The sequence below is a fragment of the Euleptes europaea genome, chromosome 19 (genome assembly GCF_029931775.1).
Source record: "Euleptes europaea isolate rEulEur1 chromosome 19, rEulEur1.hap1, whole genome shotgun sequence".
Lineage (NCBI taxonomy): Eukaryota > Metazoa > Chordata > Lepidosauria > Squamata > Sphaerodactylidae > Euleptes > Euleptes europaea.
This window is the reverse complement of record NC_079330.1, coordinates 937,753-1,080,593: the sequence shown is the minus strand read 5'-3', so window position 1 is coordinate 1,080,593 and position 142,841 is coordinate 937,753. Positions and strand designations below refer to the sequence as shown.

Here is a 142,841-nt window from a genome sequence, read left to right as displayed (position 1 = left end):
TCCCCCTCCATTTCATTCACGCACACACACCTAGGCTAGCATCACAGTCACTTCTTTAAAGACAATCTCTCCACTTCTCAGCTCAACCATTCCTTTCCCCTGCTGAGACGGCATATCTATTTCTGAAGCCAGAGACTGAGGGCAGATTCAGGGGGTGGGAAATGGGGAGGACAGGAGGGGGGGTCTCTACTCCATAGTAAGGATTTGGACTGAATTGCTCTTCCTGAACTCAAACACATAGATATACCCCAAACACATCCATGCTTTTCTTGGGAGACTTTGGGGAGGAAAATAAGCAATCCTTTACTTAAATATTTACCAGTATTTACTTAAATATTTATTTAAGTAAATAAATGTGCCCGCCAGGACTATTCCTGTTCAGGTAGTGATACAGAGAACAAGGTGAAGGAGTCAGAGTTGGGGGTTCACATTTTCAGAGATGCTCAGCTGGGCATTTTTATGTGAGGTGCCAAATTCTGCCCACGTACCTTGGACATTTCAGAAGGTTTAATATTGGATAGGAGTTGAGATTTTGCCATTGGTGGCTAAATGGGGATCACATTTACTTATATTCGTTTTGTATGCAAAAGACATTCAAACACGGCACACAGAAATCTGAACGGCCAACAGAAGTGATAGGACACATTCTGGATAAGGTTCTCACACTCCTCACCTCTCTGCCCTTGCCAAATGGGTCTTGCCCAGGAGGGCCCTTCTTTAGAGAAGGAACAAGATTATCTGCTGCTCCAATGTTCATTATTTGTTTTATCCTGTTCTGACTGCAGCGGCTTCTACCTTTGCAATTCCAGTCACTGCGCTGTTCAGAGTACACCTAGCCGTAGGCAGCTCGCTGTTTGCATTGTCTCGATTCTGTAAGGATGCAACGTAAACTGGGATGTCTTGTGCCGAACAAGTGCATTGTTATTATTCGGTCGCACACCTTGAGTGTCAGCAAGAAAGGCAGGCTATAAATAACGTAAATAATAAATGTAATAAACTATAAGCCCCAGCACTCCTGAGCAGCAGCACCCTGGAAAGGCTCCATTAGCGAGCTTTACTTATTTATTTAGGTCGCTTACAGTCTGCCTTTCTTACCCAGACTCAAGGTGGATTAGGCAGCGTCAGCCAACACAAGCATCTTGTTGGTCTCTAAGGGGAGGGGTCGTGGCTTAGTGGTAGAGCATCTGCTTGGCTTGCAGAAGGTCCCAGGTTCAATCCCCGGCCTCTCCAGTTAAAGGGACCGGGCAGGTAGGTAATGTGAAAGACCTCTGCCTGAGACCCTGGAGAGCCGCTGCCCATCTGAGTAGAAAATACTGACTTTGATGGACCCAGGGTCTGAGTCAGTAGAAGGCAGCTTCATGTTGGACGGGACGTCCAACAAACAACTGATGAGACCCTTTGAACTGATGATGCCGAGGAGTGAACGGGGCCCCCTTCGCATCCAAACAGTGCGCTCTGGGCCACCGTAAAATAAGGACACGAAACTGCCCTCTCCTGAACCAGACCCACACACACACAGACACCAGTCTCTGAAGGTCAGTCCCGTGGCTCTAACTGGCAGCAACTCTCCAAGGTGTCAGACAGAGGCAAAGGTCTTTCCCATCCCCAGATGTTCCATCTTCACCCAGGAACAGAAAAACTAAGACACTGTCCTTCAGTGTTACTACTCTGAAGATGCCTGCCACAGTTGCTGGCGAAACGTCAGGAAAGAAAATTCCAAGACCACGGTTACACAGCCCGGATAACCTACAAGAACCAATAAGACGTGTTCCTTCCGTGCTAAAATCCAGGCCTTCCTCCGCAGGACCACCAAAGCTCTGGGGAGTTGCCCTTCCCCCCCCCCCCAGTTTTCCCTCCAGAGTTTCCTTTGCTAATTTATGTAAATCAGATCCAGCTTGTTCCAAGTCAGAGACAATAAAAGGAGACGCATTAAAAAGGAAAAGGGGTGGAGGAAGGGGGCTGAACAAAAGAGTGAGGGGCTGGGGTGGTAAATACTAATTGTTCTATCAGGAGAATGCTTTTTTATTTTCTTGCAAAGGGGAAGGTTATGTTTAATTAAGTCTGCTTGTTCTTTGCCGATGGGTCCGGATTTTAAATCAGTTCCCAGCCCCCATTTCCAGGCAGAGGAAGACTTCAGTATTCATATGAGGTCTTGGGTGCGAATACTGGAGGAGGAATTTGGTGCCGGATTCTGAGGGGGGCGCAAAGGGGTCCTGCCATTCAAAACGTTCCATTCCCAGCCCCTCAGGTGCCCCCTCCCAAAGGCGGCTGTCAATATCTATTATTACCGATTTATTCTGCACTGATGTGACGCGCCAGGTGCTGTACCAATATGGAGTTGCATGGCATTGTGGGTGTTGTAGTCTTAAAACTGAACCGCATGAGGCATTCTCGCAAGGAGAACTATACCAAAGCATTTCCTATATGCGTGAATGTGATGGTGTGAGCTAAAGGTGTGCGTGAAAGATCAGAAAATATTTCCAGGGATGCTTCTCACACACCCCTCCATTGTCACTGAAATGTGGCCAGCAGTGAAATTCAAAGCAAATGCCAAGGCTTTCCCCAGGCAGAAACCGCTGAGGATTACTGAGGGAATTTAGAAGACCTGCAACTTTTCTTTTGTAAAACTAGCATGAAGAACAGACATATAATAACGCTGGCAAAACTCCCTCAGGAAAAGGAATTCATTTTGTACCAATATGCCAGATGTTATATAGAACTTGGCGATGCTACCCAAGCGGCCTTCAGTTAGCCGGGGGGGGGGGGTAAGCCCCCTCCTACGGTTCACCTTGAGTTATCCTGGCCCCGATTCAGAGTTCTCAGAGCACGCACAGCCCAGCAGCACTCCCGGTAAAGTGGCCGGGAGCGTCATGGATTCTGATGGCTCCATCCCCATCTCACTCACCTGCTACTGTGGCAGGAGTGGCTTGGAGCCGGACCACCGACCAGACAAGAGGAGGGATGACTCTTCCCCCGCTCCATCTCTCCCCCTCCCTCTGGGTGAGGTGCCCTGTTTTAGTCCCCAGAACACATGAAACTGCCTTATACTGAATCAGACACTTGGTCCATCGAAGTCACTATTGTCTACTCTGACCGGTAGTGGCTCTCCAGGGTCTCAGGCAGAGGTCTTTCCCATCATCTCCTTGCCTACTCCCTTTAACCGGAAATGCTGGGACCTTCTGCATGCCAAGCAGATGCTCTACCACTGAGCCACAGGCCCTCCCCAAAGACCTGGGTATTAGGAGCTACATTTCCCAGGGTGCACATGGGGGGGGGGGGGAAAGGGAAGTGAAGGTGAGGCAGGAGCATCTGCTCCCATCTCTGCATCAAGAGCAAGCCAGTGAGCGAGTGTGGTGTAGGGGTGAAGAGTTTCAGACTAGTATCTGGGAGACCCATGTTCGAATTCCCGCTCATGCACTGGAAGCTTGCATGGTGATCTTGGGCCAGTCAAAGTCTCTCAGCCTAGCCCACCTCACAGGATTGTTGTGAGAATAAAATGGAGGGGAGGAGAACAATGTAAGCAGCTTTGGGTAGCTATTGGGAACAAATAATTAAGTTAATAAAAAATAAAGTAAATCAGAAGAGCAGGGAAAGGAATCCTTCCCTGCCTTGTGGGCTTCATCGTATTGAACACATGAACACATGAAGCTGCCTTGTACTGAATCAGACCCTCGGTCCATCAAAGTCAGCATTGTCTATTCTGACCGGCAGCGGCTCTCCAGGGTCTCAGGCGGGGGTCTTTCACATCACCTACTTGCCTGGTTCTTTTAACTGGAGATGCCAGGGACTGAACCTGGGACCTTCTGCATGCCAAGCAGATGCTCTACCACTGAGCCATGGCCCTTCCCCATTGTTTTAGTTGTGAGATACTAGGAGTGGGTCTGCGGAGAGGCAGCCTGAGCATTTTCCAAACAAATTCAAACAAAACCTCTGCTGCCCCTTTTCGGGAATGCAGGCAGCTACTCTGAGCCAAACGCCCTTCCAGTCGCCTGGCACTCGGGGTGTGTTGGCTGAAGGACATGCTCCCCCTCACAGTCTAGAGTCCCTTTCATCTTGGCAGAGCAGGAGTTGTGAAAACTTTGTCGCCTTCCCTTAAAAACCCTCAGCTGATCCGCCAGAGAAGGAGACCTGTGCCAGCGCCTCACGCTGTACTCTCAGAGAGAATTTCCCCGGCCGGCTCTCTGCTCCCAATCTCTGTAGGCTGCAGCTCACATCTGGCAGGAAGCATAGAATCATAGACTCATAGAGTCGGAAGGGACCACCAGGGTCATCTAGTCCAACCCCCTGCACAATGCAGGCAATTCATAACTACCTCCCCACCTCCAGTGACCCCCTACTCCATGCCCAGAAGATGGCCAAGGTGCCCTCCCTCTCATGATCTGCCTAAGGTCATAGAGTCAGCACTGCTGACAGATGGCCATCCAGACTCTGCTTCAAAACCTCCAGGGAAGGAGAGCTCACCACCTCCCAAGGAAGCCTGTTCCACTGAGGAACCCCTCTAACTGCTAGAAAATTCTTCCTAATGTCAAGACGGAAACTCTTTTGATTTAATTTCAACCCGTTGGTTCTGGTCCGATTCTTTGGGGGCAACAGAACCCAGGAGTTGGGTATGGCAAAGCGAGCCGCGGATCTGGCCCATCTTCATCCCTGATTGTGAGTCAACCTCCCAGCTCCCCGGGGACCCGGTTTCTGCTCCCAGCAGGCCGAAGCACCCAGCAGGGCTTAATCAGAGAGAGCTCTGCACAGAATTGATTAAAAGCCTTCCCAGCCAAATTGAAAAATAGAAAAATGATGATCCAGTCAACATCGCGTTTGTCTAACTTTCCCTGGCAATTTGTGAGTACAACGGTGGGGAGGGGAGCTGGAGGGTGTGGTGAAAAATTAATTTGCCTCTCCCCAATGAGACACACACACACACACAGAGAGAGAGAAAACCTGCTCTCCTACTTGTTGGGAAATGTAAAAACCCTGAGCACACAGCCCTCCCTCTCCAGCACAAGGCCCTTGGCTCAGGCAGCGCAGGTTTGAAGGAAAGGGTGGGTTGGGGGGAGATGAATTTGGGGGCCAACCCAGTCCACAGCAACAGCTTTTACTGCCCTGGCACCTCCCCTTGAAAGGCGTGGGATAATCCAACCAGCCTCTGAACATGTGCAGAGTGTGGCGGCAGGCCCCAGACCCTCTCTGGCCTTCTTTATTTGCCAGGTCTAGAAAGCAAGCAAAACTTGGAAGAGGAGGGTGCGATCCGGCATATGGCACCTGCCGTCCAGCCACACTGCCCTCCCGGGCAGATGGCACCCTCTGGCGCTTGCAAGACATACCCTCCATCAGCTCAAGGAGATTTTCTTGGGTGCCCCCTCTCCCTCCCCAGCGGTGGCGAGCTTCACCCCCTCCCCACCAGGCAACACTGCTAACTCGCCTTGTGCCAGCATCTTTTAGGCTGGCCTACCCCACAGGGATGTTGTGAGGCTAAACCGGGAAAGGGATGCCCCCCCCCAAGTTCCCTGAAGGAAGGGCGGGATCCAAATTAATAGATTTGGCTGCACAACAGGGCTTGGAGGAGGGACTAGAGTACAGAGTGAGAAAACTCATGATCATCCATAAATGGCGTTGTTTGCACAAGACACTCCCTGCTGAGCAAATCCCACCCAAAAGTCCCCAGGGCAGCATAGGTCATTCTCTCCTCCTTCCTTTTATCGTCACAACAAGCCAGCGAGGCAGGCCAGGCCGAGAGAGGGCAACCCAGCCCAAGGTCACCCAGCAAGGTTTATGGCAGAATGGGAATGTGTACTCCTAGATCCTAGGAGGCGAGTGATTTTTGGCAGAGAAACAGCCAGTTAGGAATTGGCTTAAGTAGAACGCCCACAGAGTGATCAGATGTGGAGCCTCCCTAAAGATGCACGAAAGCGATCAAAACCTCAGGAGATGCTCCATTTGCGTCCTAAGCGAGCCTCGTCAGAGAAACAGGCTGCATCCCTTGAACCCGAGTCCCTCCCCACCCGCCCCACTTTCTACAAGCAGCCTCGTGTGTGTGTGTGTGTGTGTGTGTGTGTGTGTGTGTGTGTGTGTGTGTGTGTGTAGGGGGGGGTTCCCTTTCCTCACACCTACCGACAATTCTGCTGCCAGGCATACAGAGAGAGGAAAAGATCATATTTGTCCAACCAGACCTGAAATCAGTATTTTAAAGCGCTCGGAACGATCGATTGCCTCAAAAAGGGCCACGGATATACGATTTCTGTCGGCAGGAAGCCAAGCCGACGTAGATTCACTTTATGGGCCTGAGCCCAATACAGGCAAGTTTATGTCCCGGAGGATCCCATGAGGCAAGAGAGAAACGTGTTTGGAAAGGGTTTGGGGGGGCTAAGATGACCTTCGCTCGGCCAGAACACAAATCAAGACACACACACACATACACACCGCCCAGATAGCTCCCCAGAGCCTAAAGCAGAGCAAGTGGGGATTTCTCGGTGGGTGTTTACTTCCAGTACAGATTCATGCTGCATCTTAAGAAAACACCAGTAGTCCTGCAGAATCAGATCAAGGGGCGGCCGAGTGCAGAACCCATTTTCGAGGCAGTGCCCACCTGGCACAAGGGCACAGGACACATGAAACAGCCTCCCGCCATTTTAGGCATGACCTCTGCCTTGTTTGCTCTGACCGGCGGCGGCTCTGCTGGCAGCTGGCAGATACCAAGGACAGAACCTGGGACTTCCTGCTACTGATCCCCAGCCCTTCTGGGATAGACTGCCTCATGAACACATGAAGCTGCCTTATACTGAATCAGACCCTCGGTCCATCAGAGTCAGTATTGTCTACTCAGACCAGCAGCGGCTCTCCAGGGTTTCAGGCAGAGGTCTTTCACATCACCTCCTTGCCTAGTCCCTTTAACTGGAGATGCTGGAGATTGAACCTGGGACCTTCTGCATGCCAAGCAGATGCTCTACCACTGAGCCACTGCCCCTCTGAACATGGAGGTCCAGCTTAACAGGGTTAGTAGCCATCATTTGCCTCTTTCCTTCCTTGCCAAAAGCCCTGGACCCCGGTGGGGGCGCTGCCCCACATCAGGGGATGCTGACACTGGCCCTCAGCAGGGTGGGTTATACTTGCCAGGATCCTAAGCAGCCCCTTTGCTGCTAAACATCCAACAAAAGAAGTCATTTTTAGCCTTGTGCTGAGCAGGAGCCAAGTGAGCCTCTTTGGGCAGGGAATTCCCGGGCCTGGGGAGGCTCCATTCCAGCTCCCCCTGGAATCCATCTACCTGGAATCTAGAAAACGGGAGAAGCCACAGGCTGAACCGGGGGGGGGGGGGCGTTTAAAGGCCAAAAGTAAGATGTGCCCTAGAATGCAGCATCTTCATTTTCACAAGGCCTCTCGGGAATAAGATGACAGGACCTCAATCCAGACCTAGGATGGACCCACCCCTTTTACCCAGGGCTGGGCTTCAGAGGCTAAGTCGCAGCTCCACAAGCAAACAGGTACTTCCAACAGGCCTGGACCATCTGCTGGCCAGTGTAGCCCACACCACTGCCCCTTGGCGCCTGCAAGCCCAGAAGCTCTCAAGTCCAAGATCTGGCACTCCCTGAGATGCCACCTGGAGACAAGTTTCTGCCAGTGTGGGGCCAGCAGGATGTGCCCCCCCCCCCCCCAACATGAGCATATCCAAGAGAAGGAGCCCAGCTCAGCCATCCCTTGAGGTGCTCCTTTTCTGCATTCAGGGGATTGTTTTGGGCCAGAGGAGCATGCCCTTGCCTTGGTGGCCATCCAGCTCAGATGGCAGCAAAAGTTGCAGGCCCACTGATTTGTCACAGAATCACCCCCCCATGTTTTTTAATTCAGAGTTTGGGGGGGATTATTTGACACCATTTTCTTTTTCCCCCTGCCAAATTTCCCCCATACAAGGTATGCATTTTTGAATGTCGTCTTGGTTGGTTGTATAAATGCTGCGCGAGTGACATGAAAAGGGCTTTCCGTGGCATTCGCACGCTTGTCAAAACGCCTCCGAAAAGGAAAAAAGCGAGGGGGGGGAGGCCAGGCGTGAAAGCGACGGGCAGGACAGGCGAGCGGGGAGGGGGGCGCGTGGAGGCAGGGAGCCCGGCCCCTCCGCCCCTGCCCCGGGCCTCCTTCGCAAGCCCGGCTTTGACCCCCGGGGGTGCGTGACCAGCAGGGAGGCGCCTCTCCCTTCCCACCGCCTCCACCCTGCGGGCAGCGGTGCCCTGGGCACCCCCGGAGCACTAGAGGTGGGCCCCTTCGACTGGGTTGTTGGATAGGGTGGGGGGCGCTGGGGTTGCGTTTGTGGGACCGAGGGGGCGGTGGCCCGAAAAGTTTAGGGACCACTGCTTTAAGCAATGACAGCAGCCATCCCCTTTGATACTGTGCGACGGCAGCCAACTCAGTAGAACAGTTCAAGAACAGGGCAATGCCTGGAGCGTCCTGGGTTTGGGTCCCCATGATGCCGGGGGGCGGGAACTGTGGCCCGGTCACTTTCTCTCAGCCCTGCCTACCCCACGTGGTTGTCGGAGGGCAAAAGGGAGGAGGGGGAACCATGAATGCCACTCGGCTCCTTGGCAGAAAGAGGGGATAAAATGAGGAGACTGGAGAATGTCCCACCATCTCTTGGTGCGTTTCTCTCCCCCCCCCCCCCCCCCGGGTCCTTTTTTCTTTTCTTGCAGAAATATCCTTCCTGCACTTCTCTCTCCTGACTTTTCATCAAGCTGTCAGCAAGTGACAAAATGCGGCTGCGGAGGGAACGAAAAAGGAGCGTGCCAGCCCAGCTCCCTACGCCCAGATTCTTCTTCTTCCCAGTTTGGAAGATTATTCATCACAAGCTGGCACCACCTGGCCAGTGCCAGGAGCTTGTGCCACTTCAGTAGTATGCCTCTGTGGATCACACCAGCTAGATCCCTTGACGGGTGAGAAGAGAGGGGGAAGGAGGGCATCTCAAAAAGAGCGGGCAGAACAACGCCCGTGTTCCCGGGAGCAACACCAGCCGTCGCAAAGGTGGGTAAACTCAGTTGGCAGCACAATATCTCTTCTCATTGGTAGGCAGGAGTGTCCCCTCCCAAGTGGAGAATTTCAAGGTCCTCCCCCCCCCCCCAAAGCAAGAGACAATCCTGTTAGAGGAGGAATCCTCCCCAGGCCCGGCGTTACACACAGTCCTCTTTCCAGCCTGCTGGGATCCACACCGCCCGGCCAGCAGATTTCGCCTAAAGTGGAACTTGGCAGTAAAGCTTGACGTGAAGGCTCAGAAGGAGCAGCCAAGAAATGCCAAGGAAGAAAACAGAGGTTTGGAGCCTGAGCCTGGCTACATCCTCCGGCAGGTTTAGCAGTCAGGCTCAGCAGTTGGCTGCCACTTGGCAAGATCCCGTTGCAGGTGCCCGTATCGCCAAGGTCAGCTGCCTTTCCAAAACTGGTTGGTGCCCCCTCCGGGCACATTCACCTTGCCACACAAAGCAGGGCCTTTCCACCCCTCTTTGAGGACAGACTCCCAGGACTCCACCTGGCAAGGCACTCGGGCAAGCCAGGCGAAGGGCAGCCGTATCTTCTCCGGCACCGGGAGAATTCTTCTTAATGAATTATTTATCTGACCGCCTTCCCCTCCAGCAGGGCCCTTATCGTGCTTGCGTCTGAGGACGCTCCTGCAGCAGCGCTGATATCTCTCTCTCCCAGCCCACTTTAGCAGAACAGGTATCTGGCTGCTGCGTGCCCGGGATCTCTGCCCGCATGCTAAGCGATGAGGATGGTGCCGCCATCAATCAGGGGTCCGGGGAAGGAACAGCGGGGCCCTGCTGCTCGGGAAGAAATCGTGGCGATCGGATCGGATCTTCCTACCCCACAGAAAAAAAGCCGCAGGCCCGAGTGGGAAGCTTTCGCGCCCAGCCCTCCGCCGCTGGCTGACAAGGTGGGGGAAGAACAAATGAGACCGCTTAAAGAGTCATTAAGCCCTAATGGCCTCCGCCAGCCAGGCAATGAGCAGCACAGGGAGATGATGGCAGAAGGTTATCGGGGACTCCTCGGCAACCTGATTAGCAAGCCATTAACCCCATTCCCAAAAAGAACTTCACTTCCCAAACACTTGCTTCCGAACCGTCCTCAGGGTGGAACCGATGGCTCGGTCCCCAGAATGCTATTTAAGCTCAGGGCCCAGCCAGGGTCATGGGCACCTGCGCTGCCACCAGGGCCTACCTGCCGGGCAGACCTCTCATGTCTGGGAGGAAAGGAGAAGGGGGCTCTCAGGAGCTCCTCCTCCCGCCCCGTCCCTGCTGCCTCTAGAGGCAGTCGCCACCCAGCCTGGGGTTCCAAAGGAGTGGAAGCAAACTGCATTCTGCTCTCTCCAACTGAGCCCCAGTTGGGGTGGGGGGTGGGCAGGGAGCAAAGAGCTGCAGCGGAGGGGGCAGAGTTGCCACCTCTGGGTTGGACAGTTCCTGGAGACTTGGGGGCAGAGCCTGGGGAGGGCAGAGTAGGCCAAAGGGAAGAGATTCATCAGGAACGTAATGCCCTACAGTCATAGAATCATAGAGTTGGAAGGGACCACCAGGGTCATCTAGTCCAACCCCTGCATGATGCAGGAAATTCACAACTACCTCTCCCCCATACCCCGTGACCCCTACTCCATGCCCAGAAGATGGCCAAGGTGCCCTCCCTCTCGTGATCCGTCCACCCTCCAAAGCTGCCATTTCCTCCAGGGGAACGGATTCCTGCAGTATGGCAACCCCTGGTAATTCTGGGAGATCTCCAGGCCCCACTAGGGAGGGGCCCATAGACCCCTGGCAGCCTAGATACCCTAAAACCCTGTAGCTAGTTCTGGGACCCGGACCACGTGCAGAGTTCCCTCAGGGCTGCCTCCAACCGTTTCCCAGCTGTCATTTGCTCACACAGAGCTGGAATTATGTACCAGCTAAGTAAACTACAGCAGAGGGCCGCAGATGACCAGGCAATGCTCGGGGCCTCCTAAACTTGGCACCGATTTGGGACTGTCTGTGTCTTGACATGGCCCTAGCCCCACTATGGGGCCGTAGAGGGCCAGAATGCCAGGTTCTCCCAGGGTTTCAGCAGGGCTGAAGCAGGATTGTCTCGTGGAGGATGGTGTTTCTGCTCTCGGCTTCCGACTGCCAGCCAAGGCCCAGCTGTTTGCCCTGACAAAAGAGACTGGCTCCCGAGGGCAAGTCAGGAAATCACATCCCGACCGAAACCCCGGCAGAGTTCCAATCGCCCTCGGCCAAACGGCACGTCCAGTCGGGAGGTGCGGCCCGCAGCCCTTCAATCCCCTGCCGCAGGCAGTCTTGTCAGCCCCGGCGAGAGACTAATAGAACCATCCAGCAGATCAAAAGGGCGGCTTCCGGCTCTCAGAAGCTGCGGGAAGGGGAGTTTTGCCCTCGGCTGCTGTGGGAGCAGGAACAGGCTCAGCCCCAGCGGTCTCTGGCCCTCCTGAACCTGACCCCTCTTGACCTTCTAATTTCAAAAGCATGTAAAAAGACGTGCGGAGGTTCACTGTCCACCTCTTCAGAAACTCTTTAGCAGAAAGATCTCCGCCCCTGCCCAGGTTGGGCTCTTCAGGCAGAGAATGCCCCAGCTCAGAACTGGGAATCTGTTAGGTCGTTTTTAATTCCACCAAGATTTGCTTCCAGTTGCCCCCTTCAAGCCAAATCTCCTTGGAAATGGATCAGGTGGTCACAGAGACAACCCCCCCTGCCCAAGATGCGACTTTTATAATGACTATTCACCGTCTCAATGCTAAAGGAGAAATTCCACCACCCCCACACTCGCCTGCTTCCATTAGCCAACCGCCGTTTGCATAGCTAACACACGGCTATCGTTTTGCATGGTTCCTTGAGGGGATTCTTCGGTGTGGGGGCAGAGCAAATACGAAAGGTCGCGTTAAAGGGGCTCTTAAGTAATGTGAAGCAGGTCTGCGCCGGCTTCGTAGTCACTTTCTAAACGACGGTTCCCCGTGAAAAACTCAAAAAAATATGCGGGGCAATTCAGCCTGGAGCGCGCTGCTAATTACCAAGCATAAATGGCCACAGAGTTCTGTGCCCAGTCTCTGTTTGCAACCAAGCGAGGTGAAAGGAGCGACCAGAGCAGACGCCAGGAGCGGCAGCATCTCCGTCCCCATCCTGCATTGCAGCCCCAGGCCATTCACAAGCCTATTCCAAATGCTGCCAGATTGCTGGTCGGAGCTGAATATCCCCATTTCCTTTAAGCTTCTTGCTGTGAGAATCAGACCCAGGAGTCTTTTCTTTTTTTGCACCGGTTCCTGTTTCCTTGTGCCATAAAAACATACATGTTTCCCAACATTCATTGTGCATAAATTGCTTTAAAGGGGCATGACTGTATTGATAGCATAGAAGAAGCCAGGAACGATCAGCGTCAGCCGTGAAACCGACCACAGCAGCACCCAAGAATCAACCGGAAACCACAAGCCAGCCCCGGCTCCTCCCTTCCCCAGTTCCAGTGGATGCGCTCAATATGGCTGCGGCAACCAGGAACGTGCCTCCCCCTGCCCCCCGCCCAGCCTCGTTGGCAATGAAGAGCTCGCCTTGTTGACCTGAATCTCCCTTTTGTTGCCCACAAAGCGTCTCCCTCTTCTCCGAGACAAGAGGTGAGGGAGGCGAACCTCCTCCCGGGAAGAGCTTTCTGTCTGACAAGATGCCCCGAATGCCTGAGGGGCCTGTGGGGAGGGAGAGAAAGAGAGCCGATTGCCAGGCACAAAGGCAGCTGGGAGACCTCCTCTCGCGCAGAGAAAGCCGCCATCTGCCAAAGAGATTGTTATCCAATTTCCCCAACAAACCCGGTGATTTCGACTCTCTGCAGCTGGCAGAGAGGCATCGGATTGGAAAACCGAGCCCCAGTGAACCCTCACTCCAAGCAGGAAGGCCCTGGCTGTATAAGGGACCACCCGCATTTGGGGAGTCCATCTCAGGGGCCCCCCAAAAGATGCCCCTCCCAGGCCATTAGGATAGTGCTGTTTCCCCCCCCCCCATAACATTCTCTAGCGCCGTAAAACCCTGGCAAAGACAGGGAGGGAAGGCTGACCGTGCCGAACACTATTGGCTGTCGCAAGTCCCAAACACACACACCGAACAGTTTCAAACGTCATAGGGGCAAGTCCAAAGGTATACACCAAAAGCCAGGTTCAAAGGTTCAAGCCCAGGTCCAGATCAAACAAACAGTTCACAGCAAGGTCAGGAGTGGACAGATGCATTGCTTCCAAACAGCTACACCCTTTCCAGCTGCTTGTAAATAGTACGCCACTCACGCAGCCTGCAACGCCATGCACCCGCCAGCCACCTCAGACCTGCTCCTGCAAACACTCATCCCCGCTGTCAGTGCTGGGTTGGTACCGAGCTGCTAGGCGGGCACTGCGCCTCTTGTCCTGTAAGGCCCTCCGGGTTTGCCTCCTCTGCCATTCCTGGGGTTCTGGTGACAAGGGGGGTGAGCGGACAGGCAGCCGGCTCAGAGCTGGAGGGCTGAGGGGCTGCTGTGCTGGTTCCTGGCTGCAGGTCTGGGCCTCTGGCCCCGCGGGGGCTGCTCCTTTCTGTACAATCTCAGCCACAGGCTGGGGATCGAAGCCAGGGCTGCCGGCTGACTCTTCATCAGAGGAGTCATCAGTGTCCCCTGGACCCGACTGGACCATGACATTGGCAGTCCTCCGCAACTCCAAGAGTAGCAGTAGCCGATTCTTTGCCTAATGCATAAGTAACTTGTGGCACTCACTGCTACAGGGTGCAGAGATGGTCACAGAAGCAGCTGACTTTAGACAAATTCATCAAGGGTAAGTCCCTTGGTGGGGATGGCTAACGGAACCTCCGTGTACAGAGGCAGTGTACCTCTCACTGCCCATTGCTTTAGCAACAGCAGGTGCAGGCTGTGCCCTGGTGGCAAGCCTTCCTGGGCCTGTATTTAGTGTATTTTTATCCCGCCCATCCTACATCAACCCCCTTCCTCCATTTTATCCTCACAACAGCCCTGTGAGGTAGGTTGACGGTGAAAAGGAACGATGGCTCAAAGTCACCCAGTGAGTCATGGCAGATGAAGATTTGAATCTAGGTCTCCCTAGTCAGCATGTCACCCACTGGCTGTCTTCTGGTTGGCGGCTGAGGGAAACAGGATCCTGGACTCAACAGATCACTAATGTGATCCAGCAGGCCTCCTTTGATGTCCTGGCATACACTCCTAGGCAAGGGCAGCCAATTCCAGAGGCATCCTAAGCAGGTGAGACAGCATGTTGGTGGAAGCCAAAGGAACCCTAGGTGTCCAAACAAACTACCATGACGGTGGTCCAGATCCCGGAGACCCAACGCAGCTAGGTCATTCAAGTCATGTGTAAACACACCCCAGCCAAGTTTTGCTGGCCTTATTAACAGGCTTGTCTCGAAATTCTCAAGATGTTTTGCCAAAGCCAAATGTAATGGCAAACTATGCTGCGAGTGAAATTCTTTGGAAATTCCACATTGCAATTTCTATAACAGTCTGGAGATTGATGAGATCCAAATGCCAAGGGCAGGCTAAAGGGGAGAATCATCATTTGAGGTGCCTTTGGCAGGAGAACCCCTTCCTTCCCTGAGGGTCTCTGGATGCTGCCGATGCCTGAAAGATGCAGAGAAAACAAAGGTGGTGGGAAGCTAGGGCCCCAGCAAAGAGACAGAATGTCACATGCTGGCTGGTTCAATGCAACATTTAACTTTTGTTGCCCCCAAAATGGTCTGTCCCCAAAGTCAATGTGGGACGTACGGCTGCCTCCGTGGATCTTGGAGCCTTCAGAAGAGAGAAACCCCTGGGGGGTCTCCGAGCTTGCCCCATTACCACTGGGTGTGCTGCATCCTGGGACAGCACAGGAGAGTCCAGCGATGGATGAGATCACGTTGTGAATGCTGTTGATTATTCTGCATCTCTTTTATGCTATTTATATGCAACTGAGGCAGGCACAATAGTGCAAACATTCAGTGCTAGGAAACAGAAAACAATACAAAAATACAGACTCCCGGGTTTATTTCTCACAAAATCAAAACAGGGATATTGGAACCCAGTTAGCCAGCTTGCAAAATTCAGTTTCACCCTGAGGCAGAAGCTCTCCTGGAATCTCCAGTATGCACCACGTGAAGTTGACATAAGGAGAGGCCAGAGAGGTCCATGGGGAAGGGGGGGTGCCCTCTGGCTGCCACAGCTCACACTAATATGTGGTCCACTGTGGGACATCTGTGTCTGTGCCTGACTGGGATGGCCACCGCTGACTCAAAAAGAGCATCAGTGGAAAACACCTGTCCTTGAATTCTATTCACAAAGAATTCTACGCTATACTCCGGAAGTTTAGCCCTTAGGCATCTGCCCACAGCATAGGGCGCAAATGATAAGCAAATAGCAAAACTTGTTCCAAGATTGTTCTCTGCAGGGATGATTTCATTTTTCATGGACGAGTTGCAGCTGAGTTTTGCCTGAAGCAACATCTCGACATGAACCTGAAGGATCCTTCTTGGGCAAAGCGTCTAGGGTAGGGAGACAGTGAGTGAGCAATTGAGATATATTATCCAAGGAACAAGCCGATCCAGGCCCGAGGATTTTATTTCTCATTTCCTCGGAGGAGCAAAAGCAGCCATCGCCATGCCTTTGGAAAGCTTCGTCAAGACCTCCCATAAAACCTGGACACCAAAGGCAGAGGGATAACAGGTAAATGAAATGCTCCAAATTAAAATGGCAAGAGGCGGCCTAGAACAGGAGCCTGTTTTGATGCAGCACAGTGCCCTTTCCAGGCAGACATCAGCGAGCCCTCGCAGGTCGCAGGCCGCTCTACTTGATCATCACAGAATGCTAATTGGATGGGTCTGGCTAGCGGTGAGAGCAGGAGCTCGAGGGTCCGGCCAGAGCCAGCTTCATACCCCCGTGTGCCCAGGGGGGACAACTTTGGGCCGAGCTCTCTCTCAACCAAACCAGTCTCGTAAAATGCAAGACAGAGCAGTGAATTCTGCCCCGGAGAAGAATGTGGTACAGATGAAGGCCGCCTCACTTTTGGTTCCACTTGCTGGGGGTCAAGAGCAGAGGAGAGTGCCTTTGGCTGGCCACTGCAGGCCTGTTACAACGAACTCACGAACATCCTGCCTGTACACGCATGCGCCTGTTTGTAAGGAAAGAGCCAACGTGTGTTTGCCTTGCAAGTGAAGCTGTGAGGCCGGCGCCTGGTTTTATCTGCAGTTCCAAGCACATGCTGGGGCTCTACATGTGTTGAATGTAACACGAGGATTACTCTATGCATGTATAAGTCAAGCAGACGCTCTATGTAGATTGTACATAGAGCTAGCGTGGTGTAGTGGTTAAGAGTGGTGGTTTGGAGTAGTGGACTCTAATCTGGAGAACCGGATTTGATTTCACCACTCCTCCACGTGAGCAGGGGAGGCTAATCTGGTGAACTGGATTTGTTTCCCTGCTCCTCCACATGAAGCCAGCTGTGTGACCTTGGGCTAGTCCCACTCTCTCAGCCCCACCTACCTCAGGGTGTTGTGGGGAGGGGGGGAAGGGGAAGTGATTGTAAGACGGTTTGATTCTTCCTTAAGTGGTGGAGAAAATTGGCATATAAAAACCAACTCTTCTTCTGCGTGCCTTCCCTGTAACTTGTGAACGAGGCTACTGAGAATGGGATTCCGGACAAGAAGGGCCTTTGGTCAGATCCACAAAGGTATCATTGTTGTGTCCTTAACTGGAGCAGGACTGGTTCTGGGGCCAAGCGATTGTTTGGGGGCCGCACAATAAGGACACCCTCAGCGCATCACAGGGGGTCAGCTCATTCCCCACAATCAGCAGCAAGCGACAGCCCCCACCCCCAGGGCTCAGCAGCCGGTGGCGCAGGCCCACAAAGGGCTGGTGGTGACAACCAACCTGGAACCAGCCCTGGATGTCTGCTTTATCAGAGAAGTGGAGGACTGCAGGGATCGAGGGGCAGCATCATGAGAGGGAGGGCACCTTGGCCATCTTCCGGGCATGGAGTAGAGGTCACTGGGGGTGGGGGGGGGAGGTAGTTTGGAATTTCTTGCATTGTGCAGAGGGTTGGACTAGATGACCCTGGTGGTCCCTTCCAACTCCATGATTCTATCACTCCAGATTGGTTCCACGCAGCCCTTCAACTGAACATAGCAAGAAATCTGCTCACCTTTGTTTTACATCAAGAAGCAGCAGCAGCAACTCCTGCACAGGCTGTCCTGCCCTCCCTCCATGAAGAGAAGGGGACGGACAGAACAACATGCTGTGGAGTACGTGCCCTGGAGCCACCCCTGCATTCTGCAGTAATTCCATCTCCCTGAGGCACGGACAATTGAAGTTTCTCCTCCCCAACCTGACCCTGACGCCCGTTTCAGATGGAAATACAGCCAGGGCCCCCTTCCTCATTGTTTACGGACCCTTCCCTTCCCTACCCCCATTTTCTTGTTATGACATCATTACGAGCTTGATAAGGATGTAAACACCTGTTTATTATAAATCCAATTACACCCTTCCTGGATGTATAAATCACACATTTAATTCCACTTCAGAAACATTTCTGTCCTAAGCGGAGAAAATAACCGCTATTTATTTCTATCATGAATTCTCTCCATGGCATAAATATTTATTAAGCTACGCATGATCAAGCCCATTCATTTTTTTATTTTTAAAAAATGCAGGCCCCAGCCTAGGGACTCGGAGCCTAAACTCTCTTTGAAGTTTAGTTCTGCTTCTCCACAAGAGGATCTTCAAGGAAAATTAAATGACAGAATCAGTCATATCTGGCTTACCAGATCCAGCTACTGAAAACATTTTACCTAGGGGAAGTCTGCAAATATCCTACAGCCACAAAGGCCGGTTTCCCCTGGCTCTCCTGCTCACCTGTTCCAGTTTTACCAGAAGGCACTGAAGTCATGGTGGAGATCTACTTCCTCCAGTACCAGAGGTTCTCTTTCTTTGGCATCAAGTCACATCGAACATGAACACATGAAGCTGCCTTATACTGAATCAGACCCTCGGTCCATCAAAGTCAGTCTTGTCTACTCAGACCGGCAGCGGCTCTCCAGGGTCTCAGGCAGAGGCCTTTCACATCACCTACTTTCCTAGTCCCTTTCACTGGAGATGCCGGGGATTGAACCTGGGACCTTCTGCATGCCAAGCAGAGGCTCTACCACTGGCCACGGCCTCTCCCCTAAACTTTTAGCAATCCCTAGTGGGGTTTTCAAGGCAAGAGACGTTCAGAGGTGGTTTGCCATTGCCTGCCTCCACGTCACAACCCTGGTATTCTTTGGAGTTGTCCATCCAAATATTTGCCAGGGTCGACCCGGCTTAGCATCTGAGATCTCATGAGATCAGGACAGCCGGGGGCTATCCAGGTCAGGGCACCAGAAGCTGTCTTACGCCTCTTTAAATCAGCTACTAGGGAGGGCGAGCAGGAGGATGCTGCTTCAGAATTCCTGCTTGTGGTCTTCCTACAGGTCAGCCAGTGTGTGAACAGAATGCTGGACTAGATGGGCCTTTGGTCTGATTCAGAAGAGCTTATGTTCTTATGAAGGCCCACCTGCCTGCCCTCAGGGGCTGACAGTGGGCACCTGCGATGCATGCTGAAGGTACTGGGTTCAATCCCCAGCCTCACCTCAGAAAGCCAGCACCAACTGATGAAGAGGAGGGGCAAGGACTGCGGCTCAGTGGCAGAGCACCTGTGTGGCATGCCAAAGGTCCCAGGTGCAATCCCTGGAATCTCCAGTTAAAAGGGCCAGGCAACAGGTGATGTGAAAGACTTCTCTCTGAGACCCTGGACAGCTGCTGCCAGCCTGAGCAGACAACACTGACCTCAATGGCCCACTGGCCTGACTCAGTATAAGGCAGCTGTATGGTGCTGAGCTTGATGGCTGAATGGGCTGAATCACGGCCCTGCTCCTTCAGGGATTCACAGCCTGGGGGGAAGGACTCTGGGGCCCCATGGAGGAGGACAATTCAGCAGCTGCCGCCTCTTCTGTCGTGGCTGGGGAAAGAGCCCAGACTGGCAAGGCCGTGGGTCGGCGGCAACTCCACTGGAACAAAGGGGCCTGCCTGAAGCATACGCCTGCCTTTTGCAACCTCCAACCTCGAGTTTTGCAGGCTGGTTTTAAATGGGTTGCAAAGGAGGAGCTCTCTTGCAAAAAAAGGGGGGGGTTCTTTGACTGGACTTTAGGAAGCTAACTGCCTGGCCAGTATGGTGGTTAACTGACCAGAAGGAAAAGTTGAAACAGCAAATTTTCAGAGGCAAAAGGCAAAACGCTCACAGCCAGCAGTCTCCTTTTTGGAATGGACAACTCGCCAGGTTATTATTTGCCAAGTTTTCTCTCTGCCCTCCCCACCCCAAAAATTCGTCTTTGTGTTTTGCGCTCCTCGTTCAGAATTAGGGTTGCCAACCTCCAGGTACTAGCTGGAGATCTCCTGCTATTACAACTGATCTCCAGCCGATAGAGATCAGTTCCCCTGGAGAAAACGGCTGCTTTGGCAATTGGACTCTATGGCGTTGAAGTCCCTCCCCTTCCCAAACCCCGCCCTCCTCAGGCTCCACCCCAAAAACCTCCTGCCGGTGGGGAAGAGGGACCTGGCAAGCCTACTCAGAATGGAGGGGGACGGGCTGTCGACAGGCCCAAAGCCCTTGCTGGTGGAAACCAGACCCCTCCGGGCTCCCGGGGCCAGAGCTGTGCCGGGTTGTGCGGCGAGCAGCTTTCTCTCTCGACACAAACATCTGCCGTTCTGACAAAGAAAATGAGGGAAATTATGGGAAAGGCCATTGATTTTGGCAGGCGAGCCTGGCTCTCGGCGGCTCTCTCTCCCCCGCAACCGCGCACGTTGTCTTGGCAGGACCCCCCCCCCCCGCTCCCTCCACTGAGTTTGTCTTGAGCACTATAACCACTTCTTGCCAGCAGCATCAATAGCAGGTCACCAACAAACAGCCCCAGTTCTTCAGGCTGCGGTTTCCTCTTTGCATCATTCCCCCCCCCCCACATTGCGTGGGCCCTGGAGTTTCAGGCTGAAAAAGACATGCACATCCCTGCCCTCCTCCCCATTATATGCATAGGGTTGCCAGGTCCCTCTTCGTAATCAGCGGGAGGTTTTTGGGGCAGAGCCTGAGGAGGGCAGGGTTTGGGGAGAGGAGGGACTTCAATGCCATAGACTCCAATTGCCAAAGCCATTTTCTCAAGGTGAACTGATCTCTATCAGCTGGAGATCAGATGTAATAGCGGGAGATCTCCAGCTACTACCTGGAGGTTGGCAACCCTATTATATGCAGGCTTGTTAGTACATGGTCTCAATTTTAGTAGACATTCCTCCCAGAACCCTGAACATCTTTACAGGTGGGTAGAGCTACCAGATAGATGACAAATTTGCCAGCATCAACCAAAAGTTCATTTGCAGTTGTTGTGGGGTTTTTTTTTGGGGGGGGGGTTGTCTGCAGAGACAGACACTTCTGGGCCCACAAAGAAAATAATGCCAAGAAGGAGACACCAAGGCAACTCGTGTGCTACAAATTGCTGCAGAAAAGCAACCTGGATGCAGAAAGATGCTGTTGGATGTAAATATACACTCTCCTCTGTGACCAGATTTATTATCACAAAGTAGAGACGACGCCAGGTTTAAGAAGCAAAGGGAGAAAAAAGCTTTTTTTATTTTGCCAGGCAAAAGAGGAAGACATTTCAGCCCTTTTCGGGTTCAAAAGTGAAAGTCTCCTAACAGACTCCGCCTCGTCCTCATATTTATACTTTTCCAGAGTTCTTTGTTTTAAGAGGATTTGAATATCTCCTCCTCTCAAATCCACCCTAACTCTGATCTCATCTTTATGGTCACATGTATATGATCTCATCTGTTATTTGGTGATATCCTGTACCAGATACGAAAAATCACCTGCTTTGTTCAGTTTAAGTTAGACAGGACTATTTTCTACTGACTTATATAAATAACCACAGCTTACAAATATAATAGAAAAATAACATTTTTCTAATATGCTAGAATTAAATTAATTAAAATCTTACACATCCCACAATGCATCCAGATTCTCTCTGTGCCGGGGAAAAGTTTATAAACCTCAAAAGGTGGGCATGTAACATTACTTTTAGAAAACTTAAAATGTCACAAAGAGAAAAAAACCCAAACTACCAAATTTCTGACTGATCCAAGAAGACACCACTAGCACATTCCCTGACCTTCCAGCTCCCAGCAGCGCAAGGGCACAAAAGAGGATAATTGCCAGGTCACGGGAAAGCAGAGAGAAATAGAGGGCAAACGCTTGCGGAGTACTGGCTGGCCACAGAAACCAAAGCAAGTTTGTTTCTCAAGGAAAGAGCTTGGGGGTGGGGGGAGCGGACTTCCTGGGTCGTTGCCTGCCTGGTCTCCCCCCACCCCAGCGCCACAGCTTCCATTTCCCTCACCTCTTACGCATATCATACTAAAGGTGAGTTCACACAGGCAAGCCTACGGGTGCCAGAGAACAAGGGTGAAATTTCTATCTCATAATACTAGAACTCAGAAGAAGAGGCTGCTCACCCAGCGAAAGTGAAAGGCCATAGAGACTGGATGGACAAATGCCACACCGTGCAAACTTGTGGAACTCCCCACCACAGGAAATGGTGATGGCCAAGAGCTGAGATGGCTTTCAAAGTGAATTAGACACAAGCACACACACACAGACCGACGCCTTCATTAAAAAACAGACCGAAGAACTGGAGGGCTGCAGAGTTTGGGGGAAGCTTTCCCAAAGCCCCTCCTCCCACCTGTTGGAGGCAGCCTGTTTGGACGGCGAAGGACTCCTACTCTTGAAAACAGCTTCAATTTGCAGGTTTGAAAAGAGAGTTAAAATGAACGAACAAACTTCTTCAGTTTGATGAATGGCTCCCTGACATTGTATACATATATGAATGAGCCGCAGAAGAACACTGGAGGACGAACTCAAAGCAAAGAGACTGGAAGATGAAATGCTCTTTATTATCAAAGCGAGGTCTTAATTCCACCGAGTTTTGGCTCCAGCGGTGTGTGTCCCCCCCCCCCGCTATTAACTGTACAACAAGGCCTCTTGCTACTTTAATCTACTCTGCCGGTGCCAGGGAATCAACACTACCTTGCTTAGAAGCCCACGGACCCGATCCCCAGATCATGGGAAGTGTGGGCCATTAAGAGCCAGAGCAAACCAGCACCCTTTCAGGACAGTCAAGTAAAGACAATTCCAACATCCTCATTGGGTTCTTAAGATGAGACTCTGGTAGCATCTTAAAGAGCAACACAATTTCCAGAGAATCATAGAATAGAATCATCGAGTTGGAAGGGACCACCAGGGTCATCAAGTCCAACCCCCTGCACAATGCAGGAAATTCACAACTACCTCCGCCCCCCGTGACTAGGCCAAGATACCCTCCCTCGCAGAGCATCAGCTTTTGGTCCATAACGCAACACTGAAAGATGGAGGTGTTCCCTGATGGACACGGAGCTTGGTTGGCCCAGCTCAGCCGCAGGTCTTGCCAAGGGCTGTTCAGTCTCCACCAATGCCGAACCTGGGAAGGGGAACCAGGTTGTCGCAAAGGGTTAAACCAATCCTTTTGGGTGGACGGGATGCGAATCCCTCGGGAGGAGATCCTCTGCTTTCCCGGCACAAGCCTGCTAGCAGACAAATAGGAGCAAAATTGCAGCAAGGTGCATAAGAAGCCAGAGTTATTTCAAAGCGATTATGTGGGATAACAGTAATTATGGCCAAGAACAGAGAAGGTCAGACTGTCTCAGTTGCTTGCTGGTGCAAGGCTGAGAGGAAAAATCTAAGGAGAGAGAGAGAGGCGAACAGAAACAAAGGAAGGCTGGGTGGGGAGGAGGAGACTCAGGTACCTTCCAAGACTATGCTCCGCTCCTCAGGTTTCAGCCAAGGCTTCCACTGGGTCACGAGTGGCAGGAGCCAGGAGCCTACTGGGGTGAACGGGGACCTGATGTTCACATACACCGATCTCTCCCAAAAGCGGATGGCCCATTAGAACCACTCATTTCAGTGGTGTCTTTATTCCTCCCCAGGGTTCATAAGAAAGCCTTCCTCAGAGAGAGCCAACTTGGATGATGGAACCAAAGGCACAGCGCATCATCTGTTGTCCCAGGGCCTGATCTAGAAGAGGGTCTGCTTTGCAGGGCCACACCAGGATTAGCTGGACCCCCCAAGGAGGGGCTGGACCGGAGCCAGTACTGATTCCTGCCATAAACACCCTTGAAAGGGAAAGGGTAAGAAACAGCAAAGAATTAATGCCTCCGCCAATAAATAAACGGGTACATCTCCGGAGCAGATTAGCTAGCCCCTGGAGCACTTGCCATGACTGTTTTTTTGCTGCATAAAACTGCTGCTATTTCCACCAGCCGTCGCAAGGGCTGCCACATTTTAAGAAACCCTTCAGAATCCCCTCCAGACTGGCAACGCAGCAAACACACACAGCCGCCAGTGGCAGCCGCCCATCTATCAGGCCTCCTTCGTGAATATTCATTGTCGGGCGCCATTTCATGTTTTAACTCTCCTCGGCTATTATTAATTATCACCCACCTGTCAGATTTCAGGCTCAGCCTGCCGCTCAGGGACAGCTTGGGCGAGGGAGCCAGCCGCCATGGGCTGCAGTCTGGGGCTGGGCAAAAGATCTGCATGAAACTGGGGGGGGGGGGCAGCAGGGGCTGTCAGGGCTTTGGGCTCCTTCTCAAGGCCACCAAATCCTGCAGACAGGCAGTGACCAGGTAGCCGAAGTGTTAAGGGCTGACGGCTGAGAGCGGTGGCTGAGAAAAGCAGCCCCGGCTGCCATGCTTGGAGCTTCTGGGATTCTGGGGCAAGCGCTCCATCTTCCTCTGAGCTGGCACTGCCAGAGCCGGCCTCTGCGCCTCTCTCCCTTCTCGGTAAATAAGCAGCTTTTCACTGCTAAGCCTGAGCCCTGTGAAGGCTTCCTTGAAACCGGCATTAGCTTCCTCAATCAAGGCTAAAAGCAAGCTGGGGACCGTTGTTGGACGCAAGCTCCTTCGAGCACCCGGCCCAAAGCCATTCCTGCTGCGTGAGTAATAATTTGACTTGCAGCTCTGCAGGCCGTCTTGGCCGAGCGTGTCAACATCCTCATTAATGCCCCCCCTCGTGCCGTGTGCCGGTTGTTTCCCCGGCCACGGTTCTGTAAACCCATTTGCAGTAAACCCCATTCGGGCTATGGCAGCATCCCGGCAGCCTCTGAAAAACAAGAGTTTCCAGCAGCAGCCGTACGCAGGTCAGCATGCTGCTTCCATGTTCAAAATCTTGGAGCAAAAAAGCCATTCAGTCCCTAGTGGACCTTCTAGGGCATGCACTGATTTCCCTTGACCAAAGTGCTGGCCAGAAAGCCATGCTGCTTACATTTAGAGAAGAAATGGCTAACGTCCCTGGCCCTGGCTTCTACGGAAAGAGACCGCTGGTCCCTCAAACATAGAACAGTCAGCTAGCCGTAGTGCCTAAAGGGACGCTCCAGAGGCAACAAAACTCTCCATACCAGTGGTAGGTAGGGTTGCCAGGTCCCTCTTTGCTACTGGTGGGAAGTTTTCGGAGCCTGAGGAGGGCAGGGTTTGAGGAGAGGACTTCAATGTCATAGAGTCCAATGGCCAATGGCAGGAGATCTCCAGCTCCTACCAGGAGGTTGGCAACCCTAGTGGTAGGCAGCAACTACTGTGAAGGCCTCGGCCTCCGCACGCTCTTCCTTGGCCACTGTGTGAGACCGGTTGCTAAACTATTTATTTATTTATTTATTTATTATTATTTTCAATGTCTATCCCTCCTCCCCAGCTAAAGCCAGGCTCAGGGCGGGTAACAACATTACAATCAGCCTACAGGCACAATAATAATGCATAGTCATTAAAACAGTAACACCAATCAGAAATAACAGATGATGCCCAAAAACGTAGTTACTGCTGAAAAGCATTGCAGCCAGATATCCCCCCATAGAGCATAAGCTTAGCTAGAATAAAATGGTGGGGGAAGGTAGGGAGGTCAGCACAGATGATACCCGCGGCTGTCCTCAGTCGTAGGCCTGGTAGAACAGCTCCGTTTTACAAGTCCTGTGGAACTCCTTAAGGTCTCTGAGGTCTCCGGCCAGGGTCTTGGCGAGCTCTGGAGATGCTGGGACTGGCCATCAGGTATGCAAAGCTCATGCCAGGACCCGCATCTCTTCTCTCATCACCAACTTACCAGAGGGCCTCCAAGATGGAAGTCCCAGACAGGGTCTCCTTCCTCTGCCCTGCTCGTCTTTTCCTTTTCCGAAAGACAATGCAATTTTTATGGCTGTGCACACATGCATAGCCACTGTCCCTATCAGAAGAATAATTTAATTAGGTGGAAGAAAATGTAATTAATTTTAATTGTTGGCGATAATTCACTTTTTCTATATTAATACTTAAAAAAAACACACACCAGTGCCCAGTAACTGTAGGATAATAAGGTAATTAAGCTCTCTTATAGGAAGTAGTTAATCTGTAACTGCTTGGAAATGGTGTTTACAGTCTCTGGAGCAGAGCTTAGTGACCCTGGGGGGCTTCATCTGAGATAGGAATCAACCCCAGAACCTCTTCACGGGGCTCAGGGACGAGGTTTCCTCAGACAAAATTATGCAGGAAAGCCAGGCGGTAGGCCCAGCAAAATGGCCATTACTAGGGAGTACTAGGGTTGCCAGGTCCCTCTTCGCCACTGTCAGGAGGTTTTTGGGGTAGAGCCTGAGGAGGGTGGGGTTTGGGGAAGGGAGGGACTTCAATGCCATAGAGTCCAATGGCCAAAGCGGCCATTTTCTCCAGGGGAACTGATCTCTACTGGCTGGAGATCAGTTGTAACAGCAGATCTCCAGGTAGTACCTGGAAGTTGGCAATCCTAGGGAGGAGGAGCCAAACACTCTCACCCCTCATCGCATTTGGGGGAAGGCTTCTCTTGTCCCACAATCAATCCGGACAGACCTGACCAAAGTTTAAAAGTGGCTCGTTCTACATTTATCTCACTCCAAAAACTGTGCTTTGCAAGATTCTGTAAAAAATACCACCCAAGGGAATAAAAATAACCTGGCCATTGGTTATTTATCACATCACACAAAAGTTTTAATGGGCCATGATGTACCTTCAGTAGTTTTTGGTTAAATAAAAAGTTTTTCATCACACAGGTTTGCTGAATGACAAATAAGAAAACCTCATTGGACATAGGCTGAAGCCAGACTGAAACGGGTCCCTTCCAAGGAGCCCCTGGAGCTGAGCAGCGACCCCCCACTCAAGCCCCTTGCCCAAGAATGGATGACTGGCCGGAAGTTCTCCAACACAGGAGGGTTTTTTCAAAAACAGGTCTAATCGCTGCCTCTCTTAGAAAGAATTCCAAAACAGTGAATAGCAAGAAGAAACAAAAACCTTGAAGGGCACATGGACCATTTGGCTACTGAACTGATGAGATTCATTTCCTAGAAGACAGAGACACAGGGAAAGGGGGGGGGGGTGTTCAGCTGTCGCCAGAGCAGGAGAAAAAAAGAAACCCTCTATTTTGCCAACTGTGTTTTCATTTCTTGCTCTTGCCTTTTGCTGGATGATAAAAGGACAATTTCAAAACAGGGAGGGAAATAAAAGCAGGTTTCTGCTCAGAAGAAGCGGACGGAACTTTTGCCAGAGAGGACAAAAGCCGCCGAGGCCCCCCGACTGCGCTTTGCAAAATGTTGAGATGGCTGATAGGTGGGTGGGTGCGGGAGAAACATTACCTTAAAGACTTGTTGGAAAATGCTGTAATTTTCCCGCACGGGCACTGGTGGCTCAGCTACTTTGGTAACCAACTTAAATGCTTAAATATACCGTTTCCATAAAAGAATTACACACCATTGGAAACTTCAAAAAAATAACAGCAGCAACAAACCAAGGCAGGGCTCCCCCCACCCCCAGCGCTGATTGGTTCCTCTAGCGGCAGAATCCACCTGCCTCCTCCAACGGCTGTTGGGGAGGGGCTGTGGCTCAGTGGTAGAGCATCTGCTCGGCATGCAGAAGGTCCCCGGTTCAGTCCCTCGGCATCTCCAGTCAAAGGGACTAGGTAAGTAGGCGATGTGAAAGACCTCTGCCTGAGACCCTGAAGAGCCGCTGCCAGTCTGAGTAGACAATGCTGACGTTGATGGACCAAGGGGGGTCTGATTCAGTAGAAGGCAGGTTCATGTGTTCATGGTGGTGTGCACCTCATGGGCAATTATTGTCCCTGCTAAGAGGACTTCTCCTTTGTTGGTCCTCTGAAGAGGGAAGGAGCTGGGTCTAGCCAAGGAAGTCCATCTTGTCCAGCAGCCCATTCCCCTCAGTGGCCAGCCAGATGCCTCCGGGAAGCCCCTCGACGAGGCACCTGGTTTTGCAGAGGCAGACTGCCCCACGCGTGGAGGTTGCGGTAAGCTGGCACACAGCATTTCACCTGTTCTCACCCCTTCCTGATCTTCCCCCAGCCTCCGTTGCAAACCAAGAGAGAGTGAACTTTTAGCGGGGGGGGGGGGAGGTAACCTAGAAGCCCACTTTGGTCTTGTAGTGGGAAGGGTTCTGCACAACCCCCAAGGAAGGTACAGGGCAGGTCGAACAGCAAGACTCTTTCTCGCGCTTTATTGCAACGGTTCTACAAGCGCATATCGTTAAAGTGACCCAATTATTAAGCACCGAATCGCCCACAGGTCAACCCCCCTTTTGCTCCTGCGCAGTCGGATGAATCCTTTAAACGATCAAAAGGGCCATGCCCTGCTTTTTCCACCTGTGCAGCCGGCAGCATTTAGCACAACGGCACAGGTTTCACAAACTACAGTTCCCATGAGGCAGTGCGAGAGCCCACATCCATGAACTGGTCCAGATCCAGTGTCCAGCCATTAAAGGACGTGGAGTAAAGCAGCCATACGAGACACCAGACGACATAGACAGGTTTCCCTGGAGGAAATGGCTGCTTTGGGGACATCACTTGGACAATCTGGCACCTCTCCTCACTTCTGGAGCGCCCTCCTCTCCCCAAACTCCGCCCTCCTCAGCCCACCCCCCCAAATCTCTAGCAATTTCCTGAGCTGGAGTTGGCAACCCCTCAGGCACAGAGAGTGGGGCTTATGAGGAGGAAGCTCTTAACTAGTGAGCTGGACGGTATGGGAGGGGGAGGTTGTCCTAAAAAGGCCCCGGCCTCAAGCAGTCCAGGGCACAGAAGGCGAGGTCCAGCACTTTGGATTGTGGCCAGAAAGAGACGGGCAGCCAGTACAGATCTGTTGCCACAGCTATAGCAAAGAGTTTCCAAAGAGACCCCCTCCCCAATTTCAGGTGTTCCCAAGAATCTGCTGCCCAGGAGCATCACGGGTAGATGTACTTAGCTCGAGTTTATTAGCTTGTCTTGATGGACCGTGTGGGGGTGTCCGCGAGGACCTCTGTTTTTAACTTATTAAAAATGCAGCGCTTAACCTTTAATGTCTAAGTGTCGACTTGAGATAATCTCGTATATAATTAAGAGCTGGCTTTTCGGAGCTTAAATTGCTTTGCGGCATAACACCTATTTTTGCACTTGAGTTGCCAATTTAATTTCCACTTACTTATCCCTCCACGGTGGGGATGGTCTGGTTCAGGTATAACATTTTTCTTTTCTTCCACAGAGGTCTCCCAGTGGTGGGGGTCTGTGAATGCCGAGCCCCATGAGGGCTTCTGCTGGGAAAATCCACCAACACAATCCTGTGAAGCTGCCTCATACCGGCTCCGACCACTGGTCCATCCTGCCCTGCCCAGTCTCTCCCCAGAGGCAGCAGCTCAGTTCGGGCCTGGGGCCAAGAAACCCTTGCTGCTTTCTTCCCTGAAAGGATTGAACCTGCGTGCAAAGCAGGCGCTCTACCCACTGAGCCACAGGCCCGGGAGTAGCAGGCGTTATATGTTAGGAAAAATGCCCTTACTTAAGGCCAATTCACACATTACAAAGTATATGAGGACTCTGGATCAGGCGTGCCCTGGGAATTCTGTGCTTCCCAAGTGCCTACAGGCCATATTCAGATCGGAACCGCAGAGCCTGGGGAGAATGGCCGCCAGTCTTCTGCTCCGCACCAATTGCCTGACCTGACATGGCCCCAGGGTGCCCCTGTTTGCTTCTGTGTGCCAGAAATCCCTGCATGTAGAAAACTGATGTACCAGGGCAAAAAGTGCCATCTTAGCAGTTATGGCCACAATACTTAAGGAAGCACCTTCTCCTGCATGTTACCGCCGCCACGGTTTCTGCGATTGTACCTGCCTGCTTCACCACAATGGCCTCTTCCCGCTCATGGAGACGTTTCTCATAGAATCATAGAGTTGCAAGGGACCACCTGGGTCATCTAGCCCAACCCCCCACACAATGCAGGAACTTCACAACTACCTCCCCCCCCACACACTCCCAGTGACCCCCTACTCCATGCCCAGAAGACGCCCAAGATGCCCTCCCTCTCATGATCTGCCTATGGTCATAGAATCAGCATTGCTGACAGATGGCCATCCAGCCTCTGCTTCAAAACCCCCAGGGAAGGAGAGCTCACCACCTCCCGAGGAAGCCTGTTCCACTGAATCATAGAGTTGGAAAAGGACCACCAGGGTCATCTAGTCCAACCCCCTGCACAATGCAGGACATTCACAAGTGCCTCCCCCCCACACGCCCAGTGACCCCTACTCCATGCCCAGAAGATGGCCAAGGTGCCCTCCCTCTCATCATCTGCCTAAGGTCACAGAATCAGCATTGCTGACAGATGGCCACCTAGCCTCTGCTTAAAAACCTCCAGGGAAGGAGAGCTCACCACCTCCCGAGGAAGCCTGTTGTTCCACTGAGGAACTGCTCTCACTGTTAGGAAATTCTTCCTAATGTCTAGAGGGAAACTCTTTTGATTTAATTTCCACCTGTTGGTTCTGGTCCGACCTTCTGGGGCAACAGAAAACAACTCGGCACCCTCCTCTCTATGACGGCCCTTCAAGTCCTTGAAGATGGGTCCCCTCAAGCGGGCCCTGAGAGGCTCTGCAGCCGGCCCTGGCCTGAGCTACAATTCCTGTGCGCTGAGACCCCTCGGGCATTAATCACTTGCCTTTGTTGTGCTGCTGATTTTACCGCTAGCCATTATTCGCTTCCACTGCTGTTCCCCTCCTGAGGAACACGGTGTTGAAAAGCAGGTGAAAAGGTTTTCTAACTCAAACAGCCTTTTCCCTGACAGGCTACCTGGCTAAGTGCAGGGACACCGTGTAACCACCACCCCCGCCTGCAATGACAGGCAGTTGAGAAACAGGTTTGTCGCTCGTCGTCGTCGGCCGCGGGCTTGAGCTCGGCTTTCAATCCTGCCCACCAGGCTTGCAGAAGAACCTCTCCTGAGGCTGCCAACATTTCCCCTCTCTCTTTCCCCGCTCCTCGATTCCATTTGCTCCTGAAGTGGAACTGGAATTAAATGGCCTTTTGTAGCAAATCCCTCTCCGTTAAGCTCTGTCCTTTTCTGAAACCAAAATAGCTCTGAAGAGGCTTCTCCTCAGAAGGGAGGTGAGAACAGTGACCGGCTGGCAGAAGGCCATTAACGGCGGCCGCCAGAGAGGGGCTGCGGAGGAGAACCCAGAAGCCGGCGCTCGCCTGATCAAAGCGGGCCAGACGAAGCTTCCTCCAAAGCCTCCATGAACACAGGGCCGCCTTCTCGGTGGAGGGCTGAATGAGAGCCGGCCTTCAAAAGGGGGCCTGCCTTTCTGCGGCTGAAGCCAGCGCCCCAACGCCATCAGGTGTTTTTTTAATTGGTGGGTAAAACACCAGCCCACGGCACTGCGCTGGCCTCCTCCGCTGCACGGGTTTAATTAATAAATCCCATCCAGCTGAACGAGCCAGAAGTGAAGCTGGGCTGGGTCTGGGCAGTGGCCAGGTGGGAGCCCTCTTGGGACCACCCTGCCCAAACATGGAAGCCCCCCTTGAGCTTCGTGATGGCAGCAAGGCAAAAGAGAGCTGGCAGGGTGGCCGGAGAGGCAAGAAGCCACGTTGGTACTGCCTGGAGATCTCCTGGAATTACAACCGATCTCCAGATGACCCAGATCAGTTCCCCTGGGGCAAATGGCTGCTTTGGAGGGGGGGGGGCTCTATGGCATTATACCCCATTGGTCCTTCCCCTCCCCAAACCATGCCCTTCTCAGGCTCCACTCCCAAAATCTCCAGGAGTTTCCCAGCACAGTGCTGGCAACCCTACGCCCAAATATCCAAGTCTCATGCATCTGTGGGGGCAGAATCTTTGGGGAGGCAGAGCAGAGCCCCCTTCATCAGATGTGTGGAGCGCTGCACTTCTTGGGCAAAGAGGGGTCTGGTTTCTCAGGACCGCAGGGTTTGGAGTCCGGTTCTAGCTCGGGGAGGGGGTGGTGGGCCACGGCGGCTGCCCTGGGCTCAGGCAGCCCCACTCCTCCGCATGGCTGCGCCGGCATTTTGAAAAGGCCTTGCACACAGCACTTTTCACGGCACTTTTAAATTTGTTTAATCCCTTCCTAACACATCAGGTGGCTGCCAGGCCCGTATGCTTATTCGTTCATTTGTTCTGAATCAGTTACCTTGTTGTTCAGACATAAGAAGAAGAGGAGGAGGAAGAGAAGAGGAGGAGGAAGAGAAGGAAGAGGAGGAAGAGGAGGAGGAGGAAGAAGAAGAAGAGGAGGAGGAGGAAGAAGAAGAAGAAGAAGAGTTGGTTTTTAAATGCCGACTTTCTCTGCCACTTAAGGGATAATCAAGCCAGCTTCATGTGGAGGAGTGGGGAAACAAATCCAGTTCACCAGATTAGCCTCCGCTGCTCATGTGGAGGAGTGGGGAATCAAACCCGGTTCTCCAGATCAGACTCCACCTCTCCAAACCACCGCTCTTATCCACTACACCACGCTTGCTCTCAGAAAGATGCCACTTCTGTAAGTCAATCTTCCATTTCATTCAGACAAGTAACAAATTGTGCTCACAATGAGAGCAGCACTTTCAAATACTCAAAAAGTTTACTTTTCTGAGCGTTTCAGCTTGCTCTGAACTGCATGCAAACATTTTGCTCCTGTGTCACAAGCATCTACCCATCCTAAATAGAAAAAAAATACTTGCAAGAGAAGGTGTTTCCCTAGTGCTCCCAATCCTGCTGTGACAGGGGGGAGGGGTTTGAGGGACTTCTCTCTCTACTATTCCACCCTTTACCAACCATTTTGCTCACCTGACAGCCAAAACTGAGCATGTTCACGTTAACCAAGTGTTCTAAATGGGATTGCAGACACTGTTGGCATTCTCACACTGCCACCTGGGAAATGTAGTTCAGTCCGGTAAGTTCTGAGCATGCACCGAAATGAGGAATGCTGCAGGCCGCACAGCTGCACAAGCAGCAGAGATGCTTGAAATGTTACTGATTTTATCTGAGGCGTGACCATTCTAAGCCCCAACCCCCTCGATCCTGGCTTGACGCAGCAAGTCCGACCATGACCGCGCATCTGGGGACCCATCTCTGCACAGCCTCCTCCCGACAACTCAGCCTTCCCCTCCCCCCTCAGATGGGACTTGGCCTTTACACGGAACGAGGTGGTCCTTCCCAATTAACAGCAGGGCTTATTGAGCTGCAAGGGAGTGCGCGGCCGGTAGCCCAGCTCAGCAGCGGATCTGCACGGAGCCGAGGCGCGTTCCTTAATTACTCCTCTCTCTTCACCTCCTTGTACCTGGAGGTTTTTTAACATGACTCTCCCCGGCAGAGACAACTGATTGATCGGCCCGCTGGCATTCGGCACGTCTGATTAATGTGGCGCTTGCTGGTCCTCCCCAACTCAAGGGGGAATTAATCTTAAGATGTGGGAATTACTCAATAAACCATTCAAACATGCAATAAGCCAAGCCATTAAAAATTAATCGCTCGACATCCCGGCCATGTAAACACAGCTAATAAGATCCTGGCAGGAGATAAAGTGTGCGTGGGGGGGGGGGGATGCATGAAGGAGACCTCACAGATGCTCTGAGAGGAGGGGAGGAAGAAGCCAGACAGACAAACCTCAGGTAACACCTCAGCCAGGTGAAGGGAAGATTGTATGTCTCTGATGAAGCAGATCAGTTCCCCAAAATGCTGGTCCTGAACATTTCAAGGTATTTCCAACAAGATGGGAAATGTGTGGATCCCGACCACACCGACATCAAGACTAGACTACGGTAATGCACGTACACTGGTCTCCCCTCAAAGTCAACTTGGAGTCACCAGTCGGTGCAGAATGCCGCGGCTCGGCTATTATCGGGAGCTAGACGGAGCACACGCGTTCTGCAGTCACTCCTCTGGCTGCCCGTCAGTCACCAGGCTCCATTCAAGGTCTTGGCCATCACATACAAAGCCCTTCATGGCGCTGGTCCCTCGCAACTGCCAGGCTGCATCTCCTCCTCTGCTCTGCCACGACAGCCTCACTCCTCTGAGCAGGGCCTTCTGCAGGGGCCACCCTGCAAATGGGACAAGCCAACAACTGCCCCTACACGGGCCTTCTCCATCGTGGCCCCCACCTTGTGGAACGGCCTGCCTGACGAGGCTAGGAAGGCTCCCACCCTCCCGGCTTTCCACAAATCATGCAAAACTGAATGATTTAGGAAGACTAATTTTGACACAGGTAAGGGGGCTGTCCTGAAATGAAATGGCTCAGAAAGTTTTGTGAAGACTGCGGACTAGACGACTATGAACTGTCTGTTGCTATAAATATGCTACTGCTGTGTAATTTCTGCATTGTTTAACATGTCGGGTTTACATGCTTATGTTTTGTTTCAGCACGGTTACAACTCTGTTTCCGATTTCTGCTTTGTTTTCAGATTTCTGCAATCCAAACCCTTTGCCTTTGTTTACTGGATGTCCCTTCCTGTTGCTTGTGTTTGGCATACACCGTGCAACCCACCTTGAATCTCAGTGGAAAAGGCAGGATGTAAATAATGTGAATAACAAACAAAAGTGCCCTTTGGGAAAGTATTCCATCTTTGCCAATACTTAATCATTCACATGCTACTGCTAGCTAACATACAATCATGTTTAGCATTTGCCAACCCAAGAGTTGAACTACTCACAGCTTGCCCCAAAGACTAAAGCACTTCTACTTCCCATTCTGAGGGTCCTATTTTGGAATTAAAACCTCCCATTTGAATTTTGCATTCCGCATCAGGAAGGGGTGGTGGTGGTAAGCCAATTTGTGATCATTGTAACATATCTGGTCCTATTTCGGCCATCCCCCAGGCCTAAAAAAATGCCCATGCCTGGGCCAGCATAAAAAAGCAGAGATCAGATGTTGAGAGTTTTCTATACAGAGAGAGATTTTAATGCTCAAATGATGGTTCTAACACATGCTGAAAGCCACCGATTTGGGAAGGAAAGGCATCATCAGAGAACAGAAAAGGCAGGTAGAAACTGCAGGCCCTCCTGTGCCAGAGTCCTGGGTGGTCACTACAGAAGATCGTCTACAGGAGAGCCAGCAAAGAGCCAGAAATCTTCCTCAAAATGAAGAATTGATTTTCACATGGAACAAGAGGTCCTTGGAGCCAAGAGTTTTCTCAGCCGCACTTTCCATTGATCTGGGAAACTGGCTGGCTCCATTGGGCCCCCACAACTCTTTAGGACAGCCGCGTAGACTGCCTGAGCACCAACTCGAAGCTGAGCATTTAGGCCCAGATCACCAGCTTTCATTTCTTGTACTTTCAAAGCCAGCCTCTAGCCCTTCTTGATCCAGAAATCGGAGCCAAGCCCGCTGGCTGTGCCCCAAGGCACGCGCCTCTTCCGGCCCACCACCGCCAGAGCCAAGAATGACAGCAGCAGCCAGCCGTGACATGCCAACGGCCAGGTCAAAAGGCACCTGGCCCACGTTTCAGAGGCAGCTGCCAGGAGCAGCCACTAAACGCCTGGTGGGGCACAGCAATTCACAGGTGGGGTCAGCATCACCAGCAAAGAATGTGCGCAATATGGACAGTGGCAATGGGGCACGGTGAGCCTGTGGCCGCTCTGCGCAAGAGGAACCAGAGAGGAGAATGCTTCTCTGCACCAAGTGTGGTTGAAGGAACGGTGTATAGGACCAGGGCTGAGGAAGCCTGCGTTCAAATCCCTTTGCAGCCGTGAAGCCCACTGGGTGACACTCCCTTAACCCACCTTGCAGGGTTGCTGTGGGGCTAAAATGGAGAAGAGGACTGATGGGTTGGATCCTACACACAGCAAGCCTAGCCAAGGGGGATGAGCAGAAACTCGCTATGGGCCATAGCTGGGGCAGGAGGCATTGGGGTGCAGCCAAAGCCCGCTGTGGTCCCCACAGGCTGGGCCTGAGCCAAGCAGCCTTGCCACTCTGCCAGACCCTCCAGGGTTCAGGTGGCCCCGCTGCCAGCATCTCCCCCTGAGCGCACTGAGCCTGTTCTTGCACAACTGTCAGCTTGTGGAAATGCCCCTTAGGTTCCCTTCCCGCAAGCAGGAATGCTGCTTTCCAAATGTTCCAGGTCACAGGGAACAGCCACAGCAGACTCCATGCTCACAAACCAGCAAGCTCGCACATGTGGCGGGCAGGGCCAGCATTCTTATGTCTGCTCCCCCTCCATGCATGTGGATTCCGACACACATCATGTTGCAAGCTGCATAAAATTATGACAGGGCCACACCAACAGCAGCAACATGTCCAGCCCCTTTAATTATGACAAATGTGGCTCGTTTAGAAAGCACTGGTGGGGGGAGGGCAGTCGGTCTTGGCCCTCCCCTGGTTTCCATGCTGCAAGGTCTCACCAAGGGGGTTGAATTCCCCCTTGTAAGCAACGGCTAATCAGGGAGCCAAGCCCCTCGGGGAGTCAGCGATAAAGAGGAACATCCTCAAATATAGACTGCGCTTTGCCAGAGCTGAAGTCAGGGGGCACGAAGGAGCCGGCATAACGTTTGGGTCTGAATTAGAGGATGGTGAGTATGTGTGTGTAAAGTGCCGTCAAGTCGCAGCCGACTTATGGTGACCCCTTTTGGGGTTTTCATGGCAAGAGACTAACAGAGGTGGTTTGCCAGTGCCTTCCTCCGCACAGCAACCCTGGTCTTCCTTGGTGGTCTCCCATTCAAATACTAACCAGGGCTGACCCTGCTTAGCTTCTGAGATCTGACGAGATCAGGCTAGCTATTCCCGCTTTAACACCAAGACTGAGATGCGAGTGTGGGTTTTTTTTAGGAATATTCCCACATTCTTCTCCCCAGAATATGCAGACCTGACCCTGATCCAAGTTGTCTGTATCACCCATTTCCTGTGGGAGGGCTATAGACCGAGGGGTGGGGGGGTGCATATAAGATCACACATTTCGATCATAGGGAATTGAGGACCACGGCACAGACTGAATATGCGTAACACATGCCAAAAATACTTCTCCAAACATGAGTCAAATGCATCTCTGCACAAAACTCAAAGCCATTCACAGGGGATCAGAAGGCTGACACAGCAAAACTTTGGAATGAACAGGGAGCGGCAGGTGAGGAAGCATTTGTTGAGCCAGGGATGCCAGGGAAGGCACCAGTTCTGCTCTCACTTCTTCCTTGAACACATTAATGTGGCCCCATTTTCTGTTTCCTTGCATTGAATTTTCCCATTACACCTATGCAATTTTGCATTAATTGCCTATCAACAGCATAACAAACTAACAAAAATGGAGAGGCGGCAGGGGAATGAAAAGCCTCCCCACCACCACCCACATAAACAAAAACAACAGCAAAAACACCTCCCAATGGCAGGTTTCTCCATCACCAGAACGAGCCTCTCTTTCTCTCCCAGCCCCGGTGCTAATTGGAACACAACGCCTCATTTCAAAAAAGGAGGTTCTGCTCTCAACTAAGCCAGCGTGTCACCATTGTAGCCACTAACAAAGAGTCCTGATCCAAATCTTGTGTGTTGAAACCACTGGGGCTTACATCGGAGTAAGCCTAGCAGATGAAAAGGCCTGAAAAACTTGTAAAAAGGCAAACAAAGGCTTTAAAAAGCCAACTAGGCTCCATTAGAAAACTAAAGCCTGAACAACACATCGAGAGGTGAGGTTATGGTTCAACTTCCCTGCAGTAATTTAATCAACCTGTTAGAAGGTTTTTGTTGAGGAGGAAGCTGGATTGACAGGAAATTTTAATGGCACTGTGTGTACTGAATTAGATTAAGTCCACAAACAAAATCTTCACCATTACCGGAAAGCTTACTTTACTGGGTCTCTGTTCCGGACAGCATGCCTTAAGAGCAGCCCTTCTTAATCAGATCAAGGGGGCCCACCTGTTGGGGCATCCTGGTTCCCACAGGGGCCAGATGACGAAAAGCCCCACTTGTTATATTCAGGAAGAGTATTTGATACTATTTTATTTGGGCAATCTGATTTAAGGGCATTTAAGAAGGTGACTCAATAAAGGAAGCCACAGCCTTCAATTTGCAAGATCTGAGCAAGGCTGTCAAAGATAGGACATTTTGGAGGACTTTCATTCATAGGGTCGCCATGAGTCGGAAGCGACTTGACGGCACTTAACACACACAAGAAGGTGAGAGGACGGAGGAGGAGGCGAGCCAGGAGAGACGAGATATGAAACTTTCCAATAATCAAAGGGCTTTTCCCCGTTCTCATTTTCCTTGCTTGTGTGTTCCTGTTGCTTGGGGTAGATTGGAGTCCCTCTAGTAGTCGATTCGATGTTACACTGTTTTATATCCGGCATAAAAACCTGCAGTTTAAATGCACTGGACATAAACTGAGGTACTGTCAAATCAACCACTGCTTCTACCTTTTTTAAAAATGCAGAAATAGCAAACAGACCCCAGAGAGGCCTTCCTTTCCACTGCATTCCAAGGGAGGACAAGAAAGAATCTGTTTTGAATCACAGTTTGAACCGAAAAAGACTTTCCATGAGCTTTTGGGCCCTGCCAGTTTTAAGATCTGGCACTGTACAGGAAGACCACATTTTATACCTTTGGAAAGCCTTTTAAAAAGATATCTTTGCTTCCTACACATAAAATGCTGCATCCCTTCTGATTCTCCTTTTCTAAATAAATCTTTTTGAAACACAGAGGATGACACGGTGCCTTTGGGGCTCTTCACACATGCCTCATCCAAGTCACGCTCTGCCTGTGCTCTCAAGGGTCACGCGCAGGGCCCAGCTAAGCACACGTGGACTTCAGCAGCCTCCTGCACAGTGGAAATGGTGGCAATGTACGTGGTGCATCCATCAGGTATAGGGTTGCCAGGTCCCTCTTTGCCACCAGTGGGAGGTTTTTGGGGCGGAGCCGGAGGGGATAGGGTTTGGAGAGGGGAGGGGCTTCAATGCCATAGAGTCCAATCGCCAAAGCGGCCATTTTCTCCAGGTGATCTCTATCGGCTGGGGATCAGTTGTAATAGCAGGTGATCTCCAGTTAGTACCTGGAGGTTGGCAGGTACTCCTAGTCGGGTACTCCTCTGCTAGGTTCCTGAAGATAAGCTGCAGACACAGGCTAGGAAGAACTGCGCGTGTCCTGGAAGCTGCAGCCCACATGTCGAATGCTCTGCCCTTCCACCCCACTATCTTGCTCTTTAACAGGTCAGGGCTCCTCTTCAGGGCATTCGCTCCCTGAATTTCCACGCTCCCGGGGGAAACCAAGTCAGGTTTTTCTGCATTTAAGGAAGAATGCTTTCTTCCTTAGAGAAGATGCTGCTTACCTCTGGGACCTGCTGCTTTCCCTACAGAGCTAGTCAATTGGGGGGGACGACGCGGTGGAGAGATTACAGGGCTATCAAAGAGCTTGAAAACGGAGCCAGGAATTCTCTCCAATGTCACTTTGAAGCCTTTCAAAGAAAGAGTCAGCAAGTTTGGAGGAAGAAAAACAGCAGGAAGGAACCTGCATTTCCTCCCACAACACACAGCCCTCAAGAGACACCTGAACGGTTTGCGCTGCCTTCCCAGCCCTCCTTGGTCAGAGGCCTTTGCGGCTTCACAGAGGTCTTCGCTGGCTCACAACAGGGCAGGGTGTGAGCCACCAGGAAGACAGGAAGGTGGGACCGAAGATGCTGCTGAAGACTTGAGTTCAAATTAAGCACTGCTTTTGCTCCGAACACCAGAAGATGTCTCCAAGAAAGTTCCAGAAGAGTGCAGCCCACTCAGAATGGATGGCGTTCCTTTTTGCATGCAGGTCAGGACTAGGGCAGCCACTCAGGTTCTTGCTCGTAGGTTCACTCAGCAGAGACAGGTGTGTCCAAAACAAGAAGATACAGGGATGGGAGCAACTGGGTTGAGGACAAGGAAGCTCATGCAGTCTACAATTTGGAACTCCCTCCCCAGGGAGATTGGACCGACGCCCTCTATTGATTCCTTCTGCCAGCTGGGGAAGACTTTTTTGTTTTATTTGATATACCTCCAAGAACTGTTACTGGCCCTACTCCCGGCTTCTGGTATTGTTTATGTGTTTTTATTGATTTTTTAAAAAAATTCTGTTCTTAACTGTTCCAATGATTTAAGGTTTTTGTGGGCACCGCCTTGGGGGCCCTAATCAGATGGAAAGGTGGCGTAAAAATGTTTTAAATAAGTAATAAATAAATACAATTCTAACTTAACAAACAGAACTAACTGAGCAGGGGCTCCACCCGTTGAGACTAAACCAACACACATCAATATCAGAGGGGGGAAGCAGACCAGCCCATTGCCGTACAGACAATAAATACACCACATGGTGGCATTCAAGGTGGGGCAGCAAGGCTTTCTATTGCCCTCCAGAGCCAGCGGCACCCTAAGGGGATGGCTGCTCTGGCGGGAGGGGTCACAGATGGCTCAGCCTGCACGTTAATTACGGTAAGTGCTGAAGCCCCACAAAATCAAGTGTATATGAGAGAGAGAGAGAGTGAGAGAGAGAGCACCAGTGTCCAAGCCAAGATTTTTCCCAGAATGGCTCTGAAGGACCCTGGTATACAAGGCTGTTGGAAGTTACGAGGAACTTTGCAAGAGCTGAGCGCTTCCAGCAGAACAGAGGTCATCTGCCAACCATTTCTCTTTGCAAGTAAACCTCCAAAGCTCGTGGCATGTTTGAGATTAAACAGACACAAAAGCTGCCATCCAGAAAGCCCCACCAAGCTTACTATGGCAAACAAAAAACAAAAAGAACCGTAACATAAAAAAGAAACGAGCCAGGATATATTTATTTAAAACATTTCTACCCTGCCTCATCAGCAGCGATACTGAGGTCATTTCCAGACAAAGATTCAATCAAAAAATTGAAAGCATAAAACAATCCCTGATTAAAACCAGAACCCGCCATTTAAAAAAGCATTGAAAGCAGCCATTCAAAACCCATCAATGAACCAATAAATAAATGACAACAATGAATTTTAAGATGGCTCAATAAAAGCCATCTCATATAGACAGGGAGGGTGAGAGTCAAAAATTCAATATGACCGACAGCCCAGATTGCCGAGGGGCTCCGAGAGAGAGTCCGGCCACAGCTTCACCTACAACGAGGGGGGGGGGGCAGACATTCAGTAACTTCTCCACAGGCCTACAGAGCAACCTGGTCAGCCTGTCCACAGACCACACATGCAAAAAGAACCTCTTTTTGTCCTTCAAGCTCAAGAAAAGAAGAGTTGGTTTTAAAATGCCGACTTTCTCTGCCACTTAAGGGAGAATCAAACCAGCTTACAATCACTTTCCCTTCCCCTCCCCACAGCAGACACCCTGTGAGGTAGGTGGGGCTGAAAGAGCTCTAAGAGAGCTGTGACCAGCCCAGGGTCACCCAGCTGGGCTTCGTGTGTAGGAGTGGGGAAACCAACCCGGTTCACCAGATTAGCCTCCGCCGCTCATGTGAAGGAGTGGAGAATCGAACCCGGTTCTCCAGATCAGAGTCCACCGCTCCAAACCACCGCTCTTAACCACTACACCCACGCTGGCTCTCATGCAGGAGAACTCATGCTCAACTTATAACACGCTTGAGCATTCTGAGCTCAATAAATTCGTATTGAAAACTGGCCCATTATGAACTTTGGTGAGGAAAAACACACTCTGGATCATAAGGGAAGTTAGTTGCTTGGAAGGACTGTGCGGTTGTACAGCCACATGGGAAATGCACTGCACATGTGCACAGGAACACTCTGCCCAGGATACACCGTGGCTTTCCCACGGCATCCCACCAGAATCAGTTATTCCAGCCTCTGGCTTAGTTCCACGAGCCACGGGCCACGGCTGTGCTGCGATACCTGGAGCAAAGCTGCGGTGGGATGCCTCTAGCAAGGCAGAGTCAACCGCCCAGGTGTGCCTCTCAATCACTCCTGCTCCAGAACTTGTAGCTGTGTGGTCCCAAAGAAGATCCGCCCCCTCCCTGCACAGCGAGAGCAGCCTGGATTAATTAATTCCCTCTCAAACACTCAACTGATCACCCCCACTTAATCAAATGAAGAACAAAATTGAAATAATGGCAGCTGTGGCAAAGTTATGATGATCTGCAGGAAGGTATCGCTAAAAATTTATAGCCAGCCATAAAAGGCAGGTCTTTAGCTGTCAGCCAATTCCTGATCATGAAACGGGTCTTGGGGTGGCCGTCTTTTCCCACTGAAACAGATCGTGCTGAAATCTCACCCACCCGAACATCCCTGCGTGGGGCTGCTCCCCGGTTCAGAGCGGCACCTCCGTATTCACAGAACGCCTCCAGGGAAGGATGCCCCCATGTCCAACCTGGTTATTTTGCCTCCCACATTCAGACCACAACCTTCCCCCAGAGTATCTCATTTTATCCTCATCACAAGGAGGCTGAAGTTGGTTCCCAGTTCGTTCCCTATTCCCAGTTCCTTATTCACATTTCCTAGTTCCTGAATGATATTGAGGACAATTTAAAAGCTCTGCACCCCAAAATAAGGATTGGACCACCACATATCATACACCCCCACATTCAGGGTTCTTGTGCCAGCTGCTCCCAAGTGGGGTGCCCCCAGAACAAATGCACATACACTGGGAGCCAGCTGCACCTTAAAACAATCTTTGGACCACCCCACATTACACATCCTCACATTCCAGAGACTGTCCCCTGAAAGACGGCGATATGCTCCCTGCCATCCACTGAGCTTCATGACTGAATGAGGATTTGAACCCGAGACCCCCTAGGCTTAATACATCAATACCATCAGCCTTCCCCCCGCCCGCCCCCAGGAACAGACTTCATCATCACCTGCCTCTCCACGGAAAAGCCCAAGGTGGGTCAAACCATTCACGGTGAACAGTCAGCATTAAGATGGCAAAAATAATTAACGTCATCACATCACAAGATGGTCTTAAAACTGCAAGAAAAGATCAATAATAAAACTGCACCAGAACATCCCACAGCCGCCGTCGCGGGTGTCTTGGCCCCGGAAGAGCAGCAGGGCCTCCGTAGGAGCAGCAAGGCCTGTCCCCTATATTATAAACAACGTCTAGAACTAATTAACCCTCACATTATGCCCTTTAAAAAATCCAGCATATGATGGCATCGCATTTTTATTAGCGGACACGACACCTGTTGTTTCCGAACATGTGGCAGAATTTCTGACCATTGTTATTAAAAATAAAAATAGAAAAAACCCAAGAGGGTAAGGAAATAAATAAATAAAACCAACCAAGTCACTTTATAGATACTGGGTGCCAATAAATAAAAGGGAGCTGGTGTTAGTTGGTGTTAGCTGTGGTTCTTATCTGTTGTCCGAAAGAATGTATTATTACAGCGTTTAAACGGAAGAGTTTTAATTTGATAGCCATGTTTTAGTTATATCGTTGTATGTGAGACCCTTCTGAGCAAGAGGGAGTACATGTATGCACCCTTGTTATTATTATTAGTATCATGCCAATAAAGGTGACCGAAACTGAAACTGAACTGAGTAGCAAGGTCTGATCAAACACTGGTGAAGCAGGCGGAATAAGAAAACGGCTGCTGGGAGGACCCCTAAAGACCACAGGGACTCCAGCGAGGTAACAAGGCAGGTTGAAACCGGGGCCAAAATCCCAACAACTCGGGTTGTTCCCATATTTCACAGGCCCAACGGTTTTGGCTCAGAGGTCCCTGAGCGGTTCCCCCTTTTCCCATGTACAAACGGAACCAGCGGGCCTTCATTTCCACATCGCCCTCCGCTTCCCCATGTCAGGTTTGTCCAAAGGATAGTTCTTTTAGACAGATTTGGTTGGGGTGGGGAGGAGACCTCCCTCCGTGAGCACGGCTGCCAGCATGCGCCACTCACACATCCTTCCCTGGTGGCACTAAACGGTGCATGTCGCTGCCAGCAGGGGTGGCCCAGTGCTCAGCAGCAAGCGGGTGCGGAAATGGCGCACAGGCAGATGGCAGGGGAGGTGCGGGGAGGGGGGGGTCAGCATCTGCCCTGCCTCAGGCTATGCTGACACCAGCTCTGCCTGATTCCTCATCAGACCCCCCCACCCACTCCTCTTTAAAAAGGGGGCCTGCCCCATTCAAACTCCTGCTGTGCCCCCACCCTGTTCTGAAAGTGAAGGGGCATCTCTCAGGGCTCCTTCCCGACCAGCCAGCAGCGGCTTCTGCCACAGCTGTCGTGGACCAGACTGCGAGGGCTCTCGTCCACGGACACTTCTGCCAAAATAAAATCCGGTTAGCCTTTCAGGGGACCCTCAGCACCTGTCTGGGTTTGCTGAACCCACCCCCCACAGCTCCCCCCACCCCCATTGGCCTTGTTGAGCGGGTTGAAGAGGAGTAAGGCTTTAGTGTAGACTGGCAGGGCTCCTGACCCAGCCCCTCCGCCTGAACACAGGGGATCGGGCTCAAGAACCCTGCCGGTTGTGTAAAAGCAGGGTGTGTGTGTGTGTGTCAAGGTTGCCAACTGGCCAAGCAAACCCAACCCAGCCTGCTCCAGTGCCTTGAACTGCTGTTACGCACAATAATTAGCAAATGGAGCTTTTGTGGGGTGGGGTTTCTTTCTCTCAGAGATTTTTTTAATTGCAAATGCCTACCAATCAAACTAGAGGGGCCACTTGAAAAGCTGGCCAGCCTCCCAACAGCATTTGTGCATCTTCTTCCTTTGCTCCAGAAGAGCCCTCCCTTGTCAGCCTCCGATCGAGTTCCTAAATACCTGCAGAGGCAGGAGTCCAGGAGGAGGGTGGGCAACCAACAAAGGGCGGCAGCCTCTCTGAAGAGCAGGCTTTATGCACCTGCAAAGGGTTAATGGTTCCCACTAAATTCCCTCCCCCCCCTTATTATGCGATGCAATTCAAATCAACCTGTGCATTGTTTTGGATTACCCTTTTGCCATTCAATCAAGTTAAATAACTAGCTGGAACAGCCAAGGACACAGCCTCCTTGAATCACTTTTGAGGAGGGGAAAACAAAGAGCCACAGCCAGAGGGGGCGGGAGGGCAGCTGCCAGCTCTTGAACCCCCTGGATGTCAAGAGAGAGATGGGGGGCGGTGGCGGGATAGAGTGCAGGAGTTGAGGGGGGGGGTGCCTGCTAAAACGGCTCTTGAACAACAGGGAGATCTGCAGCAAGTTAGTGGGGGAAATGTGAAGAGCTACAGTCCAGATTGGGACCAGGCAGACCAAATCCTCCTTCAGCCACAAAGTTCACTTGGGCCAGACATTCTCAGCCTAACTTACCTCACAGGGCTGTTGTGAGGGTCTCTAGAATCTGAGGAGCATGCCTACTATATCAGGTCCGGTGGAACACAGGCCGGATGGTGCTGCTGCTGCTGCCGTCTTGTTTGTGGGCTTCCTAGAGGTTGGCCATGGTGTGAACAGACTGCTGGACTTGATGGGCCTCCTGGGTCTGATCCTTAGCAGGGCCTTTCCTGATGTTCTTAAGGGGGTTCACTGGAGGAAGGGAGAAGCAGGTCTGCCCCCCTGAAGACATTCGAGGAAGATAAAGGGGGAGCTCTGGGCCACAGGCACACCATTTCTGCAGCTGAACGCTCCATTAATGATACAGGAGGGCAACCGAGGGTTGCCAACTGCCCAGAGAAAACACGCCCTGTCCCTTTAACAGAAGCCTAACAGGGTATTATCCGGCAGGTGATATTATTCACCTCCTTTCCAGGAAAAGCGCCAGCTGCCCATTCTCACACATTAAGTCTCTATTAAAGGGACAGAGTATTTTGCTCCAGGCCTTTTGGCAACCCTAAGGCAGGCCGTAGCCACTCCATCCCATTTGGTTTACTCTGGAGCAAGTCTCACAAGGGTGCTTGGGAGCAGTCTTGCCAAAAACACACAGGCTAGAGCCTACCACTGCCCTCCTTTCTTTGCCCAGTTACTTGGGAGTAAGCCCTCCTGAATTCCAGGGAGTCTGACATCCCCAGAGGAGGCTGGAAGTGGAAGAGAGCCCCCCCCCCCCGCCCACTCCCTTGCGGTTTGAAAGCAAGCCCTTGTGGATACCAAACCCAACTGTGGGGCCAGGCACCAGCCCCACACGGGGAGGGTGGTGGAAGAACCACGGCCTTCCCCACCTGGGCATGGGGTGCGGAGCTGGAAGCAGGATCCGAAGGGGGCCTGAGGAGCTCCAGCCAGCCACAAACTCCATCCCAGCCAGGAAAGCGCAGAGAGACAGAAACTTTCCCTTCAAGCAAGCAAACAGCTCCGCTTCCCAATACAGAAGAGGAACAAGCCCCCCCCCCCCCATCCATCAGCACGTTTCGATAACTGGGTGAGCAGAGTTTGCAGAAGAGGAGGAGGAGGGGGGGGGGCGCCCCTAGCTGGGCCGGCTCCTTCCCGGCCTCGGTGCCAGCTGGTGAGAGGGGACCCCCCGCCTGGGCAAAGTCTTTCTTTTCCCCTAAAGGTGCTGTGCAAGAGAGAAGCAGGCAATGCCTCTGAGGACGTGCAAAGGGGTTCACTCTAGCCAGCCCTCTGGAGGGGGGCTATTCATACCAGGGGGACACCCGGGGGCCCCTCGCCCGGCCCCATCCCGCCGCCGAGGCGACCCTGCCGGGCGCAGGAGCGGAGCGGGCCGGCACTGGCCGCGGCATTGCAACGGGCGGAACTCCCCGCCGCAGGCTTTCCCGGGGGGCGCGCGGGCTCCGCCCAGGGGCTTTGCGAAGCGGGGGCTCCTTCTCCTCGAACTGGGCCCGGGAACTTGAGGGCCAGCCCGAAAGCCAGCCCGCCCCTCCGGCGCCCCCTTCCCCGCCGGCACGAGCGGCTGAAAAGGGCCGGAGGGTCGGACAGTCCGGCCCCTGAGCCGCAGCGGACCCGAAGGCGGGCGGGGGGCCGCTTGGCGCCTCCGGGCGCGTCTTTGCGCGCCGCGCGGTCTCGCTCGGCCAGGCAGGGCTTTGGGGGGGGGCCAAGGGGGGCTGCTTCCAAGGCCCCCCTCCTCTCGGCCGGCCGGCTGTTTACAAGCAAATCCCTGCCTGCAACCCCCCCCCCCGTGCCTCGCCGGCAGCGCGCGAGAATCCTGCCGCTCCGGTTGGCAAAAAGGGGGATTAAGGGCTTTAACGTTTCCGTCCTTTCTCTCCCCCCGCCCTTCATTCCCAGCAGAAGCCGTCAGAAGGGGGTCGCGTTGCAAGGATTAGCCAGGGAAGCAGAGAAAGCCGGGGCTGAAACCCAGACGCTGGCAGAAGCCTGCGCACCTGAGGCAGCCCTGCCCTCCCGGGACCAGTGTCAAACTGCGCCCGGTTGCCAAAAGTCCCCCTGAGTTGACGCCGGAGACCTGGCACGCACCGGACCCTGCCCAGAGCCCCCATTATCTCATTGGAGCAGGAGAAGTCTGACTCAGGGCGAAAACGCACGGAAGGGTTTGCCTTGGACTTGCCACTCTCGAGGCACACCATCTGAATTCTCAAAACTCGGGGGGGGGGCTTATTTTGGAGTTCTGAGAACTTGGCTGGGGGAAATGAGCAGCAGATCCAAGGTAAAACATCCCATGCATTTTCGCCCTGAGTGTTAACCCCCACCCCCTCCAGCTGAGCAGGCTCCATCCAGGCAGCCCCTTTGTAAGACTTTTACAAACTAATCAAAACTCCCAGAAGCAAGAGCCAATGTGGAGGTTAAAGGGTTGGAATCCGATCTGGGAGACCTGGGTTTGAATACCCACTCTGCCAAAAATTCACCAGGTGACCTCGGGGCGGTCTCCCCCTCTTTGCCTAACCAACCTCACAGGGTTGTGGGTTAGGATAAAATGTAGGATGTGATGTGCACATCTTCGCGCTGCGTTTGGGCTCATGAGACGCATCCTTGGAGGAACTGCCTTTCACTGGAGAAGTACCAGCAGAGAAGGGTCAGCAAGGCGCCCCCAGCCCAGCCGTTCTCTGTTTATGGGGGAATTCAGTGGCAAGCTAAAAAGAAGATTTAATTGCTCGGTTCTCCTGAAATACCATTGAGTCCTCGTTTATCATTTTAATTAAGGCCTAATAAGAGAGACGTTGACACTCTGGGGGAGAGAGGGGATCAATCTTGGAATTACCAGCCAGGAAGGGGGAAAAGGAGGATGCGACATGACAAGAGGAGATGGATGGCATCTCTGGGGCCCGATCAAGCGTCCTCAGCTGGAGGCAACCCAACCCCTCAGCCGCCGGCTCCACATGGCCTCGAGGGGCTTCTATGGAGCCTGTCACTTTGGAGCAGACTGGCCTAGTTTGAACTCGCTTGCAGAACTGGGATGCTTGTGGGACTCTTGTTCAAATCTTCTTCGCCACATCCCTAAGTTCTGAGGTCCCTGGCTCAGTCCCCAGTATCTCCAAGTAAAGGCTCTTGGGCTTCAGGTGCTGTCTTTGCCTTCAGCAGGTGACCCTGGAGAGCTTTGCCCACCCGAAGGCTGTGATCCTGGGTTGTGGGCCTGATTCAGCAGGGTCCAGTGGGAGAACGCATGCTTTGCAACCCTTCGTTCGCTGCCACCATGCCATCCTCCGCTTGGCAACACAATGTGACTGCAATTACCGCCTTACTTAATGTGACTGGATCTTTAAATTAATAGCCTTATCTCACCTTGCCGGATGTCAGACGCCAAGCAAAATCTCCTGCCTGAAGAGGAAATGGCAGCTTTATCAGGGCACGAGCGGGTCTCGCAAGGCGGCTTTCCATTGCAGGCATGAGGAAGAGACGGGCTTTGAAAGTTTCTCCTCCAGCATCCAATTTGGCACCAAATGCCTTTTCTGCAAACTGAATAGAAACTTGGAATCAAAGTGGAGTTTGAAAGGCATCACAGAAGTCGACTCTGCTCCGTGATGGTGAATGGAGCAGGATGAAGGGGCATTCAGATGCTCAAAGTCTCCTTTGCCCGGGTCAGCCAGGGCCTCAGTCCTGCTTCCTCAGATCCTCTCCAGGTCATGTTGAATATGCAAAATGTTTCTTGATCTTTACTGCATTTGCCCGAAGCAGATCTTTATCACTCCCTTAGCATAATGCTTAAATGGAATCACAGCACTTGTTACATGCAACAGCGGGGAGACGTGTGCTGGCTGAGGCAGCTGTGGAAAAGTTTTTGATTTCACTAATTCAAAAAGGAGACATCTGTTCGGAGTTAGCTGAATGAAGCCTCCATGCCTGGAGGCAGTATACCACTGGGTGCTAGTTCCTAGCCTCGGGGAAGGCCGTTGGCAGCATGCTGTGCTTGTGACCTCCCCAAGGGATACGGCTGCCCACAGGATGCTGGGCCTGATCCAGCAGGACAAATGGGGCAGAAACACCCAGCAAAGCAAGGGTGGACACAGGATGAGGCGGCAGCCGTCTCCTCTCGGGATTGAGAATCAATGTCGCTCTCTGGCACTTATAAGGTGTTGCATGAGGACTGTGCGGGCAGGGCATAATTCAGCATAGAGCTGTCAGAGTTGGTGCCCCTCAGCTGCAGGGGGGGGGGTCAGCTACAGGCCTGCTCAATCACATCCCAGCTGGCGCAACCATGGAAGAGAAGCCCAGTATAGACTGGGGGGGCTGGGGAGGCAAGTCCCAAAAGACATGGAAATGAGAGGGGGTCTTATCAGAGAGACATAAAGGGGCTACTTAGAAGTAGGGATGAGTTTGAATTTTCCCTCCCTGCTGTTTTGTCCCCAAATTCCCATTTTGATTCTGTTGTACAAATGAAACCTTTGGATCTGTTCTCTAGCACAACTAGGTGCCTTCCTCCAGCGGAGGGAGCTGTCCCATGTCCACGGACCTGATCCACAGGGCCCAACCCCATGGCTTTCTGTTTGTGTGCCATTTTGCATTCCCTCGTATTGGAGTAACCCCACAAAATGTGTGCATTTCTTCAACAACATTTGTGCAGCAGTCAATCAAAATCAACAAACCAACATTACACACCTAAATGACATAATTGCACATGAAGAACCATCCACGCAAGACGCGTAGACGATACAGGCGCATCTACAAAACCAAGAGGGAGAAGAGGGATTCTGGAGCCTTTGCTCGTTTCCGCTTTCCAGATTGTACCAAGCGGGCTGCAGCCAGGCCCCACACACCTTCTGGCTGTTCCCTGGGGATGTTGCTGTCTGCTGCTGCAGAGCAAACTCTGCAGAAAGGGAGACACACACACACCGCACATCCAGCTGAACCCCTCTGATGTTGTGTGTCCCCACAGATGAGAAAAGGGAATGGCAACATTTTCAGCGAGTTCAGTTGTAGATATTGAACGTTCTGTGAAGACTCTTCATACATTGAGCACAGATTTCCCTTAGCAGAACATATAAAGAGAGATCACGGCCAAAATGTTCAGGGTCTCTATTTCAGCCTGCCTAAAGGACCCTCAAAGTGGGCAACCAACTGCCATGTCAACATCTAAGGGAAGACTAAATTTCAAAACCTGAATTTCTCCCTTCTGAGACATAAAACCTCAAGTCCTTTTTTCACACCAGATTGTCTTCCTTTAAGCAAATTTCTCCATTAAAGCTAATGCATTTTATCTGTTATTTCAGAGCCAGTTGCATAAAAAATGGCCTAAAAGAAACAAAAGACTCTCCAAGGACAGTGATGAAGATGAGGCAGCCTAAAACCAACCTCCAGCATTGAAGAGAAACAAAAATAGACTCTTCGGCCCATCCCTTCTTGAAATCATTTACAGTACATATACGAGTTACTTTATAAAACAAAAACCCTCCCTCTCACCCCAGCTGCCATGACAAGAGGAGAATAAATCAACACACACCACTGGACCCATTAGCCCACAGCACAGAATCCAAACTAGCCCCATGAGAAAGACCTTCCCCAAATGCTGAGCCATGCGTGGGTGGCTACAAAAGGGGTTTAGACAGATTGGTGGAGGAGAGGTCTATCAGTGGCTGCTAGCTAAAGGGAACCTCCATGTTCAGAGGAAGTCAAACTCTGAATCCCAGCGTCAGGAGACAACCTCAGGAGAAGGCCTCGGCCTCAGTGCCTTGTTACTGGCTCTCTAGAGGGTCTGGCAGTGGCCACTGAGTGAGTCAGGATGCTGGACTAGATGGACCCTCTCTGGTCTGATCCAGCAGGGCTCTTCTGATGTTCTTAGGAAGTATCTGATTAAGGAGAGGCTGGGGATGAAGGGACCATTGGGATATGACTCCCACCCCCCAGAAATGTGACCCCTTACTTTTGTTTCTTGTGGGGGGAGGGCACCATTGCTCAGTGATGGAGCACCTGCTTTCCAAGCAGGGTCAGCCCCGGCATCTCTGGAGTCTAGCAATCAGGCCAGAGATGGTCTCAGCCCGAGCCCAAGTCCTATAGTTGTGCCATTCTGTTGTGTCCTATAGTTTGCCATTGTGCCACACTGGAGAGCCAGCGTGGTGTAGTGGTTAAGAGCAGTGGTTTGGAGCAGTGGACTCTGATCTGGAGAACCGGATTTGATTCCCCACTCCTCCACATGAGCGGCAGACACTAATCTGGTGAACCAGGTTGGTTTTCCCACTCCTATACAGGAAGCCAGCTGGGTGACCTTGGGCTAGTCACACCTCTCTTAGAGCTCTCTCAGCCCCACCTATCTCACAGGGTGCCTGTTGTGGGGAGGGGGAGGGAAGGTGATTGTAAGCCGGTTTGATTCTTACTTAAGTGGCCATGAGAGTTGGCATATAAAAACCAACTCTTGTTCTTCATTCACCCAGCCTCCAGCTGGCCTAGGAGCATTTGGGCCCCTCCAGCAGAAAAGAGACCAACAGTCATGCTTAGGATACAAGTTTGTGTCTGCACAGAATGCAGGAAGTGATATGCTCAGTGGCCATCACTGCAGCCTCCACCCGGCCAGCGTCAACTGGACCTCTTCCCAGTATTCTGGGGCCAAGTTGGCGCCAGTCCCAGTGACAGTCATGGGTAGGGGGGAAGCTCGTAATAGATGTGAATGGTGCAAATAGCTAAGGTCCGAGAATATTGGGGGTGGGGAGTCGACCGCAGCAAGCCCCTTTGGCAGGTGAGACGAGGCAGGCAAAATGTTTACAAATTGGGGCCCGGCTTTCTCAAGAGGTCGCGTAGAATCCCAGCACCTCTTTGATCCCGCCCGCATTAGGAGCATCTTTGCCTCAATATTGCCTGGTTCTGTTTGACGGAGTAATTTCCCTCTAGGAACCCTTCCCGCCGACTGCGGCCGCATCTTTGCCTGCCTCTCAAAAACTTAATAACCAGCCATCTTAAAAGGAAAAAGCATCTTAACCTTGTTGCAAAGGAATTGGATTCTCCCTCCCAGACTAGATTGCTTCCCCCACCCCTCTCCGTTCTGCGCTCTTCTGTATATATTTAGCTGCGATGCACACAAAAACCCTGGGCCGCCCTTCGGATCAGTTTGATCAGGTTAATTTCTGATTGCAGCTTACCTTTCAACGTGCCGCGGGGATGCTTTTTGAGCTTCCCTCTTCCAATTAAATTATTTTTTTTCTTAAGTGCTTCAGTGTACTGACTTCTACGAGTGAATCGACTTGCATTTGAGCAAACTGTTCTGTGGAGAAAAAGAGAGCGCTCCAGCCTGATTTGAAGTTAAAAACTGGAGATGTATCCTGTCCCGGGTGGACCACAGTTCGTGGCAGGAGGGCAGTGGATCAGCTTGGTGGGGAACAAGCATTATATATTTAATTTTGAGCCTGCTTTTCCACCATTGGATTCCCAAAGTAATTAAAAAATACAATTTTACTGTTTTCTTCCTGCTCCCTGCCAAATAGTTCAATCCACATTACAGAGCAGAGATCTAAAGTCGCACATTTCCCCATGACCAGCACTTCATACTCCAGCCCCCTCCTGCCATCCAAGAAAACCCACATCATAGTCTTTAACGTTTGATTTCCATAGAATCATAGACTCATAGAATCATATAGTTGGAGGGGACCACCAGGGTCATCTAGTCCAACCCCCTGCAAAATGCAGGAAATTCACAACTACCTCCCCCCACACCCCCAGTGACCCCTACTTTATGCCCAGAAGATGGCAAAGGTGCCCTCCCTCTCATCATCTGCCTAAGGTCATAGAATCAGCATTGCTGACAGGTGGCCATCTAGCCTCTTCTTAAAAACCTCCAGGGAAGGAGATCCCACCACCTCCCGAGGAAGCCTGTTCCGCTGAGGAACCGCTCTAACTGTTAGAAAATTCTTACCAATGTCTAGACAGAAACTCTTGATTTAATTTCCACCCATTGGTTCTGGTCTGACCTTCTGGGGCAACAGAAAACAACTCAGCACCATCCTCTATGTGACAGCCCTTCAAGTACTTAAAGATGGTTCTCATGTCCCCGGTCAGTGTTCTCTTCACTAGTCTTCTCCTCTTTCCAAAGAGAGGCATGTTTCCATAGGGCTCCTGCCCTTGGGCATCAACCTTTGCCAATTGCCAGGCATCTGCCAGGATGGCAGAGCTCTTTTGCACTCTGTCCTAAGCAGCTTCATTTGTTGCCCATTTGTTTCTGGGCTCAACTGAAGGGGCTGGTTGTTTCTTCTAAAGCCCTTTTTGATGGCCTGGCCCCCTTGGGGCTGAAGGGCAGCCTCTCAAGTGCCCGCTGTCCTCCTCTCAACAGCTCTCCCTTTCTCTGTCTCCCCTGAGGCTCCTTTGACCCTCTTTGCCGGCCATTGGCCCAGCCCCCTGGGATGGTGCCCCGAAGGGGGTCAGAAGAGTTGCCTTTTGTACTGGCCTTTGGGGAAACTTGCAGTGCAGTTCAGCACCAGAAGGTTGTTTTCTTGATTCGTTCAGCATAACAGTTGGAGTGCTGGACAAGGTCTTGGAAGTCCTGGATTCAAATCCCTGCTCAGCCATGAAGCTCACTGGGAAGACCTTGGGCCCATCACTCTCAGCCTGACCTACCTCGCAGGACTGGTGTGAAGATGAACATAGCAGGGGAGGGGATAACCCCATATGCCATGTGGACCTCCTCAGAGTAAGGGCAGGGCAAAAATATGACCAACTGATGGATAGATTTGGCACCTTTGGACTGGGTTTTCTTCCTTCCTTCTTTGATCTTGTCCTGTGAAGGATGTTTCCTTTTATTGTATGCCCTGATGGCATTTTATAATATAAGCCTCCTTGAGCCCCCTCAGAGGCAGGAGACTGGCTATAAATAGCTGAGTAAATAAATAAATCACACAGCACTCTGCCTTCAAGCAAAGCAGGCTGCAGCTGTTGGGGTCTGTTCATAACAGTTGATAACATATTACAGGATGGTTGGCTTTTACAATCCAAGGTGGACGGGGGTCACTGCAGGATGAATTGACAGGGCAAGGAGGAACAGCCTCCAAGAGAGGGGGGGGGCATAACTGAGCCTATAAAGGAAAGGACTCGCAAGCCCCCGTTCCTTTGGGCTGGTCCCAAAGAGGTCAGAAAGCTGTCCCCAGTCCCTGCCTGACACCGCCACCCCTTCCCCCATAAACAAATGGGGGTAACTCCCACTGTCCCCAGTGACTCGGAGAGGGTCCTCTGCTAAACAGAGCTGCACCTCTCGCACTCTGCACGGCTGTTTACCAAAATGCACCAGTATTTCCTTTCATGATCAGAGGCGGGAGAGGGGGAAGCAATTTGGAACCAGCTGAACAATCAGACCGGCCACTTGGGATTCTATTTCGACCTTAATTCCTCTGGGCGAGGCCCTCTTTATGCCAAGCTGGGAGCGAATGCGACAAGCCAAGGATTTAATCGGCAACACTGCCCCGCTTAGTTGTTGAAAAGTGGAGGTGGTTTCCCTCCCTGGGGGGGGGGGGGACGGACTTGCACGTCTTAATCTCTGCTGATGACCCTTGCGGATCACTCCGGCCGCATCTCAATCCCCCTATCATGATGGATAAGAGAGGAGATTAGAACAAGAGCCAGATCTGGAGACGACAGCGCACAGATTTCGAGGAGGAGGAGGAGAGAAGGCTATTCAGAGCGATCATCATCATCATCAAGAAGAAATGGATTTCTCTCTCCCCCCCCCTTTCCGCTTCAGGCTTGTACTGCAGACTCGAAAGGTGCTGAGAAGGCCGGCGGGGGGGGGGGGGCTCAGTCCGCCAGAGAAGACCAATCAAGGCTGCTGCTGAAGCTGAGCCCCCAATTCAGTGTTCAGCTGAAGGCTCGTCCTAATCGTCATGACAAGGAGGGAGGGAGTGCCCCTGAGCCCACACAGAGTCCAGTTCCCCTCCACCACCAGAGCGGTTGTGCCAGCCCAGCAGAAGAACAAAGGAGCCTGGCTGGATCAGACCAAGGATCCACCTGGTCTAGCTTCCCGTTTCCATCAGTGACCAGCCGGAAGACCTACGAGCAGAGTATGAAGCCAGTGGCTCCCCCTGCTGTTTGGTTGCAGCGTTTAGCACTCAGAGGTAAACTGCCTCTGAACACAGAGGTTCTATTTAGGTAATGGCTGGGAGTAAGAGGATGGAAAATCCGTGTCCAAGGGCATTATTTCCAAGCCCCCCTCAGCTTTAGCACCTCTCATTCTTCACATTAACCACCAGCAGCCTCTCCCCTTCCCCCATCCCAGATGTGTAGGGCCTAAACTACGGTCAAGTTGAGGGAGGAAAAGACATTGTGCACCTTCTTGCTCTGTTACTCTGCATCTTCCAGGGCTAGGCCCCAGCGCTGGCCCCAGTTCTCAGCCCAGACTCAAAGTCTGTGTATGCTCAGAAGCACGCTTCCTTTAGTGCCCTATTTCCAGGGCCGTGCGCTGGTTTGAGTATCTGCTCAGAGCTCCTCGTGAAACAGTTCTCCTTTTTAGATCTAAACATCATTTGGGCTAATTCAATCTCTGCACGGAAGGACAAAGATCTTCCAGAGCCATTCCTCGGAGGACACGTGATTGACACCTCTGCCCCCATGCGCTTTGCCTCCCCCATAAGCACAGATCCAATGCAGCACATGACCAAGAGCAAGGTGTTAATTACAGCCGCCCCTCCCTACTTTATAAATGCCATTAGTCACTTCTCAGTTGCAGAATGAATCATGCAGCCAGGAACGATAGTGCTCCCACTGTGCTCCAAGAGTTGGGGGGGGGCATGCATGGGGGAGCCCTCTATGTTGCACGTGGCAAAGGGGACACTGAACCAAGCAAGCAGGTTTCCATCCAGCTACATGGAAAAGCCTCTTTTCTCTAGCACCAGCAGTGCAGATGTTAGCCCTTTGGGTAATACAACACCAGAAATAGATGGCCAAGTCGGGGGCCCCACATTGAAAAACTGCACATAGCGGCCAGCTCAGAAGTTTGTTGACCATTTCTGTGAGTTTGGGTTCAGCTGAAAAATGGGGAATGGACCAAGGTCTCACACAGTAAGCTTTGCCATCAAAGGCCCAAACAGGCAATACAAAGAATCCATCTGTAACACACAAAATAGGAGCTTGAGTAGCCTCAAATCGCCTTGGGGTAATTGCAGGGAAAGAGAGGGGGTTTAACCTTTCAAACGCCATTTGATGTTGTTAATAGCTGATTCCTCTACTCTGCCATTAGTGCTAGAATCTAAAAGAGAACAGACGCATCCTCTAAAGCCAGAAGGGAGATTTGAACCCAGATCTCCCCGATGATATTCATCCAACATGCAAACCACTTCACCACGCTGGCTCGGTTTTATGTTGCTCCTGACAAGTTGAAAGGAAACACTGGACTAGTATTCTAATATCAGAAATGTAGTTTGTATTTATACATACAGATTTTGTGATATTTTGTTTGATATATGAAGAACTTAATTAGATAACATCAAGAACAAGTGTCTTTACAGGATTCCGGCTGAAAGGGGATAATATGCTAAATGCTGGAGGTTAGAAAAAGGGCCTGGAGAAGAAGATAAATATGTACAAACAAGATCTTCCCGCGGAACTGATTCATTATACAAAGACCGAAAAATAAAAATAAAGTTGCTTTAAGGAAAATAGATGAGGCTTTCATTGCCTACTGGAAAATAAGAACAAGTCCCACCTGTACAAGCATATTCTGTCCAGGATTCATCCTGAAGCGAGGTCAGGCCAGGGGCCAACTGAGGAGCTCTGGCAGAGACTGGTCTTGCTCAGCACCTGACACCTGGGCTCCTTCACCTGGAGATGCTGCAGCAGGGGATCAAGGCCAGCACCTGCTTGCTTTTAAAGCAAATGTGCAACCCTGAGCCAGGGGTCCCAACAGCCTACTGTTAAGTTGAAAAGGTTATTATATGAAGACTAAACCAAATATATTTTGCAGAAGGGGAAGACCGGCAAGGTGGAGGAAGGAAAGGCGGCAGGAAGGGACGGCAGGGACAAGTGTCTGGCATTTGTTTCCTTTCAAAGTGAGGACTCAGGGCTTATGGGATCTGGTGCTATATAAGCCCCACCTCAAAGCACACACCCACTCTGCTGCAAATCGTCAGTGTTATTTAGAATCCTGATTGATACAGCAGCATCAATGTCCACAGCTTTTTAAGGTAAGGGCAAGAGGAGGTTCCTGCCCCAAGGAGCATACAATGTGCAGCTAATGAAGCAGAGAACAGAAGAACAGGGGCAGGAAACAGTGGTGACAACGCAAGCAAGTGCAGCTTCCCCTCCTCCTTCTCCTCCCCTGCACTCAATTTTTGAGCAATTAAAACCAGCCAAATACCCCTAAGCAAGACAGGCAGGTTCTGGCTGTTCTCTCGCCTTGTTCATTTGGTTTCCAGATTAATCACAGGGCTCCAATTTGGGAGGCATTTGGAAGCCAAGGCGGACTCTCAATTAAGGGCGACCAGCAGGGCCTATTTTGTAATTAATTTAAATAGGCGTGCCACGTCAAGTTTGTTGGTGCGGTGATTTACAGACCCGTAATGGTTAGAAACAGAAAACACATTTTCAGATGTTATTGCTGAAAATAAGGTACATTTCCTAACAGTGATGGAAAGATGGCACGCTTGGACTGGGGCCACTTTGGACCTAGAAAGCCTGGGGTGTGGCTGCCAGCCAGCGTGCAAGAGCGGTTCTCCGAGAGGGAGCAGGTGCCGCTCGTCTCTCTGCCCTTTTACCGGCAAGCGTCCCTTCTCCTTGGTGGATTCACTTGTCACTCAGCTGTGGGTGGGCTTCGCAGGGCATCCACCAGGATGCCCTGCTCTTGCCAAGCAGGGCCTTCAGTTCTGCTATTATCATGAAAGGGTACTCACTCTGCCTTCTTGTATCTGGCAAAAGGAGCTTTGACACACAAAAGCTTATGTCCTGAATACATGAAGCTGCCTTTACCCAACAAAGTCAGTATTGTCTACTCAGACTGGCAGCAGCTCTACAGGGTCCCAGGCAGGGGTCTTTCACATCACTTACTTGCCTAGTCCCTTTAACTGGAGATGCCAGGGATTGAACCTGGGACTTTCTGCATGCCAAGCAGAGGCTTTACCACTGAGCCACGGCCCCTCTCCATAAATCTCCAGGGTCTCAGGCAGGGGTGTTTCACATCACCTACTTGCCTGGTCCCTTTAACTGGAGATGCCAGGGACTGAACCTGGGATCTTCTGCATGCCAAGCGGGTGCACCACCACTGAGCCACGGCCCCTCCCAAAATTTTGTTGCTCTCTCAGGGACTCCTGGACTCAAATCTAGCTCTTTTACTGAGGACCAACACGGCTGCCCTCTGAGATGCTCTCTGCCCCGTGTGCCAGCCGTTTATCCTTTCTTCCAGATTAATGTAGAGAAATTCAAGAATTTCTGTTGGGGGGGAAGGTTTGATCTAGGAATTGGGATGTGTCCTGTTCCAGATGGGGTCACACACCTCTAGTGGAGCAGGTTCATAGCTTGGGGTTGCTGCTGCACTCAGGCTTCCTTCCACAAAAGGAAGGAAACCAATGTTTGAGCAAATGCCCCACACAATACGTTGCATCGGCTGGGCTTTGGAAAGGAGGTCTGTGAATCTGGGACTGCCCAGATCCAGGGAGAAATTCACATGAGGAGCATGTTGGACTCACACCTGGAGCAGCTGGGCACGGTCCGTCTGGATCACCACTTTGATTCTCACCACTGCTGGCAAGATTCCTAAGATATGTTCACAAGGAGGTCAGGAATTCCACCGCTACAGTCTGTCTCCAGAACCTGGTCATCTGAACAATGCTGCCTCTAAATGTGGAGGTTCCATTTAACTGTCAGAACTAATAGCTGTTGCTTCCAAGACAGTGTTCATTGCCACATCTTGTGGCGGGGAGTTGCACGTTAATTTTCACATCAATCCTGCCTGCTTTTCACATACACACGCGCAAAAGGGCAGGCAGCCTTCAGGACACTGCTGGGACACTGTTAGCAAGCGAGGTTAAAATCAGGAACACTTCAGGAAGAATTACGAGCCTTGGAGGAAAGGGGGGAACGCAGCAGCAGCAGCAGCAACCAGCAGCAAACTGGGTCACCGTCTACTTTGCTCTCTGGCAACGAAGACAGTATCAAGGAGGACTTATCCCGGGCCTGCCAAGGAAGCTCACCTTCAAATGGGTGAGGCTGATTGGATCTGAAGGGCTTCCGACATCCGATGCCTCCCAAGACTCCCGCTCGGAGGCCGGGTGCACGGAAGCCGCCACTGTTGGAGCGCGCAGCTGCCCTCGCTCGGCTTCATCCCTGGAGGGAGCAGGTTTCCACGTCTTCCCACTTATCTGCATTGGTGGAGACAGCTGTGCTTCAGGTCAGCCCGCCAGGCAGCTCTTCTTCGCAAGCAGCGTTGGGCACGTGGGTCGGTGCCAGGCAAGGCACCAAGAACCTGCCCTCCCTTGCCTGGAACCCACCTCAAAGCCTTTCCGCAGACACCCCAGTCCATACTCAGCCAGGAAGCACTCAAGGGCGACCTGGGTTTATTCACCCTTCGTCTCTCAGCTTGGCCTCCCTCACAGAGTTGATGTGAGGATAAGATGAGAAGAAAGCCATGTATGAACCACCCTTCACTATAAATATTCAGAACCTCCGTTGCAAACTAAAAGACATAGTGCCACAGGGGTCTGTCTTGGGACCGGTGCTATTTAACATTTTTATAAATGACTTGGAGGAATAGAGGACATGATAATTAAATTTGCAGATGACACCAAGTTGGGAGGGGTAGTTAATACCCCGGAAGATAGGGTCAGAGTTCAGAATGACCTTTATAGACTGGAGAGCTGGGCCATAAACAATAAAATGGATTTCAATAGGGAGACGTGTAAGGTACTTCACCTAGGCACAAACAACTTAAGGCACAGGTACATGATGGGAGATAATTGACGTGACAACAGTACATGTGAAAGAGATCTGGGAGTCTTAGTGGACCACAAACTGAACATGAGTCAACAGTGTGATATGGCAGCTAAGAAAGCCAATGCAATTTTGGGCTGCATCAAAAAAAGTATTGTGTCTAGATCAAGGGAAGTAATACTACCACTGTATTCTGCATTGGCCAGACCTCACTTGGAATTCTGTGTCCAGTTTTGGGCTCCACAATTTAAAAAGGAGCGGGTCCAGAGGAGGGCGACCAGAATGGTCACAGGTCTGGAACCCATGCCCTATGAGGAGAGACTTAAGGAGTTGGGTTTGTTTAGTCTGGAGAACAGAAGGCTGAGGGGTGACATGATAGCCATGTTTAAATATTTGAAGGGGTGCCATGTTAATGAGGGAACTAGCTTGTTCTCTGTTGCTTCAGAGACTAGGACACGGAGTAATGGATTTAAACTAAGAAAAGCGATTCCACCTAAACATTAGGAAGAACTTTCTGACGGTGAGGGCGGTTCGACGGTGGAATGCCCTGCCTCGGGGTGGGGGTGGAGTCCCCGTCTTTGGAGGTCTTTAAGCAGAGGTTGGATGGTCATCTGTCGGGAGCGCTTTGATTTTGGGATCCTGCATGGCAGGGGTTGGACTGGATGGCCCTTGTGGTCTCTTCCAACCTTGTGTGATTTGATGATTTGTGACATAAAATCGGCGGAAGCTGCTGCAAATTCAAGGCTCTTGGGTGGTGTGAGCCACCTTCCTCTCCTGAGACCTTGGAGAGCTGCTGCCGGTCGGAGGAGGCCAGGCTGAGCTCGGCGGGCCTGCCTTGGAAGGACGATGCCCCTTGGACTTGTTCTCGGTTCAGCCCTTGCCTGGGGCGGCATTCTTGTTTTGGCCAGAGACTTCCCCATGGGCCGCATCTGCTCCCAGCCTCTCCTTGGCCTCCGTGTCTTCCTTCTCTTCTCACCCTCTCGTCAACAGAGCAAGCTCAGCCCAGCATTCAGCCCTATAAGAAGTGCAGCGACCACCTCCGAGTGCCTCTGAGCATGTGTGGGCTGCTTCAACACACGGCAAGCACAGCTGCCTCTCCCACGCCTGGGATTCCCAGGAGTAAAAAGAAGCCGATCCAGATGTGTGGCCTGATCCACAGGTGGCCATCTCTGAGCAACTCGTTGGGATTATGCAGCCCCCAAACTTGGCAGGTCTGCCCTCAAATATGCCCAGACCTTTAAGATTCCAACACAGGCTTTTTTTGGGTGGGGGGAAGAGGTGTGGGTTAGAGATAAGGGGAGGCAGCTGTTTAAGGCCTGGCAGTGCATAATTCATCTGACAACCTTCCGCCAGATGCAGCAGTGGAGAATTAACTCCTGCAGGGGTTTTAATCCTCCCCTCGCTTGGGAACTCGGCAACACCTTGGCCCCAGGCCAGTCCCAAGCAAGGAACGCCGTTAAAACAGGGGGGGGGCTTAAGGATAATTGCTCTGAGGCACTCCGTTCCCCCTTAATCCCTTCTGAAGGAGAGGTTGCGGGCTGGCCAGGCAGAAGCCCGGCTCTCTGTCCTCCAGTCCGACATGGCAAAGCCAGGCTGCAATTCTCCCCAGCCCACCCCCAACACTTTGCACGCACTCAGAGACAACAGGGCAGCATGAGAAGTGGCACCAGCCAGCATCCTCTGCCAGAGAGGACCAGCTTTTCCTGGCAGGGATTAGCTCTGTATCCACTATGGCCTCCAGGCACCTGGGGGATGGTATCCGGCCGGCCATCCATCAGTGGATATAGCTGGGTGTCATCGGCTAACTGGTGACAACCCAGCCTGAAACCCCGAACCAGCTGGGCGAGGGGGCGCAGATAGATGTTAAACAGAGCTGATCAAACTTGGTACCCACTTCAGAATGCAAATCCCGTATTGAACATGTGAGCAGTTTCTTAACTTTTAAAACTGGAATTTTTAGGCAGTAAGAAAACAATTGAATCCTGTGATAATTTTTTTCAAGGCAATAATGGTTTGCAGATACTTGAAAATCCAAACACTTACAGCTTGGGTTGTTTACCTCTTCTTTCGGTATACCCAACAGCCTCTTTATGGGGAATGGGAAAAGAAACTACAAAAATGTACATTGGAAGGCGTGCAAGCAAATTAGAGCTGGAAATCCCTTCCACGCACCTACACCCAATTTATTTTTGTAGTCCAAAAATTGTCTTGTGCTTGGCATAAAATAAAATCTCTTCTTTCTCGGCAAGCAGGAAAGGATGTGAAGTCACTCAGTAACAAAAGGGTGCTTGTTACCTGGTAGGAGTGAAGCCCTCGCCTGACACCAATTTATCTCCCTGGATTAGCTCTGCAATCGACTGACCCCTGTTCTGGACAGGGCTATAAAGTTCCACCTGCCTCCCGAACCAGACTCAACTCTCATCTTGTCCTGGCTGTTCAAGAAGGTCTCGTCAAAGCTCCATCACAACGCCTGACTCCAATCTGAGAGGAGGGGCTCCAAATCTCTCTCCCCCCCCCCAAGGCAACTTGGCTCCTTTGCTCAAGCTGATAGAGCTGTTTACATCCTTCTCTGCTCGTGGCTCTCTTATTTCTTTATTTACTTCATTTGCACCCAACATTTCTGCCCGACGGCAACCCAAAGTGGGTTTCAGCATTCTCCCCTTTCTCCAGTTTATCCTCTCAAAAACCCTGTGAGCCAATGTGGGTGTAGTGGTTAAGAGCGGTGGTTTGGAGCGGTGGACTCTGATCTGGAGAACCGGGCTCGATTCCCCACTCCTCTGCATGAGCGGTGGAGACGAATCTGGTGAACTGGATTTGTTTTCCCACTCCTACACACGAAGCCAGCTGGGTGACCTTGGGCCAGTCACAGCTCTCTCAGCTCCACCTACCTCACAGGGTATCTGTTGTGGGGAGGGGAAGGTGATTGTAAACCGGTTTGATTCTCCCTTAAGTGGTAGAGAAAGTCAGCATAGAAAAACCACCTCCTCTTCTTGTGAGGAAGCGTAGGCTGTGTGTGACTGGGCCAAGGACCCCAGCCACCCTCCGTGACACAGTGGGGATTTGAACCTGAGTGTCCCAGCTACTGGTCTGATGCTCTACACCACACTGGCAGCCACACGCCATGAAGTACTGTTGAGAAAGCAACATTCCTGCAGAGTAAACTGGGGAAGGCAGATGTGGAAGAGTCAGTCTCATCTCCAATTCCTTCTCTGCCAACACCTCAGAGGAAAAGCACTGCAGAGGGGCAGAGTCTGCGACGGGGACATACCGGGTTCAAATCTCCGGTTTCTCTCTCTTTTCAGCTGTTGTCCAGCCTTTGTTTCACCCATTTTCTTGGAAGACAGTCCCTGTTTGCTTAGATTTTATATGCTAGTCAGTCACAGTTGATGCAAAAATGTGAAAAGCTGCATACATTGATTGAGAAAAGTTTAACGCTGGGAGACTGAAGATGGTGTGAAAACAAAGGCTCCGGCATTAGGTCCACACGAGAAAAATCAAAATGTGTGTGTGTGGGGGGGGGTGCTTGTGGGGTCAAAATGGATAGTGTGAAACTTGGTGGCCCCCAAAAAATCTCAGGAAGCCTCTGGCTGCAGTGTGGATAATACCAACCTACCCCACAAGGTCACCAAAAAGATTAGAGAAATTATTTGACAAGAGGCATTTTTAAACACTGCCTGAATGCTAATTATTATTATTATTGGGGGTGGGCTGCATTGTGGCAAGAGGATTGTACTAGATGATCCCTCCGCCATGGCACAGGCAGCTGGGCCCTGCCCTTCCCCCCCCTCAGTCACTGGTAGCTGATTAGGTTACCACTTTCCAGAGCCAGATGTTGCAGAATGAGGAGCCATTTCATTAAAACCAAGCAGGCCAGAGACCCACATCTGGTGTTGCAAGGGGGGGAGAGAATTGGCATAGCTCTGTTGCACTTGGCACATTGCCAGCATCACCAGCTGGAAATCTGAAATGCGCGGTCCCCCCCACCCACCCATACTGAAGCAGGGAGGTGAGGCACGATGGATTCTGATCCGGCTGTCTCTTTGTGCTTTACCTCCATGACACAAAACCAGCCAATCTCATTACGGAAGCAAGAATTAGATTGTGCAGCTTTCAACAGTCGCAGTCTGCGACAAGATGCTCCCTTTCTCCGCTGCGCCAACAGCCACCTTATTAGACAGCCGGCGGAAAATGAGGCGACGAGAAAATGTCTTCATTAGGCAGCTGCGCCTGCTGGAGCACCTTCGTGTGATCTAGAGGTAATCAAGGTAGCCCGAGCACACAGCAAAAGGGCTGGCTAACCCTGCAGAGAGGATCCCACGAGGCCTGCTGGGACAGAGGGATCCCTACAGAGGGATCTCCTCCCTGAAATAAACGGACAGCCCACAGGCACAGAACAGGGGGATCACTCTAGAAACCGTCGAAGACATTTTGCATCCCACCGTCTTCTTCTGCAGCGCCGACTTCATGCGTGCATCACGGCAATGTCAAGTTGCCAAATGACCAAAAGAAAGTTCTGCTTTTGTTCCTGTGGCGACACTCTGATCTGCAGACATTAACCAGTGAACCTTTGCATGCAGGAAAATCATAGAATCAGAGAGTTGGAAGGGCCCACCAGAATCATCTAGTCCAACCCCCTACACAATGCAGGAAATTCCGAACTACCTCCCTGCCTAAGGTCACAGAATCAGTATTGCTGACAGGGTTTTTAAGAAGCTAAATGGCCATCTGTCAGCACACTTTGTTGCTTAACAGATCAGCTACAAAAGCAGGTGGAAAAGTTGGCAACTTGACAGCAACATGGTTGGAGATGCTCTAGTAATAGTCATGGGATAAGAGGACAAGTCCTCTTATGGATTGAGAGTGGGCTGAAAAATAGGAAGCAGAGAGTAGGAATCAATGGCCAGTTCTCACAATGGAGGGATGTGAGCAGTGGGGTCCCTCAGGGATCTGTGTTGGGACCGGTGCTTTTCAACCTGTTCATCAGTGACCTAGAGTTGGGGGTGAACAGCGAGGTGGCCAAGTTTGCAGATGACACCAAACTATTTAGGGTGTTTAAAACAAAAATGGTTCAAACTGGAGGAATGGGCATTAAAATGGCAAATGAGATTCAATGTGAACAAGATGTATATTGGGGCAAAAAATCTCTACTCATATACACTGATGGGATCTGTGCTGGCAGGGACAAACCAAGAAAGGGCCTTGGTCTGATCCAGCAGGGCTCTTCTTATATCCTTATGAACATGCCTATTATCTTAGGTGCTGTGGAACACAGGCAGGATGGTGCTGCTGCAGTCGTCTTGTTTGTGGGCTTCCTGGAGGCGCCTGTTTGGCCACTGTGTGAACAGACTGCTGGACTTGATGGGCCTGGGTCTGATCCATCATGGCCTTTCTTATGTTCTTATGCAGCCACAGGGTTGCCAGCTCCGGGCTGGGAAATTCCTAGAGATTTGGGAGTGGAGCAGGGAAGGGCAGAGTCAGGGGAGGGGAGGGAGCTCAGCAGGGGCATGAGGTCAAGAGCCTCCATCCTCAGAAGCTGCCGGGAATTTAATCTCTTGTAATTACAGGAGAGCCCCAGGCTCTACCAGGCAGTGGGCAATCTTATGCAAACAAGGTTTTGCAGAAGCCAGCAAGAACACAGCTCTTCTCGGCAATAAAATTACTTGTAAGACCAAAAGAGCTTGTTTTCTGCCCACAGAGATGAGGACCTTTTAACATACCTGCTGATCGGAACAGACTCGGCCATTCTTCTTCTGCGCTGGGAGTCACCAGGCTTCAAGGCCGAAAGGAACTCACTGGGGGACAAGAACTGTTTCAGATAAAGGCAGCCGGTCTAGTTGGAGAAAAAACAGCACTCATTTCCCAAATACCTTCGCCAACTCTGAGCACTCTGCTTGAGCACCTGTGAAGGGGGAGGAGGGCAAAGAGAGGTCGCACATCCACTGCAAAAGTTCTGCCAGTGTCCACCCCCCATGAAAGAGACAGACTCCCCTCCTCCATTCTCAAGTTTACATTTGAGCATATTAAAATACAGTCATATCGCTAAAGGAAACTTTGCCCCTGAACGCAGCTGAGAGCATAGAATCAGAGTTGGAAGGGACCACCAGGGTCATCTAGTCCACCCCCTGCACAATGCAGGAAATTCACAACTACCTCCCCACCACACACCCCCAGTGACCCCTACTCCATGCTCAGAAGATGGCCAAGGAGCCCTCCCTCTCATCATCTGCCTAAGGTCACAAAATCAGCATTGCTGACAGATGGCCATCTAGCCTCTGCTTAAAAACCTCCAGGGAAGGAGAGCCCACCACCTCCCGAGGAAGCCTGTTCCACTGAGGAACCGCTCTGTGTGAAAATTCTTCCTAATGTCTAGAAGAAAACTCTTCTGATTTAATTTCAACCTGTTGGTTCTGGTCCGACCTTCTGGGGCAACAGAAAACAACTCGGCACAATCCTTTCTATGACAGCCCTTCCAGTATTTGAAGATGGTTATCATCTTGAGCACCTGTGAAGGGGGAGGAGGGCAAAGAGAGGTCACACGTTCACTGCAAAATTTCTGCCAGTGCCCCCTCCCCCATGAAAAAGACTCTCTCCTCCTCCATTCTCAAGTTTACATTTGAACATATTAAAGTACAGTCATCTTGCTAAAGGAAACTGTGCCCCTGAACGCAGCTGAGAGCAACCACGTCCCTGAGGAAATATAGTACCTAACTCACCAACCATAAATATTCCTTCTCTGCTGTGACAAGATACTGTCTGTTTCAGGACGGGGCCAGAGCATTAGATCAGTCGCTTCCCCTTCCACTTCTGAGCCCCCCCCCCACCCCGGCCACTTGCCACCTTGTCACGCAGGATCAAATCAGGCACTGCTCCGAAACACAGAGAAAGATCCCTGGCTGCACTCTTGCATGCTGCTCCACTGAAACCCCAGGCACACTGCGGCCTGAAGCCCCTGCTGGGGTGGCTATGCAGCGTGGGGGACCCTTTCAAGAAACTGAAGGAAATTCGCCCCTCTAATGCCAGTGTGGTGTAGTGGTTAAGAGCGGTGGAGTCTGATCTGGAGAACTGCGTTTGGTTTGATTCCCCACTCCTCCACGAGTGGAGGAGGCTAATCTGGTGAACTGGATTTGTTTCCCCACTCCTATACATGAAGCCAGTTGGGTGGCCTTGGGCTAGTCACAGTTCTCTCAGAACTCTCTCAGCCCCACCTACCTCACAGGGTGTATGTTGTGGGGAGGGGAAGGCAATTGTAAGCTGGTTTGATTCTCCCTTAAGTGGCAGAGAAAGTTGGCATAGAAAAACCAGCTCTTCTTCTTCACCAGCCGAAAGTGTATCCAGTTGCCAAGACATCGGACGGGGAGGATGGGGACAGAAAAGGTGCGGGGGGGGTGATGCTTTTTGGAACAGATATTGTGCTTGGGGGGGTGTTAGAGAGAGAGAGAAATGGTACATGCACTTAGTGTCTAATTAGGAAAAAAATAAGCTTTGGAATTGGTGTACAACTGGTAATAGTCCTTCTCCGACAGCGGCAGCTGAGACAACCTATTTCAAGGTTGAGTTGCTGAGAATGTCATTGTGAGGCTAAAATGAAAATGAAATTGGAGTTATCAAGAGATCGGATTTGGGACGGGATTAACTGGCTGATAAAAACCCTCACGTGCCAGCGCTGGAAACTCTGCTCAGGGCCGGTTCAAGGGATTTTGCCCTCCCAAGCAAGAACGCCCTCCCCCAGCCCCATCTCACCATCCAACCAAGAAGAAGAGGTAATTTTTATACCCTGCTCTTTCTCCACCTTTTAAGGAGAATCAAAGCAGCTTACAATTGCCTTGCTTTCCCTTCCTCTCCCCACAACAGACACCTTGTGAGGCAAGTGGGGCTAGAGAGTTCAAAGAGAACTGTGACTGGTCCAAGGTCACCCAGCAGGCTGCATGTGGAGGAGTGGGGGAAACCTACCCGGTTCACCAGATTAGAGTTCGCCACTCACGTGGAGGAGTGGGGAATCAAACCCGGTTCTCCACTACACCATGCTGGTGGTGCCCCCGTGGTATTGTGGCAAACACTCTGTTTAGACCCAGGGGGCAGCAGCACAGGCCAAGGCAGGAATGCCAGCCCCACCCCATGCCACTGATGGTGTCAGCACCCTCCATACTACGTTGCCCCAAGCAGTCTCTTGGCCAGAGACCCAGCCCTGGTTCTTCTTCTCCTCATCTCCCTTCGCTCCCTACCCTGCATCCTCAGCTGTGTCTAAATCTCACCCAGGCTCCTTGGCCTCCATCTCGCCTGCTCAAAACCTTCCTCCAGACACCCCCCCCCCACGAGCTGCATGCAAGAACCTCCCCAGCGGATACCCCCCCCCCCCAAACTCAGTGCTTTCCTAGCCTTCCTGATGCACCAGACTCTCTGGACGAACCAAGGTGCTTCCTCTCAGACTTACCTGCACACCTCACAGAGTCATAGCAAATGCCTGGAGGAAAACTGCTGAGTGCGGGTTTGAATATATTCACATTTCTGCTGCTTGGCGAGGTTATTTATGGTGCTTCTATGAGGGTTTTATTGGACTTGCATAGGAATTACGCCTGGAGTGCTGGAGATTTGTAAGACATTGGAGAGCATAAACAAAGGGTAAAGGCAATAAGATTTGTACTCACTTGGACACTGGAGGCTGCTGCGGAGTTTGGGGAGGCAGGAAACCCAGGGAGGTTTTTGTAATTCTCCTTGGAACCATTTCAGCTTCCTGGGAAACTCCTCGATGTTCTGCCAGTGAGAGAACCTCCAAAACTTTCTTTGAATGTTGCTCTAGGAAAGAAAGCAGCAACAACCTACAGACAATGCCCCAAATGTTATATGATCAAAGATCCTGCTGCTTCTCTCCAAATTACTCCCAGAGTACTTTCTTAACATTAACATTTTGGCCTGAGACAAAATTTCGGCAGCCAGTTTTAGAAACAAACAAATAGCAACGTCTGTGTTAGGGTGACTGCTTGATTAAAAGACATATTCATCAGTTATATAGGCTGTAATCAGTTAAATAATCCATTAAACTTGTCAAAATTTGAACATGAATTAAAGATAAATTAAGAGAAAACAGTATTTGTTCTGTTTTTATACTAACGTGACACACTACCGCAGAAGAGAAATCTCCCTCTGGTTACCCTTGGGCTTGTAAGTACTTATATTAAAAACAGAATAACCAGTTCTCCTATCCATTCAGGGCACCTCCTATCGAATCAGGACACTTCCTTCAAGCATCAAAAAAAGTAAAAATGTAAATAAACTGTACATTTCCTCTTTTAGCTCCACAACAAACAGGGCTATAGGTTTTTTAAAAAAATGAAGGCTAAGAAGTTGTGCAGTAATGCAACAGATCGTTATTAACGGTGTAATACAATACTTGATTTTTCACAAAAGCCCTCTGGTGTGAGAAGTGGGGGACGCGGCAGACATGGGGTAGAAAAAATGTGGGGAAACGTTCTACGTGCAGGGGCCTGTTGCCACTGTGATGGATCACAGAATCACAGAATTTAAAAGTTGAAAGGGGCCTAAGGACTATCCAGTCCAGCCCCCTGCACCGTGAAGGACTGCCTACTGTATCCCTGACGAATAAATGTCCAGTCTCCACTTAAACATCTCCCAGGAGGAACAACCGACAACATCCCAGGGCAACAGATGATTCCACCACTGAACTGCCCTTCCTACTATCCCACTGATGTCTCCAGCAGCCACAGAAGCAATGGAGACAGCACAGGAAAGTCTCTCCGGGGGGGAAAGCCCGAGATTATCCAAAGGGGAGCTGGAACGAATCCCCTCTGCCAATGTTCGTTGCCCCTCTTTGCCCTTCCCTCACCTCCTGTGGGTGGAGCCCCCGCTCTTCCTGGGACTGCTCCGACAGGTCTCCTCTTCTTCCACCCATGTCTCCTCCCTTGCGGCGGATGATGGCTGACTTGTCTGCACCCAACATTCGTTTCCGAACTTTTTCTGCATCTAGTGACACGAAAAGCCCCGTGCTTGGCTTGCAGGATTCTAATTCAAGCCCACTGGGAACGGACGCACCAGCTGTCAAAGAGGCAGCGGATCTGTTATTTTTTAATGTCTTTATTTCTGCATCTGAAGATGCACCGATATATACAGATTTTTTTATTTATACAACGTAATAATATACAGTTTTCAATATTATATTATATATATATATATATGTACGTATGAACATATTCACACATGGAAACATGAATGCTCTTGCCCCTTTCTGGAAGGAAAAAAAAGTCATTTGTGAAACAATTCTGGTGACTCCAAATCTGGCAGGGAGTGCGCCAATTGCTATGTCACCTGGAAAGTCTTTAAAAACCACAACCTCAAGGGAGAAAAAAGGCTACCCAAACACAAGATCTTGGATCCGAAAAACAAGTCCTTTGAGAACATGCCTCGGGTGGGGGGAATAAAAGCCCGCACCCCTCTTTGGGCGGAGCAGGAAACCATTTCTCCAAAGACCCTTGGGGCAGCCAGAGAGCAAAATCCATCCACTATTCTGGGGGGGCCCAGATCCACTACAAGCGCCACTACTCTCAGGGAAGAAGGAGAGAAAGGAGGGAGGAGGGAGGAGGGAGGGGGAAGATGAGGGCTATAGCATCAAAGGGACCTGCCACATGAGCAAAGTGCTGTCAGTTTCACTACTAGCCGGCAATTTGCCGTTTGGGTTGAAGTTCCGGTAGCCTCGTCCGCCAGAGATGACGGCCAAGGAAGAGATCTCCTTGCGGGGAGTGTCCCGCGCGCACGGCCTGCTCCGCACCCAGACGTCAGGGTCATCGGCCATTTCGTAGATGGATCCGTCTTCCTCCGTGTGCTCCAACGTGTTCCCACACGCGGCGGACGGAGCCTCCCTCATGGAGAGCAACTGCCCAGGGAGGTGCGAGGTGGACCGGAGGCGGTACTGCAAGAGGACGCCTTTCTTCCTCCTCTCCGGCGTGGGGGGGTTCTCCTGGGCTGCCAGCTCTGGAGATCTGCCATTCTGCTTCTCCTCTTCCGTGGACGGGGGATCTGCCACTGGCTCCTCCTCCTCCTTGTCGCTCTTCAAGATGTCTGGAGCCAAGGTGCTCAGGGCCACGGCCAAGAAGGCCACCGGCCCACAGTGGCCGTTGAGAGAGACCATGCCTTTCCCTGGAAAGGGAAGCGGAAGCCGTCATCAGCAAAAGAGGGCAGGCTCTCAGCCCCCACCTCATCACACATACCCCGAGACAGCAGGGCAACAAGCTGGGCGGGGGCATCTTGAGCTGGGGAACCTGCAGGCAGACTCCGGCTCCTTACCAGCCGGACCCTCTGTCTTCAGGCTTGGCAGAGGGCTTTGGCGGTGCCATCCTGGCTACAGCGTGCCACCTCCGCCTGCTCTCACCTCCAGGGCTGATCCCTCTCTGCCAGGCCCTATGAAGCTCCAGTGTGCCCCTCGGTCCCAACCAGCAAGGTCTCTTGCCTCGTCCAGCTCCTGTTTCTTGCTAACAGCACTTGGTCCTCACCTGGTCATCCCGTCTCTCTGCCTCTGGCCTGAAGCCCCAACCCCGGCTGCAAATCCCCACGTTCCATTCTGACTGAACAATTGGAGGAGGGGGAAAAAATCCTCCGGACAGAGAATGACTTGGCTTCCCAAACCCCCCGCTGCCAAGCAAAGCCTGAGCCAAGGGAACAGCCAAGGTGACCTCTGGGGAAAGAGCCGGCGCCGCCACAGCTTCCCTTGTACCAGCTGGCACCTGCCCACCAGCCTGACGTCACAGCACGAGGACACTCACCGGTGATCTTGGGGATGCCCTCCAGCCTGGGCACGGGCAAGAGGACCAGGATGCCTTGGTCTGTGCCAACCCACAGCAGGCCCTGGCAAATCAGGAGGCTGGTGACGCGGACGTTCTTCTGGCCTGGTGACGGGAAGGGAAGAGGGTCACCCAAGGGATCGAGCGGAAGGGGTTGCCGGCCTTGGGCCTGCGCAGACCCACCCAAAGGCAAACCCGGCCTCACCAACCAGCCACCCACCAACCAGCCTGTGCAGCCCAGAACACAAAGGGCAATTGCGCACCCCCTTCTGCTTGAGCATGAAGAGCCCTCGCTCGTTCTCCCCCCGGAAGGAAATATCCATGGAAGTACAGCCACACACCTCTCCAGGAAGCCGTCCATGTAAAAGCCCCTCTAGAAAGCTCCCAAGATGGTGGACAAATTAAAACAGGTAACAATGACCCTAGAAGCTAAAATGACTAAACTGAAGCTATCGTATTTTGGTCCCATTATGAGAAGACCAGAGTCACTGGAAAAGACAATCATGCTGGGAAAAGTTGAAGGCAGAAGGAAAAGAGGAAGACCCAACAAGAGATGGATTGACTCAATAAAGGAAGCCACGGCTCTCATTTTGCAGGATCTGTGCAAGGCTGTTAAGGATAGGACACTTTGGAGGACACTGATTCCTAGGGTCGCCATGAGTCAGAGGTGACTTGACGGCACTTCACACACACAACAATAAGGCACTGTTGGAGCAGGGCATTCCGCACCAGAGGAAGCCCCCGGCAGACACCCCACCCCCCACTTCTGAGGGTGGGAGAATATGGATCAGGGCCTCTGATGCAGATCTGGACGGCTGGGCGGGGTCGCAGAAGAGCCAATGTAGTGTGGGGGTTAGTTTGTGGCCAGGGAGGTCAGGAAGCCAACCCTCGCTTCGGCCACCAGGCTCCCTGGGTGATTTTGGGCCAGCCGTTCTCTCTCTGCCTAACCGACCTTGCAGGGTACTCAGAAGGAAGAAGGAGAAGAAGAGTTGGTTTTTATATGAATTCTGTACCACTTAAGGAAGAACCAAACAGGCTTACAATCACCTTCCCTTCCCCTCCCCACAACAGACACCCTGTGAGGGAGGTGGGGCTGAGAGTGCTCTAAGAGAACTGTGACTAGCGCAAGGTCACCCAGCTGGCTTTATGTGGAGGAGTGGGGAATCAAACCCGGTTCTCCAGATGAGAGTCCACCGCTCCAAACCACTACTCTAACCACGCTGGATGGATGGGGAGGGCTGCCCTGAACAGCCTGGGAGCAAGGGCAGAGGAAACATTCGGTGGCGTGGTGGTGGCGATGGCTGTTGTGACCCTTTGGCCATTCTGGCACCTCCACCTGAGCCCCAGGCACACCGGGACAGAAGGCCAAAGAGAGCCTCCTAGAGACAGATCTCGCGCTGACTAGAGCCCAGAGAGGAGACGCGGTTTCTCCAGAGACTGGATTGCGGGAGCCGAGAGGGCAAGGGTGGGCTAACGCACCCCCCCCCCAATAAAAACAAGAAATCACGGGGGCCACTGCAGGGGGGCTTGCACCGGAGGCAGGCACGCACGCACACAGGCAGCAAGTCAGTTTCCGAAGATGTTCCATGCGCCTGGGCGCGTCTGCCCCAGATGACGAGGAGAAGAGCCGGTTGTTTCCGGCTACGTGCAGACAACAAAGTGGGTAACTCGCTGCCGTACATTAACATGTTCTCAGTGTCAGGCCAGATTAGCTCTCCCCACCTGATCAGCCGGGGCCTGTCTCACTGGCTTAGCCAAAGAGGCAGCGAAGAGGGACGCAGAGGCTGGCGGGCAGATGGGCAGGGACACCTGCCTTTGGAGCAGGCACAGGTGGGTGGGAGGGATGGGAGGGAAGAGGAAGCCCACAGCAGGGAGAGGTGCATGCTATGAACACACGAAGCTGCCTTGTACTGAATCAGACCCTTGGTCCATCAAAGTCAGTATTGTCTACTCAGACCGGCAGCGACTCTCCAGGGTCTCAGGCAGGGGTCTTTCACATCACCTACTTGCCTAGTCCCTTTAACTGGAGATGCCAGGGATTGAACCTGGGACCTTCCACATGCCAAGCAGATGCTCTGCCACTGAGCCACTGCCCCTCCCCAAACATGTGTTAATTTAACAGATGAACATATGAAGCTGCCTTCTACTGAATCACACCCTGGGTCCATCAAAGTCAGTATTGTCTACTCAGACCGGCAGCGGCTCTCCGGGGTCTCAGGCAGAGGCCTTTCACATCACCTACTTGCCTAGTCCCTTTAACTGGAGATGCCAGGGACTGAACCTGGGACCTTCTGCATGACGAGCAGATGCTCTACCACTGAGCCACGGCCCCTCCCCTATGGAGAAGGCCCCAAGGGCTAGGCAAGAGGACGCGCATTCACAGCCCAAATGAAACATCCTCACATCGTCTGCCCCAGAGCTGGTCACACTGCCGTGCTATAATGCGCTGCGGTCCATTTGGACTCCAAAGCTTCTCTGCTTGTGCAGGACTTAAACCCAGAGCCTCAGGGTTCTAAACCAGGATTGAACCCAGCAAGCTGCCCTGGAGTTTGAATTCAATGACTCGGGGTCTTTTCCAGGTGTGGAAGGGAACAGAGTCGGCTTCTGCAGCCAGCAGAAAGCAGGAAGCCTCTGGATTGGCCAGAACTGGTATCAAAGTGTATTTCTAGTCACTGGGTGTAGAGCCAGACAGCCTGACTCCAGAGGAAGGGCCACGCAGCGCCTTCAACTTCCAGCTTCCGCTTCAGCCTCTGGGGCTCAGGGCCAGAAACTGACCTCAGGGATCCTGGGCTGGAGGACAGGTGTCCCACGTCTGGATTCAAGTCCAGACATGTGGGCTTCCAGAGGCTCCTCCCATGGAAAGGGCCATCCTGCCCTTAGCAGGGCTGTCTGGGCCGAGGGAGGGAGGCCAACACGATCAAGGGCCTGACAGCCCAGAAGGTCCCTGCCAAGCAGAGGCCTTCTGGCAAACCTGGACTCTCTCGAGCCGCTGACGCCAACTCAGGGCGAGGGCCGCGGGGAAAGAGGCCGGCCAGAGCAGGGCACCGCTTGGGATCGCTTCCAGGGTGGCTGCCGGGCCTGCGCTCCGAGGAGCCCCACCTTGGGAACGATGCTTAGGATTCCCCTCACGCCTCACCCTCTTCCCATTAAGCCAGGGGATGCGGTGCTGCATTTTAATTGCAAATTAGCTTCTGAGAGACCAGGAGAGTTGTGGGGAGAAAGGAGATGAAATCGTCAATAAAACAAGGTGGGAGCTGGAGAGCCTAAGGGGGCGGGGGGAGAGGGGAGTAATTGCCGGCATTAATAGTTAAGAAGCAATATTGTTCCCAACAAGCAAAGCTGTGCTAATGCACACAACTGCGGGGCCCTGTTGCTAGGTGGAATCCAACGCCCAGCCCTCCCCTCCCTTGGCTGTCCTCCATCAGATTCATCCAGCCGTTACAACTCCTGAGCCCCTGGAAACCCTTGCAGGCGGCAGCTCTCCTGGTCCTGGGCCAGCTGAAGGCAGGGAACCATTGCAGTGGGCTACAATCCCCTCTGTCACAGGCCACCTTCCACGTGGGGAGAACCGGAGGCCAGCAGAGGGGAGCATGCGCAAAGCTTTTGACCCAGCAGCCGCAATGGCTGTGCGCAACCGGCAAAATGTCTCCTGCATACAATGAGGCGTACGGAAGGCTGGAGAGAGGCTGCTTGAGAAAAAGAACACCCCTCTCTGGTAGTACTGCCAACCTCCAAGTGGTGGGCTGGAGATCTACTGAGATTACAACTGATCTCCAGGTGACAGAGATCAGTTCACCTGGAGAAAAGGGCCTCTTTGGAAGGTGGACTCTATGGCATTATACTCCATTGAAAACCCTCCCCTCCCTAAACCCTGCCCTCCTCCGGCTCCATCCCCCAAATCTCCAGGTCTTTCCCAACCCAGAGCTGGCCAACCTGCTCTCTCCTTGCCTTTGGCCATGCTGGGGAGGGGCCGTGGCTGTGGTACAGCTTCTACTTGGCATGCAGAAGGTCCCCGACACCTCCAGTTAAAAAGATCAGCAAGAGCAGGTGATGCAAAAGCCCTTTCTCTGCTTGAGACCCTTGAGAGCTGCTGCCAACCTGAGTGGGCAAGACTGACCTTGATGGGCAAATGGCCTGATTCAGCAGACGGCAGCTTCACATCTGATCATGAGCTCCCCAGATGTTGTAGCTATTCTCTGACCTGGGAACTCCTACTTGTGGTATCACAGCTGGGACCACAGAGGGTGGGCTTGAAGGCCCACCCCAGCCACGAGTCTTCTGGCACAAGACATGTCCTACTCTGTGGCCAGGAGGTCTATCTTAGGAGGCGGACTTCAGGGCATCATTTTCATGGCAGCAAATGGCCTAAATGTTATTTAGAGCTTGTTGAGTTTTAATGCTGGGAGGGGCATCATTTGGATTTTCTGCCTTCAGGCTGCACCTGTTACCGATTGACCTTGAGCCAGAAATACACAGTCTCTCTCTTGCAGAGCCTAGCCACCCTCACAGGGTTGTTGTGAAGATGAGCAGGGGGCCATGCCCGCTCCTTGAATCAAGGATGCAAATGTCACAGATGCAAAATAAAATATACAACCCTTCCTGATCTTAGCTATGGTGACAAATGAAAGATGCCCCGCTTTCAAAGGGGGGGGGGAATCTAATGGCAAATAAATATTTTATCTCAAAGACTTAACGCTGCAACGTCAGACCCACTCAAGCGATATATCTGCGAATATACAACTTTTAAGAGGCTGAGTCCCTCCGCAAAGACTTTATTAATGGCCTGTCTAGTTAAAAAGGATGAGAGAGCTTAAGTTCAAAAATGCATTAATACCAAAAATGCTCACGCTGGGGAAGGAAAGAAGCAGCAATAAATTTTTTAAACGTGGGCTTTTTTAAAAAAAGGGGGGGATGGGACACAGAACATTTTACACGAGTAATACATTTAGTACTAATTACACAATTACTCTGTGCTGAAGTTGGGAGAGAGATATCTAAAAGGCTCAAAGAAAAAAATGAAAAGATTAATGAAGAATTTACGATGCCTTCTTTGGGCCATTTTGCTTTGTGGAGCTGCGATGGAATAGGCTCTATGCAGAGGTGCCGGCAAGCACAAAAAAGGGGTCTGGCTCGGGGATGGCCCAGTGGGGACCACCCTCAGTTGGCAAACGGTGGCCTACCAGGGAAGGGAAACGCGCATGCGTGCACATGGACAACCAAGGCCCACAACCCACACACCTTTTAAGTGTCCAGATCTTTTCATAAACTCAAATAACCTTACAACCACCCCAAAAAGGCAGGCCCACGGTAGAAGATGGGATTGCCGAGGACTGACCAAAAACAGGGTCTCCGTCCTGCATGTTTTGTGGCTGAGGAGATTTGAACTGGTGGATTGCAGTGCCCAGAGGCTACACTGAAGCTTTCAGAGGGTGGCCTCAGAAAGGAGGGAGAAGAAAAACAAGGAGAGGAATAAAATGGAAGACCAATGACGCGAAACAGCACACAGTAGTGAAAGAGCAGAAAAAGAAGCCAGAATTGCCCTGTGCTTTTTGCGCGGTGTGCCACAGTGCCGTTGGGTGGCAAATCATAGAATTGGAAGGGACCACCAGGGTCATCTAGTCCAACCCCCTGCACAATGCAGGAAATTCACAACTACCTCCCGCCACACACACTTAGTGACCCCTATTCCGTGCCCAGATGGCCAAGATGCCCTCCCTCTCAGAAGTTCACTCCTCCCTGAATCTTGGTTCTGACAAGAGGCCCCTCCTGCCCCAAGCCCTTTCAGGAGCCAGAGCCTCTGTTCCTTGGTCCACACATCTAATTTTGCAGCACATCCTTAATGATGCAGGAGGGGCCGTCTGTCAGCTACATGGCCAGCCAGGCTCCCCAGACCAGTGGTGACCTGCTGGCACCCACCGGGACAGCCTGCTCGGGCAACACAGAAACACCACTGCACACAGCAACTGTGGCCTGACCTTCCAATGCCCTGCTCTGGAATGGCAGCCAGGACCTCCCCCCTCCTCCTCAGGGTAGAAGCAAGGAAGGCGCTCTTCAGGACACACATGCCCTGTGGCAATCCATGCTTGGCCCCCTTGTCTGGGGGTGCCCTGGGTCTTTTATGAGGAAAGGTTGAAGGAGCTGGGTGTATTTAGCCTGAAGAGGAGAAGACTGAGAAGGGAGATGATAACTATCTTCAAGTACTTGAAGGGCTGTCATATGGAAGATGGTGCCGAGTTGTTTTCTGTTGTCCCAGAACCAACAGGTTGAAATTAAGTCAGAAGGGTTTCTGTCTTGACATTAGGAAGAATTTTCTAACAGTTAGAGCGGTTCCTCAGTGGAACAGGCTTCCTCGGGAGGTGCTCCGTCCCTGGAGGTTTTTAAGCAGAGGCTAGATGGCCATCTGTCAGCAATGCTGATTCTGTGACCTTAGGAAGATCATGAGGGAGAGGGCACCTTGGCCCTCTTCTGGGCATGGAGAAGGGGTCACTGGGGGTGTGTGGGGGAGGTAGTTGTGAGTTTCCTGCATTGTGCAGGGGGTTGGATTAGATGACCCTGGTGGTCCCTTCCAACTCTGATTCTATGATTTTCACCCCACCCCACCTACCTGGCAGGGCAAAAGTGGTCCGTGTTGCAACGTTGATTTCCTGTAGGTGTTCCAAGGTCTCGGTGTGGAAGAGGCGGATGGAGGAGCCTGAAGAGAAGGCCATCCAGACCCCGCTGCCTGCCTTGATCATGTGGGTGACGCCGGCTTCCTCCTCCGGGTGGGCTTCAAAGGATTGCTGTGGGGTGGGGGGAGAGAAAAAACAGAGACGGTGCCTGGAGTGGAAACAGACTAGAATGGGGAAGGGGCAAATCCAAAGCTTTTCACCCATCTAAAATAAGTACATAAGTACAGAGCCAGTGTGGTGTAGTGGTTAACAGCGGTGGTTTGGAGCGGTGGAGTCTGATCTGGAGAACCGGGTTTGATTCCCCACTCTTCCACATGAGTGGCGGAGGCTAATCTGGTGAACTGGATTTGTTTCCCCACTCCTCCACATGAAGCCAGGTGGGTGACCTTGGGCAAGTTACAGCTCTGTTATAGCTCTCTCAGCCCTACCTATCTCACAGGGTGTCTGTTGTGGGGAGGGGAAGGGAAGGTGATTGTAAGCCGGTTTGATTCTGCCTCAAGTGGGAGAGAAAGTCGGCATATAAAAACCAACTCTTCTTCTTCTACATTTCAACTCTAAAACCTTGGAGAAACACATTCTAAAAATCTCAAGCCTCGTGAATAAGTAAATCCATCTTTTGCTAACCCTCTAAAATCAGAGAAGTCTGCTCAACATTCAAATTAGAAGATCCAACGACATTTTTGCAAGAGATGCTTCAGGGTGGTATAAATCACAAGAAATTAGAGGAGAAGATGATGGGGGGGGGAGATTCTCTGGTTATGGCTGGTCATCCCTAAATGCTGGGCTACCTTGGCCAATTCCCATGATGGCAGGAGCAAGACAAGAAAGTCACAGAACTTGCAAACTCTCCGCCTCTCCCCTTCTCACCCTCCCAAGAGAGGTGAGGGACACGGCATAAATCGCTAAACCAAGCCAATAACAAGAAGTGGTATCCTGGTTGTCAGGATTCAATATATATATATATAAATACAGAGCAGGAAATGGATTTTTGTTTCGACTCCACAGAAACAATTCTCTTCGCATCCCCTCTGGGCTTTTTAAAAGAAAAGGTTTCTTTCCACAAGTCTACTGAATCTTGAAGTGCCTCCTTGGCAAAAAAGAAAAAAACGAAAGCAGAATCGGTTTGACCACAGAGATGGCCTCTTCAACACGCAATTACCCAAGAAGTTAATCCATCCGCATGTCTGGTTTCAGTTATTTTCCTTTCAGGCCCTTCGTAGGTCTTCCGGGACTCAGAACCAGAGTATTGGGAGGGGGAGGGCTGCTAGGGTTCAGTCATCGACCACAAGAAGCAGCTAAGATGGAGAGAGTGCCTCTGGGTGCGTGCAGAGTCTGTCGTCGCTTCCGTACAGCAACAATTCCCCACTGCGCAGCCATTGCTGAGGCATTCCCAGCAGCAATACAGGGTCTGTCGACACAGCAGAATTCTTAACTGCCCTATGAGGAGCGGTTAAAACGCTTATGGAGAGAGTGGACAGGAAGAAGCTTTTCTCCCTCTCTCATAATACCCGAACGCGGGGTCATCTGCTGAAGCTGGAGGGTGAGAGATTCAAAACAAATAAAAGGAAGTATTTCTTCGCACAAAGCATAGCTCAATTGTGGAACTCCCTGCCCCAGGATGTGGTGATGGCTGCCAACTTGGAAGGCTCTAAGACGGGAGTGGACATGTTCATGGAGGACAGACAGAGCTATCCATGGCTACTAGTCAAAATGGAAACTAGCCATGATGCATCCCTGTTCTCTCCATGATCAGAGGAGCATGCCTATTATATTAGGTGCTGTGAAACACAGGCAGGATGCTGCTGCAGTTATCTTGTTTGTGGGCTTCCTAGAGGCACCTGGTTGGCCACTGTGTGAACAGACTGCTGGACTTGATGGATCTTGGTCTGATCCAGCAGGACTTTTCTTATGTTCTTATGTACTTTTCTTGTGACTGCACCCACCCCCAACCTGTACCACCTAACAGCTTTTTTACTAGCTCTTTTTTAAAAAGAAAATGGGTAGTTGCTATACGCAGGTGGTGTGAGGAAGGTGGCCAGACGGAGAAGATCCCAGCCAAAAGGCACCCATGAAAATCCACATGGCCTCCAATCTGTCAGGAGAAGGCAGACTAAAGCAGATCAGGGGAAGCCCTGCAAGCGGAAAAAAGGGGGCACGCACTGTATTTACTGCCTGGCAGCAGCTCTCCAGGGCCAGGGAGTGGAGAGATAAAGATCTTTCCTAAACCTGGAGGTGCCCAGTACTGACCCTGCCATCCTCTCCAGGCAAGGTGTGGGCTCCCCCAAAAACTTAGCAAGGCTCCTGCTCCGGCCCAACCCCGAACGGGGGGGGGGGGGGGTGCTGATCGCTGCTGCTCGTGCTTCAGCCCGGCAGGGGGAAGGGTGCCGTGTGCTCCTGCCAGGCAAGATCGAGCCCCAGGGCTTGCCTCTTTGGAAACTGCCCACTGGGGAAGAGGGAGAAAATCTCCGCTTGAAAACCTATCAACAAGAAACAGCCCTCCAGGGGGATTTTCTTGCACAGGAGCCGGCTCTCTTTCTCTGGCTCTGACCTTTTCCTGCATTACAGATTTCCCCTGAAGGGATGCAGAAGAGGCTGGGTAGGAAACAGGAGAAGTTGCGCGGAGCAGCGGCGGCGGCAACCGGCAAGGCAACGGCGGCTTTTGAAGCGCTGCTCGGCCGGTAAGAATCAAGGACGTGCTCAAGGTTGGCAGGGGTGGGGGGAGGCAGTAGGGAGAGGGAGGCAGCCCCACCTGCACGCTTCACATATTTGCAGATTACACTTTCAGTTATCCAAAGAAGCTTCAAGGCCACTGAAGAAAAGTGGGGCAAGGGGGCCACAGGAACGTTCAAAGCACGGCGGCGGCCGCGATAGGCGCAGCCCTTCCGCGCCAATCCCCAGCGTCTGGCCCACAGTCGGGCACCGATCCTGCGCTCTGGGCGGAGAAACCCAAGCTGACTCCCTCCGATACGAGAGAAGCAGGGGCTCCCGAAGAGGCAAGGCAGAGGCAGGTCACTGAGCTCAATATAAGCTGCAGGCTTCTTTCCTTCTCCAAAAAAAGACCAGGCGGCCCAATAGTTGCTCTTCGCCATTCAGGAACAACTGGAGAGAAAGACTGTTCACTTCATTCATTCATGAGCCTTGTGTATTCTGGATAAGATTTCACCAATGATGAGAGATGCCATAATTAAATAATAATAACAGCAACAACAATAAGAGCAGCAGCAGCTGGCTGATTTTGCGCACTCAAGGAGGCTTCTGAGTCTCTGTCCCATTTCTGTGAATCTCCCACAGTTGCTCTTAGCAAGACAGAGGAATGAAAACTCCGCTTCCACCAGTGGAGGCCTTTTTGCATTTTCTTCCGACTGTACTTTCATTTCAGGAAGAGACGGCTGAAGCCCCCCACCCCACCCCCGGGCAAAGAGGCCAGTGCTACTGGTGGGTAACTGAGTGAGTCGGGAGGGGTCACCCTTTCAGCTCCACCCTCCTCACCGGAACTTCCTTTGTAGATTGTACACCTCTGGACTACCAAACCGCCAGGATTATTGGGGGAAGACGCTCTCCACCACCGCCATGCCCCTCTGGGACATTTCCCGCAAATGTCAGCAACTCAAATACTGAGCTCAATGCATCGTTCGCACCCAGCCTGAGGCAGACAGCTGAGAGAAGGAAACACAGGCAGCTCAAGCCAGAACCACTGGCCAGAATCCTCCTCATCCAGGGAGCCGGACGATGGGAAGCCAGCCTTGTGCCGCAGCTCAATCGATGGCTCCAAGACCCGCTGCATTCTGGGCAAACGGTTGCCACAAAAAGCCACCCGGCCTTTCCCCTCAAGGGTCTCCAGACTGCCCCCCTGCCCCTGTGATCCGGGCCTCCTTTCCCAGCTCCCCACACCTGGATGCAGCCGGCACCCTGCTCTGGTCACTGCTGCTCTCCACGTCCTTCCCAAGGCTGCGTTGCTCATCGCCATGTGCCCGTGGCACTTCCAGAGCAGCCAAAGCCCCTCTGCTTTGGACACAGAGCCTCTCTGCAGCATCCCAGCAGGGCCATTTATTGTCTGCATTATAAAATCCTGAATATTACATTGAAAATGCTGACACAACCCTACCTGCGGCGGCAACAGCCGCATTTATGTACCTCAAAATGTCTATATAAAAACAGAGCTCCTATAAATCCCACAGAGTGGCAGAAGAGGTATAAAAAGTCACATTAGTATTGAGGAGGCGTCAAGGTGCCAACGCAGCGTCTGTGTGCCAGCCTCTCCTGTGAGGGGTGGGGGGGAGGAGGAGAATAGACTACATCTGTCAAGGGGGATCATCAGAAAGTCCTCACTGACCACAGGGCTGGGGGTTGGCAAGGCTGGGGCACCAAGGCCATCCCAACAGTGGTGCCAAGCTCTCTTAGCACAGAGACCCAAAAAGGTCAGGCGCGGCATCAGGGGGAGGATCCTCCATTGGCACGGCTCCCTCCTACACGTTAAGGGGACCCCGAGAGGTGCCTTTTGCCTCTGCCTCCTTGAACTGGCACTGCCCGAAGTCCACCCCCATCCCACCTGCCAGCCAAGCTTCCACTGTGCTAAAATAAATTGGGGGCCACAATTTGCAGTCCTCTCCCAACTGGCTGTAGCAGCTTGCAGGATCATGAGAAATAAAATACCAAAATGCACGGTAATAAAAGCCAGGAGGAGACCCATCTCTGGTCATCTCAAGAACTGTCAGACGAAGAGCTGCCTTGTTTCTGGCCCACAGAGATTTCACAGTCTGGGTCTAAGCTGTACCCCTCTGACATGGCTTCCCCCATTCAAACTGATTCTCTGCACACAGAAAGCCAGCCTGCCAAACTGCCGGGGATGGGGCTCCTTCTCTGGGGATCAGGAAAGTTTCCTTGCAATTTGTTCATCGAAAATTTGCCCCAGAAACTGTTTTCTGCACAAATAAAAAGGAAGGGGCTGCCCCTGAGCATGTGTATATTCTGCCTTGAGGAAAGAAAACGCGTTGAGATGTTTTTTGCATAGTTTCTGTATTTTAGTTTCAATGCTGTTGGGTGTGTGTGTGTGACCCACTGGCATGATATTTCAGATAGTTTCTCTAGTTGTCAAACTCTTTTCCTGCTGGTTTTTAATCAAAAATATACACCAGAATATGTGTATACCTCAGTGCTGAACGGCACAAAGAGCTGTCACTTGTTTGGGACAGAGGGGTGGCTCTTCAGAGAACTCTGAGCCCCAAACAATCTCTGCTCTGCATCCCCAACCACCAGCAGACGACGGGGCTTCTCCTGTGGTGGTCCCTGAATGGTAAAACTTCCTCCCAAAGGAGACTCCCCTGGCCCCTTCAGTGGTGCCCAGATGGCGACTCCAGCAGGCTTTGGGCAAGACAGGCAGTTCCTGGCTCCTACGTCTTGCCTGGCTCTTGCGGTGCCGTCTGTTGCTGCTCAGTTTTCCGATACGCTGTTTTTATGGTGCTGTGAACGGTGATAACATTTTAGTGCGAAGCCATCTCATGGGCCCATGGGTTATAATACACCCACACACACACACTAAGAATTTTCTTCTGATCTGGGAGGATGTTTTGTGTGTGTGTGTGTGTGTGTGTGCGTGTCTTCTTCTGTTTCTGTTTGGAGCCACAACCTAGCCTACCAGTTGGGACCACTCCCCATAATTCTCACCAGAGGAGGCACAGGAAGAAGGATCTCCAGCACTGTTTTAACTCCAAAACAGAAGCTGCAGGAGACCCCGATTCAGATCAGAGCAGTAGCATGGGGCAGTGGGGTTTACTATCTCCCTGGGCTATTTTCCAGATCCTAAATACTCCCCCCCCCATATGGTTTTCTCTAGAGGGCAAACCGCAGTTCCAAAGGAATGTTAGAGGCTGGGGAACCAGCACAGGGAGACAGGATCTGACTCCACTACCTTACATGGTGACTCCAATCTGAATCAAGGGACCCCACACCAGCTATAGTGAACACACACGAACGCATGAAGCTGCCTTATAGCCCCCTAGGTCCATCAAAGTCAGTACTGTCTACTCAGACCGGCAGTGGCTCTCCAGGGTCTCAGGCAGGGGTCTTTCACATCACCAACTTGTCTAGTGCCTTTAACTGGAGATGCTGCCGGGGATTGAACCTGGGACCTTCTGCATGCCAAGCAGATGCTCTACCATTGAGCCACAAGCCCCTCCCCTAAATCTGCAATTTGAAGAACACACTGAAGATCTGGTCATGGAACAGCAAGCATCCTGTCTGGTTTTACCTTCAGAAACTCTGCGGCCAAGAGCTCAGACCTCCCAGAATGGATCTGGCAGACTCAGTAACTCACATGTGTGACAAACCTCTAAACACCCAGGAGTGTCCTACTGTTCTTTCCTGCCAAGTTTGAAAAGAGACCCCACGCCCAGTTTAATCTTTCACATCCTGGAAATGGTTTTCCATTATTCCCTTTCCCATTTGGAAAACAACCTCCTTTGACTTGCCGGTGGTGTCCCTGGCAGTTGTCTTTTAGGCCAGACAGGGGCCACCGATATTCCCTGTTACATTCTGCAGCATGAGTGGTTTCTTTTCCAGAACCGTGCCAGGGATCTCTGCACTGTCAAGCCACATCTCTCTCTGGTAGCAAACCACCTGGAAAAGTCTGAGCAGGTTTCCCAAGCCTCCGTCCGGCTGGAAACACGCACACCTGGACGCTAAACAATATTTTTTCAAAAGCAGCTGTGGATGAGAAAGGACCCAGGATAACGGGGGGGGGGGGGCTCCTCTCCCAGGCAGCATGCCCTCCTTTCTGCACCTTCGCCACAGGCAGGGCATCTGGGGTTGGAAAACGCTGTCCCCATTTTACAGACCCGGAAATGGAACATGGGAACAGGGGCTTGGGGGAGCCTATTCCAGAGGGAGACCTCCAAGGGCAGCTTAAAGAGCCCTGTTTTGGCAGGGAAAGAGTGGGATAAAAATCTAATTAATTAAATAAATAAAATTAGAAGGATGCTGGAGAGGGGAGGGGGTGGAGAGGTGGGATACCACTGCTGATTTCTAAGGCCTGGTGGTACCCCAACAGGGATTGCAGCCTGTCTGTTTAAGCTGCCCCCCCCCACATGCTCACAGCCTTGTAGCGACTGCTCTGTTTTTCGCTCATCAGCGTCTATTCTCCTGTGCTTGCTGGGCAGAGCTGCCTCGCTGATTGCTGAATTCCCCCCCCCCCCACGCTCGTAGCCAGCTTCAAGAAGGGGAAGTAACACACCAAGCTGTCCTTAGCTGCAAGAGAAGCAGCTTCTAAGCGAACTCTCACAGAGCAGTGCTGGGGGGTAGGTGGGGGGGAGTTTGAGCAGCAAAACAGCCAGCACACATATGAACACATGCTGACTTATACTGAATCAGGCCCTCGGTCCATCAAAGTCAGTATTGTCTACTCAGACCGGTAGCGGCTCTCCGGGGTCTCAGGCAGGGGTCTTTCACATCACCTACTTGCCTGGTCCCTTTAACTGGAGCTGCCGGGGATTGAACCTGGGACCTTCTGCATGCCAAGCAGATGCTCTACCACTGAGCCGCAGCCCCTCTCCTTAACTTTCCATGTACTTCCATGTACTCAAACCTCCACCTTTATACAGTTGACCACCTGTATAACAGCCAGGCAAGCGTACACTCACTCACACAGGCAGGGAAACCAAGTTCACACAAACACCCATATTGGTGGTTGGATGCTCCCCTGCCCCCAGCGCTGAGGTTACTCAGCAGCATGGACAATGCACTCTGCACATGGCTCCAAAGAAGTCAGGTACTTAACCCTGCTTCTTCTCACGATCGAAGCCAACTCAAGCACCTCCTCCCCACCACACAACCACGGATTCCCCTTCTTCCACAAAGCAACTCCTTTAAGGTGCTGCGATACCTGTGCACACAATTCCCATCCACTGACAAACAGGCTCACAGGCCGGGGCCTGGTAGGCTGCAGTCATCTTTGGCCTTTGCCCAGCTTCACGCATTGCCTGCTAGCTGCCTGGGGAGGGGGCCCAGCAATGCCCCCCTCTACTCAACACACACAGACCCCCCCCCACTAGGTCACACCTCCGCCTAGTCAACCACGGCGGGCCGGTGGCATAAACAGATGGCTGCTGCAGCGCCTGCATCCAGCTACGTGCAGAGGGCGGCCGAGATTCCCATTCAATCCCTAACAGCGGGGAAACGGCCAACCTTTTAATGTGGGCAGCTCCCCACCTTGTGACCAGCCCCAAGGAAAGGAGGGGCGCTGTGGGCCCAAGGCCAGCTCCCTGGGCAGGGCTGGGAGCCAGTGTGGTGTAGTGGTTAAGAGCGGTGGTTTGGAGCGGTGGAGTCTGATCTGGAGATCCGGGTTTAATTCCCCACTCCTCCACATGAGCGGCGGAGGCTAATCTGGTGAACCGGATTTGTTTCCCTGCTCTGACACACGAAGCCAGCTGGGTGACCTTGGGCTAGTCACCACTCTCTCAGCCCCACCTACCTCACAGGGTGTCTGTTGTGGGGAGGGGAAGGGAAGGTGACTGTAAGCCGGTTTGATTCTTCCTTAAGTGGTAGAGAAAGTCACACATAAAAAAACCCTCTTCTTCTTCTTTCCAATTTTAACAGGGCTGTTGATGCAAGAGGGCCACAAATGAGAGCAATGGAGCCAAGCACAGCTGCACAGAGAGTTCCAGAAGGTGCACCAAAGATTTATTGATGCGCCACACCTGGCTCCCACAGAGTGCATGTGTGCACGCATACAGAAAGTTTTTTTTTTAAAAAGACTGTGGAACTGCCAGCTTTCCGCTTGCGACCCCCACCCCCGCTTTTGCCTTTGGGGAGATGCGGGTGAGGCGTCTCCAGGGTCTCCCAAAAGACCAGGGGAGAAGCAAATAGGACCCACACACACATACACACAAGCTATCCCACGGAAGGCAGGGATTTTATTGCCTTGTGAAAACAACGCATTTGAGGGTGGGGGCTCATGGCGGGCAAGAAGAGAATAGAGGCCAGGACAGCTCTGGGCACAGTCAACGCTGGTGGTGCTTGGAGGTATCTCACAGCCCTTTCCCCCAGTGGAAACAGGGCGTGGGGATTCATTACGAAGACCCTGCCTTTCCTAGAAGGACGGTAACATCTCTTGCGCACAAATGGAAAACTGAACTGGTTAGAGGGAGAGGATTGCTGGGCCATAATTTTTTGGGGGGAGCGGGGAGGTGCTCACACAATTTGGAACTATTTGCATGTAAGACCCCAACACCAGGCTGCATCCATGCCGTCTCCAAATGGGGGAGGGGGCCCTCACTGCACTCGAAATGACGAGCCCTCAGCAACACGCCTCGTGAAAACCCACTCCCCAAATGCAGCTTTTTGCCTGGCTCCTCCTAACCCCCCCCCCACGAGAGGGGCTGTGCTTGTGCCCGTTTCACGGATGGGTGACCTGAGACTAAGTGAGGGGGGGTCCTGCCCCAGGGCTTAATCGGAAATGAGCAGCTGCAGACACCGGGGTTCTTCCTGTTGGGAGCGCAGGCTTGAGACGGAGCATTGACTGCTGTTGGGATTACTCACAGCTGACGCAGCCCAGCGCCCTGCTAAACCATTCATAACTTTACAACCACCATCCTCTCCCCCACCTGCAGGGCAATCTTTTTTCCAGATTAAAAAGCTCCGAATGCTGTAGCCTTTTCCAACTCCTTGATTGTTTCAGCTCCTCACTTCCAGCTCTGCAATATCCTTTTTGGGATGAAATGCCTGGAACTAGTTAGGGACAAGAGCCAGAGGAACACTGCAGACGGGCAAAGCTGACCAGCAGGCGCCACCCACATGCTGACAGAGGCCTTGTAACCAGCAACCCCTGCTCTGCACCCACGGAGAGTTTTACGATCCTGCAGCCGACCTCCGAGGCCCGAGCGGGCACAGTTCAGCCGGGCTGAGTGCCGGTGGTGTGTTGGCCTCATGAATAATAGAAGGGAAATGCTCAGAGGGAGGCAGCGACCAGCCGCACAGCCAGTCAACTAGGAAATTTGCAGCATCAATAAAGATGTCCCACCATCCTCCTCTGCTGCGGTTGCGGGGCCCGTTCCTGTTCCGAAAGGGTGTCCAGGGAGGGGGCAACGCTGAGGCGGAAGCGCCGGACGAAATGCCCACAGAACAGTTCTGTAACCGCACTGTTCACATGCCGCAACAGTGCCACACAGTGGCCAGATCAGAGGAGTTGTGCAGCTGGGTGGGTTTACTCATAGGGTACTGATCTCACTCTACCCTGGGCTATTCTCAGGGGCAAAACAGCCCCCCAGGCATGGGGACAGACCAAGGCACGCCACAAGGGCCATGTGCACAAAGTGAACATGAACCCAATTCACCAGGAAGTTCTCCTGCGTACCCACCACTCATGTCCATGGGGCCTGTGCAGTAGAGCTTCCTGCTGGATCGCACCCAGTGTCCAGGCCTGCCCAGCCCCCATTCCGCCACTGCCTTGCTGTGCAGTATGGCTGCTGCTGCTGCTCAGACACGGAGACAAAGGCATTTTCTGGAGATACCCAAAGCCACCAGGCAGCCCCGTCTCCTACAGAGCCCGTCACATGAACACATGAAGCTGCCTTATACTGAATCAGACCCTTGGTCCATCAAAGTCAGTATTGTCTACTCAGACCAGCAGCGGCTCTCCAGGGTCTCAGGCAGAGGTCTTTCACATCACCTACTGGCCTGGTCCCTTTAACTGGAGATGCCACTGGGGATTGAACCTGGGACCTTCTGCTTGCCAAGCAGCTGCTCTACCACTGAGCCACGGCCCCTCCCCGTCCTGAACCCTTTGCCAAGAACTGGCGCTTTGTGGAAGACTCAGACCACACCATTCCTGTCCCAAAGCAGAGGGAAGCCAATGCTTCACTCAGCCACACAGGGCATCAACCTCTGGATATTCTGACCCACACAGCCTCTCTTCTGTGACATGGGTTACTTTTGTAGGGGGCTGTTTGTTCCCAAGCCTTCAGAAAAAGACCACAACAGCAAGCTCAGCTACAATCAAGACTGTGGAGCCATGAGCACAAGGCAATTTCCCCCCAGCCTCCGCCTTTTCATGTGTGCTCCAAACAGCTGTTGCTCTCCCTGCCCCAGCGGGAAATGAGGACCAACGGCCTTACCTGTGCCTTCAGAGTGGCAGCATCAAACACAGTGACTTGGTTGCCACAGCTGGCCCAAATGGCATCATCCAAGGTGAGCAGAGTTCGGACCGGTGCCAGGCCCACTGTCAAGCAGGTGGGCTCGGCTGCCACATCCCAAAGGCCCCCTGTGATGAGACAAGGAAAAAAATCAGGTATCAACCAACAGGAAAGTGAGAGGAAAGAGACTCGCGAGTGGAAACCTCAGCCAAAGAGGACAGGGGCCGAGGCAGGTGCAGAAAGGGAGAGCGAGAGAGAGGAAGGAGGAGCAGGAGGTGGGATTCCACAGCCTTCCGTCTGTCAAGGCTTTTCCAAGACATACCAAGACAAACCCCCCCCCCAATGTGTGCAAGAAGAAAGATCTCCACAATGATTATTGCCTCTTCAGTCGAAGAGCTGACTTGTAATGTGACGATCAGGTCCTGCTGACACCTCTCACTTCCCTTGCAGAAATCACCATTTGACAACATTCTGTTGCTGACTGTTACAACCACATATAGCTAACATTTGGGATGTCAGTGGTATGTGATGGAGGGGAAAGAAGGCTTGGGTGGCAAGCCGCAGGAACACGTCCTCAGCCTATTCGATGCAGAGTTCTGTTGCCATCAAGCTCATAAAATGTGCCAAGAGCACCTTCCTCGGGAGTCCAAAAGCCCAACAGGCATTCAGACCTCCATCCTTCCTGCCTCTCCCCCCACCCACCAAAGAAGGGATGGGGACACAGTCCCCCTTGCTCTGGCTCTTCCCCACTGGCTGGCTCAAACCCCCTCCTCAATGAGGGAGGGGCTTGGGACACATCAGTGACGGGGAAGCAGGAACTTTAGCAGACCTCACTCACCGTTCGCCACACTTTGCTGGTAATTTCCATCCCACCTAAAGCACACAGTTCTTCAAATGAAATACAATAAAAGCATCCGCATACGGAGGAAGCCTCGAAGGTTCTCTTCCACTATTTGTTAAGATACCTGTAGGCAGCAGCAGTCGCGTCGGCCCTGCCCTTGGCAGACATAAGCATCAGATTAAACCTTTGCTCGTGTTCCTACATCTGCCTGGGAGGTACAGTCTCCCCCCCCCATTCTACACATGCTCTAATTAAAAGCCATAACTGGCTTATCAAAAGCTAATTAATAAAAAGCAATACACTGCCAAGCGGAGTCTGAAGCTCCACGTAAACATCCGCTCATAACCCCGGAACAGGAGGGCAACGAGCTGCAGATTGTGGGTGGTTAATGGAACACGGAGAAGGAGGGAGACAAATCACTGTCAAAAAAGCACTGCCCAGAGACGGGAGGAGGGGGGGGGAGAGCCATCCTGGGCTGCCCAGACACACAGCCAGCCTGCGCCCTACGAGGAAATGAAGCCAGTCCCGGGCAGAGTTGCACTCTTTGCCCCGTTCAGCACCTACCTGGCCCTGACCACACCTGAGTCCAGCCTCACAAGGTAGGGCAGGGTGGGAATCCCCAACCTGCAGAAGTGGGTAATTGCCAAGATAACTGAGCCGGCCTTCTCTGTAGCATTCGAGAGACCTGAGCTGCATACACAGGCTCAGGTGGCACAGGGCCATGGCTCAGTGGTAGAGCCTCTGCTTGGCATGCAGAAGGTCCCAGGTTCAATCCCCGGCATCTCCACTTAAAGGGACTAGGCAAGGAGGTGATGTGAAAGATCCCTGCCTGAGACCCTGGAGAGCCGCTGCCGGTCTGAGCAGACAATACTGACTTTGATGGACCGAGGGTCTGGTTCAGTATAAGGCAGCTTCATGTGTTCATGTAAGCAGGTGTTAAGTTGGCTAGGTCGAGAATGTGCAGTTGAAATGAACTGACCTGAAGAAGGGTCTCTTTGTTCATCCAAAATTTACACGGAAGGAAAATTAAAGCACATTTGACAGGCTTCACCAGCAGTAAAACGGCCGCTTTCGCTGCAGCCGGAGAGAACTGACAGCCAATCAATAGGAAATTACAGAGCTCTCAAATTGGGGTTTTGTCTTGGGACCAAAACCTGGATTCTAGACATTGCATTCTGAACACCAATTAGCATAAAAGGAGTGGGGGTGGGAGGGGAAAGAGGGTTTTCCTCCCGCTGCTGCAACAAGCAGGAAATTAAAATAGATTGTAAATTAATTAAAGTCACTTGGAAATCTAGTGCAGATGAAACCTCCCCCCGAGGGGAGCTTTGGGGAGCAAAGAACACACCGGCTCACTTTATTAGTCTAAACCTGCTGGATTTCTGTTATGGGGGGGCACTTTGGAAGTTCTCAGGTGATTCTTTCGAAGTTTCCTAAAATGATGGTTGACATATACAAGCTGGCATTATGGATAACAGAACTGAAAAGAATCGTGGAGGGAGGATCTCAAGTTGCTTAGCTCAGACACGCTTGCTAAATTTGCCTTTTTCAATTTTTTCAATTATGGAGCATTCAGGGGTTAGACATTGTAAAGGGGGGAAAGCCGTGTGTAATTAGACACGAGTTATATTGCCTACAAAATATATTAGCAAGACTTAAAGCACGTCGCCAGTGCAGATTTGTGGGAAGAAGCTGCCTCCGATGCCCAAGAATTAAGTTAGGGGTCTGCTTCAAACATCTCCTCATCTGAAATCTCATCTGTACTGTCAACGGGTGAATTTCAACAAGCCACTCCTGCCTCAGTCTTCCCACCTGCAACATGGGAATAATAATACCAGCCTACTTTACAAGGTTCCAAGCAGACGACAGGACCGTCAAGGTCAACCCACCACTTCAACACTCACCGCTGTTCCTAGAGTAAGCAGCTACGGTTCCATTCTGCAGGCCAGCGAAGAGGAAGTCGGGGCTGTGTTTCAAGCAGAGAACTGGCTGGAGCCCAGGACTCTTGCAGGTCAGGAGGCACTGCGTCCCTGTGTCCACGCTTCCATAAACCAGGATGCTGGGGAGAAACACACATGGGCAAGAGAGAAACACGGGTTGAGAACCAGCCGGGAGAGAACGGAGCTGAGAGACAGTGGCGATACCTGTACAAAACTAGAATACGATGAGTGGCCCCCAGTGGGCAAATGGGGAAGTGTCGTGGGGAAGGAAAGGCTTTTGGCGACTTTATGGGTCATAAATCAAGCTGGGGCTGTCCAAAGCTTCACGTGGAATCTGGCTTTAAACAAATTAATTATGCATTTATTTTGCCACCTCAACAGAAATACTCTTAATTAGGTCTGCCAAGTTGGGCTCCCCCTCCTGGAGGCAAAGTTCTTTCCAGCCCCATGGAAGTGGGGAGGCGCCTGATGCTGTGAACTGCTCAGCCGAACTCTCCAGCTACATTAATGCGACCTTTTGGGAAACCTCTTTAAAGCAGTGAGGTGCACCTCTGACTCTGGAGCCCTTCCTGCCAACTTCACATGCTCTGGTTGTAGTTGCTCTGGGGGAGGAGGGGAAAGCGCTCTGCACATGGTCCAACACACTTTCCCTTCCTGTCTCTCATTGTTGGATTGATCTCTGGCATTGAAAGCAAGCTTCCATGGGAGATAGCCACAGGACAAGAGAAACCCAACTCCTCTCTTCAGGGACAAAAGATGGACTGAATTTCAAAAGCCAGCTGGTTTGATTTGAACATATTTGTTTCCAGCGTGGTTCTCGCTTGGAGTTTGTGCTTCCTTAAGCCACATTTTCCCCATGAAAAATCATACACATTTTCCAACATTATTTGCTCATGAGTTGCGAATGAATTGTGTAAAATGTGCATATATGTAGCATTAAAGTGGTGTAAAGAGAATGAAAAGGATTATCATCAGTGGCAATAAAATAAAGCAGACTGAAAGAGATAGTAACAATAACAAATAAAATTTAAAAGAATGTAAACGGCCATATTGGTACATCCCTATAAAACAGCTCTTGCCCTTCCCCACACGGACACCCCCCCCCACCAGCTCCTCACCTGCCATCCTGTAGCCCCAGGCAAAGGGTGGGCTGTGGCGGCACTGGCGGGTCAGCGGCCGGTTGCGAATCCGCAGCTCTCTCCTCTTCGCTCCTCTCTGGAATGTATTCCATGCAGAGGACCCGGGAGGCCACGGGGAAGGACTTCACCGTCCGAGGCACTGCACGGTTCAGAGAAAAAATCTCTACTTGGCCCCCGGCCCCTTCCTGGCCGCCCCCAACCTAGAGGGCCAAAAGCAAGACAAAACACCGGAATGACCCACTGCCCTCCTGGCAGGAAAGGGGCTCTCCGAAAAAGGCTGGCATCCTCTCTGCTCACCTAGCAAGGTATCTGAACAAACCAGAGAGGGACACAAAGTCGACAGAATGGAAGCCTCAGAAGTTGAAATTACTTTCCCACAATCAACACTGCTATTTGTGTGTGTGTGTGTGTGTGAGTGTGTGTGTTCAATAACTTCCAATTAAACAATGCTATGGATCTTATTTCTTTAAGACACCAGGGTATAAAAACATTAATTTTGGCAAGCTGGAACTGAGATAATTTTTTTAGAATTTGGCTTACGAAAATCTCCCTCAAAATAGATTTTTTAATAAAAAACTTGACATTAAAAAGACAAACACGTGGCCCTGTTTGTAAAAGGCATGGCATTCTGTTCGAGACTGAATGCTCCCAAGAGGTGATGAAGTTACATAAGAACAAAGGCCCCAGTAAATTAGCACACACGGGGCCCTGCATGACAACCTTTGCTTTGGATCTGGATGCAGGTCTAGAGGAACCCTCCTGGGTCTGATCCAGCACAGCTGTTCTGGTGACATCCTCTTGCAGTTTGCAGGAGGAACTGCTGCTCGTGGTTTGTTCTCTCATCCCACTTTCACCCCAGGCAAAAACAGGATTTGCACCATTTCCAACATTCTGCCAGTATCGGTTTGACCACAGGTGACAGCAGGACAAATGCCACAGGCAGGAATGCCACCTCCCTCAAATACCTTTAGCTCTCTTGAAGCTATTATCTGTCACTGGCCTTCCAAGGCCGCGTCAGACACAAGTTAATCCTGCACGACAGATTAACTTGACTGCGTGTGGTGCGGGCCAAGGGCTCTCTTGCCTGCTCTTAGTCCCTGAGGAGGAGCTGGGAGGGGCCTGGCCACCCCATCTGGCCTCCCAGCTTAGTCCGCAGTGGAAGAGCTGGGCGACAGATGTGGATTCCTCCACTTCCAAATCTGCCCTGGGATCATGTCTATCGCTCTGGGGATTCAGCCACGGGCAACGTGTGGTTCTGCAGAGGCACTTCTGGTCTGAAAGCTCAGGAAAGAGGCAGCTCACACGGGACTCAGGACGTTCAGACGCAAACTCACCCAGAGATAGCCTTGCGGCAGAGAAGTGCTGATGGCTGAGAAACCCAGCAGTGAGGAATGGACGGGGCTGTGCACGGCTGCTCCAAGCTGAGCAAGGGGAGAGATGAGAGAGGGAACGTCAAGGTAGAGCTGGAAACCGTTGTGGCTGCAGGTAACCTGGCTCCCCACACCTCCCTCTTTCTCACAACCTGATCCTCTTCAGCTCTTGGCTGTCTTCCTTTGCCAGATCTCGCCTCCTTTGGCTTCCTCCTCCCCACCATTTGCCTCCCCATCCCCCCTGCTTTTCTCCCTTCCCCATCCCTTTTGTAAAGAGGCAGGGAAAGCATGAAAAAAACCTCACCTGGGTTCTAGTCTGGAAAGCTGATTCTCACAGAACAACACCCATCTCAAACAAAAGGGTTCCCAGAGAACTCTCTTTCAGATTAAAGAATTTCAAAGAGAGTTCTCTGGGAACCCTTTTGTTTGAGATGGGTGTTGTTCTGTGAGAATCAGCTTTCTAGACCTGAGCCCTGCCCTAGCAGTGCAGAACTACCTACAAGCTGGAGACCAAGGGGCAAACGCTGCCGGAAGCGGGGAAGCCACGGTCACAAGGCGTGCTGATATATGCACCTCAAGATGGCTTTCACAACGATTAGACGCCTCTCGGAACATGGAGCACACCTCTGTCAACAAATAAGGGCCATCACAGCTAAGTAGAGCCCCCATGTTCAGAGGCACTATACCTTTAAGTATATATACACACAAAACTGCCTTATACTGAATCCAACCATTGGTCCATCAAGGTCAGTACTGTCTACTCAGACTGCCAGAGGTTCTCTAGGGTCTCAGGCAGAGGTCTTTCACCTGATCTTTTTTAGTTGGCGATGCAGGGGATTGAACCTGGGACCTTCTGCATGCCAATCAGGGTCTCTTCCACTGAGCCACGGCCCCTCGCCACCCAAAGAACCAGAGGCTGAGAATACACATAGAGGGAAAGCTGACACTCTCATGCCCTGGGCTTCCTGCTGGGCTCCTAATAGGTCCTGCTGGACCATATGGACGCTTGTTCTGATCCTGCAATGCTTTTCCTATACCTTTACAATCTGATGAAGTCAGGAATGCTGATGGGACATGAAAAAACTCTAAGCTTTGTTTAGGGGCCCTGGTCCCCACTTGCACAGTAGCCTGTAAAGGCAATTAAAAGAGAGAAAGAGAGGGGGGGGGGAGAGAGAGACAGAGAGATAGAGATGACTGATGAGGATCCACATCATTTCATATCTTCCCCAAAAGCAAAAAGACCGCCGCTCTCTTTCACCCGAGGTGAAGCAGAGGCAAACCTTTGAAGCCAAAGGACACAACTGCAAAGGGGAAAAAAAGCTATCCCAGAACCTCTGGGGTAGACGAAGGGGAGGGAAGGACGTTGTGGAGTCAAAATATGCTTTGTAGATTAATCATAATATGTGAATAAAAAGTCCCCCTTTTCCATCTGCTTCCTTTTATTCTCCTCCTTTGGGGGGAAAGCAAGAGAGAATCAATGGTGGATCATCAAAAACAACCAATTTTGCAGCCGGCCTGATGAGAAAAGCAGATCTCTGCCCAAAAGAGAGAGTGTCTCTGGTGTCCCCAGAGGCAGCCGAGCCACCTTTTGGTCTAATTAGACAAAACCGGCAGCCAGACCTTAGGAGGGAACACGTTGAGGCCCCTTCTGCCAATGCAGACCGTCCCTCTGGAGGTGGAGCCGGCTGAACGGGACGCAGTCGGTAGCCCAAAAGCTTTGCTTCTGTTAAAGTGGCTAATTGGATTTTAAAAAGGCGCCATTCAGAAGTCCTTTCTTGTCCTGAGGATGGGACTCCAAGAGATTTCTGGGTTCTCTCAGAGGCTGAGGGAATGAATGGGGTGACCCCCTGAGCATGGCGGCAGACCAAGGTGGGCTTTGATGAGGTTCATTTTCTCTAACATCATCTCATAGCCAAGCCAAGGATTTGAACCTGCATCTCTCGCGATCAGACTCCCAACACTCCGCCCAGAACACTCTGCCGCCAAACACAGGAGTCCAACATCCAGACCTGGGTGTTCTGCCATCTGCCAATGCCCAGCAGGAAACCCAAGGTGGGGAAAATATCCCACCCAGTTAAACCGAAACAGGTAAGGGACGTGTGTTGAACCGTGGAGTGTGTTATCTCCCCACCCCACCCCCCTGCCACCAGTTCTTCCCTGCTTGGCTCCTGGGCTCTTAGAAGATCTCCAGTCCTGTGAGGAGGGGGCTAGAGAGCACAACTGCCCTTCCACATCCCCCAAGGCAGAGCAGCACTGGCCTCCTCGGTGCATTTGGGTCCTTTTCAGCCTCGGTCTAAAAGAGGGCCAAGGAAGCTCTTGTATCTTTCCACCCGAAGAGGAGGTCGCCTCTGCTCTGGCCTCCCTGTGCTCCATGGCCTTCAGAGGTTTTCTTACAGCCCAGGTTATTTCCATGAAGGAACCAAGCTGGAAGAAAATGCTGACAGCCAAAATGAGGGGAGGGAGGCTAGGTCCAGATTGGGCAGAGTGTGTCTCCCACCCACACACCTGGTTTCTTTAATGATATTGTTCATGTGGCCAATTTGGCCTTGAACTATGTCACACTGACCACACCAGGCTTCACCAGTGTGTTCCCTTTCCAATACAGACATCCCTCTACTCCTTTCAGAACTAAGTGGGTATCCCTTAATCGTCCCTGGAAGTCTCCCTTCTGCTCCTAGGTGACTGTTGCGATTTAGTATGGAAAGGCACTCTGGACATGCTCAGACACACTCCCAGCGGTCAGTGTTACTCCACAGCTTCCAGTGTTGAGGCCCGGATTGAAAACAGGTTCTGGGAGCCAGGCACTGGGAAACAGTCAGTCCATCTTGAGCAACACAGAAACAAGGAAGTCGAAAGAGGTCTAGCCATACTGGGCGGGTGGAGGGGGGGGCTGCCATAACTGGGCTGCAAGGAGAACGAAACCCACAATTATGGCTCCAGCTGTGAAAACTGTCACAGAAGCCGTCTCCCCGGTCACTGCCTGAGTTTTTTAGGAATGGTTCGAAACAGAGAAGCCACCCTGCAAAGCGGCATCGATGCCTGCAGTTGGAGGATAAACAAAGACCTCCTGGTTTTCCTGCCCCCCCCCATACACTATCGACTGTGCACAAACTACTCAACACACCCCACTAATTGCAGTTCACTGAGGGCCACACTGCCTGCCTTCTCTCAGGCTTGTTGCAGTGGTGATTATTAGACAGAGAGAGGGTCCGTGGTTCCTCTCAGCTCGAGCCCCCATGCTTCAGGAAAAACTAATGTGATACAGGCCAAAGTCTCGGCCGGTTGTCTCACATGAAGATGCAACATCTGGCTCCAGCCCACCTGCCCTTTCAACACACACAAAACTGCTTTTTACTGAATCAGACCTCCAGTCTATCCAGGTCTCTATAATCTACTCGGTCTGGTAGCAGCTCTCCAAGATCTCAGGCTTAGGTCTTTCATATCCCCTACTGACTTGTCCCTTTCAACTGGAGACGCTGGGGGTTGAACCCAGTATCTGCTGCATGCCAAGCAGGGCTCTCCCACTGAGCTGCAGCCCCTCCGTGACTGCCCTGGCTCACGAGGCCACTGAATCCCAGCCACCGCGGCTCTTTCGCCTCCCCACGGCACTCTTCCCTTCGCAGCCCGAGGTCTTCTGCACCCCCTGTGCTCCCTCACCTGCAGGTCAAGAGCCTTGGACGAAAAGGCAGGCAGGCGGCAAACCAAGATGGGGCACCAGAAGGGAGCTTTGCTCTTCTTATCCTCCTCGGGACACAGCCAGCCAGGCTGGTTTTCTTCCCCTGGAGCAAAAGGAGGAAACAAGAGGAAGTGAAGAGCCAGCAGTTTTGGTCGGTGGGCAGAGCATGAGAAAGAAAACAGAAGGCCAAACTCAAAGCATTTATTTCATCATGAGCTTTCGTGAGAAGCAGCTCACTTCCTCAGATATACGGAGGGAGAACACACAGCTCGGCTCTGGCAAGCCCCTCTCCCACTACAGACCCTGAGGTTACGCCTTGGGCACATCGCAATCTGGAGTTCAGTTCCCTACCTATAAATGGGCATAGTGGTGACCTACCACACAAAGGGAGAAGAAATGGTAAACAGCAAATTAGAGCCAAAACATTTCCCAAAAAAGAAGTCTGGATTCACTCATGGCCATCCTAACTTCTTATACCGGCAACATAATTCCAAGATTGGTATATGGCTGACTTTAGAACCAATCCGATCCCACAGGCGTTTGCAGCATACAGTCCTAATCCTATGCTCTCGGAACACAAGAAGTGGGGGGAGACCTCCAGAAGGCTCTCCCCCCTCTTTGCAAAAACAGAAAGCTTGCAGGCCCCCATTCCCTTTGCCGCACTTCCCCTTCCCCAACCACCAAATGCTAGGCACAAAGGTCTCGTTCCAGAGCCCTGATATTTTAACGGGAGCGCCACTGCGTTACGCCAAAGGAAGAGGCAACCATCTCTAGGCCTTTGTTTAGTTCAAGGCGTTACTTTAAACTCCAAGCACACACGGCTTGTGCTTTTCAGGAAACTACCTTTAAGAGGAACACTTTCCGCTGGGGCTCTTGCCTATTTGCTCACCAACGGATCGTACGAAGGTGCAAGAGGTTCAGGCCCTCCGCCTCCTGTGCTGCCTCTTTTCACGGCCACGCACACAAGCACTCTGCGGCCACACACACGAGCTCCGCCATTGCCAGCTGCTCAGGAAGAATCGAGGAAGAAGGGGAGGGAGGGAGGACCCAGCTCCTCCATATTAGAGTTTTGCACACACTTTATTTTTAAGTGGCGGTTGCAGTATTTCCCCCCCAGGCACTCTGGATTAAAATAGGCCAGCAAACTGTTTAAAAAAAAAACAAACCAAGAGAATCAAATCATCGCTGCCTGGGGGAAGTCGGGGATCCAAATAAGATTTCAAATGAATTTTTCCCTCCCCTCTCTTCCATTAAAACGAGGTTTTGAAAAAGGCTCTCTTGCTGCAGCGGCGGCTGAAGTTAAATAGCAAACAGAGATAAGAAGGAACAGAAGGGTCTTGTGGGAGCTTGAAGCGAGCGAGCGAGCCGGGAGTGCAAGGAACGTAAAGGGAGGCTGGGGCTGCCCGGAAACATCAGCGGCTTTCTTCTCCTCCAGTTAATGAAGAGATTAAAGGGTTGAAGATGCTCAGAACAATGACATTGCAGGGTTATCCGTTTTGGGGCAGACGGTGGGGAAGCTCTTGTTCTTTTACGTTCTCAAACAAACTTCCAGAGGGGACTTGCTCCATTTAAGCAGTTACGGAGGGCTTTTCATCATTCCTTTAAACAGCCCTAGTGAAGAACGGAGCGGTTCTTCCAATGTGCTCCTCCGCAGACCACGACAGGAAGTATCTTTGGTGCAGGGGAGACCTGGGCCAGTCGGAACTGCAAATGCTGACAGGAACATTGGGGGGGGGGGGAAGGAGGGGGGAGGGGCCCAAAGCTCCCTGGTAGAGCAGTTCACTGGACCCCCAGCATCTCCAGCTGATAAAACATATCTCAAAGCAGCCAGGCTTGGAAAGGGTCCCCCTGCCTGAAAGCCTCTGCCAGCCAGAGCAGAAAGCACCAGAGGCCTGGGGGCACAAGGAGCCCCAGCTGCATCAAGCAGCCTCCGGTTCTGGGGAAGGGGAGATTTATCCAGGAGAGACCCCAGCCGCTAGCCCCCCCCCCCCCCAGCTGCTCTTTCGGCAATGCACAACAAGGAGGAGTTTGCTTTTCCTCATTTGTACGCATCTACCCCGTGCCTATTTTTTTAAAAAAGGAAGAAGAAATCATACTTGATTGTTTGATGGCTTTTTGTTTATTCAAGTGTGATTTTAAGTATTTTATTTGGAAGCCATCCCAAGCGTGAGGAGCAGGACAGGAAACAAACAAAACAAAAGCACACAAATCCCAAGAGCGGCTGGATTTTCTTCGCCCCGGGAAGCGAAGGCGGACAGATCGCCACTGGCCCCAGGCCCCACGGTGACATAAATACTAAACAGTACTATTCCTCTTTCTGTGGCCGTGGCTGAAAGCTACGGCCAGCTCTACCTGGCAGCCTCTGCCTTCTGCCTGGGATGAGCTTTCGGCCAGCCACTCCCTTTCCTGGCGTGGGCACCTTTTGAAGAGGCCACAAGTGAAAACCAACATGATAAAATGGATGCAAAACTTTGGAGAAATTATTAATATGGATTTATGGGAAAAACTCTGTACTTCCGAAATGAAATACACCGTCTCTCAAGAAGTGAAAGAAAATTGGTATAAAACATTCTATAGATGGTACTTGACTCCTAATATGCTTTCCCAGATGACTACTCCTGGAAAAAGAGGTGCCTGCTGGAAATGCCAAGACACTGATGGTTCCTATGTCTGGTGGACATGTCCAAAGTTACAAACATATTGGAAAAGAATTCATCAAGAACTTCAGTTAATGTTAAACATTAAGTTAATATTTGATCCTATATCCTATCTACTCAGTATAGTGCCACCAAACTTGCCTTCGAAATTTCAGGACGTTTTTAAATATGCTACTACAGCAGCTAGAACGGTTCTTGCAAGAACTTGGAAACAAACTCATATACCCGAAATAGAAGACTGGAAAGAAAAACTATTGGAATATGCCAGCATGGCTAAGATGACTTTCGAGATAAACTTAAAATCCAGTGAATCTGCAGAGCAATTTGATGATAAGTGGATGTCATTCTATACCTATATGAATTCTAGCTAATTGAATGAAATACGATGGTTATGTATTATTTAACTTGTTATAAATAATTGCTAAGTAACTTTAGACCTTCACACAATAGAATACTAACACAAGTAGAATAATAAAATGACACTCTGTAATAATTTTTTTTCAGTATAGAAAATGTCTCACAATATACAATTGAATTTATTTTTTATTATTGTATTGTTTTTATACTATAATGCTTCATCCCTCCCTTCTTTTCCTGTACCCCTTCAATTATATAAATAAAATCTTTTTTAAAAAAAGAGTAGCGACCAAGCTTTCCCTCCAGATATCCAACCTCTCTCCCCACCACCAGTGTTAGAACTGATGCCTCCTTCTCCACTCCTCCCCCCCCCCCATCTGAATCACTTCAACAGCCTCCAATATCTGCTTCAGCTACCAGTGGGGCATGGGGGGGAGAAGACACTTGGCTGGTAACGACTGAAGGACAGACTGGACCTCAGCGGAGGCCAGCTGCCCCTTCTCTTACAAGATGGAGCTTAGAATCATAGAATCATAGAGTTGGAAGGGACCACCAGGGTCATCAAGTCCAACCCCCTGCACAATGCAGGAAGTTCACAACTACCTACCCCCCACACCCCCAGTGACCAGAAGATGGCCAAGATGCCCCCCCTCTCATCATCTGCCTAAGGTCACAGAATCAGCATTGCTGACAGATGGCAATCTAACCTCTTCTTAAAAACCTCCAGGGAAGGAGAGCTCACCACTTCCGGAGGAAGCCTATTCCACTGAGGAACCGCTCTAACTGTTAGAAAATTCTTCCTAATATCTAGACGGAAACTCTTTTGTTTACAACCCAGCTTACAACCCAGATTCTCAGCCCCGCTACACTAGACCTCTGTGCCAGGGAAGAATTCTGAAAGCAGAACTACACATAGGTCAGGGCGCCCCATAGCACACTGTGGCAGCTGATTGATGGAGAACGCTTGGTTCAAATGAAAACCCATCCCTTCAGACTCTGCAACCAGGAAAACTGCAAGGAAGGCGGAGGGCCCAGCCGGCCTTCCAAGCACCTCTGCCTTTTTCCTCCCTGCAAAGTCAGAGTACACTCCCGCCACTCATGGGAGATGTGGGCAGCGGCCGGTGGAATAATTTATTTCTCTCCTTCGCCAAGTGCCTCCGGGAGTGGCAACTCGGCTCTTTAATTACAGAAAAATTAAAAACACAAACGGAGAGCAGCTAATGGAATGCAGGAGGGATGCTGGCAAAGGAGCTGTGCAGATCGGAAGGATGATCAAGCCCCATCAAATATGCGGGAAGGGCGGAAGCTGATGTTTCCCTCCCCGCGTGATTCCCAACAACAGTAAGCGGAATTCAAGGCAGCTCAGAAATATTCGCTCCTGCTTATTTCCCCCCTCCAAATATATCCACCCTACAAAAAGCGTTCTGTGAAACTCTGAAGTTTGCACTTTAAATATTGATTGGCTCCAATAAGAGGGGTGGGGGCAATTGGGGTGGGTCCTAGATTGCTCTTCTGCCAGTGTAACAGCAGCTACAGTGGCAGAACAACACTTAGAATCATAGAGTTGGAAGGGACCACCAGGGTCATCTAGTTCAACCACCTGCACAATGCAGGAAATTCACAACTGCCTCTCCCCCACACCCCCAGTGACACCCACTCCATGCCCAGAAGAGGGCCGAGATGCCCTCCCTCTCATCATCTGCCTATCCCATCCATTAAGCCCCCCCCATCAAACACTATAATCAAGAATAGCCCCATACTGCACAAAGATGACCAGCGCTAATCATAGAATCATAGAGTGGGAAGGGACCATCAGGGTCATCTAGTCCAACCCCCTGCACAATGCAGGAAATTCACAACTACCTCCCCCCCCACACACACACACACACAGTGCCCAGAAGAGGGCCAAGGTGCCCTCCCTCTCATGATCTGCCTAAGGTCATAGACTCAGCATTGCTGACAGATGGCCATCTAGACTCTGCTTAAAAACCTCCAGGGAAGGAGAGCTTCTGTTGGCAGAGCGGGCGGGGGGGGGGACACGACTTCCATCAGTTCGCCTCTCCCCTTGCAGAGCACTACTCCCCCCCCACACACACACCAGCACACACACTGTTCCTGATGGTACCCTAGGCCCCCCGGAGCTGGCTCTGTGGGCTGCAGCCGGAGCTTGGAGGTCGGCAAGTCCTGCCCTGTAAGGTCGCAATGCAGCCTACTGGCTTGCCCTGATCCAGTCAATGCTTAAAGGAAGGTCACTCACGGAGAGCAATCTTGGCCAAGTGCAGCCGGTTCACCCAGGAGATCTTGCTGAGGGGGTTGGGAGTGATGAAGACCACCATGACGCTGATGGGGCGGCCAGACCTGCATCAGGGAGGACAAAGTACGCTGGGAGACGGCCACAAAGGCACTGGCTCAACACTGTCAGTGCCCGTGTCCAAAGAGGCAAGAAAATCCGGGGCTGTGAGCTTTCGTCCATTAACTCTCGCAGGTGAACAGCTGCTGCTGAAACAGCACCCCTCCCCACCCACCCCGCAGTCTACTCAAAGATTTTACAGACGTGGCTGAGAAGTACCCGACCCCTCGCAGATCTCACAGCCCTAGGCCAAATCTGATTTTTAAAAAATGGAGGGAAATTGAAATGGGAAATCAAACACAACAGTTTCACTCAGGAAGGTGATCAATGGGAAAGGCTCAGCTGGAATCATAGAATCATAGAGTGGGAAGGTACCACCAGGGTCATCTAGTCCAACCCCCTGCACAATGCAGAAATTTCACAACTACCTTTTAAATCAAACACATCTTTTAAATCTGAGTGTGTTTTTTAAAATACTGATGGGATTTGGACTTGTTTGTGTTTGGATGCCCTTTTGGATCTGGTGCATGAGGAAGCGTTGCTTATCCACAAAATAATAAAGGTGGCCTTCCCTTCTAACAATTAGTGATTAGCCCCCCTTGATTAATCTCTTTATTAACCTGCAGATCACCTCTTTTACAATCCTAAAACATACATACCCTTTTAAAGTTTTTCCAGTTCCAATTTTTAAAACTCATTGATTGGACAAAAAGGCAGACACCTCTAATGATTTCTAATTGGCTGACAACTCTAATTAATCTCTCTTCTCCTATGAAGGGGCTGCCTCTCCCACAGAGAAGCAGGGGCAGAGAAACAGTCCCTCCTCCTTGGCTTTTTAAGAAATCACCCAAGCACCAGACAGCTCTGGAAGAGATGCTTACTAACAGCAGCCTTGGAAGGGGGCCTCAGAGGCCCCTACAGTGCACCTCCCTAGAAGCCCCACCCCAGCATGGCCTTGCTTTGAATGTGCCACATAGGGCAAGCTCTTCTTCCCATCCAAAAGCAACCAAGCTCACACCCCAAACTCACTTGTCTGGCTTTCCTGGGAGTAGGAGACGGAGGCGGCACTTGTTGGCAGAATGGATCTCTTCCTCCTTCACTCTCATGAGCCGCTGCAGCGCCAAGCACCAGTCCTGGGCCACGGTCATGTTCAGATTCTAGAAGGGAGGAGGCAGGAATTAAACCAGACCCCTTTTTCAAAGGAGGAGCCACCTGTCACTTGAAATACAACCGCCAATCAGAGGTGCACACTCCTTTCCCAACGACTGCGAGAAACAAAACTATGTGGCTTAGGACCACAGCACTGGGGGCGCGGGGTGGAGTGGGGGGCTCCTGGGCCAAAATGATTTTGGAGCTGTGTGTGCCAGGGCTGTTTTGCCTCATGAAATAGCATGGAGGGGTAGGAGCCCCTCCCACCCACACCACATTCTTGAGCCAAATCAGGCCCCTGCAGACTTTTAAAACAATGTTCCTGACTTGTTAAAAAAAAGTATTACGGAGCTTAGTCCTCAGAGGCAGAAATCAGAGCCACCTCTTGGCCAATCAACACCAAATGACCTGGATCAGCTGGATCCTGGGCAGCGTTCAGCCCCAGTCATCCTACATCCTCATATGCTCACCGGGGTCCTCGGAGTCTCGGCCACCCCGCTGGAAACTGGGCTCACCTGGTACGTGCCGTGGAGGGTGCTAATCAGCAGCGTGATCTGCTGGACGACAGCCAAATCCTTTTGTAGATCTTGGAGCTCCTGGAAGAGGCGAGGTGGGCCCAGGTAGACTTTGTCTGAGGGAGGGAGGGAAAGAGGGAGACGGGGCACATTTAGTTGCAGATTCTGACCCTGGGATGAGGTAGTGAACATATTCCTTAAAGGTGACCACTCTGCTCTAACCAAGTGGATTACTACGTGCATTGTGCCTCTGCATCCTGAGTTCCTTCTTTGCAACACTCCTCCCATCCCGACTGGGATATAAGCACTCCGAAATTTCCATTCCGGCTCGTATCTGACAAAGGGAACTGAGACTCTCGAAAGCTGACACCCCAAATATCTTGTTGGTCTCGAAGGTGCTCCTGGACTCAAAGCTAGCATTTCTTAAAAGGGGATGCAACTGAAATGTCACTAGTCATTGCAAGGCCATTATTCCCACCCTCTTTGCTGAGAACCACCCTTTCATCCTGCTTTCATGAAGCCCACAAAAGTTTCGACACAGGAAGAAAGAAAGGAGTAGGCACACTATGGGAAATGAGGCACCCGCAGCACCAGCTTCGGCCCTCTTAAAAACTACCATCCTATTTCCACTCCAGCGGTTGTGAGTGGGAACACGCCAGATTTTACAGCCTCTGTTTGTAATGTGAAACAACTATGAGAAGCATTGACACTTCATTGTTGAGTGTCACATATACTATCTTGTTGCAATCTTTGCAACTCCCTTGCAGAGGAGGTCCGTATTATTAGTCCCCCTCCCCCCATATTGCCAGTGAGAGGCAGAGAATAGAATCATAGAGTTGGAAGGGACCTGGGGTCATCTAGTCCAACCCCCTGCACAATGCAGGAAATGTACAACTACCTCCCACTGCACACACACCCCAGTGAAACCCAGCATGGGTTTTTCAAGAACAAGTCCTGTCAGACTAATCTTATCTCTTTTTTTGAGGAAGTTACTACCTTGCTGTATCAGGGGAATGCTGTTAACATGGTTTATCTTGATTTCAGAAGGCTTTTGACGAGGTTCCCCATAGTATTCTTGTTGACCAATAGGGACAATGTGGTTTAGCTGAAGAGTCGCCTGCCTATCATCACCTAACAACTTCATGGCGGAAGCCATGAACCCAGGGGCTTTCTGATGCATAACTCAAGGGAGGTCCCAAGCCAGGCTCTGGCACCCCATCATCTGTATCCAGCACAAGACCTGGGTTTCAAGGGTACCAATCTGGGCTGCACTCTCAGCCCCTCCACGCTCAGCTGATTCCCAGGCCTGAGTGTGTCCACCAAGCTCAACACCTGGTCCCAGCAAGTCACCTCTGGAGTGAAGACCTTGCCGACCTCAGCTCCTGCTGCATTCTCCATCTGGGACTTGACAGTTACCTAGTTTGCCTATGCCTTTGCGTCTGGCCAGCTGCTTTCTCAGAGACAACCCTGGCCTGGACTGACCCCTCTCTGCCTCTGGGTCCCCCTTCTCACCTGATACTCAGTTTCTGCTAGTTTTCCCCCTCTGCTCAGGGTCCTAATGTGCTGATTAGCCCCTCAGCCCTCAAACTTGGCTGCTGGATCATGTCCAAGGCCTGACAGTCAGCCACTATGTTGTGCCAGGTGGGCAGTGCTGAAATGCGGACGGGGCATTGAGAATATTGCACAGCTATAATTTGTCATGGCGTTTGGCTTCATAAAGAAGCCTGACCAAAGGTCTGGGGTGCCAAACAGCCTCCGTGAACAACCGAGAAAGAGGCGGACCAGTGCATTAGCCTGATGCTCACACTGGCCCCACCGGCCACAAACTCCGGGGGCCTCTGAGGTCACATTAGCTAGGTGCTTGGAGGCAGGAGGAGCAGAAAGGCCCTCACTGTGAGAAGACTGGCTGGTTGGCATGTGCTTCTTGGAGCACACGTTCTGGATGACCACGTTCTCCTTCTCGTGGGTGCAGGTCTCCTGCCCGACTTCCACCACCTGGATCTGCGGAAGGGCTGAATTCCATTTCACGATGTATTTGGGGCCCAGGGGGACGAGGCTGCTGATCTCCAACTGGCCTCTGCAAGAGCAAAACAAACCTCTTTGGAAAAAAAGACAGGAAGGGGGCAAATCTGCTGGCTACCATCCCCTGAGTTAAAGAAGAGCAGCCCGGAGAGAAATTCCAGACAAAAAAGGGGTCAAAAGGTTCTGCGGGAATCCTCAGGTTCTTTGGAAGTTTATCTGGGGATCTTCAACGAGAAGATCAGCAACTTTGGATGAACTGCCCTGAGGGGCCGCTCACATGCCAGCAATCCATCTTCCCCTGCAATAGGCAGCAATTTGCAAGCATCAATCAAATTTTCGGCCATACACTTCGTTCACGGGAGCCCAACAAACCTAGCCAGAGTCCCACACAAACACAGCACACTGCAGAATGCCCACCAAATCCTCTGCATTGCACTGCTGTTCTATGGCAGCGACACACAGGGCAGGCAGCTCAAAGTGGAAAGGGCTTCCCAGAGACCGAATATTTGAAATCCAGTAGTCTGGAATACAACCCTACATGCCACAACCACGCAAAGGAAGAAAGGTGAAAAGTCACACCACCTGCATACCACGGTTGTTACACAGTCACAAGTCACTGAAAGCTTTGCATCCACCTAGAGAGAGAACCCACACCCCAAACCAAACAGGCTGAAGCAACTGCAAGCACACTGCAGCCAACCACCAGCATATTATTCCTTCGCATTGCAGGCTGCAGCCCCAGACAGCAGGGCAGATGCCACACCACACACGTGGCCTACCTGTTGTTCATCGGCCTGCGGAAGAAAAATGTTACAGCACAGTTCACAGGAGTGCACAAAAATGCTTGCTGGATCAAATCAGAGCACGTTTCCCCCAATGGCCAACCAGATGTCCTGGAAGACCCGCAAGCCAAAGCCTCCCCCCCCTCGCCAATGGGTCTTCGGAGGTTCGCTGCCTCTGAATGCAGAAGGACCATTCAGTTACCACAGCTCATAGCCCCTGGTGGGCCCTCCCCTCCTCTATGACTTCATTTAATCCCCTTTTAAAGCTGCCCATGGTTGTAGCCAGTGCTATTCGCCTAGGGCAGAGAGTCTCATAAATTGTGCGAGGACATTCTTTCATTACAAACACCTTGAGCCAATGGGAAAACGCGCAGATGACCCCAGACCATGTCCAGGCAGCAACTAGTGAGTTGCTGGCAAGAGGTAGTCCCTACTACTACCAGAGGAAGAGGGACCCCCCCTCCCCGTCTAACAAATAAATTAAGAAAGAAAACAGCACACACTGTACTTTGAGCACATGTGAGACTAGCACTGATGATGTTCACCAGCACACACTTCTGTTTACGTGTTTCACTAAGGGTTCAAGCCACAGGTCCAACAGCCCCACAGTTACAGGAGGGCTGGGGGGAGGCACTGCTCCCTCCTCCTCAGAATACAATGAGCACGAACCAATCTGACACCTGGGACCGATGTGGAAATTTCCCACCTTTGCGTCACACTCGAATACACCAGACTTGTAAAAGACTTGGTACACCTTAAGACAAGGTGCAATTGTAATGTTTGCCATTAACTCCCGGGGGACAAATTGCATTGCGAAGTGCAGAATTCAGGATTCCTCCCTTACAAACAAGCACCCAGAGGCTGGGCCTGGCTCCTGAGGCATGTGGAAGTCGCTCGGTGTTTTTTCATTTCCATTGTGCTCCAAAGCATGCTGGAGTCTGACCTCTTTATACTCCCCCATCTCAAAGAGACGGCACAAAGATTCTAGACACGCACTTGAAATTGATATTGGCGCAGACCAGCATGTCGTTCAGCAGGAACACCTTGCGCTCCTTCGATTTGATGAGTTGACCCCGGTCGCCATAAACGGTCTCCGTTAGAGTCTCACAAAGCAGCAGCTGGCGCTGGCCTGAACTCAGCAGCTGCAGGAAGACAGGAGGAGAGCAATTCAGCAAGGAATTAACGGGGGGGAGACACAGGGCAGGTCAGCACTCTGGTGGAGGGAGCCGGAGGGTCTGCTGTAGAATGGGACCTCCCTTGGAGGTCAGAGGGGGTCTCGACAACTGATCTTCAACTGATGAGTTGTTGCAACCCTCAAGCTCGGTGGTGCCCTGAGCTGAGATGGGGCCACAACACAATGATTAACCCCATTTACAGACAGAAGGAGATGGAAGGAAAGTGGAAGAAAAGAGCAAGAGAGATGGAGAGGGGGGTGGGGGAAAGGGAAAGAAGGGAAAGGCAGGCAGACATGGTCCAAAAAGTTCGACGGGCCCCATACTGTAGGTCAGGATTAAGTGGCAGGTTTAGAAAGGCTGACAGCTGCAGGTTGAGCCAAATATGATTCAAAAGGTTGTTACCTTCTGGGCATGGAGTAGGGGTCACTGGGGGTGTGTGGGGGGTTAGTTGTAAATTTCCTGCATTGTGCAGGGGGTTGGACTAGATGACCCTGGTGGTCCCTTCCAACTCTGTGATTCTTCCTCACAATAGCTGCTCCTGGCTACCTGGCATCAGGGCGTTGCAGGTAGTCAGGAAAGTGGATTGCATACAGGTGTGGTGACTCTAAAGGCCAAACTATACACAACACTGGAATCCCATGAATAGAACTCCAAATGCCTAACTTGATCATGAGACCCAGCTACAAAGATGTGTGTTTGTGTGTGTGACTTGGTTTATGCCAAAGTCCTGGGTGTATATGGAGGATGCTGACTCTGCCCCCTCCCCCCCCCATGCCATTCCTCTGATGATTCCTTCATTTATGATGGTGGTGGTGGAAAGCGCCATCAAGTCACAATTGACTTATGGTTACCCCTGGTGGGGTTTTCAAGGCAAGAGACCAACAGAGGTGGCTTGCCACTGCCTGCCTCTGCATAGCAGCCTTGGAATTCCTTGGTGGTCTCCCTTCCAACTACTAAGCAGGACCGATAAGACTGGGCTACCCAGGCCATCCAGGTCAGGGCACCCCCCCTCTATACCATGCCTACTTCCCCCCTTACCAGGGTTTTAAGCATCCAGGGGGAAAGGTAAGTCTTTCTTCCCCAACACTGCCACGGTGAGAATCCTTCCCATTTGAGGCATATAACAAAGCCCTGATTAGAAAAAGGCACCGGAAGCAGCTTCACTGACTTTCCGTTCTGTTTATGTATTTTAATTGTGTGTTTGTGTGTGGGGGACCCTAAATTGGGTGGAGAGGTGGCATAAAGTGTTTTACATAAATAAAAAATAATAAAGCATCAGCCGCATGGGGAAAGAGAGGGAGCCCATTCCGAAGTTGCTACACCGAGGAGAAAAGCTTCCAGGACCATCCTTTGCATCTCAAGGATGCTCGTTCCAAATGCGGCCACCCAGGGCACAGAGAAGGCCTGGGAAGGGCATGCATCCTGCTGGCCGGTGAAAAACCAGAAGGGATCAAAGGCAACCGACAGGCTCTCCATTCCCCTTCTCCCCCATTCACATACCTTGTTGAGGCTGCTGCGGTCGCTGACGCTCTTGGTCAGCTGCTGAATCTCAGCAACCTGGTCGGCCAGTCGCTTCTGCTCATTCAGTTTTTCCGCCAGGGTCTCAAGTTCCGTGAGTGCCAGCTGGAGAGACAGCCTGTCCGGGTGGCCTTTCGGGGTGTTCTTCAGCATGTCCTGCAAAGGCAGAACAATGGGGGGGGGGGGTTTCTCAAGGGGTGATATTGCACATATACCACTGCCAGTGTTGCTACTCAGGAGGATGCTGTAGATATGGCACAGAACCCATGTTGGCACTCTGCCCACCGTCTCAGAACTCCTCTCCACTGGTGCCAACCTGTTCCAGCCCTTCCCTGGCCTCTCTTCTCTTGCCTTCCCCTCCACAGCTCGAACCCGACTCTGCAGGGAAGAACAAAATGAGCGGCTTAAAACAGTACCTGCAGCAGAAGAATGAACTGGGGGAATCTTTGGATGGGCTTCACCATCAGCCCGTACAGAGTGACCCGGTCCAGACTGGCCATCTGCCGCTTCTGCCGGGAAGAGAAAAGGCCTCCGTTAGCACAAAGCCTTCAGACTGCCGGCCTGCAGGTGGTCAGCCTCACCCCTGCGGGACTCAGGCCCCCGGCTCTGCGTTCAAACCACCCTACATCCAATTTGCCACCGACATCCTGAAATGGTAGGGTGCCCATTATGTGCCCGTTCACATCCAGCATCTGCAGTGGGCCACGAATGCCTCCAATTGTGTGTATGGATGTGTGTGAAGGTGGGCGTGAATCGCTTTCCCAAAGCTACCCTGAGCACCCGCGGGTGGGCTGGAGCCCAGGACTCCCGGGGCCACGTGCCATATTGAGCCTCAAGCCCCCCATTTGTGTCTTCAAGAGTCCAGGTGCCACTCTCAGGTCCTCAAAGTGACGTGTGTAAATTCAGACTCCAGAAATGAGGGCGGCAGGGTTTAGTTAACGGGTTGGTTTGATTACACAGTTTAAAGAATTCAAAGGGCCACTTGATTAACTCAGACTGATTTTGAAGAGCTTATTGGTGGGAGGGAAAGGTGGCAGGCAGGATCTCCGTCTGGGAAACACCCCTCCTGCGTGAGAGGGCACAGAGAACGCTCTTCTGGGCTGAGGTCTGGGGAGGCATTTGCGGGCATCGTTTGGAGACCAAGGAAGCATACTGGCTTTTAAAAAACAAGAATGGCTGGCTTTTCTTTTAAGCAACCGTAACCAATTACTCAACCAATTAAAATCGGACTACAATTATTTTAGCAGGGTAACCACCCTAACAAAAAAACACATTTTAACATCTCGGCTGTCAACATATCCAGAAATGGCAACTCTTCTAGCAGCCAAGAGACGAGCCTCCCCCTACTACCACCAGCAGCAGACTCTCACACCTAACCTTGAGGAATTCCAGGAAGGCAGGCTTGGTGAGGCAGGCCTTCTTGATCAAGGACATGGCGCTGGTGAAGTTGTTGACATATTCGCTGTACACATCCAGAACCATCGACTTGGAAAACTGGGCAAAGGCACAGAGGGAAACGGATGCCGAGCGTGGAAAGACAAAGAAGGAGAGAGTTAGGCCCCACACTCAGCTCACATGGTAACCCAGGAGCAACTAAGTAAGTACTTTTACACTGCTGGGCCAGGCCCTTTTTACCACTTTGGGCCCAAGGATATCTACTCCTTCTTCATGACTGACACCTTTGATTGAAGTACACTGGTTGAGTTTCAAAGAAATCTGGATGTCTGTATTCTATTTCTCCTGAGCTACGGAGACTGGGCTGTTTCATCCCCCCCTTTCATCTGTGTTTCTGTTCTGGGGAAGGGAGCCACGTATCCAAGGACGGGATGCAAGCTCTTGACCCACAAAACACGGACCTGCAGGACGGGAAGCCCAGACAGAAACACCCTTTTGGCTATCCTGTCAGAACTCACCGAGGCCACAAAGAGGTCACCAATTTTCTCTGTGGAGTCCCATTCAGAGACACGTGAGGACAAGGCGATTTGGAACATGGAGTGGCACTGGAGGATCTCTTTGACCCGGAAGAAAACCACTTGGCACTTTCGGGCACTGAGAACTTTGGGTTCCATCTCCATCAGAGGGTTTCTGTAATCCTGGGCAGATATAAGCACACAGCACAAGTCAGAACACGCCCTGGTCCCTCTTTTGATGCCGCTGCCTGAATGGGGGAGGGGGTGGATGTCACTATTATTTATTTATTTTTCAGGCTTGTGACCCGCCCTCCCCAGCAAGCCAGCTCAGCGCGGGTAACATCATTTAAAACACTGAATAGCATTCGATAATGCATAAAACCATTAGTAAAATCAAACATTAAAACTCTAAGACCCTCAACATGATGGCGCACTAATTCCCAAGAATACTGTAAGCGCCGTACATGTGGCACCACTTCGATCTATATTATTCCCATATTTAGAGGGGAGGGAAGGGGGGGAGGCCAGTAAAGATGATATGCACAAAATGTACCAAGCAAAAAGGCTGAAAAGCAAAAGAAAGCAATTTTGAGCAAGAAAGCAACTCACAGACATTTGGGAGCTTCACTTTCGGAATGCAGGTAACAGGAATATCAATAAACATGCTAGAAAACGCATAGGGATTTTCACAATTATTTAATTTGATTTAATTGTGCTATGTTAATGCAATTCAAGATCTGGGGGAAATAGAGTCCTGTGTTTGGTTTTAATCACTTGTTATTTTGTTACTTGTTTATCATTTCCCACTGGACTACTTTTTAATGGCCCTTGTAATATTTTATGTCTTTTTAAGATGAATAATTTCATTCCCTTAACAGAAGCACAAAAGTTACAAGAACAAATCCTATTGTACGTTCAATATCAGGTCACGAATGATTCCCCCAGACATAAAATGAACTCCAACATCTCTCTTACTGGTCTTCCTTATATACATTATAATGTTCACCTACTTATGTACATAATATCCCAAGCCTTGGTCAGCACAAATTTTGGGGCTGGAGGAAGGCAAAAGACAGCATCGGCCACAGGAGGAACAAGGCAGCGGCTCACCTGCAAGATCCGCCTCAAGGAGTCCACGTAGCTCCTCTCACTCTGCACAATGGAGCCCAGGATGTGGCGCCGCACCACCTGTGGGGTGCGTGGGGGGAGGAAGAGGACGCAGAGGGAGAGCAGAAGGATCAGAGAGAGGCAAGAGAAGCAACAGGAAAAGAGTCCAAATCATAAGCAGCATTCAGAGTCCAACTAAGTACAGGGTAGATTTAAGCCTTCTTTTCTCCCACAAAAGAAACTTACAGAACTCATTGCCACAAGATGAAGTGAACTGCTACAAGCTTGGGCCTGTTCCCTACATTAAAACACGGGCAAGGCAGCTGCTGCACAGAATCAGGGCCCAATTCTGCTACTCTCGATCATGGAAGCCCTGTTGCCCAGTCCCCAGCAGAGGAAAGACGCATGTATATTTTCAGAGGCACCCTCCTCTTTCATGTTATCACAGGCATTCCAGAGCAGAGTTTTGGCAACAGGTAGTGCAATATTCCATTGCTGAGCTCTTGCCAAAAATCTCTTCTTATGGAAGCAAACCCCCACAAAAAAATCATGAGTCACTCCAAATGCATGAACTACTATAAATCGGGGTGGGGGGAGAGAAACTAAGGCTTCCCTCTCCTAAGGTCCACATGAACGTCTCCCTTTGATTGTCCTCCTCCTCCTCTGCAGCCTCCCTGGTTATTCACACGAGATCCTGCCCACCTGATGGATCAGACGGGGGGGGGGGGGAATCGAGTCCGACATCTTGTCTCAACAGAGGCTGACTGGTTGCCTGACTAACAGGGCAAGGAGGACCAAGGCCTCCCCTCGATGTTGCCTCCTAGCCTTGGGGGTCAGAGGTTGACTGTTTCTGGACATGGGGGTTCTCTTTAGTCACCACGGCTAGCAGCCACTGACAGAACCTGCATTATTCCCGCCCAAAACCATCCATGCTGGGGGCCTCCACTACATCCTCTGGCACCAAGTTATGCAATTTAATCAATTGTTGGGTAAAGTAGTACTTCCTTTTCTTCGTGCTGAATCAAATCCCTGCCAACTTCATTGGGTGCCTCCGATTTCTAGTATTATGGGACAGAGAGAAAAAGCTTCCTCTATCCACTTTTTCCAACCATGCATAATTTTATGAACTTCCCTTAACCCTCCCGGGAGAGAAGGCGGCATGGTATAGCCCAATCTCGTCAGATCTCGGAAGCTAAGCAGGGTCAGTACTTGGAAGGGAGACCACCGAGGAAGGCTCTGCAAAGACAATGGCAGACCACCCCTGCTTCTTCTCACTTATCTTGAAAGCCCGGTAAGTTGGCCATGACTTACACACACACACATTAACGTCCCCCGTGACCGTTTTTTCTGAATGGAAAAGCTCCCCCCCCCCACAGCCCTTTCAGCCTTACTACATCTGAATAGCTCTTCAACAGAACAAAGACCTCAGTTCTGGAGCTTCTTCAAAAACAGGGGCCATTTGTGAACAAGCCCCCACCTCTTTGGAGTAGCGGGCTGGCCTAACCTTGCACGTGGCCCAAGTCACAGTCCCAACACTGACCTGCTGAGGGCTCAGTCCTTCTGGCATGGGGCCAAGTTCGGGAAGTGGGTCTTTCATATCTGTGACGGAGACCTCCAGGAATCCCATGTCCTCCTCTTCTGACTCACCTGGGGAACACACACACACACAAACACAGACACAATTTACCCAGTGGGGAAGAAATCCAAAATACAGAAAATATTTTGTTGTTATCAACCAGGTACAACAAGCAGCAGTTAGTATATTAAACTGTCCCATAATAGGAGAATATCTCATATATATTCAGCCTATTCATCACATACATTCAGAGTCGTTGGCCCACCAACACGGGCGCTTTCCGAAATTCCAGCTGCTGGCTTCAAAACCTACAGGCCTCCTGGGAATATCAAATCCCTCTCCCCTTTCCAAAAGGCTCAAGGAAGAGCATTTATCCAACAACTACCTATCAACGCACATGTATCTCCAGATGTTGGCTGACATGCTGTGACACCATGTCATGTTCATCACTGAATAATAAGAGCATGTTGAACATCAATGCAGGTGCTGCCAGACGGTTTGATGAAGGGGAAAGCGTCCACGCAAGCACTAAGAGCAGGAAAGGTTGTGTGTGTGCTGCGAGGAGGTGAGAAGCTCGGGAAGCAGAGGCGGAGGGGTCCGCAGGGAAGGCCAGTCACGGGTCAACCAGCAGGAAGAGAGAGAGAGAGAGAGAGACAGGGAGCTGGGGGGGGGAGGCTGAGAAGAAAAAGAGGGGCAAGGAAACAAAAGCAAAGGATGTCCACGGGAGGGGGGGCACTTGGCCAGGGGGCGTGTGCTGCATGTGAGGAGGGGTCAACAGGGAACAGGAAGGTAGGAAGAGAGGAGGCTGAGGACCAGGGAGCACAAAGACAGCTCTGAATTCCACACACAGGACTTGCCCTGTGATCGCGTGTCTAAGACGGGGCTTTGTAAAAGTTCGGCTTGAAGTCACCCCCTTTGGGGGCCAGCAACTCTGCGCCCCAGAGTGTTACTGTGTACAAAACTGAGGTCCAAATTTGAGTAAGCAAAAGCCCTGGAGCAGATAGCCGCAGCTCAGTCTAGTACCCAAGATGCTTTGGGGGGCATGCCAGACTGCTGCGTCATCCCTTTATTTCAGACGACCTCGTATTATTGTCACAGTAACACCACAACCGTTCACAACGAAGGCATCATTTTCTCCCCACAGACCACATTCCTGCACAAGATCACGAGCCTTTCTCTGATGCCTGGCAACACCCAAAGTGCTTTCTCATGCGCGCTTCACTTCATCCTCATGTCGACCCAGTGTGAGATTTTGCCTTGCAGCTTCCCCACCTCAGGAAGGGCTGCTTGGCACATATTCACCAGGGACTGGGCTTAACCGAGGCCCAGCATGGTTTTAGTAACAGGGGTTACTAAAGAACTCCTCTGAAAACGTGCACCCTCCTCTCCAAACACACACACACTCACAGAGCATGGCGCCATCAGAGCATGCATGCACAAAACCCTCATTGAACCTCCTCTGACAACATGGCAGGAGTCACTGCTGGGTATCAGAGCACAGGCATCTCCGGCAGCAGACAGCTGGAGAACCGCTGCCAGTCAGAGCAGACACGGAGCCAGGCAGGCCCCCTGGGAGGGGGCTCCAGGAGTGCTGCATGGAGAACGCCCCCCCCCCCCAAGAGCTGGGAAAGACTCACGGGGGGCTCAGAAAGCTGCTGCCAAGCAGAGTATAAAACACTCGGCCCGGTCAGGAACGACGGTCTGAGTCAACAGAAGACAGGATTCACAGCAAACTTTGGGTTCCATGCTCCCATTTAATTCACATACAGAAAATAATCATTTAGGGGCAACTTTGCAGTGCAGAGAACATCAGTAACAAGCACCGGGCAGAGAGAACCTCATCAAAAAGGCCACCGCTTTGCTCTCTGCTTCTCAGAGATTAATATCCAGCCAAGCTTTGTTCTGGCTCCATGCTCAAAGAAGACACCTAGGGGTGCAGCAGCTCACAATGGAAGGACCTTTTCCCAATCATAGGCAAGCAAGAGACGGGGAGAAGATGAATCAGGGCTCCACAGCCTCAAACATCCCTACCCAATCAGCCACTGGCTGAACAGCCTGCTCCTGCACGGGCACATAGAAGGAGATCAGCCTAGCCCACGCAAACCATGAGCCAGCACAACTGCGGGAGCAGCACTCTGTGGATCAGGGCCTGCAGAGCAAGAGGCTCAAGCCACGTTCCTCCAGGGGAGGCTAAGCAGAAAAAGGCCCCCCTCTGGCTGAGATGCCCCAAAGGCCACGGGCTTCTTGAGCGTACCAAAAGGAAGCAAAGCAAAGAAGGGAGCTCAGTCCGAGGAGGCACCAGCAGAGAGGGAGGCAGAGCCTTACCTGAGGCAGACGAAGAGGAGGAAGACGAGCTGTGGGCCGCGACGATGTAGTCCCTGCCAACGCGATGCCGCTTCCTCCACATTGCGCCCTGGCCGCCCGTCTCCCCCAGCCCTGCCAGAGAGCCCGGCCTGTCCCTCCACTTCCTCCTCCTCCTCCTCCTCACGCCCACTCAGTTCCCACTTGAGCTTCAGGTTTTATGTACCAGGGCTATACACAGCAGCTGCCGAGGAAAGGACCAAGGGATCCGGGCTGCACTGGCGGCGGCGGAGGAGGGAAAGGGGAGCATGTGAGCAGCCCAGAGGAGGGGGTGGAAACCGGAGGGGGACAGGAATAGTCCGGCGATGGCAAGGCTGACCTTTTTCCTTCCCTAATTTTGGAACAGCTGCCTGGCTCACTCAGGACGCCAGCCGCCCAGGGCGGAGGGCCCAGAACGGAAGCAGCTTCAGAGAGAAACAGAGAGAGAGAAAGGAGGAGGGACGGCGACCACGTCTGGACTCCGAGCAAGCAACAATCCGGGCAGGGTCAGCCGCGGGCCTGTGGCATTCTACGCTTCTAGGGGGGAAACTTGTTCCCAACCATCTGGCAAGCCTGGGCTGCAGACTGGCACACTTGACTCACGGACCACAAGAAGCGGCGACACTCCCTCACGTGAGGCGGGATGCTCAGCCTGCCAAGGGTGTGTGTCAGGCTGAGCCCAAGATTTTTCGTTTTTAGGACAAATGAAAATGTTTTCCAAAATGACAGACAAAAGGAATACAGACAAGGCAGCATGAAAACGGGGAGGGATTCTCTTCCCTGGAGGTTTTTAAGCAGAGGGTAGATGGCCATCTGTCAGCAATGCTGATTCTATGACCTTAGGCAGATCATGAGAGGGAGGGCATCTTGGCCATCTTCTGGACATGGAGTAGGGGTCACTGGGGGTGTGTGGGGAGAGGTAGTTTGGAATTTCCTGCATTGTGCAGGGGGTTGGACTAGATGACCCTGGTGGTCCCTTCCCACTCTATGATTCTTGTTGCCCATTTCACTTGGCAAAGGACAGGCCAGCTACATGACACTATGCAAAGCAACACAACACAACACACATACGCACCCTACAAAGAAAGAGAATCAGAATCATAGAGTTGGAAGGGACCACCTGGGTCATCTAGTCCAACCCCATGCACAATGAAGGAAATACACAACCACCTCCCCACACACACACACCCGTGATCCCCACTCCATGCCCAGAAGATGGCCAAGATGCCTTTCCTCTCATCATCTGCCTAAGGTCATAGAATCAGCACTGCTGACAGATGGCCACCTAGCCTCTGCTTAAAAACTTCCAGGGAAGGAGAGCTCACCACCTCCCGAGGAAGCCTGTTCCGCTGAGGAACCACTCTGTTAGAGAGACAGACCCCTGCCCCATGGAGTTCACAATCTAATTTTTCACACATTAACAGATCACTTCAGGATACAATGGTTCCATATTAACATACCACACCCTCATTAGCACATTATATTGATACTTACAGGACAATGATTAGCACATTACCTTTGATACTTTTTGCAGGACAATGATTCAGTTCAACCCAACCCCTTTCTGACTATATATTACTCTTCCTACACACTTGACACTGAGAGACACTGTCCTTCAGTGTTACTCCTCTGAAGATGCCGGCCACAGCTGCAGGCGAAACGTCAGGAAAGAAAATACCAAGACCACGGTTACACAGCCCGGATAACCTACAAGAACCAATGAACTCTGACCGTGAAAGCCTTCGACAATATCACAATCTAAAGTTTGAGGAAGGAGGGTGGGGGTGCTGTGAGCCAGGGCAGCAACACACAATGTGATAATTGTTCTAAGCACAATCCACTGACAAGCGAGCATCACGGCAGCAGGCCACACATGCCACCACACCTTGCGAGCACGGCCAAAGCACACAGAGGCGGGATTCCAGGCTGGTGCTCTAGAGCTTCACTTGGAGCATGAGAGCAACAGGGGATGAGTCCCACCTGGAAGCCATGGCCTTTAAACGAGAACCCCCCCTCCCACCATGCTGGATGCCTGTTGGTGGCCATGGCTTATGCAGAGGTGAAGAACAGCATGTGCCCAGAGGCCTTCACCAAGGCAGGCAAAACTAGAGGGCTCCTCTCTTCACCCGGAGAATCATCCTCACGTCTGCAGCGGCCTCGAGCGGGTGCGCAATGCCCACTGCTGTGACAGGGGCTCCACCACTTCTGCCTTTACCTCTTCAGCTGAGAGAGAAGATCATCCAACTTGCTCCCCTGCAAGCCTGAAATTTCTCTCGATTTTAGTCAGCGGGCTAAAGAGGGGAGAGAGCCTCTGAGAATACACAGACTGCTCTGTCCCATACAGCATCACAACAGCCAGCTGCCATACATGTGGCATGCAGGAGAAAAGGCTGTGTGAGTGTTAAAGAGCAGGACTTCCACACAATTTGTCTGGCAAGGGTATCCCTGAGCATGTACAGACTGCATGGACTCCAGAGAGGCTTGAGCTCCAGCATTCCTCTCCTAGCAGTGGAGGCCTGCTAACAGACACCACTCAATAGCAAGCCATGCTCAACGGACTGAACTGAGACAGGATCCAGGCTAGGGCCACCGGATCAGTACCTCTCTCCGAGCACAGCTTGTGGGCCTTGGAAAGTTCCCCAGTCCAGGAAAGAGAGCGCTTACGTCCCATCTCTGGTGCAATCCTGCTGGGCTCTCCGTCCCCTACAAAGTCAGAAGTGTTACCAGAAGATGGCGCTTACTCTCCTCTGTGGCCAACAAGCCCACACGCCTGTCCTTGTCGGAGCAGGGCGCTCCGAGGCAGCACAAGGCTGCAGAGCGACCCGCGGGGCAAGGTCTGCGTCGCCCTCACCTCCTTTAAAAATCAGAAGGCTGTTTAAAAAATAAAAGACCCCCCCCCCCCACACACACACACACAATCAGTGCTTTTCATCTATGTCAGCAAGTTCTTCAGTCACCCCGGTAACGTTTTGCAATCACTTGGAAGGATGAAGGAAGTGGTCTTTGTGGTCACGGATGTCTTGCACTCGGGACTCCCTCAGATCTCTGCACAGCAGATGGAGTTGCAAAGAAGGGAACTTTGTACTTTCCCATCTGGGGCTGGGACTGGATATGTAAATGTACAATTCAGGAGTTTGCTTTCACAACCTGTGTGGTGCTCAAAAGTAATGGCCCTCTTGGGGACTCCTTCCCCAGGGAAGACCACCCAGTTAAGACCCTCCTCACTTTCTGGGCATGCGGCAAGATGTTCGTCTCCTGTCTGATGAAGACTCGCCTGACTCTGTGCATGCCATGCTCCCTGCCCAATTACAAGGAATCATCCTGAGGGGAAATGTCTACAATGGGGAGGGGCTGTGGCTCAGTGGTAGAACCTCTGCTTGGCATGCAGAAAGTCCCAGGTTCAATCCCCGGCATCACCAGTTAAAGAGACTAGGCAGGTAGATTATGTGAAAGCCCTCCGCCCGAGACCCTGGAGAGCCGCTGCAGGTCTGAGTAGACAAGACTGACTTTGATGGACCAAGGGTCTGATTCAGTACAAGGCAGCTTCATGTGTTCATGTGTTCAAAAGCGTGTGACGTCCTCTGCCACCTCATTCTGCTAGAGACCAGGCCTCGGAAAGATTCACAAGCAAAACAGAGCACAGCCTGCTTCAATCCTCTGTAAATTCACGTCCAGCGCCTAACCATCCACTCACCAGCTATCCCCACACACAGATTCTCTCTCTCACACACACACACACCCCGTGATCCAGAGCCGAATCTGAGAGAATGGGCACTGCAGAAGCCTTTGACTGGGGAGGGCGGGGTAGAAATTTAATAAAATAAATGAATATATAAGAGTCTTGCAGAATGAAACTCGTTGACTCGAACATTGCCCTGCAGCAGATGGAACATACATCCCAGTCCACTAAGGTCCCTTGGCCAATTTCTGGGGCACCACAGAAGGGCTGCCTGTTGCTAGGATTCTTGCCAAGAAACGGGATGGGGCAGGCTGCATTTAAGTTATTGAATGCAGGATCCCTGACATGTTACTCCTGCGCTGAAGAGGTTTTTGCTTTGGAACTGAACACACATCAGCGGACCTGGGCAGATTCCATTATAAAAATTAATAACTATCAGAGTAGACTGAAATCACCCCACCTAGTTTCAAAGATAAAAACACTTTCCCCACAATGAGTATGGTGACCATTTCCCCAGTAGATACCCACAACCCTCATCCGCGGAGAATTTTTTTACTGCAGTGATGAGTTCACTTCCTTGGAAAACACTTGCTTTGTGCTCCTAACCCTCAGAAGGAGCAGGGGGGTTTAATGGGAGGTTGATAAAGAAGCAGCACACTTCGAACCCTGGGAGGTCTCCAGGGAAGCAAAGTGAAAACATAGAGGACTGCGTCGGAGGGGTGCTAAAATAGCAGAACCACGTTAGACTTTTGGGACAGATTTTGTGGGAAGCATCTCTGTTGTGTCTGCCACACAGGGGAATTTGGCTGGTGACACTAAAGAAAGCAGGAAGGCGAAAGAGAAACTTAGCTGCATGTAACGATTAAATGAGAAGTTTCCTGGAAGACCCAGAGGCCTGGCCGGCCTTCCCCCCCCCCCCCGCCCCTCCCTCCAGCTGAAGGAAGGATCACAGAGTGGGAGGATCAGCCTGAGGGCCAAAGTCAATGAGACAGAGACAACCACGGTCCAGAACCTCTCTGATTTTTAGCCTCAAATGGGTGCAGAGGTGAGGGGAGCTGAGCCCTGCTTCAGGCCCCCATGGGAAAGAAACTTGGAAAGAAGGCAGCCAAGGGGAGACATGATAGAGGTCTATAAAATTATGCATGGTTTGGAGAGAGTGGACAGGGAGAGGTTTTTCTCCCTCTCGCATAATACTGGAACGCGGGGTCATCTGTTGAAGCTGGAGGGTGACAGATTCAAAACAGATAAAAGGAAGTGTTTTTTCACACAACGCATAGTTAAATTGTGGAACTCCCTGCCCCAGGATGTGGTGATGGCTGCCAAGTTGGAAGGCTTTAAGAGGGGAGTGGACATATTCATGGAGGAGAGGGGTATTCATGGCTGTTGGTTAGAATGGATACTAGTCATGCTGCATACCTATTCTCTCTAGTATCAGAGGAGCATGTCTATTCTTTTGGGTGTGGTGGAACACAGGCAGGATAAATGCTGCCGCAGCGGTCTTGTTTGTGGGCTTCCTAGAGGAACCTGGTTGGCCACTGGGTGAACAGAGTGCTGGACTTGATGGGCCTGGGTCTGATCCAGCAGGGTCTTTCTTATGTTCTTATGGTCTCCTCTTCAGCACGTCTCTGCAAGCACTGGATCCAGCAGAAAAGCATTTGAACCTTGCAAGGTGGGTGGGGGGGCAGGTTTCTGAACTGAAAGTGGAGCATGCTTCTGGAGGGCTTCCTGAGGTTGTTTGAAGACTGGCCGCATAGCCTTTCCTCATTTATATTGTTCCCCATTGTATTATATTGCAATTTCCCAGACAGGGATATGAGAATAACCAGACCCGTAAAACTCCTTTCCCTGCCACACAACTTGCAGAAGGCCATTTATCATTTGCTTCAGTTCTGCTCCACTGGGGACCCAAAGCAGCTCACATTATTCTCCTCCCTTCCCTTGTTTCCTTCACAATAAGCCTGCAAAGTAGCTGAGAGCATGTGACAGGCCCAAAGTCATCCAATCAGCTTCCACGGCTGAGCCGAGATTCAAACCTGGGCTTCCCAGCTCTTAGTCTCACACTTTAACCACTAAACCACATCAGTTCTCAGAGCCCAGAAGAGCCTGTTCAGGAGAAGAGGGTGCTCCTTGGGTGTAATAATTCAGGGGGGGCCAGGACCACCAGCCTGGAGGCATAGCAGATACCAGGGAGGGCAGGGGCGGGCACATCAGTGCCTCTGTTGAATCGGACTGCCAAGAAGGATGGCCTCCCTCGGCTCCTTCCTTCTACCAGGACAGGATGGAAACATGCAGGCTCGGCTCGGGAAAATGGCACCACCTACAGGAACCAGCAGCCTAAGGCCACGGCCTCAGGTTGCTTCCTGGACGTCTGGCCACAGCAAGTGGCCCCAATCCACAAAGGGCTGGGAAAAATACAGGGTGGTTTAAGTCTGCGCAACCACCAGCGTTCACTATTTCTTTGCTGGCTCTGGCGCACAGCTGCACAGCCCAGAAGAAAGAATAGGGGAATGCCCTGAGCATATACAACCCCCTCCTATGCCTTTAAGCTACCCAAAAGCATCCTGCACCCTCCCATACCTCAACCCTTTCCCCCTCCCAGAACATCAGTGAGATGCCAGCTCCCCACCCCCCCGCCAACAAAGGCCACCTCTCCCAGGAAGCCTCTGCCTCTTCACGCCTCACCCGGCAGCTCCCTCTTCTGCTTGCCCCTCTCCTCTACCAGCCCTGGTACTGAGATGGATTCCATCTCTCTTCCAAATTCAGGCCTTGTTATTTGAAAGGAGGTGTTCTGGACCGTGTTCTGTTGCTCCTTCCCGATTCTTGTCTTCCTAGTCACTGGTCTCTTAGCTGCCCACCAAAGCGTACGCCGGGGGCCCCCTCCTCTTGTTCTGCTACCATTAGTCTACTTTCGCAGGGCCTTCAGCACTCCTGTCGCTGGCTTCACCCATTTTAATGGCCATCAGTTATTTTATAGTACGTTTCTTTGGTTTATATCTTTAATTGTCAGAAACTGCCTGGAAATTTTAACTTTTTAAATCAAGAGGGAAACAAATTAAATAACTTGCTTCTGTCCACATTTGTTCCTCGTGTGCATCCCAGGGCAAGGACCACCCCCCTTTTGGGTCGGCCTGGGCTTTTTTTTTGCTTGTTGGGTCACTCAGCCGAGCCCTGTGCAGACCTCTGGCCCTGGCAGAAAGCACACTCTTACCTGGGACTTCTTTCTTGTGCAAGAAAGTCACTTTCCGCATGACGGCCATCTTGGTCTTCTCCAGCCCATCCTTGGTGCCGCTCTTGGCTGCTTTCATCAGCTGTGTCATCTGCGCAAGATCGGGAACGAGGGGAGCGGGATGAGAAACATAACAGTTCCCACCGAAACGCCCTCAGTCCTTTCATTATATGCCTTCTTTGAGGACAAAAGGACGCCTCCCCCATCTCCACCTCCCCTTGGAGAAATGCCTCAAAGATCACTAGAGTTCAATACACATTTTGAATGGTTTGAGGGACTTCAGGATGAGGGATTAAACTTTTAAAGTGCTAAGTCAGGCCGACATTCAATTAAAGAAAGCGCAGTTGATCAGTCATGTGAATTTTAAATATTAAATGAAGAGGTCATCATTTTGGAGCACAAAAAAATCCTTCTTTTTCCACAGACGCTCACTTGTATCACAGCAAGTATTGTGGCAGAAGAGGCATTCTCTTGTGTGCAAGGTGGAAGGCCTCTTCTAAGAGAGCATAACCCTTTTTGAAATCTCTGCTGCCCAATTAGCCTCGCAGACCTTTGCAATCAGTGAAGAGAGTTTTAGTTGATCAATCTCACCATTTGACTACCCGCTGCCATCTGGGTCCTCGGATTTGGCAAGGCAGGATGGGATTATAGAATCATAGAGTTGGAAGGGACCACCTGGGTCATCTAGTCCAACCCCCTGCACAATGCAGGAATTTCACAACTACCTCCCCCCCCATACACACACAGTGACCCCTACTCCATGCCCAGAAGATGGCCAAGATGCCCTCCCTCTCATCATCTGCCTATGGTCATAGAATCAGCATTGCTGACAGATGGCCATCTAGCCTCTGCTTTAAAACCTCCAGGGAAGGAGAGCCCATCACCTCCTGAGGAAGCCTGTTCCACTGAGGAACCCCTCTGTTAGAAAGTTCTTCCTAATTTCCAGACGGATTGCCTTAAAACTGTTATCACCAAACTTATGGTCAGAGACTGCCCAACAACAAAACCCCAGTTTTAATGAGAGAGCCAGTGTGGCGTAGAGGTTAGAGGGCCAGACCAGGATCTGGGAGAGCCAGAGCCAAAGCCCCACTCTGCCTTGGAAGATTGCTGGGAAACCTGGGGCCAGTCACAAGTTCTCAGCCTAGCCTACCTCATGAGGTTGTTGTGAGGATAAAATGGAGGACAGGAGAATGATGTAAGCTACTTCAAGACCCCTTTGCGGAGACCGGCAGGGTATACGCTTAGTCAGCAAATAAATAAAAATCCATGGCATCAAATCCCAACGCCCAGCCCTTCAACTTGTATTCAGGTTCACGGCTAAAGCGCTGAGCCCGCCCCCCGGGCAACCTCACCGGCCGCAGCCCAGCACAGATTCCACCACAAACAGGCCAGACGGCAGAGCCACACTGCAGCCACACGCCACCGCTTCCATTTCACCCACAGGTTCTGCCGATTCTCCGGCTCTACTGGCTCCTTGGGGAGGGGTCTAGTAACAAAAAGTCGCATAGAACAGCCACACCATAGTACTACGCAGTATCAAAACGTATATTCAAAATACATACTAAACCACTGTACTGCGTGAGCCTATTGGAACTGTTTCCATTTTAGGCTGCAAGCCATAATTGGGACTTTGTTGACTATACGCTGAGGCACTACATGCGTTATTGTCTATGAGTGGTGGTCTAGGCTATATACCATCCTCAAGATTTCTGTATGTATTGGTCTGTTATGGTTTGTGAGTCTTGTGATATATATATTTATGTATAGGATTAGTAGATGTGCACATATACATTATTAGTGGTTTAGTATGTATTTTGAATATATGTTTTGATACTGAGTAGTACTATAGTGTGGCCATTCTATGCGACTTTTTTCTTATTGCATGGAATAGTGGGTTGTTTGTCCTGGGGGGGGGGCACATTCAGGTCCTAGCTGCTTCCAGCTTGACTCAATGGCCCTTTCCTCAAACACAGACAAAAAAAGCAGCCCTGCAAACTGCCAGTTTGGAGTGAGGTTTTTTTGTTCTTTAAAGGAGGTTGATGTCTGCAAAGCAGGAAAAGCAAAGCGTGGACAGGACAAGAGGAAAGAGAGAGCGTGCAGCGCACAGACAGCAAGGAGGCCAGCTCCGAAAGGGTCCAGAAGAAGAAGAAGGGCAGTACCTTGCAATCGTATCTCTGCTTCAGCTCCTGCATGTCTCTCCCCCCAACTCTCAAAGCCAGAATGTCCCTCTTAGTCCTTGAGTATCTCTCCTTGAGCCTGTGCAGGTCTGGAGAAAGCTTCCACCCCCAAAAGCCAGGGCCAGCACAGAAGGAGAAGCAGCAGCAGCAGCAGCAGGAGGGAAAGAGAGGCAGAGAGAGATCCCAGTAAGCAGCCAACACAAGGAGCACCAGCAGCTGCCCTCAGCTTCACAGCAGGGTTAGAACAAGTCTTGGCTGGATGCAGCCCCCCCCCTCCCAAGCCGGGCCTTTGGGCTCCCACCCCTGCCACGATTAAAATAAAGCCAAGGAAAATAGGAATGAACATGGGCATTCACTCAGATCACAGTCCTCAGCATAATGAGCTCCGCCCAGCGTGGTATAGCGGTTAAGAGCAGTGGTTTGGCGTGGTGGACTTTAATCTGGAGAACCAGGTTCGATTCCCCACTCCTCTACATGAAGCCAGCTAGGTGACCTTGGGCCAGTCACAGTTGTCTCAGAGCTCTCTCAGCCCCACCTACCTCACAGGGTGTCTGTTGTGGGGAGGGGGAGGGAAGGTAAGCTGGTTTGATTGTCCCTTAAATGGTGGAGAAAGTCAGCATATAAAAACCAACTCTTCTTCTTTTCATCCCATGTTTCTAGTCATCAAGTGAATGGAAGGGGAAGGGGCTCTGCCCCAGAGGCATGCAGAAGATCCCGGGCTCAATTGCTGGCCACTCCTGTTAAAAGGATCAGGTTGGAGGGGATGAAAAGACCTTCCTCAGCCTGAGACCCTGGAGAGCTGCTGCCAGTCTCAGCAGACAGGAACCACCTGAACAGACCGGGGGCTGGGGGAGGCTGGGTCTGATTCAGTGTAAGGCAGCACCATGTGTTTAATTAAACACAAGGCCTCTCATGAGAGCTAGGGATACCAAATTTCCATATCTTGTTCCTAAAATGGAGCCAACACCCCCCGTCCTTTCACTTTTTGCATTTCTGAACAAGGAACAGAAGCCCAGCTTGCTGCAGCTCACAGTTCCTCCCATACCTTCATGGCATTCTCTTCCCTCTTTGCCCTACGGACCCCATCCCCAGGTGCATTGATAAGCCATCTTAATGGGACTGCACATGAACAGAAGAGAGGCTATGCTGGATCAGACCAAGGTCCATCAAGTCCAGCAGTCTGTTCACACAGCAGCCAACCACTGTGTTTGTGACTCCAGGAAACCCACAAACAAGATGACTGCAGCAGCACCATCCTGCCTGTATTCCACAGCACCTAATATAATGGGCATGCTCCTCTGATCCTAGAGGGAATAGGTATGCATCATGACTACTATCGATTTTTACTAGTGGCCATGAATAGCCCTCTCCTCCATGAATATGTCCACCTCCCCCCATTAACGCCTTCCAAGTCGGCAGCCATCACCCCACCCTGGGACAGGGAGTTCTACATGTTTTAGCCACGCATCACTCGCATTGGTAACAGGGGAGGGAGGAAGATGCAAAACCCCCCCCCAAGAAGGGCAGAAGGTTGCAGAGGACGGCAGTGGGGGCCATTCTGGAATTAGCTTTATGATTCCTCCCAGCTAAACCAGAATGAAGGAGGAAGGGGAGAATGAGAAACAGCTGCATGAGTTGACACTGGGACCCAGAGCTCGTAGGCGGCAGCTGGAAAGCATGGGGGAAATTTCCAAAAGAATAAAGGGAGTGGGAAGTCGGCTCATCCCTACCAAGAGCCCTAATTGGTGTGGAAGCCACCTGGGAGCTGTTTCCTGGTGCCTGAGAGGCATTTTTGCTGGAGTGACTCTGGGGCCATCAGCTGGAGAAGAGGATCCTCTTCCTCCCTCTGCCCTTACCTTTGGCTGAAAGGACACTTTGGGCTTAGCAGTTTCCACCTCCGGCTTGGTCTCTTCCCCAGAGTCCTCGCTGTAGCTTTCGAACTCACTGGAGCTCCAGCCAAGGTCCTCGGCTTCCTGTAGCTCTTTGTCTTGATGGACGTCCTCATAAATCAGGCTTCTCTCTGAATCTGGAAAGGGAGAGGAGAGATAGAGCCTTCAGTAAAGCCTAGAAAACCAGTATGGATAAAATGGTGGAGTTTTCTCTGAATAAGGCAGTCCAAAGGCAGAGAAGAAAACAAAGATTAAGCAGAAAATAAGAGATTCCCAAATGATAGAGAGACTGCCTGAAAGTGGAAGGAGAAAAGAAGACACAGCATGAATGAAGAGGAAAAGGCTGATCTTTCCCCCCACACCTGGAAAGATGATGGATATAGGCACATGCTGGTAATATACTGGCTTAGCTTGAGGGCCTCGCAGGCATCCCAGAAACTGGCCAGAGCATCCCAAGGGCGCAGCAGAACCAGTAGCCTGATTTTATTAAATGGCCTTTTCACCTACAGAAAATCTGTGCCCTCGGTGACAGGGGCCCTCGCTGAGCGGATGCCTCACTCCAGGTAATAGATTTGGACCCAGTTCATAGCTGAGCCTTGGCCAAGATTTGCTGGGTGGTCCTGAGCAAGCCCTGTTATCACAGTCTCTGCCCCCTTGGTAGAAAATGGGGAAGGTGTCACTTGCTTCTCCAAGGCGGAATTTGGGGGAATTTGGCCACCATAACTGGTGTTCAGAGCAAACAGTTATTCACAACAAAGGACACCAGTGGGGCAAAAGGAGGTTGTTTGACATCTGCCTGAGAAGGGGAATGAGGAAAAGCAGCTTGATTCTACACCAGGGTTCTCAGACTGTCGTTGCCAATAATGAGAAGGGAGCAAGAGGTGGACAAAGAAAAAGAAGAGGGAACGAAATCAGACTCCGTGTGCTCTGCTCACAAGCTTTTCAGCAAGTCTCATATTTTAGCCACTGAAAATGCCAAGGCATAATAAAAAGTGCATCTGAGTACATACAGAGTGATACTCATATCAATTAAGATGTTGCCTCCTGCTGTTTTTAGATTTTATATTTACTGCTGGCCAAGTGTTCATTTTACTGAAGGATCCAGTTTTTGAAAGGACGTGTTATTGGTTTTGGTCTATGGCATATTTGCCCTGGATTTTATTATCTAGAAGTCGATGTTTGCATTTTAAACTATCTTGAGATGCCTTGGGTATTCTTGAACAGAGAGGAGGGGTATTAAATTATCTAAGTAAACAATAAATGAATCTCTGCTGCGTAAACAGACAGCACGTGCACATCTGGGGAAGGAAGGGAGAAAGGGGGGGTTCACTGAGGCAGTGGCCTTCCACCCCCACCCACCCGTCTTCCAGATGCCCTGTTCACATGTCCCACTGAACAAACGTTATGATCTGCATGTACGTGTGTACATCTACTTGTAAGAAAGAGCTAATGCATATTGAAATTACAAACAAAAACAAGGGAACACACATGTGTTTCAATTACATGCTTGCCTATAGATGCATTAAATATAACATAACACATATACAAAGAAAAATCAAGTATATGCTGTACCCAGATTGTACACGTGTTCACTGGAAGACGTGAGCAGAGCTTATGTGTATATGAAATGACTCTTGCGATCTCACTGGTACAAGGTGAGGGTTCAAGAGTATCTTGGATGGAAGGATGTGATGAGAAGAATGCCCAGGGACAGAAGAAACCCAGAAAAACTCTGAATAAAGGAGTATGGTGAGGAAAGAGAAACCAGATGCGAGGCATGGCACCCAGTATCTTAAGGGAAACATCTGAAGCGGTGCCATACCACGCTGATCCGGGTCCACGTTTTCATAAGGAACGTCGTCATAGATCACGTCTTCTTCTGGGGCTGGGGGGTTAAACTGATTGCCTAGAATAGAAGTAACACAAGGTGGGGGGCTGAATCCCAAGCAGGCAGAAAGGCTAAAGTAGGAAGAATCAGACTCCCTCCGTGGGATACTCAAAACAGGGTGTGTTAATGCCCAGGGGGCCCAGCATTGCCTCAGAGAGGCAAGGCAACGTCAACATAAGGACTAGATCCCTGGAATGCTAGATTACAGTCAAGCACGTATCTACCACAGGTGGCCTGAAGCTATGTATTCTTCGCCCACCTGCTCTTCCAGACCAGCCCCAATGCCATACCTCGCCGGAAACTCTTCCTTCGCCAGCTGAAGGATCGCAACCCGGAATGAGAGCTTCCCACCAGGTCCCCATTGCTGACAACAAACCTGGAAAAAGGAAGGCAGACTTGAAACCTGGCTGAGAAATGTGCCCCCCCCCATCACAGCCCACTACACTGCCCTCCCCAAGAGGATAGGTACGCAAGCAACAAAGCGCATCCGTGGCTTCCTGATCTTGCACTGGGCCAAACCCTTTGCATTTAGTGGCTTATTCCTGGTCCCCCCCTGTTGCCCCCCCCATTGCCTTGGCATGGCCAGTTTACAATACTTCCCTCTTCCAAAGTCCTTTTTTTTAAGGGTCATAAAAATACACAAATACACAAATATTCGACCTCAAGAAGAAGGAAATCTGCTCCTGCCCTTCATGCCCCTTATTATTAACACCACTAAAATTAAAATGTCTAAAATTCTGTAATGCTAAATTCTAAGTATTCCGTAATGTACTTAAATTAAATGCACTACACGCTTCCTGGGCTCAGGGGGGTGGTCCTGAGACCACTCGATGCTGCGGCACTGCTGAGGCTGGACGCCCCAATACACCCTCACCTTGGACGGGAGACAACTGTGCGAGAGCAGAAAAGAAGGCCGATGTACACGATCTGGTGCCCGGAGCAGTCCCACGAATGCTGCCGCTCGCTTTGGTGCAAGATTCAGCCCCACCCACCCTCCCATTCCTGGCAACAGAACCACAGAGGAGGAGGGGAGAGCCATGGAGGAGATAGCCAGACCAAAGAAAGCATGCAGAAACTGGCACCGGCAACATACCCTAGGAAGGGGGCTCGGGCCCCCTTGCCGCCTCCCCAGCTCCCAGCATTGCTTCCCGTGCTCAGCCTCCTCTGCAGCTTCTCTGCTCTGCAGTACGATTTGGCTTGTTTGCAGTTGTGCTGACTGTGCAAGAGGATGCCAGCACAGGCAACCGATCAATACTGCTGGCTCCTTCTTGGTCGGCTGGGGGTGTCATTCCACCCCCACCCGCCGCCTACCCTTCAAGGTCCTGCTTATGCCAAGCCTCACCCACAAGTCTGCCTCCCGCCCTGATGAATGGGTTGATACTCAGCCTCCTATTAGCAAGGGGAAAAGGGAGATCCATTTAGAGAGATAAAGCGGGGGGGGGGCTCATGTACAATAAAGGCAGCTGCTCAGGAAGAGAGCTTCTGGCAGCGACCAGGAGCAGAGACCGCTGGATGCTTCTGTCATGGCAGGAAGCAAGTGCAGAAAAACAACCACTAGACAGCGCAGAGTTTTTCATTCAGAAAAAGATAAAGGACTGGCTTGTGGGAGGCAAATGCAGCTCCTTAGGAAGGTTCATTGTCCGTCCTCATTCGAATTCTGCTACTTCTGATTTCTCAGGCTGCTAGTTCTCATGGCTCCAGTACACGGTTTCAGAAGCCAGCAGTTCCCCTCCGTTTCCTCCCTCCACCGGCAGCTTGCTGATGGACATGGATATGTCAGGATGCACACGTAAACTAGCACCGTTCTGTGGTGCAGAGTGACCGCTGGAAGAGCCAGCTGTGGTTGACAGCTAAGGGATCACAGATACCATATGCTAGAAAAGACCTTTCTCTGCCAGAGACCCAGAATCACTGCCGATAGTCAGAGCAGACCATTCTGTCAAGATGGACCAATGGTCTGATTCATCGTAAGCAGAAACTCTCAGACACGTTCCAATTCCGCTCATGTTGATTTTTCAATGATAAATTCAGCTATTCATCAACCCCTTTGTGGCTGTTCGGGAAGTTGCTTCGCTGTACTCCTTCCTAAACATGCAGTAGCACAATCAGATTTCAGACGTGCACACTCGTTCCCGCATCGCCCGACTGAGTTCTTGCTCCACTCAGCAGGCAAATATTTTAAAACACAATTAAACTAGTTATATAAATCATACAAATAAGTCATAAATAAATACTGTCTTCTAATAAAATCCTGCCCTTTGGAATTCATCTAAATAGTCCCTTGTGATTGATGCCAGGGGCTTCTGATTGGTTTAAATCAGCAGAACCTTTGAACGTGTGCAGTTTTGCAAAAACCTGACGCTAACTTGTTTGGCAAATTTTCACGGCCATTTAGCATGAACCAAACAAGCTGGGTGATTGACACATTCAAACATGGTATGTTCGACTGTCAAATATATACGATTGCAAAATGCACAGCTTTCCTAATAACAAGGCAGTTTCACGTGTTCACCGCAAGAGGTGTCAAACAAGTTTCTCGCGCCGCCCGCCACTAGAGGCCAGTACATGCTGACGGCACATTAGAAACCCCCTCTACTGTTTTCCCTCCCATCGTTCTGGCAAGAGACCTCTCCCTCTCCTTGAGACCTCCAGTTGCTGGAGCTCATGTTTCATCCCCTGACCTACTTTCCCTAGAAGATCCATCCGCACGTCCGACCCACACACACTCCCATCAGCCACGGAGCAGTGAGTGGCCGTATCTCAGAACTGAAGCCTTGGGTGTCCCTGCAGCAACTGACCAAAGCTACTGGCTGCCACATGGAGGAGGGCAACACTTGCGACCCCGAGGTCGCCCCGTTTCACTACCGGGACTGGGATGCTGGTTCTGGGTGAGGATGGGAGCAATCATCCACCAAAGAGTCTGGGTCACAAGACATAACAACAGGCACAGGGTTCCTCTGGGCATGTGCAAAGTACCTTTCCTTCACCACTGAGTAACCACAGAATTTCCCTCTCCCCGATGGCCAAACACAACTGAGATTAAAAAGAAGGACTAGAAAGGAAGGCCTGGCTTGCCAGCAATTTTTAAGCCCCCGGCACCGTCGCTTATGTTCTCTTCCAAGGGTTTTATTGTTTGCTTATTCCCGTAATTTTTATTCTGTCCATCTGCTGGAACATTTAGGCAAAACAAACACGAGGGGAAAAAAGTAAACAGTCATCTAAAAATAATAAAAAGCCAGCCACAAAACCAAACACCATAAACCTCGCTGAAGGGAAATGCCTATTAAATAGCACTAAATGAGGTGATGAGGTCTAAATAACGTACCAATTAAATGTCCATTTTTTAAAAAGCTTTTGGCATCTCTTCCTAAATATCTGCAGAAGGGCTGCAGAGGGTTCATCCCTGCTCCAGACCGTCACACTCAAAGAGGGACGAGACAGAGGAGAGAGCTGGAAAAGGGACACCCCTTAAGCATCACATCTGCCCCCCTCTCCCTGCAGCAGCTGCAGGGTTTGTGTTGCTGAAACTCTCCCCCCCCCCCAGGAGTAAAGGAAGAGGGGGCAGCGGAGGGCTGTGCAGCAGATATGGCCACAAGGGGAGGAAAACTCCCCCAGGGAAGAAGGGGACGTCTCTCGTCAACAGCAGGCCAGGTTACCCGCTTCGGGCCTGTCCCGTCCCTCCCTTGTAAAGCACTAGGAGAACTTCACAGAGACGTAGAAAGCTGCCACATGCAGAGTCAGTTCGTCTGTCCCGATATTGTCTCCTCTGACTGGCAGCTGCTCTCGGAGGTCTCGGACCCAACTAGGTTATCCCCAGCCCTGCTCCTGTGTCCATCATCTCCATTCCAAAGACATGCTCCACCACTGACTTGAGGGTGTCCTCAGGGTCAGGAGATGGACTCCAGCAGGTGGGGCAGGTGTACCGGGATCCGAGAGACCCGTGTTCAGACCCCTCATTTGGCATACAGCAAATTGGGTGGCCTCAGGCCAGGCACCCTCTCCAACTCCTCTGCCTTTTAGGGCTGCTGTAAAGATAAAGAGAGGAAGAGCGAACCATGCATGCTACCTGGAGCTCCTTGGAAGAAGGGTGGGAGAAAACGGAATTGGACCGAGAGACGGAGCAGTGATGAGCATCGCCTACGTAAGGGTTGACACAGACTCGCTTGTCTCGGGCCTGTTTGTTCAGTGGTGTCGAGAGGCCTACACACACCCACAGGAGGCCCTCCTCTGCTTGGGACCCCGGAGAGAGCGCAGCTGCCAGTCAGAGGGGGCCAGGCTGAGCGGAAGGGCCAAGGTGGTCTGACGGGCAAGGCAGCTTCACGAGTTGGAAGTTGGGCACAACTCCCCAAAGTGAGACTTCAGACCAGAGCCCCCCAGTCCTCCGGCCACCCAGACCCCCAGCAGCCCTGTTTTCTCCAGCCCACCAGCACCACACGCCAAGAGTTTCTCTTATTTTTGTTCTGGGAAAGCATAAACACCGTTTGCCCCAAAAGAACCCAGTAGAGTCACTTACTCTGTCTGTGGATGTGAGCCCAGGAGATCTGTTAAAAAGAAAAAGGCAGCTGTAAGTTGAAGCCACTGATCCGAGCACAGCATCCGGACAAACAGCTCTGTGGACATTCCTCGGCCAGCTATGAGCTTCCAGGTGCAGAGGCAGTCACCCTCTAAGTGAAAGGGGCTGAGTACAAAAGGGGAGCAGACCCTGCCTTTCTGCCCTGCTGGGGGTCTCCCCAGAGACATCTGGTTGGCCACTGTGGGAAATGGGATGTTGGCAGCTGTGACCCCTTGGCCTGCACTAGCATCATGCCTTAGGCTCATAAAGAAATCCTTGCTGAATGCCCCTGGTCGGAGACTGGCGCTGAAGACTGAAGGCGACATATGCCTTTCCCTCGCCTTCATGGGTGGAGCTGGTGACGTCAACCGCACCCTTTCTGGCCGCTCACCGTGCCATCAGAAGAAGACTGTACGGAAACCAATGGGCTCAGAAAGGAGCAACTCTGCTTAGGGAGACATTGTTGACCTCTATGCCAGAAAATCTAGCTCAGGCCGTCCTTGTCTGATGCCAGAGTATTGTAAACATGGTTTGCCAGGGCTGCATTTTATTTGGGGGGAAAACCAGTTGTAAAAGAGAGCAGGAGAAGCTCCGTGAAAAGTTGCTGGCAAGCCTCCCACTAAGATTTTGGGCCTGGGTGTAACTTTCCCCCACTCTGCCCTTGCCTGTGCAGAGAACGGTTGCTGCAACAGACAGAGGTTCGACTCGGGATGTTTCGCCCCTCTTCCACGCTAGGAAAAGTGACTCCTGCCACATGCCTTTGCCTTCAGGCTAGGAAAAGAGAGTTCTGTTGATTTTCTGCCCACCAGGTAGAATGAAAAGCGCACAAACCCCTGCCACCCTATTTGTCTGTTAGTGTGCGTGTGTTTGTGCATGTTGCTCAAAATCCCCAGTCCTTCGATCTCTGGAGAACCCCGGCTCTTAAGTCTGCTCAGCTGGGAGCCATGAGAGTCTACCGCAGAGGAGCCCCGAGAATCCTGACCAGCGGCTCTTACCAAGGCTGGTGCTGGAGTCCGCCTGGCCCGCGAGGGCCTGCCCATCGAGCAGCGCTTCCTCGGCCTCCCATTCATCCAAGGGCTCCAGGTCATCGCTGATGCTCGATCTCCGCCTGGGGGTAGGGTCCTGCAGCGCTTCCCGGGCGCCCAGCTCAGTCCTGGCATTGCTCACGACCAGCCGGCCACTCTCCTCCTCTTCCTCACTGTCCTCAAACACAAACGCCTCCCCGGCGTCTTCTTCCCCATCCGTCGAGGCCTCTGGAGCACCCTGCACAGATCTGCCTCCTGCACAGAGGTGAGAAAGCGGCAATGAGTAGGGAAAGAGCAGGAATCACCTACAGGGGAATCGCTCCACGTAACGGTCTGCCCACTGGTCCAGAAAGCACTGCATGATCTACTCTGACTGGCAGCTGCTCAAGAAGAAGAAGAGTTGGTTTTTATATGCCGACTTTCTCTACCACTTAAGGGAGAATCAAACCAGCTTCCAATCACCTTCCCTTCCCCTGCCCACAACAGACACCCTGTGCGGTAGGTGGGGCTGAGAGAGCTGTGACTAGCCCAAGGTCACCCAGCTGGCTTCGTGTGTAGGAGCGGGGAAACATATCCAGTTCACCAGATTAGTCTCCGTCGCTCATGTGGAGGAGTGGGGAATTAAACCCGGTTCTCCAGATCAGAATCCACCGCTCCAAACCACCACTCTTAACCACTACACCACACTGGCTCTCCAAGGTCTCAGGAGGACCAAAGCATTGGGGACAGTGGGGACGCAAGGGGAGGGAAGGTTATGTGTTACCAGGGCCTTGGGGCTGCAAGCCCGTTACCATGATTCTGGAGCTTCCCACGCAGGGTCTGACTATTTAAAAAACAGCACTAGAATATTATACCAATATAACATCCAACTAATATGTGTAGCAGGGTCCTCTGAATTCCCAGCTTTCACTCTGAAAAAGAAGCGCCTCTAGCCCCTTCCACTGCAGAGCGATGCCTTTAAGCCTAATTTTTACAATGGCAGAGAGCCAGAGATTTATTGTTTCGTTAAGTGAAAGCAGGAATCCAGAGAACCTGGTGGAAATACCGGTATATCAATATACTGATACTCTAGTGCAGATTTTAAGAATTTAAATAAAAATTCCGCCAGAAGGAAGGAAATGGCCACTGCAAGAGCAGGATCAGGGAAAATGGCTGACATGCGGGCAGGAAAATCTGAACCTTCCCAGCCACATGCCAGACTTTAATGTGATCTTGCCCATAACGTCAGAGAACACCAGGTGTGAGAGAGATTGGAGAAAAGCTGGAGCAACGCCAGCAGGTGCATGAAAGCACCATCATGCTCTTGGGAAGCGGGGGGGGGGGGAAACACTTCCCCAAAAGCAATGAACCTGGACAAATAACCTGCGCACAGTTTAAGATATTTTAGAAATAAGATTGACACTTTTCTTTCATGACTCAAGAGATTTTATAAATGGAAAATGATCGCATGACAAGTTTATAACAGGTCAAGAGATAAATTATTCGCGGGCCCTGTGCAGAGAAAGGCCTTGCATATCACCTGCTACCAAAGACCGTTAACTGGAGATGCCAGGAACGGAACCAGGGACCTTCTGCGTACAAAGCAAGCGATCCACCACCCAGTCACAGCGCACCCCTCTGAACTTCATCAACCATGCAGTTCTAAGATACATTTAGAGATTTTTGCTTGGGCAAAACATCAGAAGAATTTTGAGGCAATTCAAATGAGTTTTGTAAAGCTAGCAACATTTCGTAGGCAGGGGAAATCTGTGGACTTTCGAGGGGTTGAATTGGCAAGCATCTTTTAAGTGGCGAAGGAGGGAGAGATTTGGGCTTTGTTATTTTATTTTGGTTTAAACTGGAAAAACGTTTTAACTATTCTTGTAAGCCACCTTAAGCCACAAGGAAAAGCAGGGTATAGATGTTTAAACAATTAAGAAAATAAATAAGAAAAGCATGTCATGGTGTGTGTGGTGGGGAGGAGCGAAAAAGAGAGCTATTCGATAACAGTGCAATTTCTTGGGAGTGGGGAAGAATCGTTAGCACACAGCTATTGCCATGTCGTGTTTTCTTCTGACCTTGCTCCCCTGCCACTAGCAGCTGGCCAGCACGGAGAAATTCAGTAGGCTGCGCTGCATTCCCACCACTTTATCTCTGCGCCTGAAAGAGCTAAACGTCTGCTCATGCCAAGGCAGTTAAAAGTTGTAGAGTCTGTACAAAGGTTGGCGGTTCAGAAGGCAAAAACAAACACACACAAGCAGAAACATACACTGTTTGGTCTTTTCGTTGCCTGCCTGGGTCAGTTTGGAGCACCGTCACAGAAGGCCCAACCTGGTATCCAGTTCCTGCCTGTTTCAGATTTAGCACTCGCTCTTGCCTGACTGTGACCAACTGCCAACAAGCCAGAGATCCATGCTGCACGTATACATCACAACGCCACATGCAACCCTGCTTACTAATAGCTCGAGTTTGGAAGTACTTCTTTTCCTGTGCCAACGGCTGGTTGGCCCCAGGATGCCTATTCTGTTATATGAGTTACCTGGGGCAAGGGAGGAAAAGCAACATCCAGAACCTTTGGACTGTGTTTTCCTTGTCATATTATTATCAAATTCAAATTTATTAATACGGTCGACTGACCAATCACGTGCCAATACATCAAAATTTCCAGACTCAATAGTTTTGCACCACAGAATCACAGACTGCCCGTACAGATAAAGGTGTAAGATCAATAAAAGCAACCCCTGATTAAAATTATCATCTTAAAATTGAAAAAATTGTAAAATATTCTAACAATCATTTTCTAATAAAGTTCTGCGTATTTTAATAGCAATGGCGCAGAACTTGGCAGTTTGGAGCGTAAGTTGAGGGTCTTCTCCTAATCAGAGCTTCTTTGCCAAAAGCTCAGCTGACTCTTCAGGGAATTTACCAAGTAGGGAGGAAATAAGCTTTGATCTAACTTCGTGGTAGAATGGACAACATATCAGTGGATGTTTGATGGTTTCAATTTCCCCTGTTCCACATGGACATAACCTCTCTGATCTAGGGATCTTCTTATATTTCCCTTCTAAAACAGCTGATGGTAGGGCCTGGCATCTGGGAGGGTAAAGGCCTTCCTATAATTAATAGACTCAAGATGATAAAAATAAGCCACAGGTGAGACTAAGTATCTAGATTTATCAGGTACTAGGAAAAATGGTGATTTTCCAAGGTCGGTCTGGTATTCAATGTCTTCCACCCTTTGCTCATATTATTATCAAGATGCAGCGTCCATAACGCCAACTCTCTTTTGCATCAACTTCAGTTGGTGCAGAGGCATATGCAAGCTTACAGAACACTTTGTCAGGCAAAACAAAACAAAAAACAGTCAAAGCTGGAGATGCCCAGTGGAGGACAAGAGAGCAAGAAGAAAATGAAAACATTTGCAACCATGATCAAAGGCAGCTGGCAAAACCGCCATTTAGCCAGTTAGAGCATCTCATGTGCCTCCCGTCTTGCAAAATTGGTCTCACGCAGTAGAAGTGTTTAGGGCAGTGACTGCACCAGAAATGCGAAGACAAAGGCTCAGCCCTGCCCCATGAGGCATATTAATAGAGGCTTCCTCTGAGCATGTATAGAGTGTCTCTCCCTTTGCTGCTGCTGAGTAACCACAGTGTACTCTCCAGTTTGGAGTGGGGGTGGCTGCCAGCATTCTTGAGCGGCAACACAGTCATTGATTCATTGGGAAACCGGGGGGGGGGGGGCTGTGCTGACTTAAAAGGCCTTTCCCCTTTTAAGTTTCCAGAAGATGCATCCAGGCCCCACACAGGTCTCGTGTGTTACCAGAGAGTGCCAGCCCAGCGCATCTCCCATTTTGTTTTCTCCCAGCAAGTGAGAGATCTAGGAAGTTGCTCTGCGCTTATGTGAAAGCTGAGTTTCTGGGAATCCCACGGAAGCCACCAGACGTGTGCCTGTGCATGCGGGGCCACGTGCTGGCTCCTAGACAGCCCCAGAGAGAAACGGGAAAGCCGCCTCCACCAAACGAAGAGGTAACAGTACCTGGTGGAGAGCCCGGGGGCACTTGGGAGGAGGACATCTCTCTCTCTCACAGGCTCCTCTGCTGGCTCCTTCCCCAGCTGTTTACCTAGGGAGAAAAGGAGAGGAAACATGGTTCAGGATGGGGACCGCTCTTCCAGGAAGCAACTCCCCCCCCCCCGCAGGCTCTTATCCTTCAAGTTCTTCTATCTACTACAGCCACCACAGCCCATAGCTAGCAACTTCATCCCCCCCCCCCCGCCACCAACTGCAGAACGACATTATAAAAAGTGTGTCAGCTGAACTAGCTGGCCTGACTGGTCTCATTCCCCGCAGGGGCTGCACCCATATTCTCAACACAGCTGCAGAGCACGAATGTAAAACACAGGCACTTTTGGTCCCCCAGCCACACACACACCCTCTCTGCACGAGGCCTGGAAACTTACCTTTGATTTCAAACAATAAGAAATCACCTCCCATCTTCCTACGGCAACAAGCATGTCTTTTAAGGCCCTATGCCGCCACCCCCCTCCCACCAACAGATCTCCACGAAGCCTTTTCTGTCTGTGCCATCAGAGCATAGTGGACAGAGGGTCGGACAGTGGACAGAGGGTCAAGGTAGACACTTTTACCCCTTCAACAGGCAGCTCCTCAGGCCCACAAAAGGAAGGGGGAAGGAAAGACCCCAGTGGGCCACAAACAAGCCAGGAAAGTGTACACAGGACAAGCTCCCCCATTAAAATCCCACCTCAGCCATTAAGTCACTGGGTGGCCTCCGGCAGACGCCCCCCCCTCCACCTGCAGCCGTACGTGCCCTCCCTGCCAGCCTATGGGTATGTTTCTTCCAAGTAAGTCGAAGCACAGCAGCATCCCAGTTTGTGGAGATGCCCCAAGGTACAACTGATCCTGACTTGGGGGCATTGCCCTCCTTCTGCAATGGTTAATCCTTCACACACACACACACACACACACAGGAAGAGGGAGAAACCCCTTCACTCGGCTCCCAGGAGCGGCATAGGTCAGCAAGTGCACAAACTGCAGGCATTTTCTCACTGCAGCTGCTTTCCTCCACCAGGCTTTGCAATGGTTGTAAAGTATTTGTCCTGCAGCGATGGTTTCTCCCTGCCTCTCTCCCTTTCTCTCTCTTAAAAACAAAATCTAGAGCAATTAGCGATTTCCACCAGTTATTTTCTAGGAGTTTGGGGAGGAAATCAGTCTGATAATTCTTTCCCGTTCCGTGGCTCGCCTGCAGGAGCCAGATGGTTTTGTGTGGTTTTTGTTTTTTTATTTTTAAAGACTAAATAGCTGGAGAGAAAACCAGTCAGGTGGCCACCGTATGGCAGCTGCCAAGGAGCAAGCAGGCTTCTGAACTCTTCATAGCCGTGAGACATCCGAAAGAAGATTCGGCAAGGGCTGCCAAAGCATAGTCTCTGCTAATTTTAAAGCAGCTCGCTGATTTAAGGAGCCTTCTTGCCTGTTCTGAGTCTTCTAGGCCCTGCTTGCCGTACCTCTCCCAGCCCAACTGACCTTTCGCTTTCTATACAGACGATTAAGTATTTGTCCACATTCTGTGGCTGATAGTTCTATTGCTGTAAACATTCCATGACATCACAATGGATCAGCCAATCACTTGCGGAAATCTGTTACAAGGATTTAGAGTACTTGCCTAAGTTGTACCTTTTAACGCCCACTGAAGTCAATGGGCTTAGAAGTGTGTAACTTGGTTTAGATATAGAGTTGGAAGGGACCACCAAGGTCATCTAGTCCAACCCCCTGCACAACACAGGAAGTTCACAACTATCTCCCACCCCCACACCCCCAGTGACCCCTACTCCATGCCCAGAAGATGGCCAAGGTGCCCTCCCTCTCATCATCTGCCTAAGCTCATAGAATCAGCATTGCTGACAGATGGCCATGTAGCCTCTGCTTAAAAACCTCCAGGGAAGGAGCACTTACCAACTCCCGAGGAAGCCTGTTCCACTGAGGAACCACTGTGTTAGAAAATTCTTCCTAATGTCTAGATGGAAACTCTTTGGATTTAATTTCAACCCGTTGGTTCCGGTCCGACCTTCTGGGGCAACAGAAAACAACTCAGCACCCTCCTCTATATGACAGCCCTTCTAGTACTTGAACATGGTTATCATGTCCCCTCTCAGTCTTCTCCTCTTCAGGCTAAACATACTCAGCTCCTTTCCTCATAGGACTTGCTCTCCAGACCCCTCACCATCTTTGCTGCCTTCCTCTGGACATTTATTGGCCTATTTTAACTGTACTGTAATGTAATTAGTTTGAAAGCATTTTTTACTGTGATACGTGTTCTTTTTGATAAAAGCATAGAAATTTGCAAGCAAAAAGGCAGTGTCTTCCAGATTACTTCATGCCACCAAAATGTGCAGTCATTCACCTAGCAATAGTTTATTTTAAAAGCCCGTCTTCTTCATTTAGAAGACGATATGCTATATACTGCCCCTAGAAGCTAAAATGACTAAATTGAGGCTATCAAACTTTGGACACATTATGAGAAGACAAGACTCACCAGAAAAGACAATAAAACTAGGAAAAGTTGAAGGCAGCAGGAAAAGAGGAAGACCCAACATGAGATGGATTGACTCAATTAAGGAAGCCACGGTTCTCAGTTTACAAGACCTGAGCAAGGCTGTTAAGGATAGGACATTTTGGAGGTCACTGATTCATAGGGTCACCATGAGCGACTTGATGGCACTTAACACACAACACATGCTGTATAAAACACTGCAGAAAAGAACCTGGTTCATCTTAGGAAAAAACATGACTCTAAATTAATTAGCACATTTTGTTTTTTAATGATGTCTTAAAGGCTATTTCCTGTATAGTTTTACCTACTGCTAAGACAAGACACCCTACTGACTGTGCTAATAAAAATAAAATAACAAAATGAATGGCCGATGGCCCGATTTCTGTGGGCGCAAAGAAAAGTAATTTGCAGCAGATTGTTGTGAAGCCGAGGGCTGGGTACAAGAGAGTTCAGAAAACTAAAAATTAAAAAATAATTTCTTCTTCACTTGTGCACGAACTCAAAGAAAAGA

The 142,841-nt window shown here is 51.3% G+C and overlaps 1 protein-coding gene across 2 annotated transcripts; it reads right to left on the bottom strand.

Annotated features, from left to right (window-relative positions):
* Positions 1–69,946: 69,946 nt before the first annotated feature.
* On the bottom strand, positions 69,947–130,250 carry ARHGEF10L (Rho guanine nucleotide exchange factor 10 like). 2 transcript variants are annotated; one of them, XM_056865596.1, is made up of 23 exons: positions 130,144–130,250; positions 128,289–128,458; positions 126,415–126,531; positions 124,238–124,346; positions 114,975–115,081; positions 113,438–113,515; positions 112,331–112,510; positions 111,795–111,911; positions 110,834–110,926; positions 110,400–110,573; positions 108,721–108,866; positions 106,813–106,997; positions 104,921–105,036; positions 104,286–104,413; positions 103,164–103,264; positions 97,874–97,995; positions 94,181–94,267; positions 92,826–93,046; positions 91,672–91,826; positions 88,909–89,054; positions 77,740–77,914; positions 71,118–71,240; positions 69,947–70,494 (listed from the first exon to the last, which is right to left on the bottom strand). In XM_056865596.1, exons 3-23 carry the CDS (start codon positions 126,445–126,447, stop codon positions 69,959–69,961), a joined length of 3,132 nt encoding a protein of 1,043 aa, XP_056721574.1. In that variant the 5' UTR covers positions 126,448–126,531; positions 128,289–128,458; positions 130,144–130,250; the 3' UTR covers positions 69,947–69,958. The 2 variants fall into 2 exon arrangements, with proteins under 2 accessions (XP_056721574.1, XP_056721573.1); XM_056865595.1 differs by lacking the exon at positions 126,415–126,531 and having other exon boundaries at positions 130,144–130,227.
* Between the last annotated feature and the right edge of the window lie 12,591 nt (positions 130,251–142,841).

What these genes read in the sequence shown, in the direction of transcription:
- ARHGEF10L (XM_056865596.1), bottom strand. Translation starts at nt 126,447, where the DNA reads ATGCAGGAGCTGAAGCAGAGATACGATTGCAAG. An exon ending in CTTGGCCAAGATTGCTCTCC is followed by an intron (nt 97,996 to 103,163) that starts GTGAGTGACCTT and finishes CTTTTGCTCCAG; the next exon opens with GGGAAGAAAACCAGCCTGGC. An exon ending in TGCTTACTCTAGGAACAGCG is followed by an intron (nt 89,055 to 91,671) that starts GTGAGTGTTGAA and finishes GTCTCATCACAG; the next exon opens with GGGGCCTTTGGGATGTGGCA.